Source organism: Schistocerca piceifrons, chromosome 10 (genome assembly GCF_021461385.2).
Source record: "Schistocerca piceifrons isolate TAMUIC-IGC-003096 chromosome 10, iqSchPice1.1, whole genome shotgun sequence".
NCBI classification, from domain to species: domain Eukaryota; kingdom Metazoa; phylum Arthropoda; class Insecta; order Orthoptera; family Acrididae; genus Schistocerca; species Schistocerca piceifrons.
This window is the reverse complement of record NC_060147.1, coordinates 109,630,427-109,757,027: the sequence shown is the minus strand read 5'-3', so window position 1 is coordinate 109,757,027 and position 126,601 is coordinate 109,630,427. Positions and strand designations below refer to the sequence as shown.

At 39.8% G+C, this 126,601-nt stretch overlaps 1 protein-coding gene across 1 annotated transcript; it reads right to left on the bottom strand.

Annotated features, from left to right (window-relative positions):
- Positions 1-17,262: 17,262 nt before the first annotated feature.
- Positions 17,263-96,140, bottom strand: LOC124718729 (DNA (cytosine-5)-methyltransferase 1-like). Its single transcript, XM_047244346.1, has 21 exons — positions 96,117-96,140; positions 95,824-96,067; positions 84,196-84,398; positions 83,775-83,951; positions 82,821-83,052; positions 82,689-82,754; positions 75,032-75,082; positions 74,645-74,854; positions 70,790-70,875; positions 70,553-70,690; positions 70,163-70,291; positions 67,890-67,983; positions 67,645-67,796; positions 56,944-57,075; positions 56,664-56,866; positions 41,975-42,086; positions 34,560-34,709; positions 34,273-34,460; positions 31,065-31,290; positions 17,456-17,572; positions 17,263-17,358 (listed from the first exon to the last, which is right to left on the bottom strand). Exons 1-21 carry the CDS (start codon positions 96,138-96,140, stop codon positions 17,263-17,265), a joined length of 3,030 nt encoding a protein of 1,009 aa, XP_047100302.1.
- Between the last annotated feature and the right edge of the window lie 30,461 nt (positions 96,141-126,601).

Genomic DNA, 126,601 nt, shown 5'->3' with positions numbered 1-126,601 from the left:
AAACGAAGCATCGGACATAATACAAAATTCTTTATCCAACTTAGGATGATGAAGAATATTGCCGTTAACAAGACTATTTTTAATTTGTTCAAACCCTTTCTGACACTCAGAATCCGAATTCCAATACACATTCTTTCTTAACAGATTATGAAGAGCTTCGTTGTTCATTGCCTGACTCGACATGAAACGCCTGAAAAATGACGCAATGCCTAAAAAACCTTTCAGCTGTCTTTTTGTTGTAAGTATGGGAAAATTCTTAATCGCTGCAAACTTCTCAGAATCGGGCCCAATTCCTTTCTGCTGTGATGATATGTCCTAAAAACTTGATCTCATTCTTACCGAATTTCGACTTTTGAAGATTTGTCGTAGCTCCATAATTCATAAATCTTTTAAATACTGCTGCAGTGTCATCACATGGTCTTCCCATGTTTTCGAAGCTATTAGGACGTCATCCATATTCACAGTTACTTCATCCAATAACTCCTGTCCTAGAACATATTATAACGCTGAGATAAAAACTCCCGAACTCACATTCAGTTTAAAGGGCATGACTGTAAAGCGATAAGATCGGTCTGCAAATATGAATGCCGTGTATTTTCTGGACTCAGGAGCTAATCTCACCTGCCAAACAGTTTTTTAAGTAAATTGTGCTGAGGAATTTAATTCCATTAAACTTCTACAAGATTATTAATAATCTTCGGGTCTCATTCGGATCGGCACTATTATTTTGTTTATCAGCCTTGCTTCTAAAACTAATCTCACGCTTCTATCAGATTTTAAAACTGATAACAAGGGACTCGAATACGGAAAAAGTGACGGCTCAATCACATTCCAGAGTAACATTTTCCTAATCTCACGTTTGACAGCTTTACGTCGTGATTGGGAAACTGCGTAGCTCGTTTTGCAGTAGGTCTTATGGGGAAGCACGCACATACGATACTCATATCCCTTTATTACTCCAGGTTTGTTGGAGAATATGTGCACATGACTAACTAGCAAGTCAAAAAGTTCACTCCATTGATCCTTAGTCAAACAGACACTTCAAAATCTTTGTTATATAACTAGGTCTTGCGAGGTAGTAGGTCAAGATATTCGTCCTCACAAATATCTACAGGATTTGTTTCATCATCTGCCAGTCCGTAACTTTGTCTGTCAGTGAAGTACCGCACCTTGAATAGGTATTTGTTAAGCGCTGATTTCACCTTGCTGCGTAACAATGTTATTGTTACCTCCTGCTGGTTCACCGTTAATCTACAAGTCCCATTTTCAATGTCAATTTTTGCTTTTGTCGGTCTGAAAAACTCCATTCCATGGAGGCATGGTACCAATAGGTTCTTTACTAAAAGAAAATTGCACATAACAGAAATATAGTCAATATTTACTTGAAGTTGCGCTTGCAAGATTACACGCTGTGTCATAGGCCCTATTGCTCTAGACACCGTACAGCCTTGTATACGGAGCGATAAAACTTAACTCACTGAAGAAATTTGCTTGAACAAACATGAAGATAAAACATTAACATTGGCTCCCGTATCAATAATAACGATTATGGGCATGTTGACTATTGAAGTCTTGGTAGAAGCCTGAACTTGTTCGTCCCATATGTTCAAATGGCTCTGAGCACTATGGGACTTAACATCTATGGTCATCAGTCCCCTAGAACATAGAACTACATAAACCTAACTAACCTAAGGACAGCACACAACACCCAGCCATCACGAGGCAGAGAAAATCCCTGACCCCGCCGGGAATCGAACCCGGGAACCCGGGCGTGGGAAGCGAGAACGCTACCGCACGACCACGAGATGCGGGCGTCCCATATGTCGTCACAGTCCTTATTGCCAGTCTCTTGCAATAAGTCATCACGTAAGTCGGTGCCTTTGTCATACATTATTGCACCTACTTGACAGGAGTTGATAGATTCCGTGCCCCCATCTCATTCTGCAGCATTCTTGTGGAGGCTAAAAAAATTCTGTTTCTAGTTTCCCTGACTGTAGTGGTTCTCCCTATCGGATATCGCCCTTAACGTCTCCTCCGTTTCGTACTGGTGTTGTAACTGTGGCACGGAGGGTGGCGGGCCGGCCGAAGTGGCCGTGCGGTTAAAGGCGCTGCAGTCTGGAACCGCAAGACCGCTACGGTCGCAGGTTCGAATCCTGCCTCGGGCATGGATGTTTGTGATGTCCTTAGGTTAGTTAGGTTTAACTAGTTCTAAGTTCTAGGGGACTAATGACCTCAGCAGTTGAGTCCCATAGTGTTCAGAGCCATTTGAACCATTTTGGAGGGTGGCGGACAAGGATCTTGTCCCGTGTACGATCCACTTTGCGCATAACAAATTTGTGCAGTCTATTGCCGTTTTGGCTTCGGATTTCCTGCATTATCATTTGAGTGACCGTAAAAATTTATATTTGTCGGAGGTCGGAATGTGTTCTGGCCCATATAGTGTATTGTGTTGCCATTATTAGCAAAATGTTGTTGTCTTCCACTCGTCCCATGCCTTTTATTTGATGTCCACTCACGCGTCCTGTTAATGCTGGCCCGCTCTGATAATTTCCTTGCTGTGGTGGTTTGTTTCCGTACTGATTTTGTGGATAATTGTGTGTTGAGTTTCCGTACTGTGGCCGTTGTGTACTATCCATTGGACTGTACCGTTGTTTACTATTATCCTTCGGTCAAAACTGTCCATTTCCGTACGATACATTTGATTTTTGTAGTAAGCGTCGTTACCGCGCAGTCTTCCCTCATTGCCACTGTTGACCGCGTAACAAAAAATTGCTAAAATGGCTCTGAGCACTATGCAACTTAACTTCTGAGGTCATCAGTCGCCTACAACTTAGATCTAATTAAACCTAACTAACCTAAGGACATCACACACATCCATGGCCGAGGCAGGATTCGAACCTGCGACCATAGCGGTCGCTTGGCTCCAGACTGTAGCGCCTAGAACTGCACGGCCACCATGACCGGCTGACCGCGTAACCTCAACTGTTTCGCCTGCTCACTTCATTCGGAGCGCTACCAACATTTGCTACCGCGTCTTCGCGAATCGAACCCAATGAGTCCAATATGGAAAGAAATGCTTCGGTATCATCCTCGGAAACATTGACTTATTCCTCTCATATAGAGACGGGCAATTTAGTTTTCAAAATCATGATCACGTCATTATTTGTAATTGGCGAGTCCCAGAATTTAATTTTTGCTAAATATTTTTCAAAATATCTTCTGAGACTGCCGTGTTTCCGTGTTTCGAATTGAACATTTCGGCATTGAACACTTCTTTTCTTAAGCGCTACTGAACACCATCACTCCACTATTCGTTCAGAAACATCCGCTCGAATTCATTATAGGTCTTTCTGTCTTGTCTGTCATTTCTATTCCCCATAAGGCGGCATCTCCTGTTATATACCCTGTTACAAACAGTATTCTTTGCTTGCCTGTCCATCTGTTCGGAAATACTCCAGAGAAGTTTCGCAAAAATACGATCGGGTGTATGTCACGTTTTTGTGGGTGAAAGGATGGAAATGTTTTGTGCGTCAATACACTTTCTTCCTGCTTTTGGGTTTTGAGTGTTGGTGGCTGTTCACTTCAGTGTGGTTATGCACTGTGTCTGTCAGACTGTGGTATGACGTGTGATCAAGTGGAGTGCTGTAAAGAATTTGCCTATTGTCATTTCGGTATGGGGAGTGATTCCATTCGCTACCCATCGGATGTGAGGGACTTTCCACTTTGTTCTTTAGTGTCTGCACCTCTTCCATGACCTGCTGCATCCAATGAGAAAGGTCTTGTGCCAAAGTTCACCTTATCTGCCCTAGCTCGAATAAGATGGAGTCTCCCGATTTTCCTGGTTCCGCCAAAAGATCATACGTAACTTCCTTTATTACTTCCTTCAGTTCTGTCTTTACCTTTTTTGCATCTTCATTGGTGTCAAAGCGCCTATCACGAAATCACACTTCAAATTCAAGAACAAGTGGTAGTAGAAAGATGTGAGATTGCAGCTGTATGGCAAATCATTTAACTGCTCCTGACTGAATTGCTGAATAAGGTTTTGAGTGACACCAGCAAAATGGGGATGTATGTTGTCCTGCAACGACACTGTGCCTCGATGGAGCATTCCACACCTTCCGTTTGAAATTGCTTGACAGAGTTTTCTCATTCTTTTACGGTCATACCACACTGATGGTTTCACATCTTGTTAGAAACTTGACAGCCAGAAAACGACACAAACAGTGATGTTCAGCTGCGACTGTCTTCATTGGTGTCATTTTTCTGTTAAGAGGGCATAGAAAAGTTGGTTTCCTGCTATGACAAATGTCTGAACTATGGTGGGAATTACATAAAACAGCAGTTTAAGTAATGCTCTTTCTTGCAAAATTAAATTTTGGTTTGAAAAAATGTTTATATGAGTGTTTTTCCAAAACGGTACTTTCCAGACATGCCTCATATTTCCACTGGGCTATGCCTTCTATAAAGTATCATATGAGTCTAGAAGCTCGTCCTGAATGCATGATTTTTATTAATTTGTTTCACAATGTGTATACTGTATTTGATTAGCTACTACTTGTGCTCTGTATTAATATATCATATTGTTCTAATGGCAGAGAATGCTTGTCAGACCTGGTTTCTAGCAGCATGAGTTAATGACACCACGCGAAGAGTTTGATAGAGCACTGAAAGACGTAAGTCAAAAGAAGGCTCCGGGAGTAGACAACATTCCATTAGAACTACTGACAGCCTTGGGAGAGCCAGTCCTGACAAAACTCTACCATCTGGTGAGCAAAATGTATGAGATAGGCGAAATACCCTCAGACTTCAAGAAGAATATAATAATTCCAATCCCAAAGAAAGCAGGTGTTGACAGATGTGAAAATTACCGAACTATCAGTTTAATAAGCCACGGCTGCAAAATACTAACGCGTATTCTCTACAGATGAATGGAAAAACTGGTAGAAGCCGACCTCGAGGAAGATCAGTTTGGATGCCGTAGAAATATGGGAACACGTGAGGCAATACTGACCCTACGACGTATCTTAGAAGCTAGATTAAGAAAAGGCAAACCTACGTTTCTAGCATTTGTAGACTTAGAGAAAGCTTTTGACAATGTTGACTGGAATACTCTCTTTCAAATTCTGAAGGTGGCAGGGGTAAAATACAGGGATCGAAAGGCAATTTACAATTTGTACAGAAACCAGATGGCAGTTATAATAGTCAAGGGACATGAAAGGGAAGCAGTGGTTGGGAAGGGAGTGAGACAGGGTTGTAGGCTATCCCAGATGTTATTCAATCTGTATATTGAGCAAGCAGTAAAGGAAACAAAAGAAAATTTCGGAGTAGGTATTAAAATCCATGGAGAAGAAATAAAAACTTTGAGGTTCGCTGATGACATTGTAATTCTGTCAGAGACAGCAAAGGACCAGGAAGAGCAGTTGAACAGAATGGACTGTGTCTTGAAGGCAGGATATAAGATGAACATCAACAAAAGCAAAACGAGGATAATGGAATGTAGTCTAATTAAGTCCGGTGATGCTGAGGGAATTAGATTAGGAAATTAGACAGTTAAAGTAGTAAAGGAGTTTTGCTATTTGGGGAGCAAAATAACTGATGATGGTCGAAGTAGAGAGGATATAAAATGTAGACTGGCAATGGCGAGGAAAACGTTTCTGAAGAAGAGAAATTTGTTAGCATTGAGTATAGATTTAAGTGTCAGGAAGTCGTTTCTGAAAGTATTTGTGTGGAGTGTAGCCATTTATGTGGACAATAAATAGTTTGGACAAGAAGAGAATAGAAGCTTTTGAAATGTGGTGCTACAGAAGAATGCTGAAGATTAGATGGGTAGATCACATAACTAATGAGGAGGTATTGATTAGAATTGGGGAGAAGAGGAGTTTGTGGCGCAACTTGACAAGAGGAAGGGACCAGTTGGTAGGACATATTCTGAGGCATCAAGGGATCACAAATTTAGCATTAGAGGGCAGCGTGGAGGGTAAAAATCATAGAGGCAGACCAAGAGATGAATACACTAAGCAGATTCAGAAGGATGTAGGTTGCAGTAGGTACTGCGAGATGAAGAAGCTTGCACAGGATAGAGTAGCATGGAGAGCTGCATCAAATCAGTCTCAGGTCTGAAGACCACAACAACAACAACAACAAACAACAAGGAAGCCACAAAATTATGGGAATGTTAGCATACTGTTTACACAGGTAAAAGCTAACTACGTCATTTGTTATTGGTGAACTTGCCTTTGTTACAAGTATATGAAAATAGCAGAAAAACGTTTTTAATGCAACACAAATAAAAAAAAAGAAAACGATGCTTTTAGAGCGTTATGCAGTAGCTGTATCACTTCAACACAATGATGAAAATTATGACATCAGTAATTTGTGATGTCTGTTGTCTGATGTGTCCATTTAGCAGGACAACTATAAAACCTTCCCCACAATGGGAATTAACAGACTTTGAACACAAAATTGTAGTTGGAGCTAGATGCACAGGACATTCAAGTTCGGGAATCATAAGGAATTCAATATTCCGAGATCCGCAGTGTTGAGAGCGTGTCAAGAATACCATATTTCGGGCATTAACTCTCACCGTGAACAACACATTGGCTGACAGCCCTCACTTTAACAACTGAAGAGCTATGGCGTTTGTGTCAAGTTGTCAGTGCTAACAGACAAGCAACACAGCATGAAATAACTGCAGATATCAATGTACGAAGTATGATGAATGGGTCCATTAGGACAGCAGAGAAAATTTGACATTAGTGGGCTATTGCAGCAGAGAACTTACATGATTGCCTTTGTCAAGAGCATGACATCACCTGTAGCTCCTGGGATGACTGTATTGGTGGGACACTATGACCAGAACATCATGGCCTGAACAGACGAGTCCTGATTTCAGTTGATAAGAGCTGATGGTAGGGTTGGAGTATGGAAAAGACCACACGAAGCCATGCACTGAAGTTGTCAACAAGGCACTGTGCAAGCTAGTGGTGGCTCCATAATGGTGTGGACTGGCTGACATGAATCCCATCAAACGTTTATGGGACATAATCAGGAGGTCCATTCATGCATAAAATCATGCACAGGTAATACTTTCACAATTATGGATGACTATAGAGACAGCATGGCTCAATATTTCTGCAAGGAACTTTCAGCAACTTGTTGAATCCAATAACCCATTATTTTTCTCACCTCATTTTTTTTTTTTTTTTTAATTTCCAGATCAAAATTAAAACATATTATCGTCTTAAGTAAATAAAACTTCAGCCGCAGTGTCACTGATACTTTCATTGAATTGACGGTGGATTGCAGTTGATGATCCCTCTGTCACCTCCATGTTTACTACTGACTGCTACCTCCTGCATGCATTCATTTCTGCCTCATAGAAAGAGTCATTCATTTCTTTGCTGCCACTGCCATAAGCAGACATTTGTAAAGGCCTGTGTCTGTACATGTGCAGATAGATATGTGTGTGTGTGTGTGTGTGTGTGTGTGTGTGTGTGTGTGTGTGTGTGTGTGTGTGTGTGCGAGTGTATACCTGTCCTTTTTTCCCCCTAAGGTAAGTCTTCCCACTCCCGGTATTGGAATGACTCCTTACCCTCTCCCTTAAAACCCACATCCTTTTGTCTTTCCCTTTCCTTCCCTCTTTCCTGACAAAGCAACCGTTGGTTGCGAAAGCTTGAATTTTGTGTGTTTGTTTGTGTGTCTATCAACATGCCAACGCTTTCGTTTGGTACAGTATGTTTAGGTGCATGAGCCTTAGTGGTATTTTTAACTGGTCACTCTGATTATCTTCCTTTAAAATGCACTGAGTTGGTTCACTTACATAAGTTCTGGATCCAGGCATTAAAAGTGTTCCTGTTATTTGGCGATCTTGCATTTCTCGATCTACTACCCAACTTGGCTTCTGTCTGTCTAGTTGTCAAGGTAGCTGTTGAGGTGCCTTCTTGCTCCGTACAGTCCCCGGAGGTGCCGAACTGCCTGGTGTTGCAGTAACTGGAGTTGTATACTCCACCACATTTGATTGAGTAAGTGATGCTGAAGAGTCTGCAGTTGATGCCACAGCTTCTGTTGTGGCAGTTCTGATGGTGGCAGTTGATGTAACTTGCTGACAACAGATTTTTCCAGAGTCAGATAACAAATCCTGTTGTCGTTTTAGTTGCTGCAGTATTGAAAAATGAGACTTAATTTTTTATGTATGTCACTGCTGCTGATACAAAGCAATATACAATTTTTTAAAAATTTCTTTAATGCAGTCATGATTCTGTTTAACATTTTTGTAACTAGGTCGTCGAAAATTTGAGATTCACTCCTCTGCATCACAGTGTGTGACAAGCTCTTAAATCTTGCTTCTTTTCCACTACATCCTGTAAAGTAAGAAATGTAAAAACAAACACTCAAAAAATGTGTCAGAAAGAGAAAAATCGAATACTAGTGCTGCACAGTGGTATTTAGTGGTAGCAGGCCACTAACAATGTTCTTTTGATGTTTTGATCTGTACTTACACAGCTGTGGAACAATGGTCTTATGTAGCCAACACACTGATAGCATGTTGCAAACATCGGCAGTTGAGGATTAGCTGCAAACAATGTTGCAAAACGTATTTTTAATTCAGTGTAAATGTGCCTTTACTAAGCCATGGTGATGTAATCTTTTGTAGACAGGTTTACTGCATGCTCAGGAAAGAAATCATTTCTATATATAAAACATTTTAGCAGTATGTGATCAGTGAAATGTAAACAGTACTTCTTTTCATTTTTTTTCTTTTACAACATCAAACTGCAAAACGTCTATTTCCATAATACCTTAGTAACTTCTCATAACTTTTGTCATTAAGGCAATAAATCCATAATAATGATGGACAATCTATAATAGCTAGCATGACGAGTTTGGAAGAAAAAACACAAGAAATTATGTTAAGTTTATTATCTGTCTGATGTTACCCATCTCTTATCATCACTGTGATCTCTTTTTCAATTGTCAGTCTTCAGTGTTCCCTGGAGACTATGATCAGCCAACAGCCTGTCTAACAAGCTGTCTAACATCAGTCGGGGAGCATGACCTGCTGCAAGCTACAGCTGGGCAAACTACCTTCACAGCATCTTGTGCAGAACTCTTGCTTTTCACTGGGGCTCGCTGTTCTGAGCTAAAGAAACATTTGTAAGCTACACTGAGGTGACAAAGGTCATCCAATAGAAAAATCACACACATACAGATAGTGATATGTTGTGTACACCAGGTATTAAAGAGCAGTGCATTGGTGGAGCTGTCATTTGCACTCAGGCAAAATCAGAGCTGATGCAGAGACTTACCGACAATCATTCTTCCCGTAAGACATTTGTGAATGGAACAGAGACGAGGGCTCAGATAGTGGTACCAAAAGTGCCTTCTGCCACACTCTGGTAGGTGGTTTGCAGAGTATAAATGTAGATGTAATTGTAGTACCAGAATAAGGCTAGAAGGAAGCCCTAATGGTCTGATGCCACAGACAACCTTTTTCATATGCTGGCTGTCATAAAACTATTTATTTATTTATTTATTTAGCAGCTTATGATGTACATCTATGGAGTAAGTCCAAGTACATATTTGCTTTGTCAGTTTTCCAATAAAATACATTACTTTTACTGATTCTAACTATAGTTTTGCTAAGATAACTAATAAATTTTATCCACGACAATTCTGGAAATTAACGTCATAGTTACAAAATTTTAGACACTGTAAACTGAACAGATTTTATGAGGTCCTCTTATAAAGGTTTGTGCTTGCCAGTGACTAATTGCCAGATGAATGTACGAGGGCTGATTTTTTTCTTGTAGCATTGGTGATGGTTTCCTATATATACCATGAACATTTGAATATTTTATGTATAAATTCCATAGGCAGCAGCACACTCATATTGGTAGGTTGGTAATAACATATTTTGTAAACGCTCTTGGCATTTCGTGTACAAACAATGGAGACAAAGTGAGAAAGCAGTGTGCCACAGTAAAATCCTGTTTTCATTACAACCATTCAGCCAATGAAATTTACGAAAAGCTGCAGCAAGCATATAATGTAGATGCACTGCCTCATGCAACAGTATTTAGTCAGTTCAATGGCTTGAAAGAACACCAACCTGTTAGTGTTAAGCAAGGTGGGCCTAGTGTTTCAGCTTCTGCTATGACTGAAGCCAAGATCAACATAGCTGTTGTCATTGACTGTGAGGATCAGTGGGTACCATTACTAAATCTCAGTGAAGTGTTCAGAATTTCACATAGCAGTGTCTTTTGATTATGTATGATCATCTCCGTGTGGCCTGTGTTTGTACCTGTTGAGTGCCACATATGTGGCTGTGCGAATGGAGACAAGCTGTGAATTGTAATCAGTTATCACTGGTGATCAGTCATGGCTGCATCATTATGAAATGAGCCATCACAGTGTGGAAATCGCCACTTCTGCTGCACCAGACAAGGTAACAGTGCTTCCTTCTGCAGGGAAAGTGATGGGGATGACATTGTTTGACTTTCATGGAATAATTTACCAGCATGCAGTTCCATCTCACACTATTGCTACAGCAACATAATGTACATCAGTATTGGCTAAACTGGGGAAGCACATTGCAGTGAAATGGCCAGAATTTCTTGGATAGGGTGGCAACTTCATCATGACCTGCTGCAAGCTATTTTGTTTTTAGTTCACCAGAGCCATTTGAGTTCACATATTGTCATTTTGTCATTTGGAGATAGTGAGTGGAGCTGAGCTGCATACAGTAGAAAATGGAGCGTCAAATGGAGATATTGATTTTCTCATTTTGAGGAGGATCAAATCAGGTCGTATAGTTCCTTGCTGAATTCAACATTACTTGTGTACAACATCCACATTATACCCTGATATTGCACCATCCTATTTATTTTTTTACTCTCATCAATAAAGGTGAAGCTTCAGGACATTCAATTTGAGAACTCTGAAGAAGTGTTCAACAAAAGTGAGGCAGTTCTTATGGATGTAACAAAAAATAGCCAGTACCATATATTCATGGACTCACAGAGACGCTATAAAAAGTGCATCGAAGGAGGAGGTAAGTACTTTGAAAAAGACCATGCAAACATTGAAACAGAGTAATAAAAATCTATGAGAAGAAAATTAGTCTCAGCATTGTTGATCAGCCCCTGTAGACATCAGAGATAGATAAAGAATCATAGATGTTAATACTGGCAATCTCAATTCTTGTGTATGCAGCCCATTTTAACTGTTTGTTCTGGACTTGGGACTACAGTTCTCCTCTGTTTTGTGCCGTCAGTCATAAGTAAGGACTTTATGATTGTCTGAGTCTCACAGAATGATTTACCAGCATATAGTTCCATCACACACTACTGCTACAGCAGCATACTATAGGTCAGTGTTGGCTAAACCGAGGAAGCACATTGCAATGAAATGGCCAGAACTTTCTTGAACTGTCTGTAACAGTTCTCGGGCCGAGAAGGTCACAGGATTCAAAAGGTGTCCTTGCATCAGGAAAAACATCTTAAAACTACTAACATCGTATCTCCAAGACCATAGTCAAGTTGTGCGTATTGGCTCAGAAAAGTCGACTGAGAAACATATTAAGATGGGAGTTCCGCAGGGCTCTGTCTTGGGACCATTTTTGTTTTTGGTTATGATAAATGACTTACCCTCCTTTATAAGTTCCAGTACAGTCCGATTTGCAGATGACACAACCTTCCTTTACTACAGTTATGACCTGAATAAGCTAAAAGATTCTGTGGACAATACACTTGCCCAAGCAAAATATTGGTTTAAGTCAAATGGTTTTCTGCTGAATGAGAACAAGACACAAAAAATGTTATTTAGCCTAAGAGACAAAAACACTGTTAATGATCCCAGCTATGTAAAGTTCTCGGGGATATACTTAGACAATAGATTGTCCTGGGAACAACACACAAAATATATTAGTATCAAACTGTCTAGAGTAATTATATATAAAACCAAAGATGAGGTGACTTACCGAACAAAAGCGCTGGCAGGTCGATAGACACACAAACAAACACAAACATACACACAAAATTCAAGCTTTCGCAACAAACTGTTGCCTCATCAGGAAAGAGGGAAGGAGAGGGGAAGACGAAAGGAAGTGGGTTTTAAGGGAGAGGGTAAGGAGTCATTCCAATCCCGGGAGCGGAAAGACTTACCTTAGGGGGAAAAAAGGACAGGTATACACTCGCACACACGCACATATCCATCCACACATACAGACACAAGCAGACATATGTCTGCTTGTGTCTGTATGTGTGGATGGATATGTGCGTGTGTGCGAGTGTATACCTGTCCTTTTTTCCCCCTAAGGTAAGTCTTTCCGCTCCCGGGATTGGAATGACTCCTTACCCTCTCCCTTAAAACCCACTTCCTTTCGTCTTCCCCTCTCCTTCCCTCTTTCCTGATGAGGCAACAGTTTGTTGCGAAAGCTTGAATTTTGTGTGTATGTTTGTGTTTGTTTGTGTGTCTATCGACCTGCCAGCGCTTTTGTTCGGTAAGTCACCTCATCTTTGGTTTTATATATAATTTTTCCCACGTGGAATGTTTCCTTCCATTATATTGTCTAGAGTAATTTTATTTATTAAGATGTCTTATAAAATATGTACCAGCAGCCTATGTTAAGACTTCGTATTTTGCATTCTTCCAAAGTATTCTGTCATATGGACTTATTCTCTGGGGAAACTCAAGCCATGTTCAAAATATATTACTTCTGCAGAAGAAAGCAATCAGAGTCATTACATGTTCCCAGCGTATAGCACATTGTAAGCTCTTGTTTGCTGAACTCAAAATAATGACTGTTATAAATCTGTACATATACCAAGTGTTAGTCTATACAAAAAATAACCTACATGAAGTAAAACGTAGAAATAATATCCATGGTCACAACACAAGGAAAAACAAGTCCATATATACATCATACTGTAGACTAACAAAGACAGTCAATAGCTATGAGATAGTGGGCCATAAACTATTTAATAAGCTTACGCAGACAGTACAAGATCTTCCAGAGTGTGAATTTAGGAAAACATTAAATAAGTGGCTTGGTGCCAACCCCTTTTATGAATTAAAAGAATTCTTTGACTGGGACATTGACTTGTAAGTCAATAATGCTTTATAATTCTGTTTATTAATGTAATGATTATGCTGTACAAAAATTTGTCTATTGTGCAAAAATTTGTCTATTGCTGTAATGGCCTAATGACAATAAAATTATCTTATCTTAATGAAAGTGTTAAGTTGGTGCATAAGTTCACAGCATTTTTGTTTTGCATGTTGATATTCCGATTGCTATGGTTTCATTTAGCAATTGTTTTATTTTATTGTAGTTCACTGGAGCCATTTGACTTTACATATTGTCATTTTATCATTTGGAGATAGTGAGTGGAGCTGCACACAGTAGAAAATGGAGTGTCAAACTGAGATATTGATTTTATCATTTTGAGGAGGATCATTTTGACATTAGTGATTCTCCACATTCAAGAAGACCTTCAGGGTTTGGCGAAGATCATTTAAACACATTAATCCACAACGATCCATGCCAGTGTACTCAAGGACTGGTAGACATGATCAAATGTAATCTTTCCATCATGTGACATTTGCTTGCAATGGGGAAGGTTGAAAAATTGAAGGGTATGGGTACCGCATGCTCTGAGCCAAGCTTGCTTGCCATCAACTGGCTCATGAACAATAGTTCAAAGAAACAGCGGCCTCTCCTGTCCTGTATTGTTACTGGTGATGAGAAATGGTGTCTTTATGGTAACATTAGGAAAAGAAAGGAATGATTTAGCCCAAACAAAGAAGCAGCTTCCCATACAAAGACCTTCATGCATCCACGAAAGATAATGTTATGCATCTAGTGGAACAGTGACAGTATGGTGTACTACACATTGCTTCCCTGAGGTGTAATCAACACTGCTTACATTTATTGTCAACAACTGATACACGTTGCAGATGCAATATGAGAACAACAAGCAGGAAGACAGTGTGAAGTGATGCTAGTCCACATTAATGTCTGCCCGCATTCTGCTACACTGACAAATTACAAGACCGGGGAGATGGGTTGGGAAGGCATTCTGCACCCACCTTATTCGTCTTATCATGTGCCCTCAGATTTTCACCTTTTCCACAAAATCACATTTAAGTGGCTGGCAAAGGGTTCACTGAACCACCTTCAGACTAATTCTCACCTATATATTTCTGTACAAGCTCTGAGTTCCCTTATTTTATTATGATGTTCACTTCTCTCTATGTAGGATGGTGTCAATCAACAAAATAATTTTGCATTTGGGGAAGAAAGTTGGTCATTGAAATTTTGTGAGAAGAGTCCACCCTAATGAAAAACACTTTTGTTTTAATGATGTCCACCACAAATCCTGTATCACTTCAGTGACACTCTCTCCCCTATTTCACAATAATGCAAAATGTGCTGCCCTTCTTTGAACTTTCTTGAGGTATTCCATCAGTCCTATCTGGTAAGGATCCCACACCACTCAGCAGTATTCTAAAAGAGGATGGACAAGTGTATTGTAGGAGTCTGTTTAGTAGATTTGTTACATTTTCTATGTGTTCTGCCAATAAAATGTAGTCTTTGATAAGCTTTCCCCACAACATTTTCTATGTGTTCCTTCCAATTTAAGTTGTTCAGAATTGTAATTTGTTACATCATCACCAAGGTAGCCCCTGTGGAGCCAGCAACACATCTAACATGACACAGTACCAAGGTTGTCTATGCCTAAAAGCATAAGCAATGGTAAACATCGGCTCTTTTGAAAACAGACATTCCGCGTACTACTTCCTGCAGAGGGAGTTCGAGAAGTCCTGCAGGAAGTATTACTACACCGACATCAGATTGGCTGGCCAATACTATTTAAAGGCTAGCATGAGCACCGGACGTCAGTTCAAGCTGAATACTGACCTCAAGACTACGTCTTTGACACCGGAATAGGACTTTGAATTAAGCGTATGTGTGTTACAAAGGGCTCTTGTGGGAAACTTAGAAGTTATCTTTTGTTGCCTCTACTAGGAAATTGTTACTGGCTTAGTGATTGTGACTTTTTGTTGTTATTCAGTCATTTCCATGTAGACTCATGTCAATAAAAGTTGTGTTGTAAAAACATTCAAATTGTCAGTTACAACATAATTCCTAGGTATTTAGTTGAATTTATGGCCTTTGTATTCGACTGATTTAACATGTAATCGAAGTTTAGTCTAGATAGTAGTCTATCAAACAACCTTCAAGGAACTTCCTTTCTGGAAGAAAATGCACTCTGAACATGGCTCGACGAGTTCTTAGCCTCAAACCACATGATTTCAATGGTTGCAGAATCAAAAAGTTACCCCAGCAATGGCAGACTGCTGTAAATAGTAAAGGAAAATATACTATTGATGACTAAAGTCTCTGTTACGTGTATGTGTTGTGTTTATTAAATTTGTTGAGAAACACTACAAGTTATGCACCAATGCAATAACATTTGCAATTTAATGAGTGCCTCAGATTTAAGGGAAGGATTTTATGCCTGTCTGCCGAAAGCAGGCATTGTACAAGAATGCAAGCATCATGCAAGTATTACCAATTGAAATTTCAGTGAATTACCAATATGAGCTGTGTATGGGGTGTTGATAGAATCAGTGGGGAGATTTGAAAATGTGTGCCCAACTGGGATTCAAACCCAGAATCTCCTCAGCTGCGTGGACTTATCCCAAGCATGCCCCCCCCCCCCCCACTCCCCCCCCCCCCCCACCCACCCCACCCCCACCCCCAGCAGACACATCCTCAACTCACTCCACACACTACGAAAGTAGCGCTCCCCGCCCATTAATTTCAATGTTCGTGACAAGGCCTATTCCCACGTGAGTTCAAGCGTGTGTGTGCATCTGCACAGAAATGATCCTTGGCTTGTGATTGCCCTCATTATATGTGTATGGTGTAATGCTTGGGATGCATCCACACAGCCGTACCAGTTCCTGTGTCCTTGGTGGCTTCGGGGTTGAGCACCTGCCTAGTAAGTGGGAGATCCCAGGTTCGAATCCCATCCGGGCACACATTTTCAACTCTCCCCATTGATTCTATCAGTGTCCCATACACAACTGACGTTTGTAAACCATTGAAATTTCATTCTTCATGGCTGTAGCAATCCACCATGGTGTCAGTTCTTTCAGACATGACCAAAAGAACAGACACCATACACATGTATCACCAACTGCTTGTGGTCCTACATAACCATTTCATATGTAACTGTTGTAAAAATGAGAATATGCAGTTGAAAGATGCACATGGAAAAAAGCTTGGAACAGTCAAATTTACTTCAAAAAGTTTCAGCTTCATGCATTACCACAAATCTCTTATTAGCTGATTCATATACACTTTTACCTCAAAAGTAGTTATAAGGAAACCACTGTGAGGGGCAATAAGTCTACTTCTGCTCTGAAACTGTTCTTCATTTACGTCTAGTTTTCATTTATTAAAGACAAAACATCCCAGAAATTTATTGGTAGAAAATATCTATACAAGTTACAGAAGTTCTGCAGTGACTTAACTGACAGTATCGGTAAACTACTAGCACTGTTCTATAATTTTACACAGTGTTAACCAAATTACATGAGATATCAAAAAGACTTAACTGATAATGTCAGTAAACTATTAGCACTTTCCTACAGTTTTGCTTTCATTGCTAATCAAATTATATGAGATATCAAAATGACATAACTGATACTGTCAGAACACTCTGCTATAATTTTACATATAGTTGTAATCAAATTAGATATCAAAAATACTGCAATTTTAATTAATATATGTTGTGATACTGCCAGGTATTGAATACAAAGAAAAAACTGTTTTAAGGAACCAAACATTCTCCAAACATGTGCAATGACAAAAATTCAGTCTAAATACCCCACTAGCACATGGCATAAGTAATAAAATAACTTCCACATGGAGTTTGAATTCTTATCTGAAGTTCAGAACAGAGCTTGATATCCTGAGATTAAAGAGTTCTGAGAGATACAAAATAAAAACTTTGAAATAATCAGGAAGGAAAGAAAGTACACCTTACTGTTCACACCTTCTATAAATGTGTAATATCATCTTCCTTTCTTAATGGTTTACATAAATGCTGCAATTTTACACTTGAAAACTGCATTGACACTTCCTTTGCAAATCCTTGCCTGGTCTATCTTGTGTCATCTTTAATGTCATAGTGTTTTATTATCAATGACACACCTAAAGCAAAAATGTAATTAAATTTATAATATTCTTGTTCATTCGCTGCACTGTCTTGCTGTGTGAATTACCAAGCATTTTGCTATTTCATACCCGACAGCAGCACTCATTGGTGGTGGGACAGCATTTCCAACCTGAAATACAAAAGTATATGCTTCAAAACCATGAGCACGCACCCATGCATCCAGACACACACACATTGGAACATTCATTAACTCCATACTTTCTTACCTGACGGTACTTATCTGCTATTGATCCACAGAAAATAAAACTATCAGGGAAGCCCTGCACTCTAGCAAATTCTCTAACACTCATTATTCTTGACTGTTTTGGATGAAGAACCCGGCCCTGAAAATTGATCATGTGCAATAGACCAGTATAATTGCATGATAGGACAATATTTGATCTATGTTGTGATGATGTCAGGTGCTGAACATGAAATATTGTTTTGAATCATACATGTGAAGCAACAACAGCTTAACCTACACAACACAAGAGATAAAGGCCGTGGTCCATGGAATTCTTCTATTCCTAACATTTCGCCCAATACTACGTTGGACATCTTCATAGGTATGGCTGGTCCTCCTGAGTCCTGCTGACTGACGAGTCAGGCATTGGTGAGCGGCCTAAATACCGAGGAAAGTGGGCGTGGTCTAGCTTGCACTTAGTAGCAGAGAGAAAACTAGTCAAGGATAAAATGTAACTATCGATAATAGTCCGTATAAACATGAAGATAATTTTAATAGAAAAGAAGAGGCCTTGAAATTAAGAGAGATATGGACAGTGGCATTACAGAATCGATAAGTGATTTTTATCTATGATGGACTATTATCGATAGTTACATTTTATCCTTGACTAGTTTTCTCTCTGCTACTAAGTGCAAGCTAGACCACGCCCACTTTCCTCGGTATTTAGGCCGCGCACCGATGCCAGACTCATCAGTTGGCAGGACTCAGCAGGACCAGCCATACCTCTGAAGATGTCCAATGCAGTATTGGACGAAATGTTAGGAATAGAAGAAGTCCATGGACCACGGCCATATAACCCGGAAGAATTATCAACAACAGTACCATCCGGTCGTGAAAGCCTTCATTGTATGACAAGAGATAAATACTTCAAAAGAGCTGGAGGTTCAGCCTGGAGTTGATATACGGGTGATACATATATAAAACAGAAAACAAATAATCCTCAGAAATTAAAAACAATTGTTTTACACATGTAGCCACTTCCTTGTTTAAACTGAGGTGATCAAAGTCAAGGGATAATGATATGCACATATACTGATGGATGTAGTATCATGTACACTAGGTATACAAGGGAAGTGCCTGGTGAAGCTATCATTTGTACTAAGGTGATTCATGTGAAATAGTTTCCAACATGATTATGGTCACACGACGGGAGTTAACACACTCTGAATGAGGAATGGTAGTTGTGAGGAATGGTAGTTGGAGCTAGTTGTAGGGGACATTCCATTATGGAAATCATTGGAGAACTCAGTACTCAGAGATCCACACAGTCAGGAGTGTGCCCAGAATGCTAAATTTCAGGCATTACTTCTAAGCACAGACAACACAATGGCCAATGATTATCACTTAATGACTGAGAGTAGCGAAATTTGTGTAGAGTTATCATATGACAGACAAGCAACATTGTGTGAAAATATAGAAAAGTCAGTGTGGGACATACAACAAATTATCCTGTAGGACGTGTGGCAAAATTAGACATTATTGGGCTATAGCAGCAAACAGTGCAACATCACCTGTGGTGCCTCTCCTGGGCGCAGACCCTGTGAAAACCTGTATCCAAGCTGTCAACAAGGCACTGTGAAGCTGGTGTTCATAATGGTGTGGGCTGTGTTTATATGGAATGAACTGGGTTCTCTTGTCCAACTGAACCAATCATTGATACTTTAGCTACTTGGAAACCTTCTATTGCCATTTGTGGACTTCAGTGTTCCCAACCAATGATGGAATTTTTATGGATGACAATCCACCATGTCACTGGGCCACAATCATTGTGATTGGTTTGAAGAACATTCTGGACAATTCAAGCGAATGATTTGGCAACCCAGAGCACCTGACATGAATCCCATTTATGGGACATAATCAAGAGGTCAGTTTGTGCACAAAATCCCGCTCCGGCTACACTTTCACAATTATGGACAACTGTAGGGGCAAAATGGCTCAGAATTTCAGCATGGGACTTCCAACAACTTGTTCAGTCCATGCCACATAGAGTTTCTGCACTATGCCAGGTAAAAGGAGCCTTCACTTGGTATTAGGAGGTATCCCCAACTCCTTTCTCCTGTTATCATACATGGAGTTTTAGCATTGTAAGAGTAACTGTAAGTATGACTCGGTGGCTAGTGCCACATATGAGCCCAGAAGTCTCGGTTTTGGTTGCTGGCCAGTACTAGGATTTTAATCTGTCTCTTATCACTTCTTTCATCTCTGAAATGTTTGTTGATGTGAGAAATGCCAAGGTGAACCAGGGTTTAGAGTTCTCATTAAACTGTCATATCCCCCTATAATCGGCAGTTTAAAAGCTGGAGGAAGGCAACAGGACAATGCCTAGTAGAGGATGTTCAAAACAATTTTTGGCTAATGAAAGCTTTGTGTTAGAGTAAATGACATATAAAAGAGCCACCAATTTTACCAGGTGTAGAAGTATGAAACCAGAACTTTGTTGCAATAATTACACACCTGTTGTTCGAAACTGATAAACGATATTTTATTCAAAATAATCTCCATTGCTATTTATATTTCTCCCACCTCTCTGGTGAAGAGAAACGGCTTTCTGCATCACATTCAACTGTTCCACAAGTTCCTGTTGAATTAGAGTATCACCTCCATCCAATAAGGCCTGCAATTCATTGTCTTTGAACTTTTTCAGTTGTTTCCCATGCTCATCAATTCTTGCATCAAAATCACCTATTTTGAATTTTTTGAACCACTTGAAACATTGTGCTTTCCCAAGAGCATGTTCACCAAAAGCTTCAACAAGCATTTGATGCAATTCTGCGCCAGTTTCCTTCAAATGATAACATAAAATCAGTGCTGTCCGCAGATCATTGTTCATAGGCACAAAACTTGACATGTTTACAGGTTTGAAACATATACCAGTGTACAGAACTTGGGTTACTGAGTGTTGACATTCATCATCAGCCACTACAGGAAGCAAATGGCACTGCAGATGTGGTCTCATGGGCCCTACACTGATGGCTAGCACCATCTATAGGGAAATTATGGTTTCATACTTCTACACCTGGCATATTACACAAAAATTTGTTTCCCATCAATTTAAGGAAATATTGAGATTTTATTGATATTACTCCAATAACTTGATCCACCAAGAGTGAAAATAACAAGGGAAAGTACATTTTTACAGACTACTGGACGTGGGACTCAAGCTTGTACAAAATCTGACTGACAGGTAAGGAAGCACCCGCAAGACATGGTCAGATGTCACTGTAACTTCATACATGTTGACACCATCAGCTGTCATGTAGCTTATTAGAGCTGCATCTCTGACAGCTAGAGTGGCCACCACATTGCATTACTGCTGTTCATGTTTAGTGTTTTCACCAGCCCTTGTAGGGTATATAAGGGAGGTGGGGGAAGGCAGGAGCAATGTCAGATGTTGAGTGATCACTGTGGATGACATGAAGAAGCACTCATATGGATGTTTCAGCACGGGCTGATCTCTGGTATCTCAGAACCACTTCTGCTATTGATCTGTAAATTATTTCATGCACTCCATAATACACACTGTTGCAACAATAAATCTTGAGTGAATTGGAAACCTCTAAAAGGGAGTACTAATTTTTTTTTTTTTTTGACAGTGTATGCTATTAGCTGCCTCCAGCCACCAATCTTCATGAAGTGTTGTTGATTCAGCATATGTTTCATGAATGACAAAAAAATTCCTGAATAGGACATTTCAAGGTTGTTTGCTTCTGTACCACAAACAATTAGGCAGTATATTTCTGCTCACAACCCTTTGACTGCTACGGGTGTGCTCTCTGCATCCCAAGCTGAGTGCAGCTCTGTTGTAGTGGGGCTGCTTACTAAATACTGATACCTGTGATGAGTGGTGATGTTCTGGCCACAATGAAATACTTTAAGAAAACTATTCACTGAAACAATTTGAGTTTTGTACATCTTACAGTCCAATATCTTTGCTCAATAGGACTCAATTCCTTTTCATTATTCCACATAGTTACTGCACTGCAGCAAGTTAAGTAAAACATGTACACTACTTTAAAGAGTTTGCAGATGTAAAAGTACAGTGCATTAACTTTGTGTATGGTTGATTTTATCTCATACACTTCAATGTATAAACCATAAATAAGATATCAAAATTTTACTTAAAAATGAGAGCAAAATGATATCTCAGTTCGTTCTCAAATTATTGATTTTTATATGTGATGGACAATTGCATGCAGTGTGCCCAGTTCTGTCCATAAGTACTTGCTGGCTGCTATGAAATACTTACCATTCAATTTTAAGAAAATTATTTGCTGAAAACATCTGATTTTTGCCCATCTTTTAGTCTGATAGTTTCACTCAAAAAAGGACTGAATTTCTTTTGATTATACTCATACGTCATAGTTACTCTACTGCATCAAATGAAATATTATTTAAAATTGAGAGCAGAACAATATGTCATTTATCTTTCAAACTATTGGTTTTTATATTTGACGGATAGTCGATGCACCCATTTCTGTCCCTGTGAATTGGGAATCATGTGGTCATAACAACTATTATTTCATAAACAGTTCAAGATATCAAAACAAGGTCTTTTGCAAATTATAGCACACAAAGAGGCACATATGTTATATGATAGATAATCAAAACCTTTTTATTTGCCATGGTGTGAAGTAACTTGTCCACAGCCATGTGAAGTTAGTGGTACAGGACACGTAAACATGTCAACAGTGCTTCAGGAAACCCCAGGGGCCATGCTTAAACAAGTCCTCATCATCTGGGGGACGACGGGGCATGACGAGTTAACTTGTTCATAAAGGTGGTTTTACATGAGTGACTTATTGATCAAAATCAACTACTTGAAGTGTGTGCACCTTTTGTACTTGTGTGCAAATCAGCAACCAACCATGATGCATGTGTGTCTGTGCTGAATGTGGAGTTCTACATTTCTGAATATGCTGCACCCTGCACTTGTGCAGAGACAGGGGATTTAGGAAGCGTCTGCTAACACTGGGAGTTACAACCTATTCTGGTCGAGTTCAGTCCTATTACAGAAATGGATTTTGTGTCTTCTCAAGCTTTACTGTGTTGTTTTTGTGGCACACTGAAAAGTTACACAATGTCCTGGTATTTTTTCCAATTAGTGTTCTCCTACGAGAGAGATAAAACATCTGAAAGCAAAAACTATTTACATTTTACAAGGAAAAAACTACATTATACATAAATAAGAAAATAAATAGCTAAACATGTTTTAACGAAAAGTATTTCAACAGTGAAAAAGTCAAAATTATTGGACAAGAAAAATAATTTTGTTGTTGTTTGACACTTAGCAAGAAAATGAGATACAAAGGATAAAGCAAAGATGCGTTATTTACTGCATTTTACATATTGTCTGATGTGTTGGCAAGCATATATTTTCTCAAGCAAATAAATGTACGTGTTCTGAAATGTTTGGATGATACTTCTTGCCGGCCGGTGTGGCTGTACGGTTCTAGGCGCTTCAGTCTGGAACCGCGTGACCGCTACGGTCGCAGGTTCGAATCCTGCCTAGGGCATGGATGTGTGTGATGTCCTTAGGTTAGTTAGGTTTAAGTAGTTCTAAGTTCTAGGGGACTGATGACCACCGATGTTAAGTCCCATAGTGCTCAGAGCCATTTGAACCATTTTTTTGATACTTCTCCTACTCTTCAGTTCTCAGGAATGTGAAGAATTTACCACACGACCTCTGACATGAACTTCCACTATCAATTCTTCTTTGGTCATTAATAACCTCTATTGTCACAGCTCTTTCCCACATTTTGTTACTACGGTTGATATTTCTGTAAAAAGCATAATCCTTCATAACCTCACTTTCTCCATTCACATGCCAAACTCCACACCAGACAGCTTTTACTACACCGGCAATTTTGGTGCCAATGTGTGAAAGAAAATGACCACTCAACACAGATGAGACTCAGTAAGGGAATAAAATGCCAGAGGTATTGCAGTTGACACATTTGTCTTGAGTAATCAACTGAGACCAAAAAAAAGATTGTATAAAAGGGGCTTAACAGTTAAATGGGTAAGGGTCATACCACATACTGATGTTGAGAACGATAAAAATGAGTTTGAGATAAAATACAAGGTTTAATCTTTCAATGGTTTTTTTCCCTAATAAACACCTCTGCAAAATTCAATAAATTTCCAGTTTTGTCTTAGTAACGATATTGGTGGAATCACATTCTGAGTACTTAGGAATCTGAAACTTCATATAACTTTTATCTCGTGACACCTTTGTCTTTTAGACAGCTACTATTTCTAGTACCCAGACTCAGACAATCTTCATTCCTTTAATATTTTCCTACTAAATTACATTTTTCATGAACAACACAGCTAGGTTCCTTGCGTACAAAATTGGAATAAGTCTCAAATTATTAAATACACCACTGGCCATTAAAATTGCTACACCACGAAGATGTGCTACAGATGCAAAATTTAACTGACAGGAAGAAGATGCTGTGATATGCAAATAGTTAGCTTTTCAGAGCATTCACACAAGGTTGGCGCTGGTGGCGACACCTACAACGTGCTGACATGAGGAAAGTTTCCAACAGATTTCTCATACACAAACAGCAGTTGACTGGCATTGCCCTTGTGAAACATTGTTGTGATGCCTCGTATAAGGAGGAGAAATGCATACCATCTTGTTTTCGACATTGATAAAGGTCGGATTGTAGCCTATTGCGATTGCCGTTTATCATATCGTGACACTGTTGCCCGTGTTGGTCAAGATCCAATGACTGTTTGCAGAATATGGAATTGGTGGGTTCAGGAGGGTAATACAGAACACCGTGATGGATCCCTTGTATCACTAGCAGTCGAGATGACAGGCATCTTATCTGCATGGCTGTAATGCATCATGCAGCAGTGTCCTGATCCCTGAGTCAGCAGATGGGGACATTTGCAAGACAACAACCATCTGCACGAGCAGTTCGATGATGTTTGCAGCAGCACAGACTATCAGCTCGGAGACCATGGCTGCGGTTACCCTTGTCACTGCATCACAGACAGGAGCGCCTGCAATAGTGTACTCAATGACGAGCCTGGGTTCACGAATGGCAAAACGTCATTTTTTTTTTTTTTTTTTTGAATCCAGGTCCTGTTTACAGCATCATGATGGTTGCATCCGTGTTTGGCGACATCGCGGTGAACGCACATTGGAAGCATGTATTCATCATCGACATACTGGCGTATCACCCGGCATGATGGTGTGGGGTGCCATTGGTTACACATCTCGGTCACCTCTTGTTCACATTGACGGCACTTTGAACAGTGGACGTTACATTTCAGACGTGTTACGACCCATGGCTCTACCCTTCATTTTATCCCTGCGAAACCTTACATTTCAGCAGGATAATGCACAACCACATATTGCAGGTCCTGTACGGGCCTTTCTGGATATAGAAAAATGTTCGACTGCTGCCCTGGCCAGCATATTTTCCAGATCTCTCACCAATTGAAAATGTCTGGTCAATGGAGGCCGAGTAAATGACTTGTCACAATATGCTAGTCACTACTTTTGATGAACTGTGGTATCGAGCTGAAGCTGCATGGGCAGCTGTACCTGTACATGCCATCCAACCTCTGTTTGACTCAATGTCCAGGCGTATCAAGGTCGTTACTACGGCCAGAGGTGGTTGTTCTGGCTACTGATTTCTCAGGATGTATGTGCCCAAATTGCATGAAAATGTAATCACATGTCAGTTCTAGTATAATATATTTGTCCAATGGATACCTGTTTATCATCTGCATTTCTTCTTGGTGTAGCAATTTTAATGGCTAGTAGTGTATTTCACTTTTATACACATTACTTTTTACACATCTTCCCTCAGACAAACTTCCTCTCCTTTCCTATCAACACTTTAGCAGAGACTGAGAAAGGAGTATTGTGGGAGTAACGGATGTGCTGCAAGAATAATTTCCATTTGCATAGTTCATAAAAGCCGGTACTGTGGAGAAGGATCTAAATGGCACAGGTTGTGAATGAGCCATTGAATTGGAGCATGTTATGCTTAGCTGCATTTTCTGTCAGTGGGTGGTCAACCCTACTCTAGGTCACAGTTTGGCGGTGGCTATTCATTCAGGTTGACAACTAGTTGCACACAAAAAACACTGTGCAGAAATTTCAGCTGAACAGGTACACACTGTCTGTTCAAAAAGTTTTGGGATTGATTTTATTCTTGCTATATACATAAAATGAGTGCAGGAACTGTGGTGGCAGGTTCAACTAACAAAACTAACAACTGTAGACAACATAAGTGCATTCAACCAGTCAGTTGTGATCAGTCAGTGTTATGTACTGAACATGCAACCTTACTGTGTCAACAATGTTCTGTCACAAATCACAAAAGAGAAATGTCTGCACAAATTTGTCTCGTGTACCTTGACTGCTGAACAAAAACAGTGATATGTAGACACCTGCTATGACCTGATTGAAATACAAAATGCAGACAGTTATCTGGTGAAGTCACATTACTCTAACCACCACCTTATTTTGACATTACTGTGCAATAACCACTCATCAATGGCAGGTAGCAGCACTACCAATGGAAGCTACACAAAGTATATCAGGGGATATGATGTGCTCCCTCCTCCAGCCTGGATCCTTTCAACAATTGTTACAGGATATTTGCTTTCAAAAGTTTCATGCCGTACATGCCAGTGGCCACATGTCCGATGGAGCATAAAACATGATTCATCTGAAATGGTCACCTGTCACCATCCAGTGCACATCCAGTTGCAGTATTGACATGCAATTCCAACTTTCATCACCAACGAACAGTCATCATAGGTACATGAACAGGGCACCTGCTGTGGAGGCCTATATGCAGCTATGTTTGCTGAATGTTCTGTGAGGAGACAGTGTTGGTAGCCCCTCAGTTCATCTGGGCTGTCAATTGCTCAATAGTTACACACCTGATCACCTGTACACTTCTCCACAGCCGTCGTTCATGCCTGTCATGTATGGCGCATCGTGCCTTGGTTTTCTCAGTGCCAGTTTTGGATGGTGGCCATTTTTCCATGCACAGTATACTTTAACCACAGTGATACACTAAGAGTTTACAAACTTAGTCATTTCCGAAATGCTCCCACCCTAGGCCCGAAAGTCAATTATTGTGCCTTTTGACGTCAGATAAATCATTCTGTTTCCACATTTTCCATGTCTGCTGATATGCTTTGTGTAGCCTCCACTGGTAGTGCTGTTACTTGCCATTGACGAGTGGTTATTGCACAGTAACATCAAACTTGGGCGATGGTTAGAGTAATGTGATTGGATCAGGTAATTGGCTGCATTTTGTATTTCATTCAGATCATGGCAGGTGTCTACATACCCCCGGCTTTATTCAGCAGTCAAGGTACTTTCTTTGTTTCTTTCTTGGGCCTTTGTCCCACTCCAACACGGGGTCAGCTCTGTTATGACGGATGTGGCAGTGCTAATTGCAGAGGGTGGCCAGATACCCTTCCTGCCACCACCCCGAACCCTCCGGGATGGAAGTAGTGTACCCCAGCTGTCTGCATCTAGTGTAAGTCATGAAATAGTGCGAACGTTTTTCATATGTATGTGAGTTATGTAACTGAGGCAGAACTTGGGGACCAGCCCAGTATTCACCTAGCAGGATGTGGAAAACCACCTAAAAACCACATCCAGGTGGGTCTGCATACCAGCCCTCGTCGTTAATCCACCGGGCAGATTTGATCTGAGACCGGTGCGCCTACCCGAGTCCAGGAAGCAGCGCATTAGCACTCTCGGCTACCCTGGCAGGTCCAGCAGTCAATGTACATGGGACAAATTTGTGCAGACATTTCTCTTTTGTGATTTGTGACAGAACATTATTGACACAGTAAAGTCACATGTCTACTACTTGTGGCATTCTGAAAGGCACAATGGATCAACAAAAGCATGCATCTATAACTGATGATCACGTCCATCCCTACATGCAGTTCATTTTTTTCTCAACACAATGGCAACTATCAGCAGGACAATGCAACATGTTAAACAGCACGCAGTGTATGTGCATGGTTTGAAGAGCATCTGGATGAGTTTACTGTACTCCTCTGGCCACCAAACTCAGCCGATTATAACTCAGTCAAGAAACTGTGTGACTACCTAGAGTGGGCCGTTTGCACTACAGATCCTCAACCGAGAAACCTATCACAGCTGGCCACAGCAGTGGAGTCAGCACGGCTCCGTATTGCTGTCGGTGCTTTCAGAACCTCACTGACTTTCTTACTGCTTGTCTCACAGTGGTCCACACTGCAAAATGTGGTTATTCAGGCATTTGAAAAGTGGTCACATTAATGTGACTAGACAGCACATTTTCTGGAAAAAAAATGATCACAGGTGACAAAACACAGTGTTAGAAATACTAACAAAGAGATAGAGGGGCTGGTCAGTACTTACCTCAGCTCAGTACAGCCTATAGATACACAAAACAGAACAGAAAATTTTTATCCAAGATTTCAGAACTTGGTTCCCTTGTCACAGGAAGTGGATTCAATTACTGACAATCCAGGTTATGAAGCAACAGGGGAAAGGTAAACAGGGAGGGTAGCAAAGAAGGTGCATGGGTGCCAGAGGGAAGCCAAAGATATTCTACTGTAAGTACTGTGCCAGCTTCAAACCAAAGAGGTAAACAGGTATATAGTATAAAGATAAACACAACTATGTAGGATGAAAAGATGCATGAATCACTAAAGAGGAAAGGGAAAGAGGAGAAGACTGAAGAGTAAATGGGAGTGAGGTTGGTTAACGTAGGTTCAGTCCAGGGGGATGGCGGGATGTGTTGGTGTGCAAGTTCCCACCTCCGCAGTTCTGAGGGACTGGTGTTGGATGGGAGAAGCCAAATGGCACGTACAGTGTAGCACGATCCTAGGTCCCTAGAATTATGCTGGAGGGCATGCTCTGCTACTGGATATTGGACATCTCCTAGGCAGACAGTTTGTCTGTGCCCGTTCATGCGCTCAGCCAGTTTAGTTGTCATCATGCCAATGTAAAAAGCTGTGCATTGCAGGCATGTCAGCTAATAAATGATATGTGTTGTTTCACATGTGACCCTGGCTCGAATTGTGTATGTTTTACCGGTAGCGAGGCTGGAGTAGGTGGTTGTGGGGGGGTGCATGGGGCAGGTTTTGCAGCGGGGTCGGTTACAGGGATAGGAACTGCTGGGTAGAGAAGGTGGTCTGGGAATATTGTAGGGTTTGACAAGGACTTTATGGAGGTTGGGGGGGGGGGGGGGGGGCGACAAAACACCTCTCTGGGTGGTGTGGGGAGAATATTGTCAAGGAATGATCTTATTTCAGGACTTGACTTGAGAAAGTCATATGCCTGGCGGAGTAATTTTTTGATGTATTCGAGGTCAGGATAATATTGGGTGACAAGAGGGATGCTTCTGTGTGGTCTTGGGGGTAGGAACATTGTTGTTGGATGGAGAGGAATGTATTGCTTGGGAGATACATTTGTGGACAAGGTCTGCAGGATAGTTGTGAGAGAAGAAAGCACTGGTCAGGTTATTGGTGTAATTGTTGAGGGATTTGTCACTGGAGCAGATACGTTTGCCACGAATACCTAGGCTGTAGGGAAGGGAGTGTTTGATGTGAAATGGATGGCAGCTATCAAAGTGAAGGTACTGTTGTTTGTTTGTGGGTTTGATGTGGACAGAGGTGTGTATGTGAGCTTCAACAAGATGAAGGTCAACATCCAGAAAGGTGGCTTGGGTTTTGGAGAAGGACCAGGTGAAATTCAGATTCGAAAAGGAGTTGAGGTTATGGAGAAAATTAACGAGTGTTTCTTCACCATGAGTCCAGACCACAAAGGTATCATCTATAAACCTATACCAGGCCAGGGGAAGCAGCTGTTGGGTCTTCAGGAAAGCTCTTCCATGCGGCCCATGAAGAGGCTGGCATGCTATATACCTCTTTACTTCTGTATGCATCCTCTTTGGTTTGAAGCTGGCACAGTACTTATAGCAGAATATCTTTGGCTTCCCTCTGACACCCATGCCTCCATTTTTGCTACCCTCCCTGTTTACCTTTCCCCTGTTGCTTTGTAACCTAGGTTGTGAGTAACTGAATCCACTTTCCCTTCTTCCCCTTTTTTCCCTCTCTCCTCCTTGACAAAGGAACAAAGTTCCGAAAGCTAAGATAAAAATTTTCTGTTCTGTTTAGTGTATCTATCAGCTGTACTGAGCTGAGGTAAGTACTGGCCAGCCCCTCTATCTCTTTGTTAGTATTTGTTTCACATCTTTATATGAGATTTTCCATAATCATTTAAAAGATAGTGTTATCGGCATGAACCAGGCACGAAACAATATAGTGCAGAAATTCACATGAATGATTAATGCTCTGATGACATAACCAACATTCAAGCCAATCTGATGGGAGAACTGAACAAGATCACAAAGAAGGCCTTTTCTGACTGTTTCTCATGGTTGTATATACATTCTGTGCATTGTAGGGAAGTGTGGGCAGACAATGTAGAAGACATGAAGCATTAAAACCATCATCTCAACATTTCTTTACTATTTTATTAACCCAGTCTCATAACTTTTTCAATTGATGGGGTATGGCATTGTTCCTTTCAGAGGTGGCCTTGTCCCTTATGCAACACGATAGGCCTGTGATGCGAGAGGAATAGAATGAGCTGAGTAAGTGGGTCTTCCACAGCGATATCCTCGACTGATGTGGCAAGGGGTTGGGAGTGGAAGTGGCACAGGGATGGAATGGGTGGGCGTAGAATGCCACTTTAAAAGGGGTGGTGGTCAGAGTTGAAGGAGGTCACATGTTGGACAGAGGAGGGCCAGGTGAAGTGAATGGGCTCTGATGGCTGGGGAACTGCAGTCCTGGTACTGTGTGTTTAACCAGCCTAATGTAGCTGCACATGCGTGTGTGTGTGTGTGTGTGTGTGTGTGTGTGTGTGTGTGTGTGTGTGCGCTCAAGCTCATCTGAAAGCTAGCAAAGTTTTCAGCCTTTCTTGTGTGTCTGACAGCTACTTAATCCCTCTGGAATTTGATGAGTTGTTATCTACATTCCTAAATTAGTTATATATCATTTTACAAACTGTTATTTTTATATAATTTTTCTTAGTACATTGCATTATTTCTTTGCATGTAACTGATAATGGTACATAAGCCGAAACTGCAATAGTACAATGAAAACAGTTACAGCTAAAAACTGAAAATGACATCACTTAAGAATTTATAGAGGCTGCAGATGCTTATTACAAGATGAAACAAACTTAAACAATGAAATCTATCTAAATAGATTGATAGGTGCAGCAGATGGATGACTAATTAGATCATCAGCCCTGTACATCTGATTCTGTACATTTTGGCATATGAACACATTATGCACACTTATTAAAAATTATAGTATTATTTCAATGAATTCTGACTGGATTTCAATGCTTTTTATTTATGTACCAAAAGCTTAATGGGAACTTGAAAACTGTTGCAACTGACCATCTTGAGCTAACTTGACAGAGCAAAAATACCATCTATGTTGATTTTTATGGTTATGATAAATGAAAAAATATCAGTCACAGCACACAAACAAATAAACCAAATAAAATGTTTACTGAAGTTCAAAATGTGTGATACCTGTATTCCTGATGGATCTGGATTTGTTGTTATTGTGCTGAAGAAACCATTCCAGTTTACACGGCCAAACCTCCCTCGCCAGTTGTTGTGGTCATAGGCAGTGTGAACATAAGACCAAGGGATGAGTGTGTTATTCTGCTTGTATGCAGGATCACATTCCTTGCCTTCAGCACAAGGACAAACACCACGCATCTGTCCACTTCTTGGGTCATAGTTGGTATACATGCTGCAAGTAAAAGGAATATTTTGGACTAAAGCTTAATAAACTGCTTATAAATCAATTTTATTATTTTTATTTTTCATATGCGCACGCGCGTGCGTGTGCGAGCGCGCCCGCACACACACACACACACACACACACACACACACACACACACACACACACACACACACAATGTCTCATTATATAAATCAAGTTGAACTTTCCACTGCACAGTACAATATCACAAATTCCCTATTTGCGAGGTACAGTAGCATTCAAAAAAATTATACAAAGTTTTTCACTCTTGCGTGTCATAAATCCTACAAGGTGTACAACTTTGCTTCTGTTGTTTTTCCCCAACATTTGACGCTTTAATGAAACAAATTGGTTACACATGTGATTTTACATCACTGGCCAGTACTTTCTCCCATCTTTCGGGCAGTATATGAATCCCATGTCGAAAAAATTGTTCATCTCTTGAAGGGATCCACAAATCGATCCAATTTGTAACTTCTTCATGAGATCGGAAGTGTAGGTCAGCCAGGCCATGCACCATTGACCTAAACAAGTGATAGTCAGAGGGAGCAATGTCTGTAGAATATGACGGGTTGGGTAGGACTTCCCATTTTAACATTTCCAAGTATGTTTTGTCCTCTTTTGCAATGTGGGGTCGAGTGTTGTCATGCTGCAAAATCACTTTATCTTGCCTCTCGCTGTATTGTGGCCATTTGGCTTTTAATGTTCTGCTCAAACGCATTAATTGCATTCGATAACAAGCACCAGTGATTGTTCCACTTCGTTTTAACACCTCATAGTACATGACGCCGAGCTGGTCCCACCAAATGCAGAGCATGATCCTGGAGCTGTGAATATTCAGTTTGGCTGTTGACATGGAAGCATGGCTGGGATATCCCCATGATTTTTTGCATTTAGGGTTATTGTAATGAACCCGTTTTTCATCCCTGATCACAATACGATGCAGGAATCCCTTCTCTTTTTGCCTCTGAATCAACTGTTGACAAACACACAAACGCCGTTCAATGTCTCTTGGTTTCAGCTCACACAGGACCTAAGTTCCTTCTTTCTGAATCATGCCCATAGCCTTGAGATGTTTTGAAATGGTTTGCTATGTCACTCCCACATATTGTGCCAATTCTTCTTGGGTTTGATGTGAGTCTTCACTCAGCAATGTAGTTAGACCGGGAAAACCGAGGTAAGTGCCATTGCCAACAACCTAAAAAGCAGGCTAAGGGCTACGATCAGTTTTAGTTGAGCATATAAGACCAGAAAGATGGACTGAGCAGTATGTGCTGGCCCACTGGTGAGGTTAAAGTGGGCTGAGTGGCACAAAGCTTTATAATTGTTTGCAGCGAGTGGCAGGGATTTTACCCAGACTGGAAAACGTAAGAGACTGGAAGACTGTCAGAGTGTTAAGCACCTAAGGTCCTTAAAAATGTATGAGAAATGTAACACCTGAAAATCCATTTTTGGTTGCTACGCTCCAGCCTGAGGACTTCTTTTATTTTAAAAAATCAGCTGATATACATATTAACACAACAACAATAAATATTTCAAAATTTAGTTTGAGTCAATTGTCATCAAGGCAAGAACAATGTTTAGTGAACTTGAAGAGCAGAGCACCTACAAGATTTTCATGAAAGGAATTACCACTGACATAATAAATAACTTTGTTTTATCATCACAACAATGTAAAAACAACTTGTCAGCTGAAAAGAATGTGGATCTGCTACAGATGCTGCAATATTTGAAAGTAGCTAATAGCACATTTTTTGAACACTAAATCAATTTAATTTGCTTTGTGCTCTAGAAAATGAAACCAAGAATTAAAAATAATTTAATCTCAGGACAGTGTACCTACAAAACATATCTAAAATTTTTATTATTGAAGAAAAAAAAAACTAATAACTGTGTGAAAGATAGATTGCTGCTCACCATATAGCAGAGATGTTGAGTCACAGACAGGCACGACAAACAGCAGCCAGAGACTGTGGTCATGTGTATTTAGCTGTGTGTGTGTGTGTGTGTGTGTGTGTGTGTGTGTGTGTGTGTGTGTGTAGTTTGGAAGGAGGAAATCTGGCAGAAAGCTTATGTGTTTAGTAGTCTTTTTGTTCTGCCCGCCTGTGACTCAACATCTCCAATATACGGTGAGTAGCAATCTGTCCTCCTCATAATATTGTCATTATTTCATCCTGGAGTTTTCATTATTTGCTTGAGATTTCTTTCATTGGTATTTACCTCATTTTTGCTGATACCTTTACGGTATTTAGCATGTTTGGCATTTTCCTGAATAAAATACATATTTTCATTGATAAAAGAAAGAGAACTTCAAGCATATCACAATAGTTGTGTGACTCTTTACTGTAGACAATAAATAAAAAAATAATGTTGAGGTTTTTCATTAAAATATTTTTGTCAACACAAAAAAAACTGAATAACTTGGAATCAGTTTTCAGGAAAGTCACTCATCTCAAAAACAATCCTCCTTAAAATGAGAGAACTATTTTCTTGTCATGCTCTGACCAGTGGCATTATCCCCATGCATGCAGCAAATGTTTCTGGCTGCCTCTGCTGCTTTCACCCCTCTATTGAACTCAAACAGAAGAATATGAGGGAAATGTTTTGATTGCTGCAGTCAGCTCTCCATTTTATAGTGTCAACATCGCCACTCATCCCCAAGTGACAAAATGACAATATGTAAACTCTTATAGGGACAGTGAACTACAAATAAAAAATGACAATCCATAAATAAATCCATTGCAACCAGAATACCAACATGCAAAACTAAAATGTTATGAACATTATGTGTCAACCTAATACATAATTCCTTAATTCTTTGAAATTAGAACAAAATTAGTTACATCAGCATAACTGCAACCTACAGTTGATTACTGAAAATAAAGCTTGAAGTATGTAAGTTAAAATGTAAAAACGTGACATTAAATAAATAGGCAGAATGTAACAATGTGAAATAGCTGTGCATCTTACAGTTCCTTCAGGTAAGAGCCATCACAAAGCCGCATGGCAATATTCGGCAAATCCCTCCAGTCAGCTCCTGCATTTTTAGGGATATTTGCAACACGTGCTTCATTTAGAGGGTTCAACTTCTTGCAGATGTGATCTCGCAACATCATCATATGACAAAATTGCACCTTCTGTTTCTCATTGCCACGGACCTTACAAGTAATGCAGAAAAAATTACAGAATGTAGTAAGAGGTAATTACAACTCATAAAATATTCTATACATTTTCTTTTCATAACTAACAAAACATACCAAACGCTGGAAATGTGTCAGTGGTCTTTTCTTGTAATGAATTTCACATTTATCATGCCCGTTTGGAATTTCTGGAAGATCAGAAAGAGCATCACGCACTGTTATAGTGCGCATTGGGGCTGAATACATCCGATTACAATTTGAGTAGTACTGTGAGAAATAAAGAACAGAAAAGAAGTTCTACACACAGAAGTAATACAAATAAACAGATAATATAGAACAGATCAACAAGATATCAGTTTTATTAACTGTGACACAATACGAGAAGTATCAAAAAGACAACCTCCATCAAAAATGCAGAACAGAATTCAAGAAACTGAAATAAAATTTAAAAAACTGATTCAGAATGGAGTATTAAAAATTGCTGTTGAACATGGATGGAAGCAAATGTCAGCTTACAAGGGGACTGTCTTCCCTGAAGAGTCAGATGTGCAAAGTTTTCTGTGCCCTTGTTATCTATAAATGAACAAGTGTGTTGTTTATTAGTGTCATGTCACAGAGTATGATTCAGATCATGCACAGGGATGTAGTTTTATACATATTATGGCATGTGTTGCACAAATATTTATTTGTATTGTATTTGCCTGAGGTACACCTTGGGTGGCGTGGAGTTTGCCGAGAAATGCATTTGCATCACAGTACATACGGCATGGAGCCACCAATACCGTAAGAACTGCTGTATAAAGGGCCCCCTAGAATAAGGAATGACTAAAATCATTGCCATTTCAGTGCTGCCTGTGTTGTTGACCTGACTTACTCTGTTCATCTGCAGTGATTTTTTTCGCTGGTGCTGTTTTGTTCTTGTTTTGTCTATTACAATTGTAACTTTAAGTGAACAATGTGCAGCTGTGAAATTTTGGTTTCCAGTGAGTAAAAATGTTTCAGACACTGTTTTAATGTTGAAAAAAGCTTAAAAAGTTGACACTAATAGAAAAACTCAAGTGTACAAGTGGTTTACACAATTTAAAAATGGTGACATGTCAGTTGATGACAACCTTGTTCTGGATGTCCGTCAACTGCCCAAATTGACAAAAACATTGAAAAAACATGAGATCTTGTGCTCACAGACTGCTGACAGACAACTGATCAACTGCAAGAGATCAGTGGGTATCTTGAACCTCGGTTCAGTGAATTTTAATGGAAGATTTGGGAATGAAAAGGATTGCTGCCAACTTTGTTCCTCGGGTTCTGACTGACAATCATAAGGAACATCGAGTTGAAAAGTGTCATGCTTTGAAACAACAGCTTGAAACTGATCTAGATTTTCTGTCAAAGGTCATTACTGGTAATGAGTCCTGGTGGTATAGTTACAACCCAGAAACAAAGCAACAGTCAAGCCAATGGGAGACATCATCATCACCCTGTCCTAAAAAAAATGTCGTCAAGTCAAATCACACAACAAAACAATTTTTTCATGCCACAGGAATAGTTCATTTGGAGTTTATTCCCCCAGGTCAGACCATCAATCAAACATTTTATTTGGAAGTTTTAAGAAAATTGTGCAATAGTTTTCATCAAAAAAGACCTGATTTGTGGCACACATGAGACTGGTTCTTCCACCATGACAATGCACCTGCACACACACAGCCATCCCTGTTACATAGTTTTTGGCTAAAAATTGCATGGTTCCATGGCCCCATGCACCTTACTCACTTGACATGGCTTGGTGCAACTTTTTCTTATTTCCGTGCATGAAAAGGGGAATGAAAGGACACCGATTTAACAACATTGAAGAAATCATTTCGGTACCCCGTCTTAACATTTAGTCTTATAGGTCCTTTGAGGTTCACATTGTAACCACAATTGAGTATAAATCTGAAAGCAGAGTTGTGAATTTATGATATTTAGAACTGAAATCACATTTGTTACAACAGCCAGACTAGAAGTGCCTCCTGGAGGGAGATTGCTACTATGTAGATAAGCATCAAATATTCCAGAATATGTATCTATTATAATCATGGAGGGGAAACAGCAACAGATGATTCATCATTTTAGATATCTTGGCAGTGTTATCTGCAATACTGGTTCTATAGACAAAGTAATCACTCAAAGGATTCAAGCAGGTAGTAATTTCTATCAAACAGGCCCAATATGAAATGAGAAAGTAGCACTAATGTGTAACAGAGGCATCTATGAAACCTATTGGTAGTGAAATATTGACCATGAAAAATATAGAAATTAGCAGAATTCAGGAAGCTGAGATGAGTTTTGCTCGTAGCACGGTAGGAAGAACATGGAGGGATGGAATCCAGGCTGAGGAAATCTGTAAACATGTTCAAGTTATAAGACTACAAGACAAAATAGCCTTGCAGGGGCTGAGATAGTATGGACATACGCAACACATGTACGCTAACAGGCTACCGAGACTAATGTACAATCTAAGACTCAGAGATAAAAGATCAAGAGGGCAACCAAGATTTGGGTACAAGGATATAGGAAAATCTGACATAAAGCAGAGAGGACACAACTGTGACAGCCTCAAAGAATGACAGAAGTTCAAGAACCATAACTGGTCAAGACACCTCAGATGCTGACCCATCAAATAAGATGCAATCAACAAATTGAAAAACCATAAAGCACCAGGATCAGATTGCATAACTGCAGAATTGGTTAAAAATGGGGACAGAAATTGGTCGAGGTAGTTCGCAAAGTGATAACTGAAGTATGGAACTCAGAGATGATACCTGAAGAGTGGCAGGAGTTGATTCTGATCCCAATTTTTAAGAAGGGCGACAAAATGGATTGTAGTAATTATAGAGGGATATCGCTATTACCAGTATGTTCCAAAATTTTCTCGAATATCCTGCTAAGTAGGATTACATCATATGCAGATGAAATTGTGGGGGATTACCAAGCTGGCTATTGAAGGGACAGATCAACTATAGACCAAATATTCACCCTGCGTCAAATTTTGGAAAAGAAGAGGGAATACAATAAACCAGTTCATAATCTTTTCATAGGTTTTACAAAAGCATATGATTCAGTATTGCAGTCAAAATTGTACCAAATTCTTTTGGAACTTGGAATACCAAAGAAGTATGTTAGACTTATAGAAGCAAGTTTGAAAAACACAAAAGGTAGGGTATGCGTGGGGAAACTGGAGTCAGAAGAATTTGTGATAAAGAATGGACTTAAGCAGGGAGATGCCCTGTTTCCGCTACTTTTTAATTTAGTCCTAGAATATATTGTACGAATGGCAGCAGATAATTCAGAGGGTGTGGAGTTAAATGGAAATATTAAGATATTAGGGTATGCAGATGAAATAAATTCATTAGCGATAGGAAAGAAGCTGTAACAGCAAATGTGAATGCGTTAATCAAGGCTTGTGAAGATGTAGGCCTAAGGATAAGTGAAGACAAAACTAAATACCTGGTTACTACTAGAATGCCAACAGCAGTAGATCAGGAAATGTTAAGAGTTGGAGACATGCAGTTTGAAAAAGTGAACACATTTAAGTGTCTAGGCGTGGACATCACTTCGAGAAATGAGATTGAATCCGAACTGAAGAAAAGATTACGGGCGGGGAAATGCATGCTACTTCTCACTGAATAGATTACTTTCATCACGGATATTGTCTAGGAGTTTAAAGATTAGAATATACAAAACTATTATTCTACCAGTTATGCTGTATGGGTGTGAGACTTGGTCTCTCACAGTGCAAAATGAAAAGCCGTTTTGAGTATTTGAAAACTAAATTTTGAGGAAAATTTTTGGAGCAAAAAGAGATGACATTAGCGCAAAATGGCAAAAACTGCATAACAAAGAGGTTCACGAACTCTATTCAACCCCTGACATAATCAGTATTATTAAATCACATAGGCTGCGATGGGCGGGTCACATAGCTCGAATGGATGAGGGCAGGGCAGTGCGCAGAATACTGGTCGGGCAATTAGAGGGGAAAACGTCCTGTGGGGAGACCGAGGTATAGATGGGAGGACAATGTGGAGGATGATTTGAGGAGCTTAGGTATTGAAGGTGAATGGAAGGAAATAGCCCAAAGACAGGGACAGATGGCGAAAATACGTTGCTGCGGTAATGGACTCTCAAGTCCGGTATGACCAGTGAGTGAGTGAATGATCAAATAAGATGGAATGACGTGGGATATGGTGAGGACCAAATTTTTATATTGATACTTTAACTAACAGCGACAATTCATGGGTATGTAGCAAGGTGGCGGAGCCTCACTGGCCTTGCTAAAATCACACTGATTAAAAGCAGTGGTACATCAAAAACAGTAAGAAGTCCAGTTCTTCATTCCTTTGGCTTTAAAAGTATGCCCAGCAGACTATTCTCTTTGCCTTTGAAACAGAGCTAGTGTCATTTATGTTTATTTTTTATTAATTTATTTACAGCACGTTTTATCACATTTATGATGCAGGACTTGTCAAAATACAAGATAGTATACAATTTTAAATCCAGATATGTAGAAAATACAGGCACTTATAAGTTATGATATTACATGTAGACCAGTAGCTTTCTTATCAACATATCTTGACTGTAATTGGTTCAAATGGCTCTGAGCACTATGGGACTCAACTGCTGAGGTCATTAGTCCCCTAGAACTTAGAACTAGTTAAACCTAACTAACCTAAGGACATCACAAACATCCATGCCCGAGGCAGGATTCGAACCTGCGACCGTAGCGGTCTTGCGGTTCCAGACTGTAGCGCCTTTAACCGCACGGCCACTTCGGCCGGCTTGACTGTAATTAACTATCATTTCCACAATATTACTTATGCCTATTATCTATGCTGATTAAAGGTCCCATGTGCCTGACATAGTAGCTCCATTTCTGGCAACTCATAAGTATAAGATTCCTTTCTGTCTCAGTGTAATGAATTAATTAAGTTGGATACAAATGTGCAAACACAAGAGTAGAGAGTAGGTAAATGGGGATAATGCAGTGCAGTTTCAGTCTTGTGAGGGATGTGGTTACTGCACAGTGCTAGGATATAATGGCTAGTCTGATACTGTCTGCCACCAACTGCAAGGTTTGTGCACTTATGTGATTTTTTTCACTTTCAGAAGCACTCTGCAGCAGAGATCTTTCACCAGTTGTGCCCTGTGCATGGACACAAAATTATGAGCAACAGCATGGTCTGATGATGGTTCAGGATGAACCATATTTGTGATGAAGACCATAGTGGCTTACTGCCCCAGTGACACAAGAACTGAAGGAAAATGTGCTGCAAGCAATTTTGCAGAACCAGCACTTCATGATTTGAGAATTCTCTCAATTCCTGCAGCTGTTGCACGCAATTGTGCCCCAATAGCTCAGCTTTCAGAAAGTATATGCAAGATGGGTGCCAAGGCAACAGACAGATGAACACAAAACCAAACATCCAGTCACAGCAGTAGGCAGTAGAAGAGATCCTCAAACGTGTTGTTACTGGTGATGAAATGTAGGAATAGCATGGCACACTAGAAACAAAACAACAGTCCTTGCATTGGCAGCATTGTGGTTCACCTGTGAAGACCAAATCCAAGCTATCTCTGTCAAAAATCATGTGCACTGTCTTCTGGGACCAAGGTGGTGCCCTCCTGGCAAGTTTTTACCATGAAGGGAGACTGCTATTGCACACCAACAATGTATAGGACAGTAGAATGGTTAAAATTTACATAGACCCTGAGCAAAGCTATCTCACTACATTACAGCAATGTCGAGATGAAGTGGTTACAATGAAAACATTTCACCTTGGAGACTGTGTCAGGGCAAAACACAACATTGGCATTTCTGGTGAGCCAGGCAGCAGCCTACAGCAGAATGTAGTGGGCCAGAGCAACCAGACAGGGTCACATCACCTTTGTTATGTGACAAAAGAAAGGCTAAGGCAAATGCAACAAATGGTACCAAGAGCTTTTATGAATCATTTCTACACTCTAACAGACTTATTAAGCAAGCATGGCAGAAGGAAAACTGCTGATACCTTCATAATAGCAAGACCTATGATGTGGTCACAATGAATGATGTTGGGTAAACTTTAGCCTCTATCTCACTCCATAAATACCCCAGCAGTTTAGCTCATAAGGCAGTTGGTCAGAGGGATTGATGGCATACATAATGTTCACACTCGATTTCCTCATTGCAGAAAATTGACATCTTGCAACGCACAACTCTGTTGTAGATTTCCTGCAAATTACTGACAACAACAGCTGCTACTCAGAGAGATGGGTATCAAGCCATAATCACAAATCACCAAGTTCAACACCACAGTCTGCTTCTGTAACAGATGGGAGGACCTGGAGCTCTTTCCATCCCACCAGGGTCAAGACACCAGCGTTCCACACATTCCAGCAGGCTGAACAGAGCATTCCTGGATGGCACACAAATATCATCAAACTTCATGGCTAGACGGCAATTATTATCATGGTATAACAGACAATGAAGAATGGTGGTGAGCGGGGGGAGACAGAGCACCTCCCAAGTCAGTGTGTGTAAGTTACACACCCGCCATCACTCACTGCTGTGGCATCATGGTACAGCCAGTACTGGGGCCACCAAAACAGCAAACCACCAGTGTCACAGTGTGCAGTGTCAGTTGCCTCAAGCGGGGTGAAGGCCACTTATGATGCAATTCCTTGGCGGGCATTGACAGACAGTGCCAACCATGCGTCAAAATGCTACCTGTATGTTTATGGAAATGAATAACTAATTTTGAATCTTCTTTCACTGTGCCTACCAGTGACCACAGGTCACTACCATCCCATCAAGGAAAACAGGCAAGGAGCTAAATGGGAGAGTGCCTCGTGAAATAAAACCAACTCTACTTATGCCCTCCCAACAGTCGCCTTTCCCACTGTAAATGCTGGTCAGTGTTGTCAAACACTGAAAAATTGGGGGAGGACGGTCCAGAACAGGAGATGTGGGATGTTGACAAGAGGTGTTACACTTGTGCACAACAATGCAAGGCCCCGTGCAGCCAACATCACACAAAATGTGTCGAATCAGTTCAGAAGGGAGATCTATGACTGCCTTGCTATGGTCCCGACCCCAGCCCAACTGACTTTCATGTCTTCCATCTCGTGAAGCTTTTTCTGGCAGGAAAACATTTCAACAGAGCTGCAGACTGAAGTGACTTTGTGGCTCCACACATTGGTGACAGTCTCTTACAACATGGGCACACAACTGTTAGTGCAGCACAATAAATGCCTCAACAGTGGTGGTGACTATATTGAGAAGTACCCAGTGAATTCATGTAAATATTCCTATAAACATTTCTCACTTAGTGATGTTTTGGCTTTCTTTACTGGTCATCGGATTCTGCTTTACGGACACACCTTGTAACATGTTTATTTAGAGGTGCCTGTTCCAGGTATTCATCACAACGGAAATTGTGTTTTCAGTGTGATACCTAATGATAAAGGTCTTCTTTTTGCACTAACCAATATATATACTATGATTTAGTAACACTTACTGTCTGTCCATTTACTGCAGCATTCAGCTGACACAAACTTTGACTAAATGCGTGTGTCGCTTCTGGAAAGCTAGGCAGGAGCTCTCCAGGGGCTGCGGCAAGGAGTATTACCCTGGAAAACAATATATTTACCTTAGTGCGATGTTAATTTTATACCGAATTAAAGACTTTGTGGTACTGCAAGAAGATTACTTAATTTTGCTTTACTTTTTACATAGTTTCAGTTCAACAGATATCAAATTTTTGAGTATGAGTAGCAAATTAAAAGTATTCATTTCTGTCACATAACATACAACAAATTACAGTCTAACATCAAACAGGTTGGAAGTCAGTCCTCAAAGAAGTATATTCACATGATTTTTGGAGATGCAAGAAAGTGAATTAATTCAGAAGCATTGAAAAAATTTGATGTAGCTCAGACTGAATCGGCTATGATACTTGGCCGAATGTCTGTTATGTCTTCATTTATATTTCAAGTGATTGGTTTATTACTGAAACTGTTTTATCGCAAATCCTTTACAATTGTTATACAACATAACACAATGAAAAAAAACAGATTTGCAAAATTATCAGCTAAAATTTTTACTGCCCCTGGTTTGTTTCTTTCTTGTCCAGCTCAATACTATTTCTGTTTACAGATTTTTTATGTTTCAGTCACAGTATACTCAACATGGACAAGTAAATGGAAAATCACAGAGACATATGTATGGACAAGTAAATGGAACATCACAGACACATATTATTAAACTTTAAAAAGATGAAGTTTTAAATTTATTCTCATGAAATGCTAAGAACTATTCATGGCATAAGCAGCAGACACATTTTGTCAGTTACTGTCATGATTATTATTGCAGCACTACACATCATGATGAATTTAGACAGTCATTAAACCTGATGCTGATTCCACAAAAGTTTACATCCTCTGTGCAGACTAATTAAAATGAGGCTACAATGTAGACCAAAATGACAGCTATTTCACAGTAATTATGAAAGGCATTTGATAATTATAGAAAGTAAAACAAAAATTAGGAAATACAGTTACTTTCAACATTCAAAACCAGTATATCATAACTGCTTCATTAGAAAACAGTGCAAGTAAGACGCAACATCAATTTGCTTTGAGCCTTCACTTGTATGTCAGGAAGATAATGTGAAGTAGGTAGCTGCTGCATGAATGACTTACACATACATTCTGATGTGTATAATATTCACATATAAAGAAATATAGAAGTAATTTCTGTAAGAATGACTTTGAGCAGGTTAACACTAGGCATAATTTGTTGTTAGTATACTTTAATAAGTTGCCTGTAGTGCCTGCTTCTGCCAGTTAATGCAGAACTTGACTCTTTCTAGATCCATGTACAATGTGCTTAGGCTATCAGTTTCCTCAAAACACTTCTTGTTTATCATAAACCTCAATAATATATGAATATATATTTTTCACCAGTACAATTTAAAAAATTAAATCTTTTGAAAACCAATATTTACCAAATTTAGCACAATAGTTATGTTAGCATATTTTTTCTGAACTCAATCACCTAATTTACACTGGTGTGCAAAACTAGGATGAAAGTAACTTTAGCATGATGTGTCCACTACAAAGGAATGCAGATCAACAAAACTTTGATTATACATAGGTATACATAAGGAGAAGTGCTACCCAATAGTACAGAAAATAACTGAAAGAAATACATAAGGAGACAAACAGAATGACACTTTCACTCAAAGACAATGATTTCTATGTATTACGGTCTCGTGGATATTACAAAACAAAAGGTGGGACATGGTCCTTAATAGTATGTATTATCTCCATGGGTGGCAATGCATGCTCTGTCATGTGCTCCCATGCTGTCCCTGAGGTTCCTAAGGAGTTCTTGTGGTAGGAAGTTCCATTCCTCAACCAGCATATTGATGGCTGGTGGATGGTTGAGAGAGAGGAAGAGAAGTAAAAAGGTTGTAGGTACGATGTGGAATAGCACGCTGTGTAGCTGTGTAGTGCTGGAATGGGAACAGGGGAGGTGGTAGGTGGGTGAAGGACAGTGACTAACAAAGATTGAGGCCAGGAAGGTTACTGGAACATGGGATATTCTGCAGGGAGAATTCCCACCTGTTCAATTTGGAAAAGTTGGTGTTGGTGGGAAGGATCCAGATGGTACATGCTGTGAACCCATTGAAATGAAGAACTTCATGTTGGGCAGTTGTTTCTCAGCCACAGTTTATTAGTGGTCATTCGTGCAGATAGACTGCTTGTCAGTCATCGTGCCAATGTAGAATACAGCACAGTGATTGCAGCTTAGCTTGTAAATCACATGGCTGGTTTCACAGGTAGTGCTGCCTTTGATGGGATAGGTGATGTTAGTAACTGGACTGGAGTAGGTGTTGGTAGGAGGATGTATGGGACAGGTCTTGCACCTAGGTCTATTACAGAGGTGTGAGTGATGAGGCAAGGGGTTGGGAGCAGGTGTTGTGTAGGGATGGACGATGATATTGTGTAGGTTTGGTGGATGGCAGACTACCACTGTGGGAGGGGTGGGAAGGATAGTGCATAGGACATCCTTCATTTCAGGGCACCCAGTATGCTTCCCCACGTGGCATTTCATCAATCCCCATGCTTACCCTGCTATCCCTCCCCCTCTCCACCCCAGCCTCCTCTTTACCCCCAACACCCAGACTGCTTCTCCCATCGTGCACTGCTGCTCACAATCTGGCCTCGGCAGCCAGAGACAGTGGTCATGTGTGTGTGGTTCACACTTGCATGAATGTGTGTGTGTGTGTGTGTGTGTGTGTGTGTGTGTGTGTGTGTGTCTATTGTCTATTTCAGAAGAAGGCCTTGGATGAAAGGTTAATTGTTTAGCAGTATTTCATTGTGACTGCCTGTGAGCCAACATCACTACATGATGAGTAGCAATCTATTCTTTTCATAATACTTTTATATTAATGCTTTTTAGTTAAACTGAGATTCAGAATGTCAGTTCATGGAATATAGTGTTCTGTGGTTACATGTACCACTGAAATGTGAAAAATCTGTTGCATTCGTTAACTTGTCAGAACTACTCTTACCCTCCATCACCAAAGTTAACTTCACTTAGCCTTGCACTCATTTAACAATTGTGCAGCCAACAGAACTGAATTGACATACGAGATAAATAAAAATAAAATGAAATAAGATAATACACCAAAAATGCATAAAATAAGAAGAGTGTTTACTGAACAGTACTGATGAGATTATTGCTGAACAGCAGTGTCAACACAGAAATATAGTGTGGAACGACACTGTAAACAGACAGCATAACTGGGTGAGAGCCACAAGATGAAAGAGTGGCTGCAGGCTGATACTTCACCCCAGATTGAGTGTGAAGGGAAACTAAGGAAACAAACAGAATAACACAGGGATTATTAAGTGTTGTGGGTAGTGTCAGTTCTGTATTCAAAGTGATAACAGAGAAAAATCTGAATAGAGAGAGAGAGAGAGAGACAGACCTTTCAAATGGGAACTCATGGTGTACCACATTCAGTAGTACTATGTGCAGATTTAAGGAACACTTATACATGTGTTAAAGATGACATCTATAAACAAAATTCCGACAAACTAAATGAAATATGCAAACAGGAGAAACAGATTTACACTAATGCAAGTAGGAAAGTGACTGAAGGTTCAGAAGTGTGCAAGGATTCATTCACACCACCATTGAAAGGGGTAGTCAAAAACAGTTGACAGTGTAGTGGACAGTTTTGAAGGGAAAGAGAGGGTACAGATGGTGGTATGGCACAGACAGTAGCAGCAAAATTAAAAGTTCTAGAGAAAGTCTGGCCCAAAAGGAAAATATAACTAGGCAGCAAAAATTCTATTAACAAAAAAAAAAAAAAGAGTATGATTACACAAATTATCTTACAAATTTTCTCTAAATCGTGTATCAGTGTGCCTCTTTACACAGTGTTAGGACAGTGTATGAAGTCTGCTCAAAAAATTCTGGAACTTTGTCCACAAAATTTTTCTACATTTACCTTTTGCTTATTGTGCACGATCTACTTTGAAATACTCTCCTCCACAATTTATACAGGGCTCCCAATGTCGTTTCCCCTCCCGGGAGCATTCTCGGTACGCCTCTTGCTGGATCATGTGAAATGCCATCTGCGAATATTATTTGTGTATCATTGCAAATCTTCATCCTTTCTATGGAGTTTTTAACTTTGGAAATAAAAAAATATCCACAGGGGCCAGGTGTGGAGGGTATGGAGGACATGGCAGCACAGTGATTTTGTTTTCTGTACAATAGTCAAGCACCAACAGGGATGAATGTGTGAGTGCCATCATCATGATGCAAGAGCCACAAATTGTCTCGCCACATTTCAGGCTGTTTCCTTCTCACATTTTCTTGCAGGCATTGCAACGTATCCAAATAGTATCATTGACCAGCACTTTGTCCCTGTGGCATGAAATCATGATGAACTAATCCTTCAAAGTCAATGAAAAGTATCAGCATGGCTTTAACATTTGACCTGACCTGGCAAGCATTTTTTGGTCTTGAAGAACCATTCCTGACCCATTGTTAAGACTGAATCTTGGTCGTGGTCCATAGACTCACATCTCATCACCAGTTATGACTCTCTTAAAGAACATCTTGTTCTCATTAGCATGATCCAAAAACTCTTCACAGATTGCAAGGCGAAGGTATTTCTGGTCTGGGCTTATGAGCTGTGGGATGAATTTGGGGGCAACACAATGCATTCCAAGATGCTGTGTCAAGATTTCATGACATGATCCGACTGAAATGTTACATTATTCTGCAATCTCTCAGACAGTCAGTCTTTGATTGGCATGCACAATTCCTTTGACGTTCCTGTCATGAGTGTCATCAGTAGACATTGAAGGGCATCCTAAACAAGGGTCATCTTTAACTTCTGTCTGGCCATTTGTAGCACCAAGTATGGCTAAAGCACTGATCGCTGTAGGCCTCCTGCATCATTTGGTGTGTCTCTGTAAAGGTTTTCTTGAGTTTCACATAAAATTTAATGCAAATGCATTGCTTCTCTAACTCTGCCATCTTGAAATTCACAAACTGTATGACACAACATTCTACTCAATACAGCACTGAACAATAACTAATAGACATACAACAATGAAACTTCTGGCAGTTACACATTAAACACAGGTGTGCAGGGATGCCAAATGCATTTCGCTCCAACACATCATTGGCCCAAAATTACAAATTTTCCAGAATTTTTTGCACAGACCTTATTTGCTGCACCATTTTCAGTTCTAAAACAGTTTCTGGTTATTAAGTGACCTTGGCGTGCATGCAGTTCAAACCTTATCAAGAGGGCAGTGTATTGCATGAAAATTGTGAAATTATTATCACATTTACCCATTTTTTGCCAAATTCCTCACTCAAAAAAATCAGTGTCATCTAATCTCAGACGGAACTGTTTACATTGTTTCATTCAACAGTAGTATACATCCAGATAAGGGTCAGTGCCATACTAATGTACCTGTGTCACCTCTCATCATAAGGTATGATGGGGGTAAAAGACGGTGTGTCAACAGCTGGTTCTACATCGTCAGTGTGAAAACAAGAGGAAGAATACATCACTGGAAGAGAGATGAAGGAATACTGTCACATCAGTGTAGATGCTACATGCTAAGTGGTTACGATTAAAGTGCTGGCACACACAGAAGTCCAGTGTGGGCTGTAATTGTTCTATGATAGCAGAACTAGTTAGATATTCTAATGCATTATAGCTGAACAGATTTCTGTTGGAAAAAACTTAGTTCAAATTTTGACCAGCACGTGCAGACCTGGTGGTTGGAATGCGAGAAAGACATATCAAAATGTTTCCATATGTAATGATTAGGAATGGAATTTGGGCAGGAAAAGTTAAACAAGTTAGAAAGGCATAATGTTTACTTTATTATTCACTGCTGCTTTCACAGTTTCTTCAGTATGAGCATCACAGACATCAAAAAGGTGCTGTACAGTGCCAGATTTGCACCTGGTGGCCAAATTGGAATTAATTTTTCTCCAGCGTAAGTCAGTTCCATATTAACACTTTGGCATATCTACCAAGTTTCACTGCTGTATAATAATTACAGCACACAGGACCTACATGAGTAACTGCACTTTAATTATAGTCAACCAGTAATTACTCAGAAAAAAGCAGATGGGTTCTCAGGTCTCACTATAACAATCACATCAAAAATTGCAACATATTCTTTGGTGTGACGTCATAAGCGCGTGACTGCGTGTGAGATCGCTCTCTAAGTTTTCATCTATTTTTAGGTTTCAGATATATATTTTAACTGTTTTTGTGATAATATTTACTATATAAGTGACTTATTAGTGGTTTCTTTATTCACCTCTGCATTTCTTGTGTTGTGGCCTGATATTTGTGAGTGTTTCGTATCGAGCAACTTAACCTCTTACCCGTGTTTACATTCTGCGCTGACCAGTTGCAGCTGTAGCGGCGCATCGAAAGCTAAGTACTAATTAATTGTTTGTGTATAGTAGTTTATTTAGGAACTTTAGTAGTCTTCAACCGGTGTTCTTGGTGTTTTCCGGTGAAATAACTTCAGAAGAAATTTTTGCGAACTGCTTTCAGTTTCGTTACTGTCATTAGACGTTTGATTTTCTTTCTGTGTTAGTATTTTGTTATATTCTCATTTGTTGTTGATTAATACTGTCAATAATAGTAGTTACTTCCCTTGTAGAGCAAGTTTGTGATAATTGTAGTCAGTTTTTAACATCTTCTTATTGTAGTAGTGGAACTTAGATAAAGTTGTTTTCTTGTTTCAATAATTGTAAAATTTTACCATGAGTGAGAAGTGTGGGCTTTGCCATAGGTTCGTGAGTAGTGGATTGCGGTGTGAGACTTGTTCGAAGTATTTTCACTGGGGGGAATGCAGTGGGGAAGCCAGTGGGCATTCTGGTGAGATCCTCTCCTGGAACTGCAGGTTATGTAGCAAGAGTAAGTTGATAGAGGAGCAGGAGCGTAAGATCTGTGCCCTTCAGGTGCAGTTGAAAAATGCACAGGAGGAGCTAGATAGGATGAGGAGGGAGAAAGGGGTTGGGGAATGGGAGCTGGCTGTTGGCAAGAGATCTGCTAGGAGAAGGAGATTTTCAGATAGTTTTACTATTGGTGTTTGTAATAGATATGACCAACTGTCAGAGTCTAGTGGAGAGGAATCTCTAGTAGCTGTAGATGTAGGAAGTATGCAGCAGACCTCAGCAGTTACGGTGGCTAGGACAGTTGCAAAGTCTAAGAGAAAGAAGAAGGTTCTGCTGTTAGGTAGTTCTCATGGTAGAGGTGTAGGCCAGCAGTTGCAGGAAGTTTTGGGGAGTGAGTACCAGGTCACCAGCATTGTGAAGCCTAATGCAGGATTGGCTCAGGTGACTTTTAACATAAGGGGGTTATGTAGGGATTTTACTAAGGAGGATCAGGTAGTGATTGTGGGTGGGGCTGGTAATAGTATTGATAGGGATGGGGAGTATGACATAGATGGTGACCTGGAAAAGATAGCCACTCAGACTGGCAACACGAATGTGCATTTCGTGGGACTGTTTCAGCGTCACGATCGGCCTCATCTTAATACAGCCGTCAGGCGTAATAACATGAGACTTGGGGGTGCGCTGATGACAGAAGGCATGAGTCACATTTCAGTGGTGTCGGTGGAGTCCATCAGTAGGACAGGTTTCACTAGACATGGCCTGCACCTCAACAGGTATGGGAAGGGGAGGTTGGCAAAACTTATAGGTGACAGCATAGGTGGGGGTGGTGGGATCACTCATGGCAAAATTCCGGTAGTTGTGGGTGTTAGAGCTGTACCTTTTTTAGATTGAAGTCAGCTGATAGGTATTCCTGCTTAAGGGAAGTCTCTCTAACAAAGAAACCACTTTCTACAAAGCTTGGGTATCCGATTAATGAGGGAATTAGTATATTTCATCAAAATATACAAGGTATTAGAGATGAAGTTAGTGAACTGCTTATAGATGTTGACTCTGAAATTATTGGTATATCTGAACACTTCTTAAATAAGGAGATAATTCAGAGGCTTCCTTTACCAGGATACAGGTTGGCTGGCAGCTTTTCTAGGAGCTCTTTGCAGTGTGGGGGAGTAGCCATGTATGTGAAAAACGGTATCCCATTTGAGTCAATTGATGTTTCAAAGTACTGCACTGAAAAGGTGTTTGAATGTTGTGCAGGTGTGGTTAAATTTAGTGGAGCTAAACTTCTTACTGTTGTTATTTATAGATCCCCAGACTCCGATTTCACAACATTTTTGCTAAAGCTAGAGGAGGTTCTTGGTTCACTTTATAGGAAATACAAAAAGTTAGTTATATGTGGTGACTTCAATATTAATTGTATAAGTGATTGTGCAAGGAAAAGGATGCTGGTAGACCTCCTTAATTCATATAATCTTATGCAAACCGTATTCTTTCCAACGAGTGTGCAAGGGAACAGTAGAACAACCATAGACAATATTTTTGTTCATTCGTCATTATTAGAAGGGCATTCTGTTAGCAAAAAGGTGAATGGCCTTTCAGATCATGATGCACAAATTTTAAGTCTAAAAGATTTTTGTGCTGCAACACATGTTAAATATAGTTACCAACTTTTTAGGAAAGCTGATCCAGTTGCTGTACAGACTTTTGTAAACCTTATCAAGGAACAAGAGTGGCAAGATGTTTATAGTGCTGATACAGTAGACAATAAATATAACGCTTTCCTCAAGACTTTTCTCGTGCTCTTTAAAAGTTGCTTTCCGTTAGAACGTTCGAAACAGGGTACTAGCACAAACAGGCAGCCTGGGTGGCTGACTAAAGGGATAAGAATATCTTGTAGAACAAAGTGGCAATTATATCAAAACGTTAGAAACAGTCAAAATCTAAATGCAGCAGCCCATTACAAACAGTATTGTAAGGTGCTTAAAAAAGTTATTAGGAAGGCAAAAAGTATGTGGTATGCAGATAGAATAGCTAAGTCTCAGGATAAAATTAAAACCATATGGTCAGTCGTAATGGAAGTGGCTGGTCTGCAGAGACAGGTCGAGAATATAGAATCAGTGCGTAGTGGGGATGTCCGTGTTACTGATAAGTCGCAAATATGTACAGTAATTAATAATCACTTTCTGAATATAGCAGGTGAACTAAATAGAAACCTAGTCCCAACAGGGAATCATATAGCTCTCTTAGAAAAAAGTGTTCCGAGACTGTTACCTGAAATGCTCCTCCATGATACTGACAAGAGGGAGATTGAGTTAATAATTAAATCACTAAAGACCAAGAACTCTCATGGATATGACGGGGTATCTAGCAGAATACTGAAGTATTGTTCCACGTATGTTAGCTCAGTACTTAGCCATATCTGTAACTTTTCCTTTAGGAGTGGTCGGTTTCCTGACCGATTAAAGTACTCGGTAGTGAAGCCACTTTATAAAAAGGGAGACAGGGATAATGTTGACAATTATAGACCTATTTCTATGCCATCGGTGTTTGCTAAAGTTATCGAGAGGGTTGTATATACAAGGTTACTGCAGCATTTAAATTCACATAATTTGCTGTCAAATGTACAGTTTGGTTTTAGAAATGGCTTAACAACTGAAAATGCTATAGTCTCTTTTCTCTGTGAGGTTTTGGACGGATTAAATAAAAGGTTGCAAACGTTAGGTGTTTTCTTTGATTTAACGAAGGCTTTTGACTGTGTTGACCACAAAATATTACAGCAGAAGTTGGGGGAGTAGCTTACAGTTGGTTTGCCTCCTACTTTAATAACAGAAAGCAGAAGGTAATCCTCCGCAATATTGAGAGTGGTAATGATGTTCAGTCCCAATGGGGCACTGTTAAATGGGGCGTTCCCCAAGGGTTGGTGCTGGGGCCACTGCTGTTTCTTATTTATGTAAATGATATGCCTTCTAGTATTACAGGTGATTCAAAAATATTTCTGTTTGCTGATGACACCACCTTGGTAGTGAAGGCTCTTGTGTGTAATATTGAAACATTATCAAATAATGTAGTTCATGATATAAGGTCGTGGCTTGTGGAAAATAATTTGATGCTAAATCACAGTAAGACTCAGTTTTCACAGTTTCTAACCCACAATTCAACAAGAACTGACATTTTAATCAGACAGAATGGGCATGTTATAAGCGAGACGGAACAGTTCAAGTTCCTAGGCGTATGGATAGATACTAAGCTGTTGTGGAAAGCCCATGTTCAGGATCTTGTTCAGAAACTAAATGCCGCTTTATTTACCATTAGAACAGTATCTGAAATAAGTGACATTTCAACACGAAAAGTAGTATACTTCGCATATTTTCATACGCTTATGTCATATGGTATTATTTTTTGGGGTAATTCTTCTGATTCAAAAAGGGTATTTTTGGCTCAAAAACGGGCTGTTCAAGCTATGTATGGTGTAAGTTCGAAAACCTCTTGTCGACCCCTATTCAATAGTCTGGGAATTTTGACATTGCCCTCACAGTATGTATTTTCTTTAATGTCGTTTGTTGTTAGCAATATTAGCTTATTCCCAAGAGTTAGCAGCTTTCACTCAGTTAATACTAGGCAGAAATCAAATCTGCATGTGGAATGCACTTCCTTGACTCTTGTGCAGAAAGGAGTGCAGTATTCTGCTGCATCCATTTTCAATAAGCTACCACAAGAACTCAAAAATCTTAGCAGTAGCCCAAACACTTTTAAGTCTAAACTGAAGAGTTTCCTCATGGCTCACTCCTTCTATTCTGTCGAGGAGCTCCTGGAAGAGCTAAAAAATTAAGCAAACTCCAGTGTTACATTCTTGATTTTCTTTATTTAAACTAACGACTTGTCGCCTGAATATGTTTCTTATATTTCATTTCATCTGTTTCTACAATTGTGTTATAATTTCATGTATTGACTCGTTCCATGACCATGGAGACTTCTCCTAAATGTGGTCCCATGGAACAATAAATAAATAAAAATAAAAAAAAAAAAGAAACAGCTAACTAATAGGTGCGGAAGATGTGTGTGAAATCTCCACCAGCAATACAAATTTATTCACAGCGATATAAAAAAATACATCAATTTACAATGCTTACAGTCTAAAATGACCATCAGTTGAAAATGACATCATGCAGGTGGCTACCATTTTCCTTCAGATACATTTCAGCCTTTTATGGAAATTTGACATCACATCTTGCAGGACTGACACTAGAATTTGATTAACTTCCTTCCGAATAAGATCCTTCACTCCTGGATGGTGTGTGTGAGTCACATCAGAAGATCTGAGATTTCTAATGAACCCACAGAAAGTAATCACATGTCAGAGGCAAGGAAATGTCTCCTTCTCGAAGATGAGATGAGAAGGAAAGATGTTCTGTACTACATTAATGGAATGTTGCGAGGTACGGTTTGCAGCCCCATCTCATTGGAAGAATGCATTCACAGTTACAGGAAGGTCGGTGAACTGTCACACATGGAAATGGTTTGGCTTGTGAACACAATGTTCTGCATAACACCGAGCAAGGTGGCGCAGTGGTTAAACACTGGACTCACATTCGGGAGGACGATGGTTCAATCCCGCGTCCAGCCATCCTGATGTAGGTTTTCCGTGATTTCCCTAAATTGCTCCAGGCAAATGCCGGGATGGTTCCTTTCAAAGGGCACGGCCGACTTCCTTCCCTAATCCGATGAGACCGATGACCTCGCTGTCTGGTCTCCTTCCCCAAAACAACCCAACCCCCTCTGCATAACAGCATTGCCGCAGTTGTCTTCAAATAAATAAGGCTCTGTGATGTGGAATGATGATATGCCACACCTCATTATCACTTTCTAACTTTCATGAAATACAATGTTGAATCAAATATAAATCAATTTTTGTTCCTAAGCATCAACAATTCACAGGGCCTGTCTCATGCTTCTAGTATTGTTTGGTGGGACTGTTAGGAGTGGGGAGAGCCAGCCGTTACATACTCCCAACTGCTACATCAGCAACACTCATGATGGCAGAGCAACAGGTGCACCCCTCCACTGTGCAGCACATAACTATAAAATTTCTTGTTCATGAAGGAGTTCAAGTCCTCAAAATTTTCCAGATACTGACTGCATAGTTTGGTGACCACACATTGCCAAATACATGTGTGTTTGCCTGGCATAAAGAGTTCAGGTAAGGATGAGAAGATGTGGAAAATCAGCAATACGATCACTGTCCTTGGACCAGCATTAGAGAGGAAAACATTTGTGCAGTTTGAGACATCCTTCAAGGTGATTGATGGATGAGAGAATCATAAATTGCAGAACAGGTCAGGATAAGCTACAGGAGCTGTCAAGTGATCATCACAAATGATCTACAGTTCCATAAAGTGTGATCCGAATGGGTTTCTCACTTTTTGACCAAATATAAGAAGTTGAGATATTTGAAGGTCTGTCAGAGACTTACAGCAAGGTTTGCGAAAAAAGGCAATGCATTTTTGAGTTAAATTATCACCTGTGATGAAATGTGGGTCCTCCACTACACTCACAAATTTAAAAGAGGCAGCAAGGTATGAGTGAGGGAGGGGGAGACAACTCCAGTGTAAGCCAAGACTCGACTGTCATTTGGTAAGAATCTTTCAACTGTGTGTGTGTGTTCTCCCCACCACCCCCTTCCAGCCAGGACTCATTGATATTTTACATGAGCAATTCGCAAATGTAAAAAAAAATTGTAAATCTATGGTAAGATCTTATGGGACCAAACTCAAACCTCGATGGGGGGAGCCACGCGGACCATGACAGGACGCCTCAGACACCACAGCTACCCCACATGGCAATGTACAAATGATGCTGTGCACTACTGCATGCTGTTGAAGAAGTTGAGGAATGGATATTGACATAAAAGACGAGATGAACCAATTCAACAGGTCATCCTCCTCCATGACAATGCCTCATACTGCAGCTCTAATGGTCTTCAAACTACAGGAAATGCATTAGACTCAATTCCAACATCCCCCTTACAGCCTGCATCTATCATGCTGTGATTTCTGTTTGTCTGTACCACTTAAAGAAGCTCTAGGAGGGCACCAATTTCAAGATGATGAGGGCACAGTGGAATCCACTGGACAGATGGCTCCTGATGCAACCAGCTTCATTCTACAGTGCTGTGATAAAAAAAACCTTCCTTCTCATTGGAAAAAATTTATTTATATTGGGAGAAACTGTGTGGAAAAATAAACTGTGATTGCTTTTTGTTTTTCAATAACTGAATTTTTAAAAATAAAATCCCATTTATACTTGATTCACATTAGTATTTCAGGTTTTTCCCATGGCCAGTATCTAATGGTTTGCTTGTTAACAAATCATAACAAAACTGGCCTCTTGACTTACGAGCAAATTGTTGCAAAGACCTGAATTGTCACTCATGAGTTCCAACCGTTCACAGCAAAAGTATAGTCTCGTTGGGAGGTCCTCCATATTCAGTTTTTGCACTATCCAAATTTTGTATGGGTTTTATTACAGTTCCTTGTGCAATATTTGCCTTACATTGCAATCTTATACATCAGGTTCCAGTGCACACTTGCATGCATAATGCGTGGGACTTCGGCTGAAGGCTTCTTCTACACTCTGGCTTCCCCATGTGATCTGTACTTCCGTCCTTCCTTTGCACCAAGTCACCTGCTTCCTCACAGTTCTGTACCCATATTTTCATAACATGTGCTAACAGGACTGAAGCACTACATGTGATCTTGTGATGAGCATGAAATACACACAGTGTGGCCACATAGCTCTTATTGGTTTTCTAAAATGTCTTCATTGCAACAGTGCGTTGCTCACCAGTCCACAATGTCATCTTAACTGAACATTGATATTGGGGTCAGTAGCAAAAGTTTGTTGTCCCAGTTTCTGATTCCTAATGTAATGTATTTCCAGGGTTGCCAAATTGCCCATTTCACTCTTGCACCTGTTAATTGTGGCAGCCATGATTCTTCATTGATGTCCATTTCACTTTCAGTAATTTCAGCTGTGAACTGTGCTGTTGGCATGATAATGATTACGAACAGTGATACCACAGATAGCTAGCTTAGAAAGTAAGCAAAAAAAGGAGGTGAAACAAAAATTAGTGTAAACCATTTCTTTGTGTTTAACAATCAATGAAAAGCACCAGTTTGCTTTTGTTCTACAATATTTGTGTTTGTGTCTTTGTGTTTATTTTATTTCTCCTTCTGTTATAAAAATATAGACTATCAGTAAATTGCATAAGTTTAGAACAGGTAAAATTTTAACTTGTTTAAGCAGATTATTTCTAAATCAGTAAAACAGTATGTAATTCTGATTAATCAGAAGATGTTGAAAATAAATTTTTCATAAGGAGCCTCTTGAAAAAGGGGGTTGTCTTATATTCAGGGTCTTCTTGCATTTGGTTAATACAGCATTCTAAATACAAACAGCTTACATTGTAGCCCATTCAGTAACTATACGTATTTTCTTCTATTTACAAAGGTGAAATTGGAGTCCTAGCAGATTTCATACCCTTCATTTTCTGAAGTATACTTTCTAATAGATATTTTATAGGAATGAATGTTAACACCAAAATATTGTCTGTGTACACTTACAGTAAATGCAAACTGTTTTCTTAATTACAAAATAAACGTTAAGAATTCAGTTTATTTACATGGGGAACTACTGTACTTAATTAAATTATGAGAATGTAACTACTCCTGCTATTGGGTGAGTATACTGACCTCTTTCTGCTCTGTGGCACACCAAAATTCCCTGCCTGAAGTACTGTGAATGTACACTGGTAACCAATCTCCAGCAAGGCTCTAAGAGTCAAGTTTAAAACCACACTCTGCTTAAATGCTACAAAATTGCGAACATTCTCCATGATAACAAATCTTGGCCGGTAATAATCACAGTATGACAGGAAAGATGCAACCAGAGAATTCTGAAATGAAAAGTTGCTATGTGGTTTTTGGTAACAGATTTCGTGTACTTTACATAATACACTTTATATATACAAACCTGGAAACGTGAGTATAGTTTTTCGCTAAACCTATTCATTCCACTGAAACCTTGGCATGGTGGTCCTCCACATATCAGGTCAACTTCTCCTTTTTGTGGGAGCTGCTGACGTTTACTATTTTCTATGCCTCCCTGAAATGAACAATACTGTAAACATTTCTTTGTATCTTAGTGAAATGATATCCTCTGTCTCTGAAGTGACAGTGTAATTCATGCCTGCGTCCAGTGGGAAGTCTACCAAGAAGATTTCTTCTCCATAGATGAACTTCTTGTCTGGTTACACTAAATATTGGGTTAGTGCTTAAAAGCATTTTTCCATTTAACAAACATAACAGATACACGTAACAGACACTGTAGTCACCAATAATATATTCTCCTTCACTATTTATAACAGTCAGCCAGTGTTGGGGTAACTTTTCAATTCCATGGCTGTTAAAATGACATCACATGGTTCTAAGATGAGGCCATGATTGGAGGTCATTTTCATCCATGTATGAGCTTCCATGAAGGTTTTTCAATAAATAGTGGAAAAGGTTAAGCTCTGAAGGTACAAGATCAAATGAATAAGGTGGGTGCAGAGTGACTTCCCAAAAACTGCTCTATACTGTTTTTTATCAGTCTAGCTGAGTGCAGCAGGGCGTTATTGTGGAGTAGCATCACTTCACGCAGTCTCCCTGGTCATAGTTCCTTCATTGTGTCTGCAAGATGTCTCAGTTGTTAACAATAAATGTCAGCAGCAATGATTATGCCTTGGGGAAGCAATTAGTAGTGCAACACATCATCACTGTTCCATAAGATGCATAACATTATCTTTTGTGGATGCTGGCTAGTCGTTGTACAGGGAATAAAGTGAAATTTGTACATAGTCTTTGTACATGGATCATTGTGGATTAATGTGTTTAAATGATCATCAATTCCCGAATGTGGAGGGCCACAAACAGAAGAATATGGCAGAAATTTTCCGATTTCTCCATTTAGCACTCCATTTTCTAGCATCTGTAGCTCCACTCACCATCTCCAAATTTCAAAATGACAATATGAAAACTCAAATAGCAACAGATAACTACAAATAAAAAATGACAGTTGATAAATAAGCCCATAGTGACTGGAATATCAAGAGCAAAATAAAAATGCTATAAAATTATGTACCAATCTAATAAAATTGTGTGTTTCTGTGTGTTTGGGGGGGGGGGGGGGGGGGGGGGGGTTATGCACTGGGATTGGATAAATATGTCTATGTAACAATAGGTAGCCAGAGAACCATTTAAGGGATAGAAATCACAAAAAAGTTACATATCACAACAAATTATTATTATTATGTGTATGACAAACTAACTGCCAAACATAAATAGAAGTATTTTGGAGATTTCATAAACAGATTTCTTTAATTTGGCCTGACATGTACTCATATATAGATTATTTGGGATGAAAGTATAAGTAAAAATGATGTGTATATTTCGCCCACAAATTTCATTCCTTATGGGAAGTCTTATGAATAACAAAGGTGAATACTACATGTCAATAATTGAACTAGCCCAAATATGGCTATGTAGACTGTGTTTCTCATGTATTCAGAATGTAACAAATGTTTTTGCAGAATGTATAAACTCTTGCAAATTTCACATACATTCACCTCATGCAGAAATAAACCTTCGGCACTCTTATGGCTAGGTCACAGATTGCACTTGGTGAAGCAATCAACTACCAACAGACTCTTAATTAATAACAAATTTAACTGGTCCTTGGATCTTTAAAATTACATTATTAAATAAACTTTTGTGGAGATGCTGAGTTGCAGATGGGCACAACAAAAAGACTGTCAGAAAGTGAGTTTTGGCCAACAAGTCCTTTGTCAAAAATAGACAAAACACACACACACACACACACACACACACTCTCACACACATGACAGCAGTCTCTGGCAGCTGGAGCCCGTCTCTGGCTTTTCATCAGTCTTTTTGTTGTGTCTATCTGTGACTCAGTATCTCCATGACATGGTGAGTAGCAACTATCATTTTGAAATGGATTTTCCATTGTTTCATTTTAAATAAACTTTTGGCTATCTCAGAACTTCACTGGTTTCTGAAAGCAACATTGACATGTCAAAATGAAAAGAATTTAATGGACAGTTAGGACATATAAATTAATTGAAAATTCAGAATGAAATGCAAATCTCTACATCAGAACATACCACTACTTCTGAATAGGTATCAAGTTGTAGACAGACAGGCTGAAAAGAATGATTACAACCTGAGTTTTAGGGTGTAGTCCATCTTCCAAGAGCTATAACACACACACACACACACACACACACACACACACACACACACACACACACACACAGAGAGAGAGAGAGAGAGAGAGAGAGAGAGAGAGATGTGGAGTGTCTAAGAAGTTACAAACAAATGTTCTTTATTGCCCTTCAAAATAGTCGCCACCTGCTACACACATTTCTGACAACGTTCGTACAGCTTCTGGAAACTATCAGCAAAGGCCTCCTGGGGAATCGATCACAGAACAGCTGTCACCTGATCTTTGATGGCATTTATGTCTGCACAACATTCACCTTTCATGGCTGCCTTCAAGCAGAAAAACAGGAAGAAGTCCACAGAAGCCAGATCAGGGCAGTACAGAGGGTGTTCAAGAACAGTTACCATCTTCTGCACCAGGAACTGGCACACACAGGTTGTGCAGTGTGCAGGGGCATTGCCATGGAGCAGCATCCATTTTCCAGTCCTGTGCCACCCTGGCCAAACCCACCAGATACACTGTAGCAAGTGGTTCAAAACAGACTGGTTAAACTAGCATTAATTGTTTCACCTGCAGGAACAAAATCCTTGTGGATGATGTCATTGTTGTCGAAGGAGGCAATCGACAGTGTTTCCACCTTGGATTCTTTCAGCTGGCTTTTGTTTGGTCATGCGGAAGACAGTGAATAACATGACATCGATTGTTGTTTTGATCCCGAATCAAACTGGTAGCACCAGGTCTCACCTCCTGTGACAATGGTGTTCTGAAGCAATGGATTTTGGGCACACATGGAAATTAAATCACCAGACATTTCCATTTGTTTTGCTTTCTGCTCATCTGTGAGCTTGTGGAGCACAAATCGGGAGCAGATCTCCCACTTACCCAAATCATCATGGATGATGGTGTGCACGGTGTCCTTGATAATGCCCAATTCCTCCACAATCAATCTGAGAGTCTGTCACTGATCTTGTGCCAGCATTTGTCGCACTTTCCCAGTCTTTTCTGGGATGGCCAACCTAAATGTCTCTCATCCTAAGTTGCATTTAAACCATTCATAAACACATTTTCCGCTGACAGATTTCCTTCCGAACATCAGCACTAACATTCCATGTGTCTCCATTGCAGTCTTCCCCAATTTGTAACAGTACTTGATGTTTACTTGTTGCCCCATTGCACTGTGACACTTCCTCTCACACTGACTACGTGCAACTGGTCGCAGTCGTTTTACACAGCCAGTCACATCCAGTGTATCAATTCTCTTCAAGTCTCTGAAGACCCATGTGCATGCACATACACACATGCAATAAGTTACCATTCAGATATGACACCATTCACTGAACTTTTTAGACACACCACATACTTCAACTCTGTCAGCAATGAAATCTTGTTGATGATCTGGCAGTCTATATTCATGTACTCAGATTTTTGGAGGTAATGCTGTTATCTATAATGTAGTATTATCTGTAAAACACAAAATAATTATTCAAGCAGATCTTTATAACATTTCAAAACAGTGCAAAGTTTGACAGCTTGCTTCAAATGTTCAAAAATGTAAAAATTTTGCACTTCACAAAGTGCAGAAATATAGTATGACTATAATACTTATGATATGAAAGCAATAGATTGCTACTCACCAGAAAGATAAGACGCTGAATTGCAGACAGGCATGATGAAAAGACTGTTAGAAATGAGATTTTGGCCAAAGCCTTCTTTAGAAAAGATAAATACACACACACAGTCACACAAGCAGGAACAGCACATATAGAGGTGACTACTACCTCTAGCCACTCTAGCCAGATTGTCTGATTACATTAGAATGTGACTATGTCATCAACAATAAAATACATGGTGAAATCATTATCTGTTTACTTATTTTATCACTATGACTGAAGAGATCAATAATGCAAGCAGGCCCTTTTGTTTTGCAATGAGACAACAGAGTGTACTACCAGCGTTCATAGCCAAATTATTTCACATTGTTAAAAATACTTTGTGTGCTAGCCTACATACCATAGACCATCAAATTACTGACTACTAAGAGGTAGCCAGTATTCAGGCAAAACTGGATCGGGACACGGTGGTGTAATGTTACCAACTGCCAGGCCTTGTACCTATGTTCTGGATTACATTCCAGAGCCCTCTGCAATGTCTCACAAAGTTAGAACATAGAACTCTGTTGATAGTGATCTGTGTGCTGACATAGGTTTCATACTCTCCCTTCACTCACCATCATATACAGCGAACATGACACACACTATATGCACCCATTATAAATGCTTATACTCAGCAGATATGCTTTAGATGTAACTCACAAACATCACATGTAAAGGAGCCATTGTGCATGGAGGAAGCATGTCCATTCCAAACAGGCAGCTGAGTAATGCCTCCCAGATGTCCCAGACAAAAACACCATAAAACTGTTTCTTCATTTTCTCACCAGGCATCGAATGTTTATCTGAGTTTGGTAATATACTGTTGCTGACACGTCTGTCAGTCTTACATGTCACTGAACATGTTGTATATCATCAAAATGTATCTATTATGTATGAGTGAAGCATAATGACTACATTTCAACAAAAGGTTCAGTGTGTTGAATAGTTTATTCAGATCAAATCGGATACAGAGATTCAGAGGAATTTTCAAACATTATACAAAGTGACAACCCTTGTGAATGTCAGTACGATGGTGGTACAGGAATTTTAGGTAGGCAGGAAGCATCGATGTGAAGCATCGTACTGGTTGACAGAGAACAAGTGAAACCGACACAAAATGGAAATGATTGGCCATTTGACATTAACACCAAAAATTTGTTCAGAGGTCATCACATGAGCTGCAAAATCCCTAGGGTGACTGTAAATGAGGTCCTTCTGAAATGTTTACAGATGTATCCACACTGATAGCAACTGTTGCACCCACTGAAACAAGACAACAAGCTATAAAGTATGCAATTTGCTGTGGATGTTCTTGAATGTTTAGTGGAGGATGGAGATTTTTCAAACAATCCAGCATTTTCTTGTGAAGCAACATTCCACATGTGTGTTAAGGTAAACATATACAATGTTCGTATTTGGGACACAACAATGTAACTGCCCAAAAGTAAATGTTTGGTGTTGTTTGAAGGTTCACTGCATTGTGGGACCTTTTTTTTCACAGAAAATAGTTAATTCTAACACTTATCATACTGGAGCTGTTTGCATTACAACAACTGCCTGGCCACCAAGATGCAGTCACTTTCCCACAAGATGGTGCACCGCCGCACTGATCTTGGATTGTTCAAAATGTTCTAGACTGGTTGTTTCCAGGCCACTGGATTGGAAGGGATGGTCCAATTCCCTGGTATCCTAGGTTTCCTGGTATTGCACCGATAGACTTATTTCTATGGGAGTAGTCGAGGACAGAGTCTGGCAAACACATATCACCTACATCAATGATTTAAAGAACTAAATCACTGATGCAAGTGTAGATAGAGCTCAAATACAGACTGGCTGTTGTGGATGCCACCAAACATGCACATGTTGAAATTGACTGAATGGCATAAAAACTTTGTGAGATAGTGTGCCCCAAAAGTCAACCACAGTGTGAATATCTTAATTAGTTTGGATGCTACAGCACATTAAACTTGTACTGTATCTTTTCTTTTTTTGGAAACTGTTAATGATATAATTGTGAGCTGTACTAAAAATTATTCCATGAACAGTTTCCAACATGTCTTTGAAGACAAAGACCTATCAACTCAGCACGGTACAGAAGTAAGAACCACAACAAAGGAAATTACTTTTTTATATTATGAAGTTTATTTCTTTTTTATTTATTTATTTGTTTGTTTGCTGTCCATATAGCAATCAGTTTTCGGACACTGTCATAAATTTTAGTTCATGTATACAAAGGCTAGTTGACATACATAAGTGCATACACTGATATAAATAGTGAAGGTCAGAAATTATAATTTTTTGTTGCAAAAACAAACTTATGCTATATACACAATTTTACAAAGGGATATTACAACTTGAAATCTTCTGCCGAATAGCATCTTTTCTCTATTAATAAATGCTTAAGTTTATACTTTAAAGTGATTAAATTAGCTTTCTTGAGGTCAGATGGAAGTTTGTTATAAAATATGGTTTCTATTGTATGTGGACTACAGTCTGTAGTCTTTTTTTACTTGCAATTCTGTGAAATTTTCCCTTCTCCATATATAGTACCTATGTACATTACTGTTTGTTACATTATAGTCTCGATTTTATTTCACAAACATTAGTTCTTGCAGGACGTACATAGAATAGATGGTTAATATTTTTCTTTTTCTGAAGAGTTCTCTACAAGGCTCTCTCCTGTTTACCTCAGCTACCACTCTTACTGCCTTTTTTGGTAGTCTGAAGAGCCTGTCTTCTTAGACAGTTGATGCCCCACCCCATACCTCGATACCATACTAAAGATGTGGCTGTATCACTCAGAAGTATATTTTTCTCAAGCTATCATGGATAGGTTAAAGTTAGATATAGTGGGAATTAGTGAAGTTCGGTGGCAGTAGGAAAAAGACTTTTGGTCAGGTGAATACAGGGTTATAAATACAAAATCAAATAGGGGTAATGCAGGAGTAGGTTTAATAACAAATAAAAAAAATAGGAATGCGTGTAAGCTACTACAAACAGCATAGTGAATGCATTATTGTGGCCAAGATAGACACGAAGCCCAGGCCTACTACAGTAGGACAAGTTTATATGCCAACTAGCTCTGCAGATGATGAAGAAATTGATGAAATGTATGATGAGATAAAAGAAATTATTCAGGTAGTGAAGGGAGACAAAAATTTAATAGTCATGGGTCACTGGAATTTGAGAGTAGGAAAAGGGAGAGAAGGAAACAAGTAGGTGAATATGGATTGGTGGAGAGAAATGCAAGAGGAAGCCGCCTGGTAGAATTTTGCACAGGGCATAACTTAATCATAGCTAACACTTGGTTCAAGAATCATGAAAGAAGGCTGTATACATGGAAGAACCCTGGAGATGCTAGAAGGTTTAAGATAGATTATATAATGGTAAGACAGAGATTTAGGAACCAGACTTTAAATTGTAAGACATTTCCAGAGCCAGATGTGGACTCTTACCACAATCTATTGGTTATGATCTGTAGATTAAAACTGAAGAAACTGCAAAAAGGTGGGAATTTAAGGAGATGAAACCTGGATCAACTGAAAGAACCAGAGGTTGTACAGAGTTTCAGGAAGAGCATAAGGGAACAATTGACAGGAATGGGGGAAAGAAATACAGTAGAAGAAGAATAGGTAGCTTTGAGGAATGAAATAGTGAAGGCAGCAGAGGATCAAGTAGGTAAAAAGACGAGGGCTAGTAGAAATCCTTGGGTAACAGAAGAGATACTGAATTTAATTGATGAAAGGAGAAAATACAAAAATGCAGTAAGTGAAGCAGGCACAAAAGAATACAAATGTCTCAAAAATGAGATCGACAGGAAGTGCAAAGTGGCTAAGCAGGGATGGCTAGAGGACAAATGTAAGGATGTAGAGGCTTATCTGACAAGGGGTAAGATAGATACTGCCTACAGGAAAATTAGAGAGACCTTTGGAGAAAAGAGAACCACTTGTATGAATATCAAGAGCTCAGATGGAAACCCAGTTCTAAGCAAAGAAGGGAAAGCAGAAAGGTGGAAGGAGTATATAGAGGGTCTATACAGGGGCAATGTTCTTGAGGACAATATTATGGAAATGGAAGAGGAGGTAGATGAAGATGAAATGATACTGCGTGAAGAGTTTGACAGAGCACCGAAAGACCTAAGTCAAAACAAGGCCTCGGGAGTAGACAACATTCCATTAGAACTACTGACAGCCTTGGGAGAGCCAGTCCTGACAAAACTCTACCATCTGGTGAGCAAGATGTATGAGACAGGTGAAATACCCTCAGACTTCAAGAAGAATATAATAATCCCAATCCCAAAGAAAGCAGGTGTTGACAGATGTGAAAATTACCGAACTATCAGTTTAATAAGTCACAGCTGCAAAATACTATAGCGAATTCTTTACAGAAGAATGGAAAAACTGGTAGAAGTCGACCTCGGGGAAGATCAGTTTGGATTCCGTAGAAATGTTGGAACACGTGATGCAATACTGACCCTACGACTTATCTTAGATGAAAGATTAAGGAAAGGCAAACCTACGTTTCTAGCATTTGTGGACTTAGAGAAAGCTTTTGACAATGTTGACTGGAATACTCTCTTTCAAATTCTGGAGGTGGCAGGGGTAAAATACAGGGAGTGAAAGGCTATTTACAATTTGTACAGAAAGCAGATGGCAGTTATAAGAGTCGAGGGGCACGAAAGGGAAGCAGTGGTTGGGAAGGGAGTGAGACAGGGTTGTAGCCTTTCCCCGATGCTATTCAATCTGTATATTGAGCAAGCAGTAAAGGAAACAAAAGAAAAGCTCGGAGTAGGTATTAAAATCCATGGAGAAGAAATAAAAACTTTGAGGTTCACCAATGACATTGTAATTCCGACAGAGACAGCAAAGTACTTGGAAGACCAGTTGACTGGAATGGACAGTGTCTTGAAATGAGGGTATAACATGAACATCAACAAAAGTAAAACGAGGATAATGGAATGTAGTCGAATTAAGGCGGGTGATGCTGAGGGAATTAGATTGCGAAATGAGACACTTAAAGTAGTAAAGGAGTTTTCCTATTTGGGGAGCAAAATAACTGATGATGGTCGAAGTAGTGAGGATATCAGATGTAGACTGACAATGGCAAAGCTAGCATTTCTGAAGAAGAGAAATTTGTTAACATCGATTATTGATTTAAGTGTCAGGAAGTCGTTTCTGAAAGTATTTGTATGGAGTGTAGCCATGTATGGAAGTAAAACATGGTCGATAAATAGTTTAGACAAGAAGAGAATAGAAGCTTTTGAAATGTGGTGCTACAGAAGAATGCTGAAGATTAGATGGGTAGATCACATAACTTATGAGGAGGTATTGAATAGAATTGGGGAGAAGAGGAGTTTGTGGCACAACTTGACTAGAAGAAGGGATTGGTTGGTAGGACATGTTCCGAGGCATCAAGGGATCACCAATTTAGTACTGGAGGGCAGTGTGGAGGGTAAAAATCGTAGAGGGAGACCAAGAGATGAATACACTAAGCAGATTCAGAAGGATGTAGGCTGCAGTAGGTACTGGGAGATGAAGAAGCTTGCACAGGATAGAGTAGCATGGAGAGCTGCATCAAACCAGTCTCAGGACTGAAGACCACAACAACAACATGAACTTCATTGCCATCACACTTCACATTTTCAAGTTTATCACTAACACCTCTTTCAGCAGTAATTTTATTTGACTATCACTCATAAATGTGCATGATTTTTGTAGTGATAACAGTTCATAATATTTGTAGATGTTAGTTTTTTTCATATTCATATTTGGAACAGTTTGGCTATCATGTGAAAGTATACATGATTTTTTGATGGATCACATGGGTAGGTTTTTCACATCTCTCATTAGGACTTTAATTGTTAGTTGAAGACTACTTACATTATCATTTAGCTTTCTGGTTTGATCGCTACAACTCATGCACGTGCTGCTTTTACTGGTATAATTTTCACTTTTTCATGTGAACACTAAGTGTGTCTATACAAGCAGCCAACAAGGTGTCTTCTCATACTGTGGTAAATTTATGCAGTTTTAAACTGATGAGATATAACTGTGTAATTAGTTAGTTAGTTTCATGTTCCAGGAATCATCTGTATGATAAATTATAATGATGTGGAATGAGCCAGTTTAGACTGACATTACACATTCAATTGTAGATATGGCTACATGCTGACCATTTAAAAGTTATTTTTTATTTTTTTTTTATATATACAGATGTTACTTAGTAATTCCTATGAACAATCTTTTACACATTATAATAATAGAAATTCTTCTACAGAATAGATGGAGATATCAAGGAGAAACTTTTTCATCTTGTTTTCAAATTTTACTTTGCTGCATGTCAGACATTTTATATTACCGAGTAAGTGATCAAACATTTTGGTTCCAAAATTGTGCACCCCTTTTTGGCTAAACACAACCACACTGTGCAGTAACATATATATATTTTTTTCTTCTAGTATTGTAATTATGTACATCATTGTGGCTTTTAACGAACTTTATGAAGGAATAAATGTTTGGCAAAGCAGTGGTTAAAACAGATGTCTGCAAGGTGATCATGGGTGAGTGCCACATATTATTCTTATGGCATGTTCTTGAACTATGGGCTTATTTTCTCACAGATGAAATACCCCAGAATGTTATTCCAGATGACGTTATTGAATGAAAATATGCAAAATGTGTCAACTTACTGATTTGTCCCTCCAAAAGATGTACTATGATTAAACGAGTATGTCTATACCTCTAAAACTCCAGTCTAATTATTTAAGTAGGGTACCTACACTGTTGAAATGTTTACTCACATTCATTACAAGCTGGAGCAACAAATTGCAGTCATCCATTAAAACAGTGCAGTGTGGATGATTACGGCTGAAGGCTTCTGCAGCAGCCATATCTTTTTCTACTGCCCAGCATATTTCAGCAACACCTGACTGCTGAAGACCATATGAAAGACCTAGTAGGAGAGAGAAGGAAAGGAGTTCATAATAAATTTCAGGGGTCATGAATGACATACTTTAGCTGCTAATGACATACAAATATATGCTACCTCCACAACCAGCAAAAATATCCAATGTTCTCAACTTCCTGTTAACATCTGGCCAGTATTTCACCTCACTTACATCCATCCTACACTGGCTGCCCTGCAAAACAAGAAATGGAAACAGATCTTATTAATATTGTCACCATCAAGACTTGATGCTTGCTGCAATGTTAATACACAATATTAGCCCTTTCATGGCTACAGGCATTTGTAGAAAGCCCAGGTGGCTATCGGCAAACACGTATACAGAATAAGTAGATTGTCCAGAGAGCTATGGGCATTCATATACAGGGTGGTCCATTCATAGTAACTGGGCCAAATATCTCGTGAAGTAAGCATCAAACAAAAAAACTACAAAGAACGAATCTCATCTATCTTGAAGGGGGAAACCAGATGGCGCTATGCTTGGCCCGCTAGATGGCGCTACCATAGGTCAAACGGATATCAACTGCATTTTTTAAAATATGAATCCCCCTTTTTATATTACATATTGTGTAACACGTAAAGAAATATGAATGTTTTAGTTGGACCACTTTTTTCACTTTGTGATAGATAGCACTGTAATGTTTGTGACTATTACAGCGCCATCTATCATAAAGCGAAAAAAAGTGGTCCAACTAAAACATTCATATTTCTTTACGTACTACACAAACATGTAATAAAAAATGGGGGTTCCTATTTAAAAAAATGCAGTTGATATCAATTTGACCAATGGCAACACCATCTAGCGGGCCAACCATAGCGCCATCTGATTGCCCCCTTCAAGCTAGACAAGTTTCGTTCTTTGCAGTTTTTTCATTTGACACAATATTTCGTAAGACATTTGGCCCGGTCATGATCAATGGACCACCTTGTATACCAGGCAGGTAGGAACACCTGACACCTAAGAGCACTCATGTACTCCTGGGTATGGGAGCAGGTAAACTTCCACAATAGAATAGTGCCTCGCTATTGTCAACATTTCATCATTCTGGATGCCAATGCTATCACTATCTGCTCTTCTTATTAACATTGGAAAGCACTACATTTGTCACCTACTGCTGGTTCCTTTCTCCTTATGAGCCAATCTAATAAATATAATTTGGTTTTCTAATTTCCACAAGACAAAGGCACAAATATATATAATCAGGAGGACATGAATTATCCTAATGAACTGACATATTAGATGTGATTCTTAAAGCTTTACTGGTGTACTGAATATTCTGAGGTTTTAGCATTGCAGTGACTTCTTACCACAATATTTAGGCTGGTAACTGACCAGCTATCTTCAGGTGAGTGCCTGCCACTGGAGATTGCTAGCTCACAGTGTCAGCTTTATAGCAAAAAATGTCATGGAGACACATGCACATTACTGGCTGTCACAGGCGCATCCTCTATTGAAATCAGCACCCTCTCCCAATACTAATACTATTCCACCTGTGGTGCGCAGGCACATTACAACTGTGTGTCCACCCCATATCACAATGCGCACTTGTGGTGCTAGAAACAAACATCAGATGTCACCAGATCTGTCATAATGAATAAAATGTTTTCTCCCAGAAGAAATTAAAGAGATCCCGATGAGATCGTTTAGGAATTCAGTAATTAAATAATCTGTGGAAATATCTCTAACACTAATCTGTGGAAATATCTCTAACACAAGATCTCATAAATCGTGATGATGGCTTTCAACTGGACAAGGTTTGGATCCTGTGATCTCTTTAATTTCTTCTGAGAGAAAACATTTCTTCATAATGACCCATCTGGTGCTATATAATGCTTCCCCCCCCCCCCCCCCCCCGCCCCCCCACCACCACCACCATGAGCACACATTCTGACAGAGGGTAGGCATGTAGTTTCACCTTTACGCATGTGCCTATACACCAGTATTTGCAGAGGGTGCAGGTTTTGACCGAGGATGCTCCTATGATAGCCACCAATGCACACACGTGTCTGCACCAAGTTTCGCTATAAAGTCGACACCGTGAATGAGCGGTCTCCAGTGGCAGACACTCATCTGAAGATGGCTGGACAGTTGCCAGCTGAAATATTGTGGCAATAAGTCAACATGATTTGGTGGCTCAGATGTTACAAAAGGAGAACAGTGCAGCAAAATAATAAAATATGCGCAATTTCTCAGCAACTCCTGCAGCCATACAAAACTGCAAATGGTATGCACTGCCAAGCAAATGAAGCTTCATTTCCTAATCTACAAAGTACACATGATACAAACATACATAATCTGAAAGGGCATGAATTATCCTATAGAACTAATGTATCAGATATTGAAAAAAGCAAACAGTGCAAGAAAAATATGTACAGTTTCTCAATAACACTTGATGCCACACAGAACAGAAGATGGTCTGAGTTTTGGGTGTCTTTGCCAGGTACTGCTCACTTTGAAGATATGTATCTTGAAATGTATTTGTCTGATGTCAAAGAAATTTTAATCGGTTACAGGCACATATGTTGGTTGTGTAACTCTCTAGCTACAGGATTTTTCAGTCCCAAATAAAAAAGTTCTTATAACCTTTCTAAAACAACTTTCTCTCAGCCCAGCATAAACTTATAATAGAAAGCTTGGATTAGTGTTGAAGCTTTCTTTCGTCGTTATCTGAAACTGCAACTACTGTGACCATACTGTGTGATACTGATTTTGTAAAGAGTATTGTTGCTGAGTGGTTCTATGCATTCTTGAAAGTGCTACTAGTCCACAGTGCCCATAGAGTACAGTGCTCCTGAGGTTGTGTCGGCTGGCAGCCCACCAGTCGCATAATATGTTCGCCCCCATCAGCCAGCTGGGCAAGCAGGACACTCAACCTCAACAGCTGCAAAAGGGTTAATATAGCTGAGATTGGCTCACAACTTGTCAACTAATGTGTGTGTGTCTCACAGTGTGTTGATAAACTGTAGTACCACTACATTACAGTGTGTATGCACACTATGTCTGAACTCTTGCAGCAATTGGGTAAAGCTGTGAGCAATAAGAATAAAGGACAGGCAATGCTACAAGCTGAGAATTTGGGTCAAGTAGCACATGCAGATAACAAAAGCAGCTAAAGTGACCACTCACATAAAGTACACTCACATTTTTTACGCTCAAATGTTATGATTTTTTTGGAGAATGAAAATCTCCTCTATAAAAATCAACATGGATTCCACAAAGAGAAATCTTGCAAAACTCATCTCGCTCTGTTCCTCCACGACATGCGCGGTGCTCTCGTTAACACAGCTCAGGTTGATGCTGCATTTCTCGACTCATTTGACACTGTCCCACACTATATTTAGTGAAAAAAATACAAGCTTACTAAGTATCAGACCAGGTTTGTGACTGGATTCAAGACTTCCTCGCAGGTAGAACTCAACATGTCACCCTTAATGGATGAAAACCTACAGATGTAAAGGTAATTTCCGGACTACCCTAAGGAGCTGTTATAGGACCATTACTGTTCATAATGTAAATAAATCAACTAGTAAAAAGTGTTGGAAGCTATTTAAGACTGTTTGTAGCTGATTCAGTTGTCTATAAGAAAGCAGCAATGCCAGAAGACTGATGAATGATGCAGGCTCTGGCAGTTGATCCTAAACATAAATAAATGCAACATATTGTGAATGCATACGAAAAGAAATCCACTACTCTATGACTGCACTATTTTTCTGGAAACAGTATCTACTGTGAAACATCTAGGAGTAACTATCCAAAATGATCTTAAGTGGAATGAGGGTTGCCCAGAAGTAATGAACTGCATTTTTTTTTCTCAGCCAAAAACAATGCCACAAATGCAAAGTAATTTTTTCATAATGCGGGTCTACAGTCATAATATATTTGTTTAAAGTCACTACCACCATCAATCATGATTTCGGCTTCAAAGTGCCATTATCAAGTGTTATAAATTGCCTAAGATGGCATACTGTCATATTAATAGTGTATTTTAATATGACAGTGTAAGTGTAAACGTAACACTGTAAATAAACAACAGTCTAATGGCGGTACTGACTTTAATGAAGCAAATGCAAAGCACTATGTATGTATTATTTGAAGTCTCCTGAGTGAGTGTGCCAAGCTTCCATCACTTCTAACAGATAGTGTAGCTGCAGGACAGTTTCAAAATGAAGCTTTTATGTGATGTACATTACAAGCAATGTGCCATCATTGAATTTCTCACTGTAGAGAAAAAAACTGTTGGGAATATTCACAAATGCTTATGCAAAGTCTATGGAGCATTTATTGTTGACAGAAATACAGTTAGTCACTGGGCACAGAGGGTCAGATCAGAGCAGCACATACTGTCATGGGATCATTCATTTGACATGAGAGGATTGCAGAGATGCTCAACAAATTCCAATGGAAGACACTACAAGAGACACACTGTGCATCAAGGAAAGGTTCAAATTGGAATCTAAGGAGACCACTTCTTGGAAAGAGTCAGACAATGTACTACTTCTGTGGTATCATCCAGAGATCGCAATTCCACACCAAAGTTGGCAATGCGTATCTATGGTCGGTTGGTTGATTAGGGGGAGGGGACCAAACTGTAAGGTCATCGGTAACATGATCTACAGTGGCCAAAATTGACAGAGGAACAACACAAACAGCACAGTCCAGTCAAAGGGTAAGGGACAACATGCAAACAAAGAGTCAAAAGGGACATCAGGGCAGCAGGAAGAGGAAAGAACAGGACAGGGGTAGGTAAAAACAAGGAGACCAAGAGGCAAGGACAGACCAGCTAAATACAGATCACCGTGAGTGGAGCACCACAATTACAAAGGGGAGCAGGCCATTGCAGAGTGAAAAACTGTAGGTCAATCTAGTACGCCCAATACAAAGACAAAGTACGGTAGATACGGTAGATTCCCACCAGGAGAGGCAGAGGGAAGAATGTGAGATGGTGGAAGTCTCCTCGATGGCGTGAAGTTTATTAGACAGGGGGCAGCCTTCCGAGCATCTGCCCACGATTGAGAAAAAAGGTATTTCATGTAAAGCCACAAAATGTGAATCAAAACCATTGACATTGATGAGGGCTCACTGCAACTCAAAATGACACGTGAGAGGCATTCCTGAAGACGATGCCTCCCCTCTCACCGTAACAGCACCCTCAAACTGAGGTTAATACAGTGCCGAGCATTTGAGAGCTCTGCCCCAGTTCGAGATAGTGTCATCAAGTAGAACAGTGACAATCGTTAAAGTTTCTGATGAAATGTACTTTGTAAATTCTACTCAGAATATCTTTGGCTTCCCTCTGGCAACCATGCCTCCATCCTTGCTACCCTCCCATTTTCCTTTCCCTGTTGCTTCATAACCTGGGTTGTGAGTAACTGAATCTCCTTTCCCTTCTTCCCTTTCTTTCCCCTCTCTCCTCCCCGATGAAGGAACATTTGTTCCGAAAGCTAGGAATGTAAATTTTAAGTTCTGTTTTATGTGTATCTATCGGCTGTACTGAGCTGAGGTAAGTACTGGCCAGCCCCTCTATCTCTTTGTTAGTATTTGTTTAACCCACAATTATGGTCAGATGAAAGTAGTATCACCTCATCACAAGAAATGCTGATGACGATCAGAGTTTAACTGGCTCATAATCCACACCAGCTGCCTGCCTGTTGCATGTGTCGTTTTTCTAAATTTTGCTGCTCTGCTTCTAGTCACTTGTATTGTGTGTCCTATAACATGTCATTTCACCACGTCTGAACCACCATGGGAAATGTCTCTAACCAATTTTCATTGTTTCACATGCAGCTGCTTGCTGTCAGCCAACTGATATCCTTACTACACAAATGAGTAGCATTGCCATCAGTAGCTGCTCCAAAATTTAACCTGTACCACAGTCAGGGTGAAGAATGATCAGACTACAAGAAGCAATTTTAAGCCAATTTCCTACCTAAAAAATAACAGATACGGAGTGCAATGCTTACTTTTTGTACACCGTTGGTCCTGAAGTGTAATGCCTTGCATTAAACTCTGTGGAGAAACTGTCAACAGCTCCTGGAACAGTGTTAATACAAAAATTCCCTTCTACATACTATTTAGATGATACTGTCATCACAGTTCATATGCCTCTTGATCATTTAGCAAATTTAGACTGTTGTTTAAAGTTCTTCCAGGAAGGATTGAACTATTTAGGTTATGTAACAAATGCACAGTGTAAACGCACAGCTACATCGTACTCAGCTGCCATAAGAGATGTTCCTGCATCCCATGATACTAAGGAGCTATAATCACTCATGGGGAAGTTCACCTATTACATAAAATTTATTCCTAATGCTGCACAAATTCCTGTTCTACTTAACTGGCTGCTCCAGAGTAATGCTCATTTTGTATGCTCCAAAGAATTCCAGGATGCATTACAGCAATTGAAAGAGGCATTGTTAAGTTGTAGGTGTTTGATTCACTTTGTCCCAGCTAATCCTGTCATGTTACCCGTGGATGCATCTTCTTATGGGATTTGTTCTTCTGAGAGACTTATTGCTTTTGCCTTCAAAACTCTTCACAAAGTGTAGTTTAACTACAGTCAGCCTAAAAAAAGAGGCTCTCATCATTTTCTATGGTGTTATGAAATTCCACCAGTATTTGTACTGTCTGAAGTCCTATTTGCTGACACATCGTCAGACTTTTACAGCCTCGTTCCATCTTGTCAAGCTCATCCCCCCTTGGACAGCACAAAAATTGTAACATTGGGCTCTGTTAATTGTTTAATTGTCAGTATAAGTTGTTGTACAGGCCCACTGCCCAAAATTCAAATGTTGACAAGTGGTTTCGGTTAGTGTTAGATTCATCAGAGGAATCATACTTTCAAAGCTGTTTGCAGGATATTGAATGTCTCCAAAATTTTCCCCTTGATGTTCAGTGTGTAGCCACTGCAACTGCTTCTGTCTCAGCTCCTCAGGTTGTTTTGTAATACATGTGCCATGGGTGGTGATGCAGATTGAAAAGAATCCTCCAACCAGTGGCACAATTCTGTTTCTCAAATCATCACACACTTTTTGCACAAACAAGTGTTCTGCTCTTGCAAACAGAGAATGATGATGTGCATGTTGTGATTCCCCAATCCCTACAGTGGGAAGTTCTGCCTTTCTTGCAACAAGGTCATGGGAGCACAGTTTGTACAAAGCAACTCACCTGCCATAATTGTACTTGGCAGGGCATGGATGCTCAGATTGAACAAATGACCACTTGCCATAAAGTTTTTGCAAAAAATCAGCCAGCTCTGCCACAACATCCATCCAGACTGTGACAGCACATTCACATTGATTTCACCCTCGGGCTGAGGTCATTATAATGTCGAGCTAGTGAGACCTCCACCCCAGTCTGAGACCTCAGTCACAGCAGTCAACATCATTGAATAGGACAGTGATGAAATGTACTTGATATGTGTTGTGTTTTGTACTGCAAGAGAACAGTTTGTTAATCTGTGCATCAAGTGATGCTTTGTTAGCCCATGACATTCATAAATTATCTAGTACTCCTGTGGCTAAGAAGTATGTCAAAGTTTAGTAAATCTTTTATTCATTTATATAATAAAATTAACTAATACTTCGTGTGTTCTAGGTTGATGTGCATTCTCCCAGAGCAATCAAAGAACCCACAGTAGTAGTTTCACCTGATCGTAAAAATTTCCTCCCAAATACATCTCACAAACTGACCACAGTGAGAAAATTCAAGAAATTAAAGCCAATACATGATGATCATTCTCCACAGACACAATTGTCAATCGAAACAGGGAACAGGGGAACAGTCAGTGGTATGAGAAGTGCCATCCGTTACACACTGAGAGATGCTTTGTGGAGTACTGACGTAAATGTAGAATGCAGAACAATGATTTACTGCTGAACACAGTGTGGCACCAGTCATTGGCAGTCCACACTTTCCAGTCACGGCACCATTCCAAATGTAGCCATTCATGTTGTGATGTTAATGGCAGCTTACAAATGGGGTGGTAATTCCCCAGTCCAGCTGCTTGTAGTCTCCAACCAGTGGAGTGGGACACCATGGACTGTTGCACAGAGCCAATGGAATGCACAGGTGTGAAAGGGTTACAACATGCTCGGTGCACGATACATCAAACCTTTCTAACGGAGATCGTATGTGATCAACCGAAATCTTGATGGTGGCGTGCACTTGTGTCCTTGTGCAGTCCGACATCGGGCTACTGACACACCTCAAGACCTGTAAATCTGAATACTGCACAATTCAAACAGCCAGCTGAACGGAGACCCACAATGAGGCCTCTTTCAAACTCGGTCAGGTGCTGATAATGCTGTCTCACATGAGTACATGGCATCTTCATACCCTTCACAGTGATCAGTCAAAAACATGTGACATTGCTTACACTCCTTATATATCTTACCAGGATTGATAACAACACTAAACATTAACAACGCTACTGTACTCTGGAGGATATTCTCGCTTTTGTAGAAAACTGCAGCTTTAACCATATATGTATCAGCCAACGGTGTGTACATGTACAAAGTCAGACCGAAATCCAACCATGTCATCTGGGTGCTCCTCTTTTTAACAGATAGTGTAAATAGTTTTTTACAAAAAACTGAGGCATCAGAGTTAAAGCAGCCAGTGGCTTACTCAAACACATTACACTGTGAATAAACATTGCCACAGTGGTAGTGTGGGAGCAATGCTGTCAAGCAATGCTTTTTAACAGTTGTGCTATGTAGAACATTGTCACATGAATGTGCAATTTCTGGAAATGCTCCACTTTTAACAGTCTACATTTGTATTCTGCAAACCACTGTGACATGCATGGGAGAGGATATGTCCCATTGTACCAGTTATTAGGGTTTCTTTCTGTTCCATTCCCGTGTGGAGTGCTGGAAGAATGTTGTTTGAATGCCTCTGTGCATGCTGTAATTATTCTAATCTTATCCTCACAATCCATATGTGAGTGACATGTTGGGGATTGTAGTATATTCCTAGAGTCATCATTTAAAGCTGGTCCTTGAAACTTTGTTTACGAACTTTCTCGGGATAGTTTACATCTATCTTTAAGAGTCTTCTAGTTCAGTTTCTTCAGTACCTCTGTGACACTATGCCATGGATTAAGCAATCCTGTGAACATTACTGCTGCCCTTCTCTGTGTACATTCAAATATCCCCTGTTAGTCCTGTCTGGTATGGGACCCATACACTTGAGCAGTATTCTAGGATGGCTGGCACAAGTGATTTGTAAGCAACCTCCTTTGTAGATTGGTTGCATTTCCCCAGTATTCTACCAATAAACCAAAGTCTACTACCTACTTCACTCACAACTGACCCTATGTAGTCATTCCATTTTCTATCCCAACAGTGTTACACCCAGCTATTTCTATGAGTTGGCCAATTCTAATAGTGACTCACTGATATAGTAGTCAAAAGATACCACATTTTCTTTATTTTGTGAAGTACACAGTTTTACACATCTGAAGATTTAAAGCAAGATTCCAATCTTTGCACTACTTTGAAATCTCATCAAGATCTGACTGAATATTTATGCAGCTTCTTTCGGATAGTACTTCCATTATAGATAACCTCATGATCTCTAAAAAGCCTGATATTACTATTAATATTGTCTCAAGGTCATTATATGCAACATGAACAGCAAGGGTCACAACACATTTCCATGGGGTGCACCCAAAGATACTTCTACATCTGATGATGACTCTCCATCCAAGATAACATGTTGCACCTGTACCACAAAGTCCTCAGTCCAGTAACAAATTTCATTTGATACCCCATATGAATGTACTTTTGACAATAAGCGTAGGTGTGGTACTGAATCATATGCTTTTCAGAAATCAAGAAATACTGCATCTAAATCACTGCTTTCAGTATGACATGAGAGAAAAGTGAGAGCTGGGTTTCACATTATTGATATTTTCGGAATTCATGGTGGCTGACATTAAAGAGGTTATTCTGTTCAAGATACCTTGTTATGTTTGAATTCAGAATATGTTCTAAGATTCTACAGCCAAAACATGTCAAGTATATTGTATTAAAACAAAGATGAGGCGACTTACCGAACGAAAGCGCTGGCAGGTCGATAGACACACAAACAAACACAAACATACACACAAAATTCAAGCTTTCGCAACAAACTGTTGCCTCATCAGGAAAGAGGGAAGGAGAGGGGAAGACGAAAGGAAGTGGGTTTTAAGGGAGAGGGTAAGGAGTCATTCCAATCCCGGGAGCGGAAAGACTTACCTTAGGGGGAAAAAAGGACAGGTATACACTCGCACACACGCACATATCCATCCACACATACAGACACAAGCAGACATATTTAAAGACCAACGTGGAATGTTTCCTTCTATTATACAAGTATATTGTATGATAGTTTTGTGTATCACTTCTACTAACCTTCTTGCTGAGGGATGTGACATGTGCTCTTTCCCAACCCCTGGCCATGATTTTTTGTCTGAGGGACCTACAATAGGTTACATTTAGAAGAGGGGCTAATTCAGCTGCAAATTCAGTATAGGATCTGAAGGGATTCCATTGGGCCCCGGAACTTTGTTAAATTTTAACAACACCTCTGACACTAATACTTATTTCATTCATCTTTTCAGTGGTGTTAGAATTAAATTGGCAGCATTTCTCCTGGGTTTTCCTTCAAAAAGGAACATTTGAAAATGGAGTTAAGCATTTGAGGTTTTGCTTTGCTGCCCTCAATTTCAGTTCCTGTCCCATTCGCTAGGGACTGGACACTTACTTTGGAGTCACTAATAGCCTTTACAAAGGACCAGAATTTCTTTGATTTTATGAAATGTCATTTGACAACATTCTGCCATGGTAGTCATTCAAGGCATCACACATTACTCTCTTGATAGCCAAATCTGCCTCATTCAGCATCTCTCTATCTTTAGCCCTATGCTAATTATTACATACTCTCTCTTTCTTTAGAAGTTTCTTTACAGTGACTGTATACCACAGAGATTCCCTCCCATTATCAACTGTTCTACTGGGTCCTTATCTGTCCAGTGTTTAGTCAACTATTCTTTTAAACTCGAGCCAGAGTTCCTCTGCATGCTCCAGCCCTGTGCTGAAAGTTTCCAGTTCCTCACTGAGGTATGACACTATTGAGTTTTTATCTCATTTTTGAACATATATATCTTTCTGGTTGTTTTGGTTGTCCTTTGTACTTTGGTAATCATGGCTGCCACAACTGTGTTATGGTCACTGATACCAGTTATTATGTGGGCATCCTCAAAGAGGTCAGGTCTCTTCGTTGCCAGTAGATCCAATATATTTCCATCATGAGCATTGTTTCTAACTATCTGTTCTAGATAGTTTTCAGAGAAGGCAAATAGTAATGTTTCGCAAGATGTCTTATCATGCTCACCACTAACTAAACTTTAATTTTCCCAGTTAACTGTTGGATGATTAAAGTCTCAACTGATAATTACAGTGTCAATGGGAAACTTATGTACAAGTGAACTGAGGTTGTTTCTAAAGTTTTTATTTACATCAGGTGAGGAGTCTGGTGGACAGTAGAAGAATCCAATTATCATTTTATCCCTCCACCGACACTGACTCTTGCCAAATCAGTCTCAAATGCAGCTTCAATTTCTATCTCAATGGATTTGAGTTACTTGTCTACTGTAACACATACACTCACCACCATTTCCCATTTGCCTATCCTTTCAATATACACTTAAATTTTCTTCAAATATTTCACTGCTGTCAATTTCCGGTTTCAACCAGCTTTCGTATCTCATATTATGTGAGCTTCATTGCTCTTCATGAGCACTACAAACTCTGGCACTCTGATGTGAATGTGTCTGCAGCTTATCATTGGGATTGTAGTATTGGAAGGCGTTTCTTTGACCTTACACTGATACTTCTGGGTTTCCTACAGTTACTGCTATCTGGATTCAATGAATCTAAAAAATCCTTGTGTGCACCCCACACACAGTCAGCTACCTGCGTAGCAGTCTCTGATGTGTAGTGCACAGCTGACCCATTTAGGGGAACCCTATAGTTCTCAACCCTATGGCACAAGCCCAAGAAGTCACAGCATAGCTTATCACAGAACCTCCAAAGTCTCTTTGATGATTTGATTTGATTTATTTCATGTTCCATAGGTCCAACTGTGTTGGATACACAAGGACGTGGAACGAGTCAGTTTTTTACAAATACAATCTGATAATCTTATAGCATATACAGAAATTTGAGTACATAATTATATAAAAATTTATACAGTAAATTCTTTGGGCAGCAATATAGAAAAAGAAAATACATATTTTCTTAGAATCATTAAAACACTAAAGAAAACAGATACGGAGCACACACAGTTACAGAGCTCAGGTTAAATAAAATTCATAGTGGCATTATGTCAACTTGTATTATATAATATTAAAATATTACAATTTATTTAGTTAAAAATTCATCTAGACTGTGAAAAGCTTTTTCTAGCAAAAATATTTTTAGAGCTTTCTTAAATTCACTATTGTTGTGCTGCATTCCAAGTGCAGCTGCATTTTGGCTGGTGCAATGTATTACAAGGCAGTGGACAAATAACTTTAAATTAAGCCTGTTGATTATAAAACTTTGGACACAGCTGCTAAGGTTCAGTGACCATGTCAGAATTATATTAGAACAAATAAGCCCTCGGTCACAATTATTAAGTCAAAACTGACCAGGTTTCGATGCTACTATAAGCGTCGTCTTCAGAACCCTTGTTGCAACCCTTGTTCACTAAAGTACGAGCAGCCCTTAGCTTTCCAGCTTAAATCTTTTTTAATATGTAACTTGTAAGTATTGCATCTTTTTCCAGTCAGTACAAACTTTATTTTTTTAAGGTATTATATACCTAATATGTTTTAGAACAGTTAGCCTAATTCTGAAGATGACGCTCATAGTAGCGTCAAAATCTGGTCAATTTTTACTTAATATTTGTGACGGAGGGCTTATTTGTTCTAATATAATCCTGTTGATTATCTTTTAATCTGTGTTGAGCTAAAAAGTTGCTAATTCCCTATAAGAATTGAAACAAATACACAAAACAAATTTATATTAAGGCAACACAAAATTCTGTTCTAAAAGTTTTCTAAAATGTTTTGTGGTTAATTATAGTTGTTAGCAAACTGGAGAAAAAAGTAAATTTATGAAAAATGCTGATAATGTGCAGGGCTACTCCTCTTTAAGGGAAAGCTAGATGTAATACAGTGTATTAATTATAAAATCTGCTCAATTACTAAATCACAAATGTCAATTTTCTACAAATTGGTCATAGATTATGTATAGGACATTGGTAGCTTCCGAAAATTCTCAAAAATGCACATTTATTTTTGTTGATATACAATGAAATTCTGGGGTGATGTATTCTTTGGCAGAACTGTGAACTGAAAATGCTGAATTGCTATGAAATAAATTATGTATCCAACACGTTCGTATTGGTAACTTACAAAAATATAGTGTCCAAAAAATCTCAAAAATAACCTATTTCTCACATAATTGTACAATGAAATTAGAGAACGATTGTTCTGAACAAAGACAGGCCTACTGTTCTCAGAAATTTTAAAAGAGCACAATTAAGTTTAAGCCTATAAGTGAAAATAACAGTATGAGTTTATTGCAGCACTTGCAAACATCTGAAATTTCACAATATATAACAGTACAAATGGGTATTGATACAATCAATGAAACATTATGCAGGAGCAATGCAAACAGTAAATATGCTAATCTAGAACTTCAAATCAGACCACGAGTCTTGTATGTCGTGTGCACATGGTCTCACACTTAGGAAACTTTCGAAGTCGGCTTTTATTTTCGCTTAGCTTGAATCTAGAACTTCAAATCAGCACATGAGTCTTGTACAGCTTGTATGCATGGTCTCACACAAAGGACATGCCTACTGCACAGATTTTTCACTTAGCTGATTCTGTGGACACTTCTACATTGACATGCTGAAGAAGAACTCCGCAGAATGAGTTTATCTCAGTCAAAATTGCTAAAATGTCAGCACCAACATAGCATGTCTTCTGCCTGTTGCAGCTAACAATGCTAACAATATTGGAGGGTTCACTATTACTAGTTTTACTCCCCATTCATCATGTGAAAATGATGCTGTTACTATGGCTAGATCTTCCATTCACTTTGCCTTGTAATGCAAAGAATATATCTAAGAAACAGCAATACTAAAAACAGCTGTACAGCTTTTGCTGAGACTTTGAAGAAGCATGACCATGAAACACCAAACATGGAACAGACATGAGACTTATTATGCAGAGCAATGGCAACAGAGAGCTAACTTACAACAGAAATTTGATATACAAAAAGGTCCTTGAACAAGAATGCAATGAAAAACCAGATTAATGTAAGCAATGAGCTAGTGATATTGTAATCTACTAAAACAAAACAGAGAGATAAAACAAAGCCACATCCAGGTACCTAATAACACCGACCCCCCTCCACTCCCCTCCCCTACCCTCCCCTCCCCTCACACATCAATGCTATTTCCACCAATATACAGGGCCCAGAAGAATGAATAGCAGCATTTGAGTCACATAATATGGTGTTGTTGTCGTGCCTGCATGAAATAAGTATCTGTGAGCTGCTCTATGGAAGGGTGGACATTTGTAATTGTAGTCTTGCAGGGATAAGAACAATGAGCACTCACCACTGAGGTTTATTCAAAAAATAACATGTCTCCCATCATAGTGCAGTAACTCTTTTGTCACCATTTTGAGTTGAAATGACATGATAAAATTCTGGATCATTGATCAATTGTACAGTGAGTGCAACAATTTATTAATACTGTATCTAGTAGAAGAAGAAAATTCCAGGGCAATGAAGAACACAGAGGACCACGGTAAGAGTGGAGAAGACAAGTCAAGGACTCACCTGAAGGCCTCACCATTCTGCTGCCAGACACACCGTGGTGCCAACAATGCCAGATCACTCCTTGCACTTCAATCCAAAAAAATAACAGGTTGTACAGAAACTGAAAAAACAAGATAAAGTTGTACAACTAACCTTCACGTGGAACTTTAATTACTGATGGCAGATGATGTCCATTTTCATGTAGACACTGGTGTAAATAAGCAGAGCTACCGGTAATGTGTACCATGTAATCAACATAATCCTCATCTGCTGCATGAGAGAACCCTGCACTGTGAATGTGTGACTGTGTAGTGCAGTGTGGCTTTGTTTGGCACCATGAGTCCATATTTTGATAAGGATCTACAGTACAGATTGCTAGTGATGACTGGTTTGAATGAACAACAACATTCGGTTCCAACAGGAAGGGCCAACATGTCATTTGGCCTGCCCATCCGTGAATGTCTCATGGTGTCATTTTCTTGGTTTCCCAGTTCAGAGACATTCATTGGGCAGCATGATTTGAGGGCCCCTGACTTCTTATGGGGATACTTAAGAATGGAGTCTGCGCTCCCCCCCCCTCATTTGGTGGCTGAAATGAGCAAAAGGAATGGAATGGAATAGAAAGGCAATCATTTGTATGGTGGTCTACTGAAAACCAAGTAAAGGGCATATATGATTTGTAATGGCATATAGTTTTCTTTGTTTTCAGTGTGTGTTTCAATAATTCTCTCAATTTACTACCAGTTTCTGTCCTTTTTATATACTACTATTCATTCTGTCAGACTCCGTGTAAGTACCAAACACATGTGTATTGGAGAGGACTACAGCGGGATGAAATGTCGAAAGATAAAGTATTGGAGAAAAGAGAAGATTGGAAGATTCAGGAGGAAGAAGAAGAAAAATTAATAGCTCCTACCCAAATTCCCCCTCTTTTCTCAATTCCTACCTCCCCCCCCCCTCACCACCACCACCACCACCACCACAGAACAACAACAAACTAACTAAAATTGGAATGCATACATCCACCAAAAAATAAGAAAACGACAATAGAAGAACACTTTGTAGGAAGTAAACACAAAGATTATACACACGTTTTTAAAAACACACTTGTGAGAATGTGAAGCGTATGTAGGAAAGTGTGCATAAAAATTCATAGGCTAAGACATGCTGGACTGTGCAGGACACCACAGTTCCACAAGGGCACATGAGTAAAGAAAAAACTATATGAATTTGTAAGTGGAACCAAAAACTTTTAAAACCCAGTATAATCTGGGCACCAAAAATCTGTTTTCAATCAGACTGCAGCAAAAACCCTATAATATAGAAACACATTTAGCACTATTTTATCCCGTATCCTTTACATACATATATCAGGTATCAAAATATGTATGACATATTTCTGGGGATACTTTGAAATAAAATTACATCAACCAAGCAAAATTGCTTATATACTGAGAAGATTCTAACAATCAATTATGTGATTAAGATACAGCAGAACATATACATTATAAACAGTATGCTGTGTTACCTGTACCTTGATTCGCTTTCCAAGAAGGGATGCTTCTCCTCGAGGTGTAGGCCTACTGAATGTCTTTGTCAACGAATTAAAAGTTTCTGTGAAGTAAAATCTGTCTGGTCCTTCACATGACCACTTCATTACTGGTACAGTCAAGTTGTTACTGTACACCACACAGCATTTTCCAACAACATTTTCAAAAGACACTATGCACTCTATAACAAACACACAAAAGGTGAACAGTACACATAAAAAAATTCGTATGTATCTATGTAAAAAGGGACATAAAAATAGCACACTAATAATTAGATAATAATAAACACTCAAGCAGTAATCAAGAATGGGTTGCACTTGTGTTCTGTATGTGGTCTCATTTACAGATGAATCACACTTTCCCAAATTTTTTCCCAGTAAATTGATTTCAACCATTCACATTCCCTACTACCGTTCTTACATGCTTGATCCATTTCATATCTGTTTGCTACATTGTGTGTGTGTGTGTGTGTGTGTGTGTGTGTGTGTGTGTGTGTGTGTGTGTGTGTGTGTGTGTGTGTGTGTGTATTTAATCAATGTTACTGTGTCAAACAACACACAACTAATGCTGTGTCCAAACATTATGGGATTGTTTTTCCTGCTCATCTGCATCAACTTACATTTTTCTGCCTTTAGAGCAATCTGCCAGTCATCACACAATTAGAAATATTGTCTAAGTCATTTTGTATTCTCCTAAAGTCACTCAACAATGACAACACCCTCCCGTATACCACAGCATCAATGATAAACATACATAGATTAGTGCTCATTCTTCAGATCATTAGACTGTTTATGTGTATGGTAACTAACAGCAGTCCTATCACCTATTCCCAGGGCAGTCCTGACAATACCCTCGTCTCTGATGAACGCTCGCCATCGAGGACAACATACCATGTTCGATTACTTGAGATGCCTAAGAGCTACTCACATAGCTGGAAAGCGATTCAGTAAGCTCATAGCTCCATTAATAGTCTCCTGTGGGGCATCATGTCAAATTCTTTGGAAATCTTAGGACATGGAGTTCCCTCATCACCCTTCATCCTCCATAGGATATTGCACGATAAAAGGGTGAGCTGCGTTTCACACGAGTAATGCTTTCTAAAACCATGCTGACTTGTTGACAATTTTCCCATCCATGGAAATGTATTATATTCAAACTGAGAATATGTTCAAAAATTCTGCAGCAAACCAGTGTTAATGATAATTAATTTTGCGAGTCCTTTATTTTACTCTTCTTACATATAGTAGTCACCTGCACCTTTTGCAGTCGCTGGGACTTCTCACTGGATGAAAGATTTCTGATAAATGCAAGTTGAGTAAGAGGCCAGTGGGAAAGAGTACTTTCAGTGAAATCAAACTGGAGTTCCATCTTTCAGTCCTTCTCCACAACAGGGATGCTTATTTCTATACTCTTCATACAAGTGGCTGTATGAGGGTAATATGAAGATACGTTTGTATGATCCTTGTGTGTGAATGAATTCTTAACTGCAAAACTTAAATTGGCTTTCCTTTTGTTGTCTCCTTCTGCCACACCAGACTTGATAAGTGACCAGATGTACGCCTTCAACCTGCTTAGCAATTTTACGTAGGACTGTAATTTTCTCGGGTGCTCGGCAAGATCTTTTGCTGAGGTATGATGGTAGTAGTTGTCTGCAACCCGCACAAATCTTTTTACAGACGTGTGTATTTCTTCTAAATTTTGCCAATCGCTACCTTTGAATTGAGAGCACAACAGTCTGTTTTCTCAACAATTTCTGAACATTGTTATTAAATCGCAGTCAGTCTTTTCTTTCTTTAATGCATTTTCTTGGTACATACTTCTTCAGAGTAAGATTTACAATCTGTTTAAACTTTGTACATAATTCCTCTGTATCTATCATACTAGAACTAAATGGTGTCTGTTCATTTTCTGAGAGGGATGCTAACAACTGCTTACCTGCTCTTTCTAGCCAAAATACACTCCTAGTCTTCTTAATGGATTTATTAACTTTAGTAGCGCTCAATGGTATGATGACTTTATGACCATTAATCCCTCTCTCTATACTGTCACACTCTATACAGTAATGCCTGTTTGAAGCTACAAGGTCTAAAATATTTCCATAGTATGTATACTGTTGAACTAGCTGCTCAAGACAGTTTTCGGAAAATCCTGATGTTTTGCCTGTCAATGACTCCATCTGAGATAATACACTATGACCTCATTGTTGAGGAATTCCCAGTCCAGTTACAAATTTCATTTGACATCCTGTGTGATCATGTTTTCATAATAATCACTGGTGTGGCACTCTGCTTGGATGTAAAGAAATATTACACTGAAGAGCCAAACAAACTGGTGAACCAGCCTAATATCATGTAGGGCCCTGCGAGCATGCAGAAGTGCTGCAACACGACATGGCATGGACTTGACTAATGTCTGAAGTAGTGCTGGAGGGAACTGACACCACAGATCCTACAGGGCTGTTCATAAATCCGTAAGAGTATGAGCAGGTGGAGATCTTCTCTCAACACCACGTTGCAAGGCATCCTAATTATGGTCAATAATGTTCATGTCTGGGGAGTTCGGCGACCAGCGGAAGTGTTTAAACTCAGAAGGATATGTGGGGTGTAACATTGTCCTATAAGAATTGCCCAAGTCTGTCATAATGCACAATGAATATGAATGGATGCAGGTGATATGATAAGATCATTTGCTTACAAAGGTGTCACCTTTCAGAGTCATATCTAGACGTGTCAGTGTTCCCATATCACTCCATATGAACATTCCCCACACCATGACGAAGCCTCCACCAGCTTGAACAGTCCCCTGCTGATGTGTAGGGTCCATGAATTCATGAGGGTGTCTCCATACCCATACACATCCATCCACTTGATACAATTTGAAATGAGACCCATCCGACCAGACAACATGTTTCCAGCTATCAACAGTCCAATGTCAGTGTTGATGGACACAGGCAAGGCATAAAGCTTTGTGTCATGCAGTCATCAATGGTACATGAGCAGGACTTCGGCTCCGAAAGCCTATATTGATGATGTTTTGTTGAATGGTTCGCATGCTGACACTTGTTGATGGCCCAGCATTGAAATCTGCAGCAATTTGCAGAAGGGTTGCACTTCTGTCATATTGACCAATTCCCTTCAGTCACCATTGGTCCTGTTCTTTCAGGATCTTTTTCCAGCTGCAGCAATCTTGGAGAACTGATGTTTTACCAGATTCCTGATATTCACAGTACATTCATGAAATGGCCGTATGGGAGAATCCCCAATTCATCGCTACCTTGGAGATGCTGTGTCCCACCACTATTGCACCCACTATAGCACCACATTCAAGCTCACTTAAATCTTGATAACTTGCCATTGTAGGAGCAGTAACTGATCTAACAACTGCACCAGACACTTATTGTCTTATACAGGTGTTGCCGACTGCAGTGCATTATTCTGCCTGTTTACATATCTCGGTATTTGAAAACGCATGTCTATACCAGTTTCTTTGTCACTTCAGTGTATATCCATCTCATAGCTTGAGCTATGGTTTTGAGGATGCCATGTGAAAGATCATGGATTGAATCTTGTATAGCAATGTTTTTGCAATTCGAACCAGTGCAATGCAGGAGGTCTTTCTCTTCGAGGTACCTCATTATGTTTAAATTCCATATCAGATGAATGTCAGAGATAGTGGACAGTAGTGTTTGTGGATTACTTCTGCTATCCTTCTCTAGACAAGTGTGGCCTATGCTTTCTTCCAACCACTGGGCACAATTTTTTGTTGTAGAGTTCTACAGCATATTATGGCTAATATAGGCGAAAACACAGCTACAAATTATATATAAGATCTGACTGTGCTTCCATTGGACTGTCTGACCTAATTCACTCTACATGATTTGATTTGTTTCTCAGTGGCAGTGACTGTAATATCTGCATCATTCTTTTTTAATTAGTTTTTCTATGTTTGGATGATGCTGATACTGCAACTGTTGTTCAAAGTCATTCCAGTTGCTTAACTGATACATTATTAAGTCTATACAAAGTATTTCAGCCTTTATATTAGGTCACTATCAAGTGTATCTGACACTGACAAATGTTAATACATAATATGATAGATATATAGATTCTTTTTAATAACACGAAATGAGAAACAATGCTTATGTATGTACAGCACAGTGCAGAAAGAAAATACAATGTATGTTACACTGTAGAGGTGCAACATCAAATGACAAAGTACAGTAGAAGTAAAGTGAATTAAAAAAAAAGTTTTTTATCCAATAATGTCAAGAGAAAAATTGGTGTGTCATAATTACAAAAACTGTACAATCTGATATCTTAAAATTGTTAACATTGTTTAGCTTAAAGGGAGTCGTCATTGCACATTTTTAAAATAAAATGCTAATAGTAACTAATAAAACACTAAAATTCAAGTAGATTTTAGAAATTTTCATGCCCAGTGACAAATTTATGCTCATTTGAAAAATGCCAAGGGAAAGACTCTTAACAAGCAATGCAGATTATGGAGCACCAATTTCCTGGATATCTGCCTCCAAGTTATTGTCAACTCCATTTAAATATACTCTGCTACAGGTAGTAGCAGTTGTTTGTTTTATGTTTGTAAACATACTTCTGTAAGCAATCGATAATGCATACAAGCTGTGCTTGAGCTCTCAGCAGTTCCCGGTGATTCAAATTTTACTCATTATGGATACCTTTAACCTCTACTTGGAAGCCTCATTCATTGCAACTATTTTACACTTTTATTAATTGCAAATAATTACTTCCAGTATTTAGTTTGAAAAACATGCAATTGTAACTCTGAATCATGTCAGAATGTAGCTCTTTTACACTAAAGCATGTCAACAGTTTTTCAGATTGTGCATTTTTTATAATTATGATATGCCCATTACCTCATGATGTCATTGGGTGGAAAACTTTAAAAAAAAATTGACTTTTACAGATTTATCATTTGCTATTAGCATTTTACCTCTAAAACATACCATGTAATTTTGAAACATGTTAGATAACTTTTTAAGCTAATCATATTAATAGTGTCAAAGAAGTTTCTGTAATTACAATGTGCCCATTTCATTGGGCACGAGACTTCTTCTGTTTCTAATCATTTGACATTGCTTCTCTACAGCATAACATAAGTTGTATATCCTTTCTGCATTGTACTGTACATGTATAAGCACTGTCTCCCATTTCCTATTATAAAAAATGGAAATAATCATCACACACAGCTGGAAAAAAATTAGTACACCCCTTTGGTGGTTTTCAATTCACTCAAGGTTTTTGTTACAGCAGTGCACATGGAATACATGAGAATATTACATTTACAGATCAATAGCACAAGCAATCCTCATGTACCACATATCAGCCCATGCTGACACACTCATGTTAGTATGTGGTGTAGCCTCTATGGGTGACAATGCATGTGCTGACTCTGGCATCAAGTAGATCATACAGACGGTTAATACTGTCCTGGGATATGTTTCGCATGCCCACTTGACCTGTTCAGGAAATTCTACAAGAGTTGTTGGTCGACGAGTTGCACCAGTCATTTCTTAACCCATTGTATCCCAAATGTGCTTGATTGTAGACAAGTCTGGAGATTGTGCTGGCCAGGGAAGTTGCCACACATCTTGCAGAGCACATTAAGTTTCACAGGTAGTGTGTGGGTGAGCGTAATCCTGCCGGAATGACAAATCACCTTCCTGTTGCAAGAATGGCAAAGAACAGGTCTACCAACAATCTGCATGTACTGAACACTGGTCAGTGTCTCCTCTAAAACGAGCAAATGTGAACAAGAGTCATAGCTTGTTGTACCTCAGATCATAAGGTCTGGGGTGAGGTCAGTGTGTCTCAGATGAATGGACTCTACATGACAGAACTCACCAGATCTACATCGTACACACAAACAGCCGTCACTTGCTAGTAGGCACAATCTGCTTTCATCACCAAAGACTACAGCATACCATTCCATTTTCTGTTTGATCCTCTGACCCCACCAGTCAAGCCATGCACATCAATATTGTAGCATGGATGGAAGACAGGCCAGAGGTGTATGTGCCCGTAGCCCCACTACTAGTATCTTGTTTGCAACTGTTTTTGTTGATACGTCTGTGCTCACAAGCCTTCTTGTCTGTACTGTGGTAGCTGTACAATCTGCTGCAGCTGCCCTTATAATACAACAATCCTGGTGGGCATCTGCGCTGCATGGATGTCCAGAACCTTGTCTACAGGTGTGACATTGTTCACTTGACCACTGAAACCTGCATCATTGCATCACTAGTACAGCACGTCCAATTTGTTTGGCAATTCTCTGAAAGGACTATCCCACCACTCTGAAGCCCATAATTTGATCCCTTTCAAACTCACTCAGTTGGCTGTAGGAAGCATGAGTGGCATGGCTGCTTGCACCACACTGAGCCTTCCGGTTTTGAGCATTTCCTATTAAAAAGTAGACACAGATTTCACTCAGGTAGCTACGCCACTATGCTATCTGTAGGTGGATGACAGTGACACTATTATCAGTACATCTACCATTGCCCAGAAGGCATATGCCATCGTGAGATAAGTAGATGTCATTCTACCACCTGTACAGCCTTTGCAGTGTGATTGGAATTAACAAAAGTGTAAAATAGTTTCAGTGAATGAGGCATACAAGTCAAACATACAGGTATGGCCTCTAATGAGTAAAATGCAAATCAGCGGGAACTTTAAGGGCTCTATTATAGCTTGGGTGCACTGTCAATTGGTTACAAAAGTACATTTACAAGCAACTAGCTACAGCTGTAAGCTTACAGAATACCTTTAAAGCAAATTGTCAATAACTGGGTGGCAGATATCCAAGAAATTGGTGCTCTTTAATGTGCATGGTACATTAAGCACCCTTTCCTTCACTGTTTTCATGCGAGTGTAAATTTCACACGGGGCATGAAACTTTTTAAAATCTACTTGACTTCTACTGTTTTATCATTTACTTTTCACCATTTTATCCAGAAAATATGCAATGTAATTTCAAAAAATATCAGATAAGTACTTTTAAGCTAAACTTTTTTAAGGCATCAGATTCTGCAGTTTTTATATTGCAAATGCCCATTTTTCTTATGATGCCTTTGGACACAATACTTTTTTAAATCCACTTGACTTCTATCATTTTTATCATATAACATTGCTTCTCTACAACCCAACATACTTTATATATTCTTTCTTAACTGTACTCTACATATATGTAAGCATTGTCTCACATTACCTGTTATTAAAAAAACATCTATAGACCCATCATAGTATGTATTAACATTTGGTAGTTTCAGATACACCTGATAATGGCCTAATATAAAGGCTGAAACTGGTCATGTGTGCTTAATAAAGTTCTAAATAAACAACTGGAGCTGCTTTTCATTAATGTTTTATTTTCACAAATCTAAGATCCCATACATTCACAGGTATGCAGTACTTGTTTTAAGCACCTTGTAACATGTGTTTTAGAAGCCAACTTGTGACATTGTATGTGGATCCTTCCCATTTGTTGGTTTTCTACACCCAGAAACAACTAAATTTTTTTGCTGATTTTTACTTTATTTTCAAAAAAATTATCTAATGGTACGTAAAATTTACATAAAAATCTCAACTAATTATTTACACTTAACTTCACTGGAATTTATTTTTCAGATTTATATGTTGACTGTTCCAATCAAACTGATGTAACTAATCTTCATTGGGCTACTTATAATTACAAATTACAGTTAATTGTATCTACAGTTCACTACATGCATAAAATCTGCGAACCAACCGATATATTCAAGAAATGTGGTCTACACTATTCAAAAGTTAAGCATTCCAAATTACCAGCAACTTATTTTAAATTATCCAAAACTAATTATCTTATGCAATAATCGAACATATAGATTGGTCAGAAAATAAAAGGTACAGATATACCTTTTATTTTCTAACCTGTCTATTCCCTACCCCTCCATCCCCTACCTTCCCCTCATGTGCCAACCATGTATAATGCACTTGCCTTTTGCTCATATTAGTTCTTGCATGATGTTTTATTCGTAATTCTGTTTTGCTACTATCCTATCTTCCATCTTTAAGCACTCCGGTTTTAAAACTGATTCGTGCAGGCCCCAACATTCTGCCTTCCCTCCTCATCATGTCTGGTAAGTCTCCCCTGACCCGGATTATGGGCAACTTTTCCATAGTTCTCCCCATTTCCTAAACCTCAACAGTCATTTTCCATCATCCCTTTCCCTTCTTCTTCCAACCCTTTTGTCAGAAGATGGAGCTGCTGGTTCTGGAAGCTTGCACGTTTTATTAACTTTCATACAGGTTTTCTCCTGCCGCCAATTGGTGAGTATATTTTTTTATCTATCCAATTATATTATAAAACTGGCAGTTTATGCATTGTAAGACCTACATTTGAGTGCACTCTTAGTGTTGACGCATGCCACAAATATGTTCGTTCTGTACGTGAAAATATGCACACCAGCCACTGTGAATCTTGGGAACTCTAATAACTTTTGAGTGGACTCTATCAACTAATTAATGAACATTTTAAATGGACTGTGTTGTGATACACATTAAGTTTGGAATGTCATTGGTACCAGAGTGAGGTTTTGTTGGACACGGTGATGTTTATTAGCGATTGAGTCATTGAACTGCCCCAGTGTATAGTACTACCAAATTACTGCAGGTCAATGCTTATTACAAACTGCACTGATTTTATGTAAATGTGTCGGGTGTTTTTTGATGCTGCAAAAGTACAGTGAACTTCACAACTGGATAGTGACCTTAAGGTATTGTAGAGTCTATCCTGATGTGTGTGCTAATTGGTCCTTGTACACCAATGTGCCAAAACTTTGTGACCATGTGTTTAATAGCACATTGTTCCACTTTTCAACCACAGTACATCAGAGATTCTGCTTTGCATGAAACCTACAAATCCTTGAAAGGATTCCAAAAGTATGTGGCACCAAATTTCTATGCACAGGTCAAGCAATTCTCGCAAATTACAGAATGGTGGTTTGTGGGAAAACAGCTGGTGCCTGATATGTGTTCCAGTGGCTATAGATAAGGGACATTTGCTGGCCAAGACATCAATGTGAGTTCACTATAATGCCCCTCAAACAACTGTAGCATAATTCTGATCTTTCAACAGGGACAGTTATCCTGCTGGAAGATGTCGTTGCAGTGAGAGGATACGTCAAGCAGGAAACGATCCAGGTGGTCCGCAATAATGTGCACATAGTTCACTGCTTTCATGGTGCCTTCGATTACCACCACAGTTTCCATGGAAGCCCAGCTCATTGTACCCCGTATAGCATAACTCTGCCCTCACTTGCTGGCATCTGTGGCACAGTGCATGTTTTTTGCAGCCATTCACCTTGATGACAGCGTATAAGGACCCAGTCATCGATCTGGTGCAACAAGAAATGTGATTCATTTGACAGGCTACACATTTCTATTGACCCACACTGAAAACTTAGTAATTCTGTGTCCACTGCAATCATAACTGATGACATCGTAGGGTCAACACAGGAATACTTAGTGACATGGAGCTCCATGTTCAACATTGGTCTGGTGTATTCTGAAACCCTTGCACCTGCACCAGCATAGTATTCCATCATCACATCTGTCACAGATCACTGCATATCCTGGATTATACAGTGGGGGATCCTCCAACCTCTACATTTTTTGGTGAGATGTGGTTGTCCAACACCATACCTCCTACTTGTTATTTCACCATTCTTCAACCACTTTCCATAGGTGCTCATGGCAGTTGTACACCAACATTTCAGAACTTCTCGTTTCCAGCCGCAGCACCATAACGATATGCTCTTTGTTAAAACTGCTTATATACAGGATTTCTACAATTGCAGCCCATGTCTTCACTATAATGACTGCCCACTCATGGCTCTTCCGCTAACATTCTTTCCTTACTGTTTCACGTGCCCACAACACCAGCAGGAGGCATTCAGCCTCACGGTGGGCAGTGGTCACAGATTCTCTGACCTATACATTTTTTGATGAGATGTGGTTGTCCAATACCAGATGGCCTACTCATTATTTCACCATCCTTCAACCACTTTCCTTAGGTTCTCATGAAAGTTGTACACTGACAGGCGTCCACCCCGATAGCTGAATGGTCAGCGTGATGGACTGTCGTCCTAAGGGGCCCGGATGCGATTCCCGGCTGGGTCAGGGATTTTCTCTGCTCGGGGACTGGGTGTTATGTTGTCTTCATCACCATTTCATCCCCATCTGGTGCGCAGGTCACCCAATGTGGCGTCAAATGTAATAACACCTGCACCAAGGCGGCCGGACCTGCCCCTGAAGGGGTCAAATGCTCATTTCCATTTTTCCACTGACAGGCAACCATCTTTGCCATTTCAAAGATTCTCATTTCCAGCCAAAGCAGTATAACAATGTGGCTTTTGTCAAAACCATTAATATCAGTGGATTTCAGCATTTGTGTCCTGCATCTTCACTATAATGACCGCCCATTTGTCTGCCTTTCATTTACATTCTTTCCTTACTGTGTCACATGCCTGCAACACCACCAGGAGGCATTCAACCTCACAGTGGGCAGTAGTCATAATGTTTTGGATTAAAAATTAAAAGGAAGGTCAGCATTGGCTGTAATATTGATGATTTATTGATAGCAAAATCGAGTTTCAATCACATAGTGATCATCTTCTGTGCTGTGGTGTACAAATTAAACTCATAGGCACTGGTATCAAGTTATTATCAGTAACCAAAACTGAAAAACAATCACAAATAATTATTTGTGATTGTTTCTCAGTTTTGGTTACTGATAACTTGATACCAGTGCCTATGAGTTTATTATTTGTGATTGTTTCTCAGTTCTGGTTACTGATAATAACTTGATACCAGTGCCTATGAGTTTAATTTGTACACCACAGCACTGAAGATGATCAATATGTGATTGAAAATCAATTTTGCTATCGATAAACCATCAATATTACAGCCAATACTGACTTTCCTTTTAATTGAACATACATGGTGGTTGTGCACACAGCATTCCATGGGGTCGTCAATCAATAATGGTTTGGTCCATCAGTGTATATCTCATTAACTGATCATCACCTTAATGAAGTATGCTAAAGATGGATAAAATCGTTAATCAGTGAAACTAAAATTGATGAGTTCTGTGTATTATTGAGTAGAAACAATCTAATAGCCACAAAGACTTTTACAGCTTTGTTTCATCAGTGAAGTGAAGAGCACTACTTAGGGGCCTCTAAGACAGGCAGCATCAGGTTAGATTCCTTCTGTTACTACCTCTATTTATAGCCAGCAAACTGCAGAACTTCAGGAATCAAAGATACATAAGTATATTTGGAATACCAAATGTGATCTAGTACAGTTATCAGCAGTAAGGCCAAAGCATGAGGAGTCCTTATTACAGTCAGGGTCTATGTCTTAAAACAAAGTAACAGAGCAAAGTAAAAAAGACATAATTGTTATAAACAACAGATATTGGAGGATTCTCAGATAAACGGAGGGAGGAGCTTACATGCAACACTGAATTCTTTTTCTATGTTGTTTGTTATCACAATACAATGTGAAACTCTAACAAAAATATGAATTACTAACCATCGTCACTCCAATACAACTTGTTAAGATCTGCTTTTAAGACATCTTCTATTTCATTCATTACATTTTCTGGCCTGTAAAACATTTTTACTCTTAATTTAATATCCTTTGCACAGTTCTCACTATTTTCTACAAATATGCATGTAATAAGGCCAATACAGAATGGCTCAGGTGTGTCTTCATTGGAACCCTTAATGCCATCTTCCATCTTTCGATAAAACTCTGTGTAAATATCTTCATTTACCTTCAACAAATAGAAATGGATATTGTAAAATACATTTAAAATGATTCACTTTCTCACTAATAGTGAAAAACATGGATTTAAAGTAGTTTACAACAGTATGAAATGAATCCCAATGAAAACATAATTCACTTTCAGGATATCAGAGCAAGTGGCAGTAGTTCTTTTGTAAATTCTTTACAAACATACAGGCTTGTCAGAAACAGTCTGAAAAGCTTGTAAGAGTGTTGCAGGGTAGGTTGTGCTGAGAAATAATTGTCAAGGAAAAAATTGATATCTTGCACTGTTTCTAAGTTAATTAACATTGATATTAGTTAATTAGGTCATTGTGCATGCAAATTTGAGCTGCCCACCAGAGATGGTGTCATGAAATGTGTTCTCCAATTGGTTTCCTAAAACCACAGTAGAGAGCGATACAAAAACTGGACGTGGGACAGCATTAAGGACTGAACCCGAGCCAAAGGCAGAGCTGTCTCATGTGCCATAATCTACACTATGAAAACAACCCACATTAATTTAATTTGGTGGGCCACTTGAATTTGTGCACAAAATGGCCTGGTTGGCTAACTTCAATGCTCGGGACATTCTACCGTGCAACACACTTACTAGGTTTTTAGACTGTTTCTGGCCATCCTGTGTAAAGGCACAGCAAAGTTTAGCTGTTATTTGATATAGTGTTACTCAGCCACATTGTTATGGGCTTTGAATAGCTTCAATATATCCTTTAACTCTGCAAACACTACTTCTATCACAGACCAGTCTGCAGGTAATCAAAAGAAGTTGCCTTTAAGTGCATAAAAAAGTAAACCCTTTATTGTATACAGAACATCCTGATGTTTTGATTGCAGGCTGCAATACAAGTCAGTTTCACAAAAGAGTCAAATATGGAAATACAAAGTCAAATATGGCACCTACTAGCCTCGAGTGTCTGTGCAATGCCCTTTCTCTGAGTCAGGATGATAGTTTAACTTCTGACTACAAATTTCACTGCACACTTTAACTTTTAGTAGGCTAAAGGCTAAGTGAATGCTATGCGCTTTCTAAAGTCAGATACTTGACTAAATAGAGCTGATATATCATGACCTTTTGGTAATATGATGGGTTACTATCATGAAATCAAACACTTCATTTTATATTTCGATACAGATGTATATTTCAGCACAGGCATCTACATGTGTATATACAACATGTCGCATAAGCAGACTGAATGGTCTCAAACTTTTTGTCCAAAGAACTTCCGAGGAGGAGAGAGAGTCCACATTGCAGGTCAATGTTTATATCGACGCCACACAGCCCTCCAACCCCTGCAGTACGGTGTACTTGTGATTAGTCCTGGGGAGTAGCATCTGCGCCATATTCGAGGATGCCCTGGTGTCTGGGAGCTAGACCATTGGTACCTCCACATTGTGCAGCAATGAAGTCAGTGGTGGCACATGAAGTAGTAGGTTCATCACAAAGTTCTGCATACGGCACGGCTGGGTGAGGTGACAGCTGGCTCGAGAGAAAGCCATTGGTCTGAGGTGTGGAGAACAACGAAAGTGCAGAGAGATGATTCGAATCTCGCCAAGTGGAGAGATGAAGGCATGTGGAAGGGCAGGGTCACAGTGTTGAGGGAGGACGAACCACTGTAGTACCTTGACTTCCAAGTGCTCATCTGATGACAATGGGTTTGGATCCATCAGGTGGATGAGGACGTGGCAGTTATCTACTACCAAGGAGATGTCTTCCACGTGCTGTGGAAGAACTGAGGCATGAAACGTGATAGTAGGAGGGTCGACTCAGTGTGGGTGGTGTGGGTTGGAAAACCTGCGTACGGAGGGTCACTTGAACTGTCTGGGAAACCAGTAAAAGAAGAGTCGCTAGGGCTGGACACCGGTGAGGGACCATGAGTCTGTGACTTGTGCCGTATCATTCAAGGAGTCTGAAACATGTTGGGGGCCTAGGTCATCATCCATGTTGGGAGACCCTGATACCAGAGAATCGGAGTCCATGCTGGGTCACCACTGTGGGAATGTGATGGGTTACTATCGGGTCATTCCATGTCAAGTCACCCAGGCCTTGACACCAACCATGTCAGATTTTGATGAAACTTGGTACAATTACTTCTTTTATCATCCTGAAAGCACTTGTAAAATTTTTTTGCTCTATCTCTTATAGTTTTTTCTATAAATTTTTAAAGTTTTTAGATTTGGCATTGTTTCGGCAGTCGGAAATCGTAACTTAAATGTGTCCTCACAACTAAAAAAATGTGTATGTTAAAGAATACTCAAGATATCAGTATGAAATTTCGGAATAAGTTTGTGTATTATATCTAAATGTTAAAAAAATTACCATAAAGATATATTAAAATCTTCCAAATGAAAAAAATTACAAGTAGTTGTTGTTTTTAGTTTTACAAAAACTGCAATATCTAGAGTCTCAGACCTGATAGAAAGCTCAAATTTGTTTTAAAATACTCTTAATTGTATAGGCTATTAGATAAAAGAAAAATTATGTTGGCTTTTTAACCTGTTCAATAGTTATCTAATTTTTTAAATAATATTAATTATATTTTAAAAATAAAAAGTATCAAGTGACTTAGGCACCAAAAATAAGTTTTTGTCTTCTTGGAGTAACAATGTATGCTTGGATTTTGTTTTGTTATTCCTGTGTTTTGAAGTAAAAAATTATTACAGTGTTAAATAGTGCTTGGATAGTATTTTATTAAGTTTATTCAAACTTTCAGTAAGTACTGTTACTTAGTTTACAGAGATTCTTTACCAATATCCTATAAAAGTAACCATAACAGTAATCAGACCAAAAGTGAAATCAGTATGTCAGATATTCAAACCTGTAGCGTAGGGTTATTTAAAAAATCTGACTGTTTCCAAACAACCTACACACCTTCAAAAAAGTTACAACCGGTACCTGAATTGAGTGAGGAAGAAAAAAATTTGATCCACTTACGATCTGGAATTAATCTGTGTGAATTTAAGAATATATGTTCACACCACAGCTACTACTTTTTAAATGTTTTTGAAAAGTATCAAACAACATGTGTAGACCCACTAAAAATAAACACAAAAAGCCCATCAAAAGTCGTTGAGAAGTGTAGGCTTGGATCTTTCTAAACAATTACTGACAAAAAATAGTAGCATAAAACCTGGACAAAAGCTTTGCTCAACATGCCGTAACTTTTGTGAGGAAAAATTAAGAGTTGAAGTCAATGAAAGTGAAACAGATGATGAAGTCATGGTTGAATTAGAATCATTGGAATCCAGAAATGAATCCCTCGTACAAACAAACATTGCTCTTGATAATTTAGGTTTAACACCAATAAAGCTTCATGACTTGTCAGAACAAAGTAAAGGGTCTTATTTTAAAAGGAAGGTTAGTAGTATTGAAAAGACTGCAAAAAAGGTGGTTTCAAAAGCATTAAAATATGATGCACCAAGTTCTGATGATGACGAAGAAGATACAAGTGTGGTTGAGAAAGCAAAGGATTTTGATGTAATGATTTCTCTTATGAAAGAGAAGATGTCATCTGTTGGAGGTCTAGAAAAATCCACATTCTGACCTTGGCTCCAGATTCTTGGAGTCGAAATAAAGTGATGAAAGAATTTAATGTAAGTGAGTACATGGTGCGACAAGCTAGAAAGCTAAAATCTGGGAAGGATATTTTGGAAACTCCTGGTCCAAAAAAAGGTAAAACTCTTTCTGAAAATACAATAAGACTTGTAACAGATTTTTATGAAAAGGATTAAAGTTCCAGAGTGCTACCTGGAACAAAAGACAAAGTAAGTGTTCAAAAAAATGTGTACATGCAGAAAAGACTCATTTTGTGTAACTTGAGAGAACTCTATTATTCTTTCAAATGGGATAATCCTGAGGTAGAAGTAGGATTTTCAAAATTTTGTTTCTTGAGACCTAAATGGTGTATCCGTGCTGGTGCTGCAGGCACACACACTGTATGTGTATGCAGTATCCACCAGAATGTTAAACTATTATTGGATGCTGTGAAAATTGAAGAATCTTATAAAGACCTAATTAAGATGCTTGTGTGCAACACGGAAAACCAAAACTGCATGCTACATCATTGCAACAGCTGTCCTGAAAATGCTGCACTAACTGAGTACTTAACTGAAAAACTAAGTGAAGATTATGATTTAGAAGAAGAAATTGTAATCAGTCAGTGGGTTAACACAGACAGGGCATAAATGATCAAACAGTCTATCAGTGTTGAAGACTACATTTCTTTATTGGTTAGGTCAATGGAAAAGGTCACCCCGCACTCGTTTATGGCAAAATCCCAATCAGCAGCCTTTAAAAGATTGAAAGAAGACCCACCACCCAAAACAGCAATTATTGTGATGGATTTCAGTGAAAATTATTCCTTTGTTATACAAAATGAGATCCAAAGTTACCACTGGAATAGAGGTGGTTGTACTCTACACCCAGTTGGAGTTTTCCTAGGAAATGAGGAAAACAATGTTTTTGTTTCCAACTTTGTACAAAAAGAAATTACAAAGTGGCTGTCATTACATCATACTGACATTGACTCAGTTCACTACTTTACAGATGGTTGTGCTGGGCAGTACAAAAATAGAAACAGTTTTAAAAATTTGACTGAACACTTGAGAGACTTTAATTTGAAGGCCCAACACTCTTTTTTTGCAACAAGTCATGGGAAGTCAATTTGTGATGGCCTAGGAGGAACTATTAAAAGAATTTTAAGGAAAGCCAGTCTACAGCTTTCAGATGAAGAACAAAGAATGACAGCAATCAATGTGTACAAGTTTTGTGAAAAAAATATTGAAAACATTCATTTTCACTTTATTGACAAAAAAGAAGCTGATTTGCTACGGTTAAAACTAGAAAAACGTTTTTTCAGCAACCCGAACCATTCCTGGAACAAGAAGTTTTCATAACTTCAAACCACTTCCAACAAACAACCATGAAATTAGAAGGATTACAGATAGTGTAAAACCCTCCTTAGTCTTTTCTTTCCATTCTTCTTCTGATTGGGTTCGTGTTGAACCATGCAAATCATGATGGTAACTGGTACTTTGGACAAGTAAAAACAATATTCAATGATGAAGAAGATGCAGAAATTCTATTTCTACATCCTTCAGGACCAGCTGCATCATTTTATTGGTCTGAAAGAGAAGATTCTTGCATAGTGCCTTTGGAGCACATAGTCTGTGTAGTAGACACACCTCAATCAAGCGGCACTGGAAGAATGTATTACTTCAAAAGAGACTGTATCAAAAGAACTGAAAGCTCTTGGATGAAGTGGAAAAACAGTTTGAATCAGCATTAATGTTTATTAAAAAGACAAAATTACTCTAAAAATTCAATGTTTCAAGCAATCAGTTGGGTTATACATAAGTGTTGTAAGAACACTATCTTTGTACATAATTCTAATGTAATCTACTATAATTAATAAACATGTTAAAAAGCCATCATTATTTTTGTTTTATCAAGTAGCCTATATGTTTAAGAGTAAATTAAAACAAATTTGAGCATTCTATCAGGTCTGAGACTCTAGATATTGCAATTCTTATAAAATAAAACGTCCGTTAAAAAAAAAGAAAAAAAATACATATACAATTTTTTTCCATAGAAAATATTAATATATTTTAATAGTATCATTTTTATCTTCAAATATGTATAATAAATAAACTTGCTGCAAAAATTCATGATGTTATCTAAAAGAGTTTTTAAGATAAGCAATTTTAAAGTTTTGAATACAAATTAAATTTACCATTTCCGAAGGTTCGGAAAATGCAAAACACAAAAACTTTTAAAATTTATAAAAAAAAAACTATAAGAGATACAGCAAAAAAAATTTGCAGGTGTTGTCAGGATGATATTAGAACCATTTGAGCCAAATTTCATGAAAATCTAAGAAGGTGGGTGTAAACTTTATTTTTTATTGGGTGATTTGATATGGAATGACCCTATCCCAAAATCAAAGACTTCCACTTTATATTTCGATACAGATGTATATTTAAGTATAAGCACCTACATATGTATGTACAACAAGTCACATAAACAGACTGAATCATCTCAAACTTTTTGTCCAAAGAACTCACGAGCAGAGTGAGTCCTCATTTGCAGGTCGATGTTTATATCAATGCCACAACCTGTATTATAATCATATACACACAGGGAGTACTAATTGTCTTGAACATTCATGACAACTTTATACTGGACAGACATTGAGAAAGTGGTTGTTGGTCCATCAATAAGAAATTTCTGCATTGCTTTCTAACAAGAGCAATGGCAGTAAAAGGCAGGTCTCTGGGTATGAAACCTGGTTCAGAAAAATTTTAATGTTCAAATTAAGCTGAGAGCAGAGACCTCACAAAAACTAGGATTATCAAAAAGTACTCAGGTATGATGAAACATGGTGGCTTTATGAAACTAGTTCTTCAGGGGCACTTACGCTAATGTGTATGATTCATTATATGTCTCTACTTGACATTACACTGAATAGGGTATATGATGTGGCATCCTACTTCTTATTTATCATTCTGGCTTCTATAATAATTTACAATTTGCCACTGTGTTTGTATAAATGTGGCCTTTGATGCACAATGGCAGTAACTCAATATGCAAAAGGAAGTACTGCCAATGAACAGATCACTATGTAGAAGAGGAAAATCCTTACAGATATTTTACAGTTATTGGATTATTATGAAAATACATCAACACAGATGTTCTTATTTTCGAAACATTTATCATAATTTTTAAAATACAAGGGTAATCCACAGATAAATTGCTAGTAAAAGATTTGAAAAATGTTGTGCAGAAAATATTAATAACTTACAGTGACACACTGTCTTTGCAATTACTGGTCAAGTGCTAGTAAAATTATACAAATTACCTCTTATCTGCAATAACATGGATATCTGGCACAAATATGTGTAACAGCTGCACGTATTGCAGACATGTTAATTTCTTCACATAAAAATTACAATCCTTTGTACAATAATTTGTACACAAGACTAAAATTACCAAATTTAATGGAACAGATAGCAACAAACAGCTAGATCAAGAGAATATGAGATGTTAGTTTGGTATTCTCATGGTCTGTGGATCATAAATCCAACTTCTTGCATTTGTGTTCTTTCATTGGCTATAAGAACAAAATGATATAAGCTGAAGAGGAAAAGAGGAACACACATTTTTATAGGCTGTGCACTGGATAGGAACAGAATACCAAGGGTAAGATGAAGAAAAGGCAGTTCCACAGTATTTTACATGAGTGTGTATAGTGCTAAACATGAAATAAATAAGAATGTCAGAAGAAACTTCAAAATAATAATAATATTATAATAAAAAGACAGAAATATCAACAAGCACACTTAAGTATAACACCAAATCTCAGATGGCTGTTATTAAAATAAAATTTTCTGTGATCAGCCATTTCCTATTCTGTTTACATCTCTTGAAGCATAACATATCTTAGGGATTTTTTAGTGGTAGGCCGAAGGGGGAGGAAGATCTCAAGGTAAACAGACTCAGGCACAGATCAGACAATTTTAATGTCCTTCACTGGAATGTACAGTGTTTATCTAATAAGTTTGAAGTAGTGGAAGATGTCATAGAGACTTATCACTTAGATGTAGTCTGTCTTGTAGAACACTGGTTAAAGCATGATGAAATAGATCTATACTGCCCTGAGGGCTACACCCTAGCTGACAAATATTGTAGAACTAATAAAAATCATGGTGGGTGTGTTATATTTCTAAAAAAAGGGATTAAATATGAACCAATAGCAAAAGTTAAAGCATTATCTCTAGAAATGTTATGTGAAATTGCAGCTGTTAGGTTAACAGATTTAAATTTAATAGTTGTAGCTTTGTACTAAAAAAAAAAAAAAAAAAAAAAAAGGAGTACCCGTGGTCTAGGGGTAGCGTCTTTGATTCATAATCAAAACATCTTCGGTCCCGGGTTCGATCCCCGTCACTGCCTAAATTTTGATGAATAATCAGCATTGGCAGCCGAAGGCTTCCGGCATAAGAAGTCAGCCTAATTCTGCCAACGGCCTTGTCATAGAGGGCGGAGGAGCGGATAGAGGTTCAGGGCACTCTCTTGTCCTAGGGGTGGGACATTGCCCCTAAAGGCGGAAGAATCAGCAATGATCAATGACATGAGGATGCAGAAGGCAATGGGAACCACTGCATTAAAGACACGTAATGTGTATCCACAGGACATGTGGCCTGTAATTGAAGAAGTGTCATGATGATCTCTCCATTGGCAAAAGATTCCAGAATAGTCCCCCATTCGGATCTCTGGGAGGGGACTGCCAAGGGGGAGGTTACCATGAGAAAAAGATTGAATAATCTACGAAAGGATATCATTCTACGAGTCAGGGCGTGGAATGTCAGAAGCTTGAACGTGGTAGGGAAACTAGAAAATCTGAAAAGGGAAATGCAAAGGCTCAATCTAGATATAGTAGGGGTCAGTGAAGTGAAGTCGAAGGAAGACAAGGATTTCTGGTCAGATGAGTATCGGGTAATATCAACAGCAGCAGAAAATGGTATAACAGGTGTAGGATTCGTTATGAATAGGAAGGTAGGGCAGAGGGTGTGTTACTGTGAACAGATCAGTGACCGGGTTGTTCTAATCAGAATCGACAGCAGACCAACACCGACAACGATAGTTCAGGTATACATGCCGACGTCGCAAGCTGAAGATGAACAGATAGAGGAAGTGTATGAGGATATTGAAATGGTAATGCAGTATGTAAAGGGGGATGAAAATCTAATAGTCATGGGCGACTGGAATGCAGTAGAGGGGAAGGAGTAGAAGAAAAGGTTACAGGAGAACATGGGCTTGGGACAAGGAATGAAAGAGGAGAAAGACTAATTGAGTTCTGTAACAAGTTTCAGCTAGTAATAGCGAATACCCTGTTCAAGAATCACAAGAGGAGGAGGTATACTTGGAAAAGGCCAGAAGGTACGGGAAGATTTCAATTAGATTACATCATGGTCAGACAGAGATTCCGAAATCAGATACTGGATTGTAAGGCATACCCAGGAGCAGATATAGACTCAGATCACAATATAGTAGTGATGAAGAGTAGGCTGAAGTTCAAGACATTAGTCAGGAAGAATCAATATGCCAAGAAGTGGGATACGGAAGTACTAAGGAATGACGAGATACGTTTGAAGTTCTCTAACGCTATAGACACATCAATAAGGAATAGCGCAGTAGGCAGTACAGTTCAAGAGGAATGGACATCTCTAAAAAGGGCCATCACAGAAGTTGAGAAGGAAAACATAGGCACAAAGAAGGTAGCTGCGAAGAAACCATGGGTAACAGAAGAAATATTTCAGTTGATTGATAAAAGGAGGAAGTACAAACATGTTCCGGGAAAATCAGGAATACAGAAATACAAGTTGCTGAGGAATGAAATAAATAGGAAGTGCAGGGAAGCTAAGATGAAATGGCTGCAGGAAAAATGTGAAGACATCGAAAAAGATATGATTGTCGGAAGGACAGACTCAGCATACAGGAAAGTCAAAACAACCTATGGTGACATTAAAAGCAACGGTGGTAACATTAAGAGTGCAACGGGAATTCCACTGTTAAATGCAGAGGAGAGAGCAGATAGGTGGAAGAATACATTGAAAGCCTCTATGAGGGTGAAGATTTGTCTGATGTGATAGAAGAAGAAACAGGAGTCGATTTAGAAGAGATAGGCGATCCAGTAATAGAATTGGAATTTAAAAGAGCTTTGGAGGACTTATGGTCAAATAAGGCAGAAGGGATAGATAACATTCCATCAGAATTTCTAAAATCATTGGGGGAAGTGGCAACAAAACGACTATTCACGTTGGTATGTAGAATATATGAGTCTGGCGATATACCATCTGACTTTCGGAAAAGCATCATCCACACAATTCCGAAGACGGCAAGAGCTGACAAGTGCGAGAATTACCGCACAATCAGCTTAACAGCTCATGCATCGAAGCTGCTTACAAGAATAATATACAGAAGAATGGAAAAGAAAATTGAGAATGCGCTAGGTGATGATCAGCTTGGCTTTAGGAAAAGTAAAGGGATGAGAGAGGCCATTCTGACGTTACAGCTAATAATGGAAGCAAGGCTAAAGAAAAATCAAGACACTTTCATAGGATTTGTCGACCTGTAAAAAGCGTTCGACACTATAAAATGGTGCAAGCTGTTCGAGATTCTGAAAAAAGTAGGGGTAAGCTATAGGGAGAGACGGGTCATATACAATATGTACAACAACCAAGAGGGAATAATAAGAGTGGACGATCAAGAACGAAGTGCTCGTATTAAGAAGGGTGTAAGACAAGGCTGTAGCCTTTCACCCCTACTCTTCAATCTGTACACTGAGGAAGCAATGATGGAAATAAAAGAAAGGTTCAGGAGTGGAATTAAAATACAAGGTGAAAGGATATCAATGATACGATTCACTGATGACATTTCTATCCTGAGTGAATGTGAAGAAGAATTAAATGATCTGCTGAACGGAATAAACAGTCTAATGAGTACACAGTATGGTTTGAGAGTAAATCGGAGAAAGACGAAGGTAATGAGAAGTAGTAGAAATGAGAACAGTGAGAAACTTAACATCAGGATTGATGGTCACGAAGTCAATGAAGTTAAGGAATTCTGCTACCTAGGCAGTAAAATAACCAATGACGGACGGAGCAAGGAGGACATCAAAAGCAGACTCGCTATGGCAAAAAAGGCATTTCTGGCCAAGAGAAGTCTACTAATATCAAATACCGGTCTTAATTTGAGGAAGAAATTTCTGAGGATGTACGTCTGGGGTACAGCATTGTATGGTAGTGAAACATGAACTGTGGGAAAACCGGAACAGAAGAGAATCAAAGCATTTGAGATGTGGTGCAATAGACGAATGTTGAAAATTAGGTGGACTGATAAGGTAAGGAATGAGGAGGTTCTACGCAGAATCGGAGAGGAAAGGAATATGTGGAAAACACTGATAAGGAGAAGGGACAGGATGATAGAACATCTGCTAAGACATGAGGGAATGACTTCCATGGTACTAGAGGGAGCTGTAGAGGGCAAAAACTGTAGAAAGACAGAGATTGGAATACGTCAAGCAAATAATTGAGGACGTAGGTTGCAAGTGCTACTCTGAGATGAAGAGGTTAGCACAGGAAAGGAATTCGTGGTGGGCTGCATTAAACCAGTCAGTAGACTGATGACAAAAAGAAGAAGAAGACTGGAGGCAATTCAACAGATGATTTTGTTAGCAAGTTAGTGTCTTTATGTGAGACAGTCTGTAAGTATAAGTGTAGGATACTAATCTGTGGAGATTGCAATTTGAATTTTCAGTTGTCCACTATCTATAACTCATATGTAAATAATTTATTAAATTCTTTTGGTCTTTATATTACAACCACTGAAATAACAAGGCCACATTATAAAGGTACTGGTACCTGTATTGGCAATATATTTGTATCAAATGAGTTAATGCATCTCAAGTCAGGGATAATTAAGAACTGAGTATCTGACCACTGGCCACTACTTCTTAGAACAGATATAACAAGAAATTGTAACACTGACTCAGTGCACATGGCAGGAAAGAAAGTATGTGTGGTCAATTATGATAATCTAAATATGTTTAAGTCCCCGTTTTTGGGTTCTCCGTAGATGACTCTGTCAATATTGTCTCTTATGCTATTCCTTATGCTCAACTGGATTCCTTGTCGACGACATTTTCGTCCCTTTTTTCTCCTGGGTTAGGCCGTGCAAACGACTTTGAAGCTCATATCACGCTCAAACCCACTGCTCGGCCTAAGTTTTTTCGGGCTCGGCCCATTCCTGTGGCCCTTCGTGATCGGGTAAAATGGGAGTTGGATTGTCTCACTACTTCAGGGTCTTGCTTCCTGTCACTTCCAGTGAGTGGTCCTCTCCTGTTGTTGTCGTTGTTAAGCCAAATGGTGATATTCGTCTCTGTGGCGATTTCAAAGCCACTGTAAATGCTCAATGCCTCATCGACACTTACCCTATGCCCCGTCCTGAAGAACTGTTCACTAAACTTGCTGGAGGCCAGTATTTTTCTAAAATTGACCTGTCAGAAGCTTATCATCAACTTCCTCTCGACGCTGCTTCCCGGCAGTTTCTGGTCCTTAACACGCCTTTCGGCCTCTATCAATACCAACGCTTGCCATTCGGGGTTGCTAGCGCCCCTGCTCTTTTTCAGTGATTCTTGGAACAATTATTGCTCCCTGTCCCTGGGTGTATCAATTACATGGACGACATAGTTGTCACTGGCTCCACCACTGAAGAACATCTTCAAAATCTCCGCACACTTTTTCATGTCTTACAGACTGCTGGTCTTAAGTGTAATCTTCAGAAATCAAAATTTTTTCAGGCATCTATCACGTACTTGGGGTTTCAACTCTCTCGGGATGGTATTCGTCCGATTCAGCAAACTGTCGCTGCGATTGATGCCCTTCCTCGCCCTACATCTGTTAAGGAACTGCAGGCCTTCTTGGGGAAAATAGCATACTATCACAAGTTTTTACCATCTGCGGCTTCGGTGGCTCAGCCGTTGCATCGTCCGTTGCATAAAAACGTGCCTTTTCACTGGTCCGCGTCATGCGATGCAGCTTTCCAGAAATAGAAGACTATACTGAAACAGGCCCCGTGCCTGACTACTTATCGACCTGGCCAACGTCTTGTTCTTGCTACAGACGCCTCTCAATACGGGGTCCGTGCAGTCCTTGCGCACCATTTTTCTGACGGTTCAGAACAACCCATTGCTTATGCCTCCAAAACCCTCACGGATGCCCAACAAAAGTATTCTCAAATTGAGAAAGAAGCTTTGGCCATTATTTATGGTCTTCATAAGTTTGGTGTTTTTCTCTATGGCTCAAAATTTCATCTTATTACGGATCACAAACCACTTATTTCCTGGTTTCACCCATTTAACGTCACTTCCCGACAAAGCTGCACACCGCCTCCAGCGTTGGGCTCTTTACTTGTCTCGTTTCAATTATGAGATTCATTTCCGGCCAACGGCTCAACATGCAAATGCTGATGCTCTGTCTCGCCTTCCCATGGGTCCTGATCAGGCATTCAATAGGGACGAACTTTTGTGTTTCCACCTGGATGTTGCCGAGCAGCGCGTTGCGGACGGGTTCCCCATCACTGGGGACAGCTGGCAGCTGCTACAGGTTCTGACCCTACCCTCTCCCGGGTATTCAGACGGGTTGGCCAGATCGCCTATCCGCTAAGACTTCTGATCCGCTGCAGAACTACTACACTTTGCGCTACCGCCTCACGGCTAGGGATGGTGTTATCCTCCTTTCCACTGACAATGCTTCGCTGCGTGTTGTGGTACCTGCATCTTTGCGTGCTTCGGTCTTGCGCCTCCTTCACCAAGGGCACTGGGGTGTGTCTTGCACAAAATCTCTGGCGCGCCGTCATGTGTACTGGCCTGGCATCGACTCTGAAATAGCACACATGGTCGCTGCCTGCGGCCCTTGTGCGTCACAGGCCACTGCCCCGAAGTCATCTTTGTCACCGTGGCCTTCGCCTGAGAAGCCCTGGGAGCGCATTCATGCTGACTTTGCGGGACCCTTTTTAGGTACTTATTGGCTCCTCGTAATTGACGCCTACTCTAACTTTCCTTTCATTGTCCATTGCACGTCGCCTACCACCGCGGCAACCACCAGAGTGCTCTCGCCCGCATTTTTTCTTTGGAAGGTCTCCCCTCTACTCTTGTTACTGATAATGGTCCGCAATTTGCCTCTTCCGAATTTGCGGATTTTTGTGCTCGTCACGGCATTATGCATGTCATGGCCCCGCCGTTCCATCCCCAATCCAACGGTGAGGCTGAACGACTGGTCCGCACATTTAAGGCTCAGATGCAGAAACTTCTGACTTCTTCTGCTGCTGATGATGTGCTTCTCCAGTTTCTGGCATCTTACCGTTTTACCCCCATGGGCGACCACAGCCCGGCTGAGCTCTTACATGGCCGACAGCCCTGCACGCTACTTCATCTTCTGCGGCCTTCCACCTCATGACTGTGGGTGCCTTCACTAGACCGGTTCACCGTCGACAACCTCGTCTGGGTGCAGGGATATGGCAGGCGGCGAAAATGGAGCCCGAGCCGCATCTTACGACACTGTGGCAGATGCCTGTATGAAAGCCAGATAGACACGGGTGTTGCAGTGCGTCATCCGGACCAGCTTCGGCCTCGTGTGCCAGCAACGCCTGTTCCAAATGCCACTACACCACCTTCGGCTCTACCTGACGCTCGGTATCTTGGCATCTCTCAATACTCACAACGCAGCCCTCTCACCGTCATCACGATGCCAGCACCAGAACGGACGCCACCAGGAGACGTGCCCATGCAGGAACCGGGTGACCATCCTCTGTCAGAGCAAAACTACTCGTCCCCTCCTACAACGGACGCCGACACATCGCCCATGTCTCCTGTCATATCAACTGGACTTGCCGCAACGGGCAGATTGGTGAAGGGGGCCCCAGCAGATTCGACCCCTACGTCTCCTGTCATCTCTACCCGTTATCATCGGGGACACTTCCGTCCGTACGGGAAGCCTCCTCCTCGAGACTTTACGGCGAGTCAAACAATGCCTATGGACATTAGCCATCTCCAGGACACCTCCATCAAGACGAGTGCAACAATTTCAAAGGGGGGAAAGTGTTGTGACTCACCGATCATTCAAAGCACCGCCGCGCAATTACGTGCGTCCTCTACGTGTGGCGCTGTCTGCCAGCCATGCAGCAGCTGCGCCACCTAAGCAGCCAGCCGAGCAGCGGCCGCTAGACTGGGACTCAGTGCTCATTTGAATGCTAACGTGTACACATGTCTTGCTTGGCAACTTACTCTGTGACTTACATGTGTTGTGTCGTTCTGAAATATATGTGTTAAACTTGACGTTATAACATACATGTATTTTGGAAGCTCAGTTCCCAAAGGCACTTAAGTTTGTTAAAGTCACTCCAATACACAAAAAAGGCAGCCTCTCAAGTTGTGATAATTTTAGGCCTGTTTCAATTGTGCCAATCTTGTCTAAAGTGATAGAAGCTATATTAAATAATCAAATAGTAAAATACTTTGAAGAAAACAAAATCTTCACTGATAGTCAATTTGGTTTCAGATCAGGTTTAGGAACTGTTAAATCTGCCTTATCACTTTTAACACAGTGTGTGAAGCAACTAGAAAGCAAGCTAGTGGTTCAGAATAAACTCTTTGATTTATCAAAAGCTTTCGACACTTGTGTCTCATGAAATCTTATTGAACAAACTGCAATTCTATGGCTTTACAGAAAGTCCTCTGGAATTGATAAAATCTTATCTATGTAATAGAGTGCAGAAGGTGGTTTTTAATTGTGCAGAATCAGATTACTTACCTGTGGGCATGGGTGTCCCACAAGGTTCTGTACTTGGCCCAATTCTATTTATTATTTATATAAATGACTTACCATGTAACATAGTTGGGCCGTCAACTAGGACTTACTTATTAGCAGATGATCTTGCAGTCTGTATAACTGCAGAAACAGCACAGAAGTTGAAATATGAAGCAGACCAGTGCACTGTCAAAGTTGAAAATATGTGTAAAGTTAATCCCCTTTGTGTCAACCGAAAAAAAAATAAAAGACCTGTATGTATCGTGGAATAATAACACTGAACTTGAGCAGAGCTCAATTGCTGTTAATTTTCTTGGAATCTCAATTGATTCAAAATTATCCGGGGGTAGCCATATAGAAAAAGTGGGAAGCAGCACTAAAGTGCGCGTCATATATCTTGGCGGCCGAGTTTAGGTTCATTCTGCGCATCTGACGTTACAAAACACAGTCAGCCAATGAACAGAGAACGACGTTGCCAGATCTCAACAGCAGTGCAGAGCACGAACGAGTGTCTTCAGTTTTAGAAACGTTCAGTCATAAATAAAGTAATAGAACAAAAGCAATGTCTTGATAGCAGACTTTCTTTTACAGAAAGTTTGGAAAAAGCATTCTTTATACCAATTGCTTCATATTCTATTAATTAATTAAACCACACAAGCAATAAGACTCCTAATTCAGGCGATAGCAAGGAAAGGTGTTTGTTTCAATCTCACGAACTGCTTTTTCGCAATAAAGAACAGCGGTAATTGTTTATTTCCTATTGTACTTCGACGAAGCGTGAGTAATTCATAGTCATACCAACAGTGTTTATAAGTAGTTGCGTGAGGTGCTAGAGTCGTTATGGAGTTACTCTATTTGATGAGCTGAGGTAGTGGAATGGTTAAGGTTTTGGGTTGCCAAGTGAAAGGTTATGAGTTCAAACCTTGTGTGGTGCTTAATTTTTTCTTTATTTAAAAACAATATTGGAGTGTCTTACTTCACGAATTTTATTCGTTTGAATGAAATTTCTAGTGCTTTGCCTCTTCATTAACGTTTTCGCTGCTGCAGACACGTGCTCCCCGCATTCCGCGCTGTGCGCGATTTTGTCATCACTGCACTTCTCGCCTGTGCAGACACATGGTGTTCCCACTGCTTTGACACACTTATCATTCGATTTCACAAAAACTATTTGGCCAAAAAATTTGATTTTTACACGTCTTCTTGCCTGATACCTTCCCCCCATAAATGACTTAATTTTGTTTTGATGTGCAGCATTAAATGTAGTAAACCATTGCACGAAATTTTGAAGAGTTTGCAGAGGTAAAAGTCCATAGCGTATACTTTCCGTATGGTCGATTTTAGTTGCCACAATGTTGAGAATGAAATGTGGACAAGATACCTAAATTTCATATAATATTTACTGTATAACAATATCTCATTTAATTTAAGTACCACATAGGTGTCGTATGTAATATTGAGAAATATTCCGTCTTTCGCGACTGTAATAAAAGTTTTATATACACACGGCGTGTTTGGCTTTACTTTAAAGCACTTCCATAAGTGAAAGGTATGGCACATACACAATGGTATTCATCTTCTATTTCTTGTTTTTGTTCCACAGTCGCAGTTTTACCAATGGTATTGAAATATATCCCTCTTCTGCAACTGTAATAAGCGACTTATTTAGACCAGACGCGTTTCTCTCTTTTGAAGCATCATAAGAGGACTGTATTTTGTGTCCTCCATTGCCAAGTCACCTTTCGTAGTTTTGTGCTGCGGTAGCACAATATTCAACGTTTGTGTTGGCTCATCCGTGTTTTAGCAAATAAATGCTGTTTGTGTGTGCCACACACAAAATTATATTTGACATAGCTCAGAGCACTTCACTGACAGACGGTATATTCAAGTCCTAATGTTTTTGTAAGTCCACAGTTTTGTTTAATGTATTTTGTCTACTTCCTTTTGATTGATTGAAGTGCTTTAAAATAAAGCCAAACGTGCCCAATGTAAGTAAAACTTTTGTTACAGTCGCGAAAGGTGGAATATTTCTCAATATTACATACGACACTTATGTGGTACTTAAATTAAATGAAATATATAGGTATCTTGTCCACATTTCATTCTCAACATTGTGGCAACTAAAATCGACCATACGGAAGTATACTCTATGGACTTTTACCTCTGCAAACTCTTCAAAATTTCGTGCAAAGGTTTACTATATTTAATGCTGCATAATAACTGCGTTGAACATCGAAACAAAATTAAGTCATTTACGGGGGGGAAGGTATCAGTCAAGAAGATAGGTAAAAATCTAATTTTTGAGCCAAATAGTTTTTGTGGAATCGAATGATAAAGAGTGTCAAAGCAGTCGGAACACAATGTGTCTGCACAGGCGAGCAGTGCAGTGACAAAATCGCCCACAGCGCGGAATGCAGGGAGCACGTCTTTGTAGCAGCGAAAGGGTTAATGCGGCTGTGGTGGCTTTACTTCATGAACTGCGCGCTCCCCCCTACACGTAAGCTTGCAAACTATGCTATACTATGGCGCTGCTTCTATTGGCGTGTGCGTCGTGTGCAACTGGCAACGCAGCAATCTCCAGCGTCTGGGCGGGCATGCGCGAGTCGCCAAGATAAAAGAATTGAACTATAGCAAAGGAATATTTGCTCTAAGGAAGCTGCGTCTTTGTCTAAACAGCCCAGTACTTATAGTGGTTTATTTTGCTTTAATACACAGTCACATTTCCTATGGTACAATACTGTGGGGACATCAAAGTAAGGCAGCTAATGTCTTCAAACTACAAAAGAAGGCAATAAGACTGATATGTAGCTTGGCACCCAGAGCTCACTGTAGGCCAAGCTTTAAAAAATTACAGATTATGACCCTGCCGTCAATATTTATACTACAGTGTGTAATGCATATTAAGGAAAACTATCCGAGTTATCAACAGTATGACATGTGACATAATTATAACACAAGAAACAAGCAGGACCTAGTTACTTTCCGATGTAACTATAAAAAAACATAAAAGTGCTTCTTATACAAGTCCATAAAATTTTTTAATGCCATATCCCAACATATCAGGGATCTTCCAATTCAACAGTTCAAAAAAAAAAGTAAAAGAATTTCTTCTTGAGCTCAGCATTTATGAAACTGATGAATTTTTAAGGGAGGCAAAGAATATGGTATGACTACACTTTGTGATCAGTTTTTATATGCTTCTATATATGAGTAAGTCTGTAATTGGCTAAATTTACTATGCAATATCAATTTGTACCAGAAGTTTCTCTGCTTTGTTTTTCTGTGGAGGTACCACAATTATTTATGTAATATTTATATTGTGTAATATTTTTCTTGTCTTTGTAATTATTTGTGTAACATTTATACTATGTAATATTGACTTTTGTAATGCCTCAGATGATCTCTGAGGTCTCTACAACAATAAAAATCAATCAATCAATCATCTTCATTCCCTAATGCTACAGCTACCAGTATTATATGAAGATGGTGATATCAATTTTTCATTTGTTATGTTGAAAAAATAATCGTTTACTGTGTAGAAGAGAAACAAAGTGACATATAGTTATTTATTTAATCCGTCCACTTTAATTTGTTTTTCCACTAAGTGCACTGCACACAGAATCTGGGTAGAAGATCTTCATACATATTGGTTTTACAACTTACAAATTAATTTCATTACATTTTTCATAATAAATTGGATGTCATGTAATGAATCAATAGAGCAATGGTTTTGTTTACATATACTGTAGACTTACTTCTTATTTGTAGAATTACAAATGGATGAGTTACATATTTTCATGCAGTAAGTTCTGTTAGATTACTGAGTAGAAGCTCTACTGAACAAAATAAGGACCACAGATAGTTTTAAACAAATAAAATAATAGTAGAAGAAAAAGGACATTTCATTCAGAATCAGATTTTGTGTGTCTGGGTAATATCTTGTACACCTTTTTCCTGCAAGATGTACACCTTTTCTGCACAAGGTTGTGTCTCAATAAGTAATAGATGTCTCTGATCTGGTATTATAATCATGAAGACTTTCATTTTGGATAAATAAATTTTCTTTCATCAGTACACTTTATTTGACATGCATAACTGCTTCCAATGTACAAAAGCAGGGATGGAAGCGTTTTATTTCCTTTAAAAAAAGGTTTACTTTCTTTCCTACTGCTGACAAATTTCATTATTCTTTTAACTGTTTTTTATTTCCTGAAAACAGTTTTGGTCTACTCTATAACCATCTCTTCCTCTGAAAGAAATGCATAACACAAACTTTAACAGCTCTCTAAAGATATTGGTCATCAGTTATGTCGTATACCATGGGCAACACCATGACTTATTGACACACTCCCTGGATTGACATCATGTCAAGAGGGTTTAAAAAGAGTAACCCAAACCTGCTATCTCAAGCTTGTAACTGCTTCAAGTGTCTGATATGACAGATACACTGGCTCATTCTGTGGCATCAATTATTGGCTGTTTACCTGGACTCACCAAGACCTTATTTTGGCCAACAGTATTGTAGTAGCATTAAGATAACCTTGTTTGAACTCTGTCTTATCATTTGCATGCTTATTCTGTGCAACATGACTAGTGTCAATAAAAACTGTTCAAGAAAACATCCTTTTACAGTCTGTGCAAAATTTTTAGAAAATTATATTGTAACACACTGATGAATGTAGATAATCAAGGTTTATGACTGTCATTATTGATGAACTAGTTTTGTCACACAGAGTTCTTAGTACATAACACTATAAAATGACAAATGAACTCCAAACCTTTAGTAACAATCTGTAATAAAGTGTGTTAACATACCTTCCTCTTGTCTGGTTTATCATAGAAGGTAGCGCACAGATTTCTTAATTTGAAGGACCCTGGTTGAAGGTACACAATGGTTCCTACTTGGTACTCTGTATTCCTCCATCTAACAACTCTGTACTGTACCTGTCAACAGAGGAAGAGATCTCCTAACAATCTGAAGTAAAACAATTGCAATGTAACAAGCACATGTTAAATGAAAAGAAGAAGGTGAAGGAAACAACAAAGAAACTCTGCATTGCACCACTCAACACTGTATCATTCAGCATTACCAATACAAATATTTCTGAAATTGACAGAATGTAAGCTGAACAGAATTCTAGTGCCTTCTGATGAGAATTTCATGTCACAAGCACAACTCCCAAGGAACAGAAAAGCACAACTCCTAAGGAACAGAAGTTCCTTATAGTAACATTTTTACACACAGTTGGATAATAGAATGCATTTTACTAAAAGAAATCCATATATTAGAAGTATTGCTGTAATACCTAAAAGCATCATAGAAGTTTTTTCCATTGTTTCTTTTATGACAATAGTGTTTGCTTGTATTTGGACACATTTCTTCCACAAAAATGGTCCAAATTTTAGTTTCAGTCACTTCTGAATCAAAAGACATGTTTAATTCATAGCACGTGACCATAATGATAACTTTTTTCATCTTTTCATTTCTTCATTTAGTATCTCATTATTTTAGCAATTTGGCTACTTCTGTGACACTACATGGCAATCATCATGAAAATGAAACTATGCACATTTTCATATAAATTCACTCAAAAGATTCCTTCCACCATTGCAGTATGTTGGGATAATTAGTAAGAATATTGGTTATACAGTATCCCAACCATTATGAAAACGCACAGAAGGGATATCTATACTACGATATAAAGACAAGTCATTGTTTAATGTTGCTACCAAAAATATTCTTGGCCAATTTACTTCATATTTTCACACAATGCCCTAATAAACATTTGGACAGGCATAGGTATATATATTTTTAAATATATATAAAACATATAAATAGGTACATCTATCTGTACTTACTGTATAGAGAGAAGTCATTGTTTAACATCAGTACCAAAAGTCTCAAAAATTTGTTGACTGATTTACTTCAAATTTTTACCCAATATTCTAATAAACATTGGGATGGACACAGGTATATACCTATAACATTGTTAGCAAAAGTCTCAAGAATATTAAAGAAATATGTAGCCTATGTCCATCTGAAAGTTGTTAGAGTAGCATGCAAAAATTTGCAGTAAATTTATGGATTGTGTGTGTATGTGTGTGTGTGTGTGTGTGTGTGTGTGTGCGCGCGTGCGCGCTACTATACAAAGCCAAGATGATGTTCAGAATTGCTACCAACTAACTCGAAAAGTTCTTGACTATCTTAATTCAAATTTTTTTATGTTACTGTGGTGTCACCGCCAGACACCACACTTGCTAGGTGGTAGCTTAAATCGGCCGCGGTCCATTTAGTACATGTCGGACCCGCGTGTCGCCACTGTGTAATCGCAGACCTAGCGCCACCACCAAGGCAGGTCTCGTGATACGAGAGAGCACTCGCCCCAGTTGTACGAGAACCTAGCTACCGCCCAGTTGTACGAGAACCTAGCTACCGCCCAGTTGTACGAGAACCTAGCTACCGACCAGATGTACGAAGCCTTTCTCTCTCATTAGCCGAGAGACAGAATAGCCATCAGCTAAGTTAATGGCTACGAACTAGCAAGGCGCCATTAGCCATACAGTGATTGAACTTAAAGTCTCCTGTGTATCGTCAAGATCGATGTACCACAATGATATTAAAGATAAGTATTAATCCTGCTCCGTACTTTTCTTCCTAACATTAATTACGTATCCTGTTCCAGTACATCACGCCCGTCTGCGTTAGTCTAGCGTGCATTTTCAGCCATCTCAACTTCACGGTGTCGGCCCAGATACCGACACAACATTGGCGACGATTTAAAGTATTCTTTCTGATTGCTTACATTTAATTGTGTCATGGCTTCGCCACATTCTCCAGATGTACTGTCCGAATTTTATCGCTTGCAGAATCAGCAGACGCAGGCGTTACTGGATGCCCTTGGACAGCTCGTCCAGGGTCAATGTACCATTCAAACCGATGCGGCCGCCGCCGCTTCTTCGCTACCGCTGCCACTAAACGCTGTTGCACCTCCCTTTCGACCATACGTGGCAGCCGATGAGACCTGGCATGAGTGGTCTTGCCAGTTCAACTTTCATCTAGCAGCCTACAGAATTCAAGGTAATGAGCGGCAGCCGTTTTTGCTTTCTTGTGTCGGTGTGTCCACATACCGTGTGATAGTGAAATTGTTTCCCCGACGCGACGTAGCAACTCTGTCCTACGAGGAAATTTTGTCTGCATTAGATGCCTATTTCAAAGAAACAGTTAATGTGGTTGCAAAACGGTATACGTTCTTTCGTACAAAACGTACGGCCGGTCAAACTAATAGGGAGTGGGTAGCAACATTGCAAGGACTTACTAGGGACTGTGCCTTTGAATGTGACTGTGGTCTTTCTTATTCAGATACAATGGTGCGTGATGCAATTGCACAGAACGTTTCTGATGTTCGCATACGGGAGCAAATTTTGAAACTAGTTAATCCCTCCCTTCAACAAGTGATAGACATATTGGATAGACAGGACACACTTGACTGTGCTCAGGAATCTTTTGAAACTTCGCCAGCCGTGTGTAACATTAACCGGCCCGCTGGACGCGCTGCGCGGCCCGGTAACCGGGCCTCGCGCACGGCCGCACAGCTGCCACCGCGCGCTAAGCCACGTGTGCCGCGCCAGCCCACAAATGTAGTGAAATCGTGCCCGCGGTGTGCTACTAGACATTCGCGTGAACATTGCCCGTCACGCCAAGCTATTTGCTTTTTCTGCAATAAGAAAGGACATGTTCAAAGTGTTTGCCAGAAAAAGCTCAGATCAGACAATCACAATCATTCCAGGCCCTTTGCTTCGCGCCGGAATCGAACCAAGGACACTCAGGCTCGTGGACCCTCGCCTATGGACATTCATGTCGTTAATTCCGCTTCGTCCAGTGACACTTTCTCTAACAGTGACTGTGATCGTCCCACAAAAACTATACATCCGAGTCCAGAGCACCTCCGTGCCATACAAGAATTGCCTTCCCCTCAAAATGTGAAACAGCTACAGAGTGTGTTGGGTAAAATTAATTATTACAATAACTATGTGCACAATGCCTCTTCCATTTCAGCTCCGCTTCATCGCTTACGCCGTAAAGGTGTTCCGTTCGTCTGGACGACGGAATGTGAACGCGCCTTTCGCCAGTTGAAATCGGCGTTGCTTTCTAATACTTGCCTTACGCCATTCGATCCCCAGAAGCCCCTTTTGTTGATGGTAGATGCATCGGATTTCGGGATCGGTGCTGTGCTTGCGCACAAAGTTGGCTCCCATGATCGCCCTATTGCCTTTGCGTCCAAATTGCTCTCGTCTGCGCAAAGAAATTATTCACAGATAGAGAAAGAAGCTTTGGCTCTCGTGTTTGGTGTTACTAAGTTCCATGATTTCTTGTATGGTCGTCACTTTACCATCATCACAGACCACAAACCTTTGACATCGCTTTTTCATCCGACCAAGCCTGTACCTCCACGTACAGCGCAGAAATTCATTCGCTGGTCTATTTTCCTCTCGCAGTACCGCTACGATATCTTGTATCGGTCCACTGCTAAGCACGGAAACGCCGATGCGTTGTCCCGTTTGCCTGTTGCTGAGGATAAAGCATTCGATTCTTCCGAACTTGCTTGCATGTTCATTGATTCGGAAACCGATGAAGTGGTCGAATCATTTCCGATTGATTTTCGTCGTGTCGCTACAGCCACAGCTGCTGACCCTGTCCTTGCTACTGTTTTACGTTTTGTTGCTACGCTTTGTCAAAGTCTCGGATTGAGGATCCGTTGGTTCGCCGATTTTTTGCTCACAAGGAGAGACTTTTTGTTCGACGTGGGGTTTTGTTGTTGCGTTCTGATAATGATCAGTCCAGAGTCGTGGTCCCACGTTCGTTACAGTCCTCTGTTTTACGGCTTCTTCACCAAGGACATTGGGGTATAGTGCGAACGAAACAACTTGCTCGTCAGCACTGTACTTGGTTCGGAATCGATGCTGCGATTACGAATATGTGTTCTTCGTGCCCGGCGTGTGCCGAACAACAATCCGCACCGCCGCGGAAAGTCTTTGCATGGCCAAAAGCCACTTCCCCTTGGCAACGCTTGCACATTGATTTTGCTGGTCCATTCTGGAATGCTCGATGGTTGGTTCTGGTCGACGCCTTCAGTAATTTTCCTTTTATTGTCCGGATGTCTTCCACGACGTCCTCCGCCACCATCCAAGCGTTGTCTGCTATCTTTTGCATTGAAGGTCTTCCGCAGACTATTGTTTCCGACAATGGCCCACAATTCATGTCCGCAGAATTTCAGTCATTCTGCCAGGCCAATGGTATTCAACATCTGACATCCGCGCCGTTTTCGCCTCAGTCCAACGGTGCCGCTGAACGATTGGTCCGGACTTTCAAGTCACAGATGTTGAAATTGACAGAGTCGCATTCTCGGGAGGACGCATTGTTGCTCTTTTTGTCTTCGTATCGCTCTCAGCCCCGAGATGGTCGCTCGCCGGCTGAGTTGCTCCACGGTCGTCCTCATCGCACCTTGATGTCTTTGCTGCATCCGCCGCATCCGGTTCCTGTGCAGCGGCAGACTCCTGCTTTTGCTCCAGGCGACGTTGTATTTTATCGCAACTATCGAGGTTCACGGCGTTGGCTCGCAGGGCGCATTCTTCGCTGCCTCGGCCGCGCGATGTATTTGGTTTTGGGGGCCTCTGGTGAGGTGCGTCGGCATCTCAATCAGCTGCGCCTCTGTCGTCGCTCGGGTTCTGCCGCTCCCCGTCTGCTTTCAGCGACGGTGCCGTCCGGTCAGCGCCCTGGGGACCCATCTACTGGCTCGCCTCATCCCCAGGTGTTACCGACGATGCCTTCCATTTTGCCCCATGGCGACGCGCCGCCGCCGCCGCAGCAGCAGCAGCAGCCGCCGGCGCCGGCCGCATTCGACGCTTCGTTGCAGCCGCCAAGCGCCTCCCAGGGTCACGCGCCGCCGATCGCTTCCCGTGACCAGCTGTCCTCCGCCATGGAACTCCCGCCCGCTCCGGACCACATGACGTCCTCGCGCGTCGGCTACCCCGACGCAATGGAGGTTGATCCTTCGGTCCCTCCTGTCTCTTTACGGGCGCATACACCGCATGTTGACGTGCACCCTGGACTAGTTTTTCAGGCGTTTCCTAGCTCCCCTCGGACCGAATGGCCGGGTGCGGGTGGCACAACCTCGCCTGTTGTTAGGCTCCCCACCTCATCGCATACGTCAACATGTGGTCCTCCCCACGGCGGGCGGAAGCCTTATCACACGACCGTTCGCCGATTTGCGGGGGAGGAATGTGGTGTCACCGCCAGACACCACACTTGCTAGGTGGTAGCTTAAATCGGCCGCGGTCCATTTAGTACATGTCGGACCCGCGTGTTGCCACTGTGTAATCGCAGACCTAGCGCCACCACCAAGGCAGGTCTCGTGATACGAGAGAGCACTCGCCCCAGTTGTACGAGAACCTAGCTACCGCCCAGTTGTACGAGAACCTAGCTACCGCCCAGTTGTACGAGAACCTAGCTACCGACCAGATGTACGAAGCCTTTCTCTCTCATTAGCCGAGAGACAGAATAGCCATCAGCTAAGTTAATGGCTACGAACTAGCAAGGCGCCATTAGCCATACAGTGATTGAACTTAAAGTCTCCTGTGTATCGTCAAGATCGATGTACCACAATGATATTAAAGATAAGTATTAATCCTGCTCCGTACTTTTCTTCCTAACATTAATTACGTATCCTGTTCCAGTACATCACGCCCGTCTGCGTTAGTCTAGCGTGCATTTTCAGCCATCTCAACTTCACGGTGTCGGCCCAGATACCGACACAACAGTTACTCTAATAAAAATTCAGACAGAGATAGGCTTCATGTTTTTTTAAACAACAATGTATAGGCTATCAGTTAAAGGAAACTGTGAGAAAGAAAATACTGTGCTGTGAAAATGCTTGTTTTAGTTTTCTTTCTCACAGTCAGTTTTAACAGGAAACAGGAAGTTTGTATTTATGACTAATCAGCTTATGATTAGAATACTACTGCGGAATCCAAATCATTTGAAAAATTGTGATCCTATCCATTTGCAAATTACAACTATGCAAAAAACTGTCATTGAAGCTACAATCCCCATAGATCCAGCAGGTGAAGATGTCTCTCTCACATATCAACTGATTTACCCACTCATTTTAAGCAACTTCAGTTCTCAATCAAGGTTTTGTTTGCAATAGCAATAAATAAGGCTTGGAGCCAGAGTGGGAGGAAGAGGATATGAACAGAGAGTGGGGGGGAGGGGGAACTGGGGAGGGGAAATGGGCATAGAGTGCGAGAAAGAGAAGATGGACAGAGAGAGAGAAAGGGGGGGGGGGAGATGGAGATGAGGAGAGAGAGAGAAAGAGAGAGAGGAATTGATGGACAGAGAAAGGGGGGAGGAGGTGTAGGATGGAGAGAGAGGGCAGGAAGAAATGGACAAAGACAGGGCGAGGAGGAGATGGACAGGGAGAGGGCACAAGAAGGGGATTAGATTATATTCTAAAGCATATACAGTCATGAAGAACAGACAGGTTTGCTAGTGTTTTTATGTGACCACAGCTGAGGAAAGGAGATACTTTAGGAGGAAAGGAGACAGCTTAACAATTAATGGAAGTGCTGAGTTGTTGACAGACATATAAATAAGAAAGAATACTATACTGGCTTTTGGACATCTACACACACACACACACACACACACACACACACACACACACACACAGAGAGAGAGAGAGAGAGAGAGAGAGAGAGAGAGAGAGAGAGAGAGAGACAGAGACATGCACACACCTGTTAAACTACATGTTGCCAGCTGAACACACAGCGACAGGACAGCAGTTTGGGTAAAATTGTTGAGGCTTTGTATCTGGTGAGGTGGGTAGAGAGACATAGAGGTGGGAATTGTGAGGAGGGGATGGGAACAGGTAGCTGATGGCTCAAAGAGGAGGCAGCAGGTTCATGGGATAGGCATGTGACACACGAACACTGGAGCTGGTGAGTTTGTGCACTGCACGACCTCAGTGACGTACAGTTGTGGATTGTGAGGGGGTGACAGAACAGAGGAAGGGCAGACTGTGGGTAGAGAGTGCAGGTGCAGTGGATTAATGGAGATTGGGCCAGGAGAATTGTAGAAGTGTAAGATGTGTTGCGTAGTTCATTACCACCACTGATTTTGTCCTCTAAGTAATGTTGTAACTGTATTTCAGTGAAAAGTTCCAAAACTCAGATTATGTTACTTTGAAAACATGTGACAGAACCATTAAATAGTTGAGCCAGATAATAAAATATAGAGCAACAAGTGAAAGAGAGAAATGAGGCTGAAGAGGGTATACCAGCTAATTTCGTGATGATGTGGAGTGTGTAACATACCAGTGTAGAAGCAATGATGCAGTAGTAGTAGCACAGAGGCCTGCTAGTCACAAGGGCACGGAGCTACACCACAAAGAACTGCATTAGAACACAGTGTGTTGCATAGAGGAGTACAGGAATTATCTGTGTGGAAGGCACTGTTTGACAAAGACCAAATGTCCACCACAGATTGGCTGCAGCTCACAGCAAGCAGCCCAGTGGGAGGGAAGTTTTCTCCAGGGTAGGCAGGACAGGAACAATTTAACATCCTTAAATAGTTGTTAGACACAGATGGAGATTCAGACAAAAGAAAAAAGACAGAAAATCCACCTAGGGCAATGCTAAATGTAAAAATCAGCCCTATTGTGAAAAACAAAAAAGGAAAACATTACAGTTGAGCTTCATCAGAGAATGAGATCTTACTTATAAAGATTACATCAAAAACAACATAGCAACTTTCTCCATGCTGGTGACTTAAGATCTGAAGTTTTGTAGTGACCATAAAATGATTAAAATTTTGTGTCAACAACATTTCAATTTTACTTACATTGCCCGAGTCCTCGCTTATCAGAGTTTAAATACAACCATTGTGTTTTTAAATTCTTTTCAGTGATTTTGATCTGCGCTATCTTCAGGTTGACAATGAAATAGTGCCACACTGGTGGTTTCCCAGACATTGTAAGGGCAATGACATCGCATGCCCATGTCACCCTAACAGACTGAATGCTATCTGATGAGGAGTTCTCTCAATGTCATAAGGTCACTATTCACAAATCACATCAGCTCCCTTACCTCCTGCAATAATGCTAGAAGGTGATAATTCACTTCCTTCTACATCTACCTCTACACTCTATAAACCACTGTGAAGTGCACAGCGGAGGGGACATTGCACTGTACCAGTTATTAAGGCTTTCTTGCATTCAATTCATATATGGAGTGCAGCAAAAATGATTGTTTAAATGCCTCTATGTGTGCTGTAATTGATCTAATCTTGTTCTCACAATCACTATGGGAACAATATGTATGGGGTTGCACTATATTCCTAGAGTTATCATTTAAAGCCGTTCTTGCGATTTTGTTAGCAGACTTCCTTGGAATAGTTCCTGTCTATCTTCAAGAGTCTGCTAGTCCAGTTCTTTCTACACCTAAGTGATACTTCCCCATGGATTAAACAAATCTTTGACCATTTGTTTTCCCTTTCTCTATGTACGTTCAATATCCCCTGTTAGTCCTATTTGAACAATGTTCTAGCTTGGGTTGTACAAGTGATTTGTAAGCTATTTCCTTTGTAGACTGACTGCATTTCCCCAATATTCTGCCAGTAAACTGAAGTCTGCTACCCGCTTTATCCACGACTGAGCCTATGTGATCATTCTACTTCATGTTCCTCCTCTAAGTATTACACCCAAGTATTTGTACAAGGAGTTTGCAGATTCCAACTCTGACTCACTTATGTTCATAGAATACCATGGTTTTTTCATGAAATACACAATTTTACATTTTTTTAACATTTAAAGCAAGCTAACAGCATTGCACCACCTTGAAATCTTATCAAGGTCTGACTCAGTATTTATACAGCTTCATCCAAACTGTAGCTTGCTGTAGACAACTGCATTATCTGTGAAAAGTCTGAGGTTTCTATTAATACTGCCTGCAAGATTGTCAATATACAACATGAACTGAAAGGGATGTGACACACATCCCTGGAGTACACCGGAAGTTACTTTTACATCTGTTGATGACTCTCCATCAAAGATAACATACTGCGTCCTCACCACCAAGAAATCCTCAATCCAGTCAGATATATCACCTGATATCCTACATGATCAAAGTTTTGATAATAATGCAATTTTTTCATTATCTCCATTTTGCATTAAAAACATATTTTTCCTCCTTTCAACATTGCTGTTGACAATGAAAGGGACTGCTTTCAACAGTCACTGTCAGTCATCCAATGTGGTACATACGTCAACACTGACATAGCAACATCCATAATGATGCTGCTGTCAGTGGCTGTGCAGCTATCGTGGCACCTCCTTCCACTGCTCCTCACACATTGCTGGCAGGTGCCAAACTGGAGAATTTTGGTTAGACACAGCATATCTATGTTGGATGGCTCTGGCAACTCAGTTCAGAAATAAGGGTGTAAATTTTGACAGTCAACTTGAGGTGGATGTTATGGAAAGATATCAGGTCCAGATCATTCCACAGTGACAAAAACAACACTATGCACAGATACAATGGACCAACCTTGTGGTTCAGCCAGCAGATACTCACAATCCAGTATCAACACTGCCATCACACTCATACTTCCTCAGTGCCTGAAGGACTGTCTGACAGTGTAATGGTGGGTTACTGAAAGCACTGTTATGTGACTTCTGAAGAGGATGTTTTCCCACGATTGCCTATCAACTATAAAGTCTGTTACCTCTTCAAGAGGGGGTATGGAAAATATTATAAATAACCCTCTCTCAAATGCAAATATTGCTTGTGATTACTTATGTTTTATGAAACACATGGGAAATATATCATGACAGAACAACTTGAAATGAACTTAACACTAGCAGCAGCATTAAACTACTTCAGTTCAGTCATTACACACTGCTATTTCATATTGCGCAAGTAAAAATGAAAGAAGACTTTTTAACAAAGGAAATGATGACAAAATAAGTCTTTTTATGGGGTAACAAAAGTAAGATGTTATCTGCAGATAATAATTGGTGTTAACACAAGATAGAGTTTTTTAATATTTCTGTGTATTCAAGTGACAACAGATAAAATTCTGGCAAATACTGGATGTCTGGAAGACCAAAGT

Bases quoted from the DNA above. Each gene is read 5' to 3' on its own strand.
- LOC124718729 (XM_047244346.1), bottom strand. From the start codon at position 96,140: ATGTTTTTCACTATTAGTGAGAAA. The intron at 83,952-84,195 runs GTAACACAGCAT...GATTGAAAACAG, and splicing joins GAAAGCGAATCAAGGTACAG to ATTTTTGGTGCCCAGATTAT. The intron at 70,876-74,644 runs GTATGATTCCTC...CCAAATTCTCAG, and splicing joins TCCTGCAAACAGCTTTGAAA to CTTGTAGCATTGCCTGTCCT.